The sequence below is a fragment of the Castor canadensis genome, chromosome 5 (genome assembly GCF_047511655.1).
Source record: "Castor canadensis chromosome 5, mCasCan1.hap1v2, whole genome shotgun sequence".
Classification (NCBI taxonomy): Eukaryota; Metazoa; Chordata; class Mammalia; order Rodentia; family Castoridae; genus Castor; species Castor canadensis.
In genome coordinates, this window is record NC_133390.1 from 49779790 (window position 1) to 49891454 (window position 111665).

At 38.0% G+C, this 111665-nt stretch overlaps 1 protein-coding gene across 3 annotated transcripts; it reads left to right on the forward strand.

Annotated features, from left to right (window-relative positions):
* Window positions 1–4432: 4432 nt before the first annotated feature.
* On the forward strand, window positions 4433–74333 carry LOC109703142 (transmembrane protein 45A-like). Of its 3 annotated transcripts, none has more exons than XM_074072982.1 (7): window positions 4434–4606; window positions 4761–4894; window positions 49315–49507; window positions 50600–50788; window positions 52149–52333; window positions 69871–70016; window positions 73857–74333. In XM_074072982.1, exons 2-7 carry the CDS (start codon window positions 4853–4855, stop codon window positions 73948–73950), a joined length of 849 nt encoding a protein of 282 aa, XP_073929083.1. In that variant the 5' UTR covers window positions 4434–4606; window positions 4761–4852; the 3' UTR covers window positions 73951–74333. The 3 variants fall into 3 exon arrangements, with proteins under 3 accessions (XP_073929085.1, XP_073929083.1, XP_073929084.1); XM_074072983.1 differs by having other exon boundaries at window positions 4827–4894; XM_074072984.1 differs by lacking the exon at window positions 4761–4894 and having other exon boundaries at window positions 4433–4606.
* Window positions 74334–111665: the final 37332 nt, after the last annotated feature.

Sequence of the window (111665 nt, forward strand, 5' to 3'; positions counted from 1 at the left end):
ATGCCTTTTAGCCTTACTACACAACAGAGCTCAAAAACATTTTTAGAACTAAAATGTACACTCCCCAACTAGTTAAAATACATACCTCAAGGTAATAAAGCAGTTGTGCTTAAAATGGAAGTACACTATCCCTGATTGTCCTGTAAGTGCACATTTTATACCATTAACCACTCAAACAGTTGGTGCTTTCAGTGTAATATTTTGTACACAACAAGCCAGAGATGGACAACTCTTAGTCTTTGTTGATAGGTACTTTGACTTCTGAGATTTTAGTTCCCTTCAATATTTATTACTATTTGAACAAGAATTTTTTCTTGTGTTTGATACATCCCCATTGGACTCTAGCAAGGTGAACTCAGATAAGATATTAACCATGTACATCAAGTATCTTAATGGAGTTTAGGAGTAAGGGGAAGTACAGGTGGGTGGGTGAAGTAGGACTAATGGCTAAGGGATGACTGAAAATCAAAGGTCTTAGAGGGAAGTAAGGGTCAAACTAGGAAGGCAAGATCTCTGACAGGCATAACCGGACTGACTAAAAAGTCCAAAACCAGAGGCCTTTGATCCCCAGAAAGAAACATACAGAGAATAAAGTGAACCAAGTCCACATTATGACTGTGTCCCAGGCTAAAAGAGTAGGGCTTATTCATTACTGGAGACTAGAGGCTGGGCAGAAGGGTATCTGAGGTTATGCACAGACTGACTTCTCTGGAGATCCACAGCTCAGCTCCATACTTTGAGCCTGGCTATCTATTCTCTCTTTGAAATTTGGACAGTTTTTAATGTGGTTACCAGGCCTGTTTCTCTGATCTACTCCTTCCTAACCCTGTGGGTCAGTCTGACACTCTATCTTCTGGATATTTTTAGTTAGATATTGCCAGAACAAACAAATTTTGTTCTGATTGGTTGGTGTTGAGTATTTTGACATTCCTTCTCACTCTGCCTGTTCAGGTATGTGGCTTTTCTTTATACATAAAATTTATCATAGCTTGGCTGCTTGAACATGTTCAGTTTTTAAAAGTGTTTAGCTCAGATCAATTTGTAGGAAAGCTACTTCTCGAAGACCATGACAAGATATCACTATCATTATTTATTTGAAATTTTACTTTCTTAGGGAGATAGTGTTGGGACTAATGGATTAATCTTTGAGACAATTGCAATTCAGTTTGTTCTTTAAAGATTGGTGTCTTAAAATCACTTTTTCACCTAAAAAGAACATTTTCCATTAGTGGTCATGGAACATTTTACTTCCATTCCCAACAGTGACAACTACGGATTGGAAACTAGAAATGGAGTGTAGGAATGTAGGGTGGATGTTAATCAGTATTATCATGGGTGCCATGATGAACTTTAAGGCCAAAGCAATTCATATAAAGTCTTTAATAATGACAACAACAACAACCACAGAAAGACTAGATAGGACTGAATTAATCACTTTATTTTTCTTCAGGTCAGCATGGATCGAAGGAAATTCTGTTCTGTGTTTTCCAATGAGAAAGACATAGATAGAGGAGAGAAAGGACAGGCACTACCAAACTACAGGAAAAGAAAAAGCAAGAAAGAGAGTAACCTCAACTTAGGTACACACAATCAAACCTTCAAACAACTAAGACAACTAAATGACAGGAATCACCACATACCTATCAGTACTAACACTGAATGTTAACAGACTTAATTCACCCATCAAAAGGCACTGCTTGACAAAATGGATTAAAAAGGAAGGTCCAACAATTTGTTGCTTACAGGAGACCCATCTCACTGACAGAAATAAGCATAGGCTTAGGATGAAAGGCTGGAAGAAGATTTACCAAGCCAATGGCCCCCCAAAACAGGCAGGAGTAGCAATACTTATCTCTGACAAAGCACTATTCACAATAGCCAAGTTATGGAAACAGCCAAGATGCCCCACTACTGACAAATGGATCAAGAAAATGTAGTATCTATACACAATGGAATTTTATGCAGTCATGAAGAAGAACGAAATGTTATCATTTGCTGGTAAATGGATGGAATTGGAGGACATCATTCTGAGTGAGGTTAGCCTGGCCTAAAAGACCAAAAATCGTGTGTTCTCCCTGAGATGTGGACATTAGATCAAGGGCAAACACAGCAAGGGGATTGGACTTTGAGCACATGATAAAAATGAGAGCACACAAGGGAGGTGTGAGGATAGGTAAGACACCTAAAAAATTAGCTAGCATTTGTTGCCCTCAATGCAGAGAAACTGCAGCAGATACCTTAAAAGTACAGAGGCCAATAGGAGAAGGGGACCAGGAACTAGAGAAAAGGTTAGATCAAGAAGAATTAACCTAGAAGGTAACACACATGTACAGGAAATTAATGTGAGTCAACTCCCTGTATAGCTATCGTTATCTCAACTAGCAAAAACGCTTGTTCCTTCCTATTATTGCTTATACTCTCTCTTCAACAAAATTAGAAATAAGGGCAAAATAGTTTCTGCCAGGTATCAAGGGGGTCGGGGGGAGAGGGAGGGGGCGGAGTGGGTGGTAATGGAGGGGGTGGGGGCAGGGGGAAGAAATGACCCAAGCATTGTATGCACATATGAATAATAAAACAATAAAAAAAGAAGTACAGGTGAAAGCTCTCTGATTCTATCTGACAAGATCAGGACTGCCATGTAGACTTCAGGACACATCTAGGGCCATCAGTCTATCAGGAAGACTCAGCCAAGGACAAGATTATGGCTTCTGCAGAGAAATGCACTGAACCTTGATATGATCTAGTTGATGTTATTTGTGTTAAGGGTTGCTGGTTTAACCTTTGGTTTATATTTATTTATTTATGTTTTGTGGTAGTAATGAGTAAGAAAGGGTGGGGTGTGTGGATGAAACTGCTTCTGCTGCATTCTGATCGATCCTCAGGTGGAAATCAGTTTTTCTACAAGAAGAGAATTAGCTTTAAAATAGGAAGTCATAAAGGAAAAGTCAAGAGCATTTTACTTTATCTCAATCCTGGTCTCATTTCCATTTTTCCACTATTGTCTCTTTCATGTATTTTCATACCATTTTCCCCCAAACATGTGATGTTCTTCTTTGGTAACTTCTTGCAGGTCCTAATTGACACAGGAATTGCACAAGCAGGCTCTGATGGGTTAGTTTTCCTCTTCATTTCTGTGAGGAAATAGAATTAATATTCTATTGGAAATATAATTTATATACCAATCTATTGAGTCTTCATTTTTCAAAATTAAGAGAACCCAAATTTTCTTATAATGTCTTAAAAAAAGTAGTTTTTCAAAAGTTAGGGATGAAAAGAGGTCAGCTGAAGGGATATTTTGAGTTTGAGTACTGTAGCCCTGCATGAAATTAGTCCTTGAGATAACATAGATTTGGGCACCCACTCTTATTTCCAGTGAGCATGATCCTTCCTGTTATGGAAAGCAGCACTGACTCTCACATTGAGCCTTGTTAAGCCTCTATAGTTCCCTTCAGTGTTTTTTCAGTCACCAAAGCTGCTGAATTGTGAGGCATGCTATTAGATTTGATGAATGCATTAAAGCTTAGAAAAGTAAATTTGTAGGAAATGCCACAGGCTTGTAGTGTAACTTTCCTTCATTGCTGGGCACAGCATCAGCTTTCCAACAATTTAGTTCATGAATGACATTTACTAATATCCACTCCTCCACTGTCCCCAAACTAAAGTGGAGCCTTAAATGATTCAATGAACATTTGAGCATATAAAGTGATATTCTTTGTTACTGTGGGTATGACTTTAGAAGCAATTTATGGAGGGCAGTTCTGAACCCATGGTGAATTAAAAAAAAGACGAATGAATGCTTTCGATGGTGTTCTAAATCCAGGTGGAGAAATGATGAGCAGGCAAGTTTACTTTAGCTGAACATCTTCCTTGTATAGAAAGTGACACGATGGTGATAAAGAAAGCTGTTCTTTTTTCCCTTCTGTCCCCTCCCCTCCTCTCTCCTCTCATTTCCTCTGCTCTCCAGGTCTCTCAAGTGCAAAGTGAAAAATAAGAATCAAAGGCCTATTTTATCACTTTCCTCAAGTTTATGTGTCTAGACAAGCAGCTACTGAAACTGCTGCTTTCTCTTGTTTAATTGATTTAATCTCTTTTGCCTAATCTCTTTTAATGGGAAATTTTCAAGTTCATGTTTCTTCTTCTAGAATGGCTTGCAGTTTGATTTAGAGACTGTAGTTAAAAGAATGGTCTTGGCAACATGTGTTACCCCTGTCCTTTGAAAAGAAATTGTTTTCTAAATATACTTTGTTTACTTTGTTTTTTGGTAATAAAATAGGTGCACAGGTACACTCCACACTCACCCAAGACCTTATTTCTTAAACAAGAACCAAGCTGGAAGCATGACCAATAGGGCAACAATCAGAACTGTATGTCTGACAACATTAATTATAGGGCGTTATGGACCAGGTTCCTGTAGATTGAGTGGAGTTGAAGATACTTGCAATGAGTACAACGCCCAGAGAGAAACATCTGAGTGGGAGGAGGACAAGATTTCTCTGAGCCGTTGCAAGCTGATGTTAGTGCAACAGACTTGGTTTGATTAGTAAGCAGCATCTGTACCGTGTGGCACATCTTCTGTACTCATGACCTGTGGAGGACTTGGGCAAAGGTAAGAGTGCTAAGTTTTGATACAGTACTGTGTTTTCTCACCAGTTGCTTTTGGCACATGCATAGATGTCTGTGTTTACATGTGCATGTGTGTGTGTGTCTGTGTGTGTAAAACTGACTGTAAGCTATCAGATTTCAGCCTATTTTTTTTCCAGGAAATTTTCAGCACTAAGAAAGAAAGTTCAGTTGCTTTTTCTTATCCCTGCTGCCTTAATTTCAAGGTGTTTATTCTACTAAACCAAGCAAGATGAATGACTCAGAACATACAACTGGACTGAAACACCCAAAGGTTAGTTTAACCTTTCTAGAATAATTTTAAAACATTATGATTATTATTTTACTATTATTTATGGTACTAAGGTTTGAATTCAGAGCCTACACCTTGAGCCACTCCTTCAGCCCTTTCTTTTGTGATGGGTTTCTTAAAGATAGGCTCTTGCAAACTATTTGCTCAGGGTTGGCTTCACACTATGATCCTCCTGATCTCTCCCTCCTGAGTAGCTAGGATTACAGGCATGAGCCACCAGCACATGGTTCAGAAATTATTTTTATTTGAGACAGTGACTTACTATGTAATTGAGCTGGTCTGGAACTTGTGATCCTCTTGCCTTAGCCTCCCAAGTCCTGGGATTACAGGTGTGCACCTTCATGCCTAGCTTCCAGGGTAACTTTTGGTTTGACAATGCTGAAAGAGCAAGAACTTTTGACTTATATAGTGATAGCTTGAATCCCTGACTCTACTGTGTATTTGTGACATTGTGCAGGTAACTTAATCTCTCTGGGCTTCAGTTTTTGTACTTGTAAAACAAATGTAATAATATCAGCTTCCCCATAGTAGTAAGGAGTTTATGAGACAATGTTAGCAAAGAGCTTATTGCAATGCCTTTTATATGGTAGGAATGCAGTGAAAGTTGGCTACCTTGAAAATTTTCAACTCTTCTGCTATCCCTCTTCCCTAACATTGGAGTTCCCTGCCATTCTTAAATCCTGCAGCAACAAGTATTTCTCCAGTCTGCTTTGTAGATTGTAGATGATTGACACAAAGCTATGATAGCCTAATTCTAATAAATCAGTGGAAATATTATTTCATTTTTACATTAAGAGCTGACACTGTGGTTAGATAAGCTGAGTAGATAGTGAAGCTACTTATTGCTGAATTTTTTTTGTTATTGTTTTTTGAGAAAGGGTCTTACTATGTAATCAAAGCTGGCCTTGAACTCATTATTTAGCCCAGGCTGGCCTTGAGTTTGCAATCTTCCTGCCTTAGCCTTCTGACTGCTGAGTATTGCAATTATAGGGGTGGCCACCAATGCCTGGCTCTAATGCTAACTTTCCTTTTTTTGATGGTACTGGGATTAAAACTCAGGATCTTGCATTTGCCAGGAGCTCTACCCCTTGAGCCACTCCACTAGTCCTAATGCTAACTTTTATTGATCTTGATTTCTGTGGCATTTCCTTCTTCTTGTACCTTTAGAAATCTGGCAGCTGAAGCATAAGACCTGCCATCTGCTCTAAGTTTCTAAGCCTACATCTATCTATCCATATATCCATCACTTACTACATGCCAGCTATGAGCTTGGAATTAAGTAGGGAAGAAAAGTAGAAAAGAATTCTGCATTCATGGAACAGAATTCATGGTGCATTTATTCTAGGAAGGTGATGGGGTCAGGATGAAATAAACCAAGTAAGTAAGTTATATAGTATATGAAAAGGTATATAAAAAGTATATAAAAGTATATATTATAGGGAAAATAAAGCAGGAAACAGGATGCAGATTTGGGGCAATTCAAAATAGGATGATGCAAGAAGGACTCATTGAGAATGTAGCTTTTGAATATAGCCTTAGAAGAAATATCAGGGAAGAGGACTTCAAGCAGAACGAGCAAGAAGTGCTTAACTACTAAGTTGGAGCTGAGTCTGCTGAGTTTAAGTAGAAGCAGGAAGGCCAGTGTGACTGACAGGGAGGAGAGTCTGAGGTCTGAGGAGGGGAGGTTAGAGAAGTGATGGGGCTAACTCCTGTTGTCCTTGGAGGCCCTTGTGAGGATTTGAACCTTCAGCAGGACATTTGAACATTTCAACAGGATAGCACTGGCTCCTGCACTGAGAATAATCTGAAAAGAGAAAGGGCAGAGCAGAGTCCAGTTGGAAGACCGTAATTGAGGCCAGGACAAGAGTTGTAGCAGTTCAGGTGGTGAGAAGGGGACAGAATCTAGGCATGTTTTGGAGGTAGAGCCAGCACAATTTTCTAATGGTTTGGATGTGGGAGGTGAGAGAAATGAAGGACTAAAATTTTTGCTGTGAGAAGATAAACTTAGCATTCATCTTAATGATAAGAGGACTGGCAGGGCCTATCTACTCAGGGATGTTGGGAGCCATGTTCTGGATAGCTTTGAGTTTGAGAGGTAGTCAACATTTGGTTAGAGAATCTGAGTGGACAGTTGGGTAGAATCTAGAGTCCAGGGGAGAAGACTGGACTAAAGGCAAACATTTGGGAGAACTGGGCAAATCGTAAAGTAATTCAAGCAGGATGACATCCCCAAATACTGAGGGTAGATAGAAAAGAGTTTTAAAAACTGATCCATTGGAAATCTCAAGTCGAAGCAGTTATGAGGGTCAGAAACATCAGAAGAAGTGGAGAAGCCAGTGAAGAAGAAAAACAAGGGAAGAATGTTTGTCAAAGAGGAGTCAGTGATTAGTTCTGTGAAATTCTGCTAGTGGCTCAAATAAGATGAGAAAGAATTGGCCAATGGCAACGTGGGGTTTTTGGTGACTTTGTTGAGAGAGCTAGGATTCTGTAGGAGCAGTAGATAGGGGAAGAATGAGGTCAGGCAAGGTGAAGGCAGAGACCATGATGTTTTGCCAGGTTTTCCCCTTCCCCTATTTAGAAGATCCACGCTCCTTACTTTCCCAACTTCTCATTTATATTTATTTTGTTTCCAAGTCTATCTTCGTAAATTCCTTTGGATTAGGCTGGCAAGCAAGCAAGATGGGATATCTAGCAGATGAGTTTGTCTCTAGCCTCTGTTGGATCTAGGACCTGTGACTACTTCCTTCTCTGTCAGTGAAGACCAAACATGGCCATAGACTTGGTCTTGATGGAGGTGCTCCCAGGCACATCTGTGCATATCACCTTAGTAAGGGAGTCACAGACCCTGCTAGGAGGATGCCCTGAGGTGTGATCAGGGGGGAAGGTTGTGGCTTATTCTCATCCTCCTCATGAGACCCCAAGGAAAATTATGCTTCAGCACTTGTCTTGTTATAGGCCCAGAGAGATAAATTGAAAATTTGAAATTAAGATAAATTAGGATTTCAGAGGAGAATAACAAAGTGAGTACAAGATGGAGAAAGGGGAAAAGAAATCAAGACACAAGAGGGAGAACCCCCCGCCCTGGGTTTGGGTTGCTGTGATCCCTTCTGGGACTGGGACTTCGTTTCTAGTCTGTACTCTTCTTCCTTGGAGGAGCCACTGGTACAGGCTGGCAATTTAGCTATGTTCTATTGGACAATGGTAGCCTACACACTCACTATTTTCTCCCCAAATAATGGAGCAGAGTATCTTATCATAAGAAAAGTCCCTTACTTTCCCTGTCTTGGTTAGGAAGTGAGGGTATAAGAGGACACTAATGAGTCATGGACATCATAGTGTCACTGCCAGGTAGGGAACTTGAAGCAATCTTTGTAGCATCAGGATGGGAGCCACATCAAGGAAATACTCTAAGATTCTTGGCCCAAGGTAGATGTTAAGTGGGTAAACAGTTCTTGAATTTCAGGAGGGGAGATGCTTCCTTTTTCAGTCATTTACAAAATGTCAAAGGACCTCTTTTGAAGCAGGGGCAAAGTTTGGTGAGTATGGCTTTCCAGAGACCATGACTGCCTTTTAGTTTTGGATTTAGTAGAGTTCAATCCCTTCTCCATGTCCTGAGATTTCACTGGAAGAGTGCATGGATAGGCCCAGGCAATGTTTGTGTGTCTGGCTAAGACAGGATGTGGAGGGATGAGCTTTAGGCTCCTCTTTGTGGTGTCCGACACACCTTGGTAGGGTGTCTGCATCTCAGTGGTGGCATCTCCTTTGCTGTACCTGTCACAGTGCCAAGTCAGCTTCAGCACGTACACACACACACACACACACACATGCCCTGAAGCTGTCTCCACTATTTGTCACTTCATGCCAGTTGGGTCTGGCCTCCTCCTGCCTATTCAGGCTACAATAAGGGAGTGATGCCAGATAGAGCTGCTGTGACAGGTGGGGCTGGTCTTGCACCTGGTTGGGGTGGCCAGAGCTTACTTGCCACATTCAGCTCAGCCCTTCCTGCACCCTTCCTGCATGCATTTTCTATGACTGTGAATTATCTTTCTATAAATGATCTCAGTAGGGTGAAGAGATGTGTTTGTTTTTAAATGTTTGTTTGTAGTTTCAGGTTGAGTGGGAGTTCTGTAGAAACCATGGTTTCCTAAGCTCCATCTGGGGCTGGGGGAAATGTTGGGGATGAGGGTATTGGGTCTAGCTTCACTTGTGATAACCTCCTTCCCACCTCTTCTGGCTTGTCTGTGACACCATTCTTCTTGGGCATATTCTGGTAGGAAGGGAGGTGGGGTGGTGTCAGGTAGTGATTGGGGCTGACTTTAGCCCTAACCTGTTTCTCTGGGATGTTTGAGGATGCACTGTCATTCCCTTGATTTGAACTTTTTGAGGATATTTTTCTTGAGCACCTCACCTTATTCTTGTGTGTTTTTCATTAGTATATGTTAGTTACATATGGGGGTTCGTTGTGGCATTTCTGTATGTACATATTTATCCCCTCCATTATTCTCCCTCCTACTGCATTCCACTTCTTAAAATAACTTCAACAGGCTTCAATGTTCCATATTCATACCTGTACAGAAAGTACATCAACCATATTTAACCTCTTTGTCTTCTTCATTCTATTAGTCCTCTCTCCTTAACATGACCTGTTTTACATTCCTGTTCTTCATTATTTGTTTTTTGTTCAGTGGGTATTTTGCCTGTAAATATATTGTGCTTAAATCAGCCTAACTTCCTTCACTACTCTTCCTCACCCTTCCCCTCCTCACCAAGAGTCCCATTCATAAACATCTTTTAGGGTGAACATTTTGCTTATGATATTGTAAGTTAGGGAGAACTAAGTTTGTGCAGTCATGTCCACTGCTTGACATAGTCTGCCACCTCCTGGCCTTTGGTGTGGAGGGGTAAAAGTATACCCAAACTGCGTATCCCTTGTCCTCTCCAGACTAGCATAACCAAGGTCCTAGGCTCTGTGGTACACTATAATGTTTAGCATTGCTTCTTCCTACCCTACCACATTCTGACACATTTTGCTTGACTTCCACCTATTCCTGACCTCCCAACTTTATTACATCCTCTGCATAGCTTACAATATTGCTTCTTATGAAATCCCTGGAAGCATAGTGAGGCGTTCTGTTGATGCTGTCTGCTCACGGTACTGTGACCCATATCCAGTAGACTGTTCTGAGGAATGCAGAACTTGCCAGAGTATACACATCTTCTTTCAACCCTTTGGACTTCTTGGTACCAGTATTTCTTATTACTTTTGGATAGGGCTATGAGCATACTCATCACTCCATTCATTTATTCATTTACCTATTAGATGGCATTATTCAAGAAATGCTGGGTAGCAGGGATATAAAGACAAAGTCTCTTTATCTTTATAAAGATAAAGATGATGGATGCATGAAGAATTCCATGATGGTACCTTGGAAACATGGAAAAGGGGAGACTTGCACATTGAGGAGTAGCTTAGAGGTGGTTTGAGATGAGTTTACTCTTAGATGAGTGCTTTTCTTCTTTCTCTTCCTCCTCTTCTTACTTTGGAACAGAGTTATATAAAATGTGTGTTAATTGGTTGAAGGAGGGAAGAGCTTCAGGCAATGGGAAACAATATAGACTAAAGGAGGTCTGTTGGAGAGCTTCACATGTTTAGGAAACCACAAGTGGATCATTTGGCTTGGTCTTAGCAAGTGGGCAGCAGCATATAAAATCACTGCAGGAGGAGGAGGAGAGAACCACCTTAACCTACCATGACCAGACCATAGTTTTTGAAGGGTGCATCTGTGGGATTTGAGGCAGTATCTGACAGGGCCCTGAAAATTGTCAGTGGAAGAGAGAGAGACTTCAATTTGCAGCAGTTTGATTATTCTTGATAAGTATGTGTCCGTGAATGCTGGAGATGTGGAGGAGACTGCATTCTAATCTAGTATCTATTGATAAAGGTGGTTCTAAGTAGGGTTGATGTGAAATTGAAAACCATAACATCAGTATATGAAATAGTCTGGCAGTATTTACTCAATAAATGCTAGTTTTTCTCTTCATATGTTTTCTCTCTTCCTCATTTTCTTTTTTCTTCTATTTCTCTTTTTCATTAAAGCTTTTATTAAATAAGTAATATATCTCAGGCATCCTCCAAGATCTGCATTATCCAGAATGGTAGCTACTACTCACATTTGGCTATTAAGCACTTAAAAATGACCTGTGCCAATTGAGATGTGCTGTGAGTGTGAAGTACATACAGAAGTTAGATGGTCACGACTCCTCTTTGTCTCCAAACCCTTATTTCCTGGTCATGCTTTCAGAAGGGCAGGAATCCAGAGATTTTTTTTTTGAGCCTGTGGAGGCTTTGCTATAGAAAGTCAGACTCTGTTGGGTTCCTGAGGTGGCGAGCGCTCCTTTCTTCTTTCAGTGTCATTGTTACAAACAACAAAGTCTTTCTTTCAAATTCCACTCTATGATTTTATTTTCCACAGCATTGTGCATATGTTGACTAAAACCAAGTAGATTTGGAATATCTGATAAAATAGAAAATATATTTAAGCTTAACTTCACGTTTCTCTTTACTTCTGAAAAATATGGTTCCTGAGAATTTAAGGTTACTTATGCGGTTTGCTTTTACTTCTGCTGGGCAGCACTGTGCTGGCTGCTGAGTATTCAACTGCAAAAAGGAAAACTGACTTTGTGGACCTTATAGTCTTGTGAAGGAAAGTAGAGAAATAACAACAGAAGGAAATTAAAATAAAGAAAGCATTATAATTATAAAATTGCACATTATAATTTATACTTTGAGGGTAAATTTCTATGGAGAGAAAATGGGAAGACCTAATTCAGATTGTCTGGCCAAGGAAATTCTTATGAGGAAGAAACATTTGTGCTGAGCCTTGAGGGAGGCTCTTCCTACAGAGAGTTACAGGTAAAAATGGAGACAGAGTGTTTCACGCAGAGGAAACCAACTGCCAGAGATAGTTAGTGCAGTGCATTTACTGCACATTGGTCCCTTTATTTCCTGTTCTTACCACCCTGTTCTGACTCAGACTCATCTCAGAAATGAGCATCTTCAGTAACCTGTTAATTGGTTTCCTTGCCTGCAGCCTCTTTCTTCCTTTGATACATTCTGTATGTGACTGACAAGTTAACCTTCTTGAAATACCATTTAGATCATGTAACTTCCTCACTCCTCAGCTTTTCCCAGCATCTTGCTGGGAGTAGTTTTCTGGAAGGTGCTGTACTGCTCTCACATTTGTCCCTCTACCTCTTCCTTTCACAGTTTGCAGAGAAGCATGGTTGTAGCTGGCCTCCTTAGCTGACATTGGGAAGATTCTAGAGCCTAATTTCTGGTCATCTTGGCATATTTCTGCTCCTGTTCTGCATTGCCTTGTTGGCCAGACATGCTAGAGTCATTCTTTTTCCTCGAACACTGAGGGTGTTGTCTCCCAGAGAAGGGCAATAACTTATTGGCAAGAGCTCATGCTCTGGTGTTGTAAGACCTGATTCAAACCCCAGCTCTGCCATAAACTAGCTGTGGGAACATTTTCTGTAAGTTATCTTTTCTAAACCCTAATTTCCTCATCTGTTTATACCAGAAGGCTAATTAGCAATTCATTCCCATTGAAGGTAGGCTGATGAAACAGTGAATAAAGTATTGTATAAGTGCCTATTTCATAGTGAGTCCTCAATCCATATTTCTTATTTAAATCATTGGTAAGCTATAAATGTATTGATCAATGGAGTTGCATCTGAAGACTTCTGGCTTTCTTTTTGTATCCCTATGATCAGTTAGCAATCATTTTTTTGATGTTGGAGTATGGTACAACATTTTTTTTTAGTGGTGGTGATGGCAGGAAATACTGGATATGGATGCTGAATTGTGGTAATCAGAGCTGGATGGAAACTCCAGGGACAATCCTGTGTAGGATGACTGAGGTCCCTTATGGTGTCCATGGTAGATCCAAGGGAGGTAGCTGAAAACCTTCTGTGGATCTGCGTAGTCTCTTATTTTTCTCGCACGGCCGTCTCTAGTTGGTTCCACTTGTCACAAAATCATGTAGTTGCTGGTTTATCACTTGCCTTTGTTCACTCTTAATTAAATGTCTTTTTTGTTTGTTTTACTTCTTTTGCATATAAAAACTTTCAGTACAAAGACTTGAAACTGGGGATACAGGAGATTGGGGTTCTAGTCATACCCAGTGCTTCCTGTGTTCCTAGTAATACTTCATAAGGTCCTCCATAGAATTTAGAGGGTCACAGAATTCAAGATGTCATTATTAGTTAGTTTTTCCTCAGTCAATATTTTCCTAGGATGTGGTAACAGGCTGCTTAGAATAAGGAGGCCACTTGATCTTTGCTTATACAGAATGTTCTTTTAGATACTACAATATTGTGGGTAGTTTTAAAGCAAGTTATCCATAAATAACTTATTTTACTTTTAAAATAAAGTTATAATGATTTATTTGGCTATTAAAATGTTTAAGATTTTAAAACAATGACACTCAGTGTTGGCAAATGTGCAATGCCTTGGGTAATCTTTTTTTAAGTGTATATTAATTGTACAAAATAATATTTCATTATGACATTTTCATGCATGTGTACAATGTACTTTGATTGTATTTACTCCTCATTATCCTCTTTCATCTCTCTCAACCCTCTTGTTTGCTCTTTTTTCCCCCAATAGTCCTCATTCTATTTTCATATCATTTTTAAAAATTATATTCCACATATGAGAGAAATCATTCAGTATTTGTCTTTCTGCGTCTGGCTTATTTTGCTTAACTTGATGGTTCCATTCACTTTCCTGCAAGCAACATAATTTCATTCTTTATTATACTCTATATAATATCCATTATGTGTGTGTGTGTGTGTTTGTGTGTGTGTGTGTATGTGTATGCATGCACGTGTGTGTATACCATTCATCCATTTATCATTGATGGATACCTAGGCTTGGACATTGTGGATAGTGCCACAATAAACATTGGTGATGGTTAACTCTATTGTATGCTCTCTTAGTAACACTTTCATCATCATGACCAAAGTACCCGAGAGAACAACTTAAGGGAAGAAAGATTCATTTTGGCTCACAATTTCAGAGAATTCAGGCAGAGGTTGCTTGGCCACATGCACTTGGGGGGAACATCATTGCAGCAGGAAAATGTGTCAGAGGAGCTTCTTCACCTCACCTAATGGTAGACAGAAATAGGAGTGCCACAGGAATGGGCCAAGGACACTATACCCTCAAGACCAGCTTCCCAGTGAACTACTTCCAGCCAATCCTTACCTTATAAAGTTTATACAACCCTCTCAAAATAGCACCACTAGCTGGAGACCAAGCACACAACACATGAGTGTCTGAGGAAAGTTTCATATTCAAAACATAAAGTATGCTGACTTTGATTCCATCAAGTATATACACGGAGCCATTTGGCTGAATTGTATAGCATTTAAAATTTTTTGAGGCACCTCCATACTGATTTTCCTACTGGCTGGAAGATTCATATTCCCACTAACAGTGAATAAGGGCTCCTTTTCCCCTGCATCTTTATCAGCATTGTTTTTTTTTTTCTTGATAATAGCCATTCTCACTTTGATAAGATGGTATCTCAAAGTAGTTTCAATTGCATTTTCTTTATTACTAAGGACACTGAACATTTCATATACTTATTGACCATTTGTACTTTTTTTGGGAAACATTTATTCAATTCATTTGCTCATTTATTAATTGGATTGTTCTTTCTGTGTTTAATTTTTTGAGTTCTTTATATATTTTGGATATTAATCCCTTGTCAGATGAGTATCTAATAAAGATTTTCTCCTCTAGTGTACATTGTCTCTTCATTCTAATTTTCAATTCTTTCCATTACATTCAGAGATTTTGGAGTCCTAGTCAAAAGTCATTCCCTATGCTTATATCTTGAAGAGTTTTCCTTATATTTTCCTATAATAATTTTGAAGTTCCAAGTCTTTCATTAAGGCCTTTGATCCATTTGGCTTGATTTTTGTACAGTGTGAGAGAGAGAGGTTGAGTGTCCGTGTTTTAAATGTGGCTTTCCAGTTTTCCGAGCAACAGTTGTTGAAGAAAGGCCATCTTTTTTCCAGTGTATGTTCCTGGTACCTTTTTTGAGAATCAGATGCCTGTGTCTACTTAGGTTTACTTCTAGGTCTTCTATTTTATTTCATTCATCTATGTGTCTGTTTTTGTGACACCATCATATTGATTTTTGTTTGTTCTTGTGGCTCTATAATTTGAAGTCAGGTGTTATGATACCTCATGTGTTGTTCTTTTTGCTTCAGATTGCTTTGACTATATTTCCATGTGGATTTTATTTTATTTTATTTTTAGTTTATTTATATGTGCATACAATGTTTGGGTCATTTCTCTCTCCTACCTCCCATCCCCTCTCTTCCTCCCCCACCCCTTCCCCACTAACCCCTCGCTTCCAGGCAGAAATTGTTCTGCTCTTATCTCTAATTTTGTTGGAGAGTATAAACAATAATAAGAAGGACAAAGCATTTTTGCTAGTTGAGATAAGGATAGCTATACGGGGAGATTCCTAGCATTGCTTCCATGTACATATGTATTACATTCTAAGTTGATTCTTCTCAAACTGACCTTTTCTCTAGTTCCTGATCCCCTTCTCCTATTGGCTTCTGTTGCTTTAAAGTTCCTGCATTGGTTCCTTTGCATTGAGGACATCAAATATTATCATGTTTTTTGGGTTTCTTACCTGTCCTCATACCTCCCTTGTGGGCTCTCACCTTATCATGTGACCAAAGTCCAGTCCCCTTGCTGTATTTGGACTTTGGTCCCATGTGAATTTTAGAACTGCCTTTTCTATTTCTGCGAAGAATGTGATTAGAATTTTAATGGAGGATTGCATTGACTCTGTATATCACTTTGACAATATGACCATTTCTCAATATCAATCCTGATCCATGAACATTGGAAGTCCTTCCACCTTCTAGTGTCTTCTTCCGTTTATTTCTTTAGGGTCTTATAGTATTAATTACAGAGGTCATTCACCTCCTTGGTTAGGTTTACTCCAGGTATTTTATGTTTTTTTGAGGCTATTGTGCATGTGATTGTTTTTCTGATTTCTTTCTCAAAATGTTCATTATTTCATATATAGAAAAGTTACTTATTTGTATGCTGAGTTTTGTATCCTGCTACTTTGATGAAAGTGTTTATCAGTCCTAAGAGCTTTCTGATGGATTTTTTAAGGTCTTTTACGATCCTATTTTAAGAACAGGATCGCATCAATTGTTAATAGGGATAATTAGATTTCTTCTTTTATTATTATGCCTTTTATTTCTTTCTCTTGCCTTATTGCTGTAAGAATTCAAGCACTGAGTTGAATAAGGGTGGTCAGAGTTGATGCCCTTTTATCATTCCTAATTTCAGAGGAAATACTTTCATTTCTTTCCCCATTCAGTACAATGTTGGGTATAAGGTTTTTTTTTTATATAGCTTTTATTAAATTGAGACATGATCTTTTTATTCCCATTTTCTTCAGGGATTTTTATCATGAAAGAATGTTGATTTTTTGTCAAAGGCTTTTTCTGAACCTATTGAGATAAATGACTTTTGTCCTTAATTCTATTTATGTGCTATGTTACATTTATTTATTTTCATATGCTGAACCATCCTTTCATCCTTGGAATGAAAGAAACTTGACTATGATGTATGATCTTCATAATGTGTTGTTAAATTTGGTTTGCAATTTTTTTTTTTTGGTGGTATGAGGTTGGAACTCAGGGCCTCACACTTGCTAGGCAGGTGCTCTACCACTGAAGTTACTCTAATAGCCCTGTTTTGTGTTGGGTTATTTTGAGATAGGGTCTTGTGAACTTGCAGACTATTTGCTGGGACTAGCTTTGAGTCATGATCTTCCTGATCTCTGACTCTGCCTCCCAGGTAGCTAGGATTATAGATATGAGCCACCAGCACCTGACTTTTTATTTTTTGACAGGGTCTTGCTATGTAGCTCAGTTTGGCCTCAAACTTTCAATCCTCTTGCCTCAGCTTCCTGAGAACTGGGGTTATGGGTGTGCACCACCGTGCCTGAAGGTTTGCAATTATTTTATTGAGGAAATTGTGTTTGTGTACATCAAGCAAATTGGCCTAGTTTTCTTTGTGTGTGTGTATATCATTATCCAGCTTTGGTATCTGGGTAAACTAGCTTTGTAGAATGGCTTTGGGTAGTGTTCTTTCCCTTTCTATTATACAGAATAGTTTGAGGACCATTTGTTGGTTCTTCTTTAAATGTTGGTACAATTCAGCAGTAAATACATCCAGTTCTGGACTTTTCTTTGGAAGACTCTATTACTACTTCAATCTCATTGTTATAGTTCTGTTTGAGTTGTTTATACCATCTTTATTCAATTTTTATGGGCTATATGTATCTGGAAGTATATCCATTTTTTCTAGATTTTCTAATTTATTGGAATATAAGTCTTCAAAATACTCTTTGATGATCACCTGGATATTATTGGTATCTGTTGTACTATCCCAGTTTTCAACTCTAGTTTTATTAATTTGGGTCTTCTTTCTCTTTCTTTTGGTTAGTTTGGGTGTTTGCTAACCATGTTTTCAAGTAACTAGCTCTGCATTTTATCAATTTTTTATTTTTTGGGCTTCATTACATTAATTTCTTCCCTGATATTTGTAATTTCTATTTATGAATTTATTAATATTTATCAATTTCTATAAATTAATTATTTTTGTTTTCCTGAGCTTGAAGTACATCAATAGGTTATTTTTTAGATCTCTCTGATTTTTTAATGTAGGAATCCATAGCTATAATCTTCTCACTTAAAACCACCTTTGTTGTAACCCAAAAGTTCAGATAAGCTATGTTCTTATTTTCATTTGATTCTAGGATTTTTTGATTTATCTCCCTGATTTCTTCAATGATGCATGGATCATTATAGTGTATTTTTCCATAGTGTCCCCTGCCAGAGCAAACTGTAGCTCCAAACCTTTGCTTGGCCTCTGTAAGCTGCTGTCACTGAAGTGGGTTGCACAACAGAAAGAAAAAAAAGTGTATTTTTTAATCTTCATGTGTTTGTGGGTTGCACAACAGAAAGAAAAAAATGTATTTTTTAATCTTCATGTGTTTGTATAGTTTTTCTTGCTATTGATTTCTAATTATTCTATTATGATAGAATAATATACAAGATATTATTTCAATTCTATTGTTAAGATTACTTTATAGCTTAAAAGGTGATCCATTTTGGAGAAAGTTCCATGGCTGAAGAGAAGAATGTGTGTTCTATAGCAGTTTGGTGGCATATTCTATAGGTGTCAAGTCTTTTTGGTCAATGGTGCAGTTTAACTCTGAAATTTCTTTACTTTTTGTCTAGATGATCTATCTATTAATGGATGTGACATACTGAAGTTACTTACTATTATTATATTTGAACTTATCTGTCCCTTTGTGTCCAATAGTGTTTGTTTCACGAAATTGGGTGCATTAATATATTTTGTACATATATATATTTTTAACCATTATATCTTCTTGATGCATTATTCTTTTTATTAATATATGGTAACTTTTTCACTCTTGATTAATTTTGGCTTGAGATCTACTTTATCAGATATGGGCATAGCTGCTCTTGCTTACTTTTGACTTCTATTTGCTTGGTATATCATTTTTCATATTTTTATTTTCCATGTGTGTGTGTCCTTTTCAGTGAGGTGTGTTTCTTGAAGATGATGAACAGTTGGGTATGGCTTATCTGTTTTTTTTCTTTTAAACGCAATCAGTTATCTGTGTCTTTAATTGGAAAATTAAGACAATTTGCATTTAGGGTTATTATTGAGAGGTATTTTCTGAATCTTGTGATTTTCTTGGATTTACTCCTCATTGATTTGAGTCTGTTTATTCTTTTCTTTCTCCCCTTTTCATCCTCTTCTTCATTTTAGAGGTTTGCTCACTTACTGAATTGAATATGTTTGATTCCTTTCTAAATCTCATATGTTCATCTATTCTTCTCATGAAATTTAATCTTTCCTGAGTTATTGTGTTTGTGACTGTCTTTCTTCTTCATTTTGTGTGTAGAATTTCTGTATCTTTTGCAATTATGGCATAGTGGTCACAAATTGCTTTAGTTTGTTCTTTTCTTGGAAGGTCTATATTTCTCCATCAATTTTAAAGGATAACTTTGCTGGAAATAGTAATCTTGGCTGGCAGCTATTTACTCTTAGAGGTTGAAATATATCATTCCTTGCTTTCCTGGCTCTTAGGGTTTCTGCTGAGTGGTCTGATGAGTTTGCCTTTGTAACTAAGCTGGAATTTTTTTCTTATAGCTTTCAGTATTCTTTGTTCTGTAGTCTTGGCATTTTAATTATAATTGATATGGAATTCTTTTCTGGTCATGTCTATTTGGGGTACTAAATACCTCCTGTATGTCTTATACCTCCTATGCATGTCCATATCTTTCCCTAGATTTTGAAATTACCATCTAATATTATTGAGAAAATTTTCTATGCCTTAGCTGTTATCTCAGCTTCTTCTTCTACCCTATGGGCTCTTAGATTTTGTCTTTTGATTGTGTCCCTGAGTTCTTGGAAGTTGTGATCAAGCTTGATTTTTTTTTCCTTATTGCTATCTGATTAGACTGTAACATTTCCTTGGCCTTGTCTTCAATCCATGGTAAGTCCTTCTTCTGCTGATGCTTATTGGTTATACTTGTATTGATTGTTAAATTTGATTTATTGAGGTTTTCATTCACAACTTCTCTGTTTTCTTTTTAGAATCTCAATTTCTTTGTGAATTTCTCATCCATGTTGCTGACTTTCTTGTCCAGGTCTTGAATTGACTTCCTTACTTCACACATCTGTTGTTTGCATCCTCTTTGTGGTCATTAATCATTTTCAAAAGTAGAATTTTAATTCTTTGCCTGACATTTTGGCTATTTCTTCAGGATTCTTGAAGAGTTAATAAGTCTCTTGAAGTGTCACATTGCTTTGTTTTTTGATATTTCTATGTTTCTATGTTGGGATTTGTGCATATATTGGCATGGTCTGTCTTTCAGTCTTTTATTTTTTGTTTATTGAGGTTTTCTTAGTGGATAGTCTTCTCTTGGGGTTATGATATCCACTACCTTTTAGAGGAGAGAAAGCAGATAGGTATAGTAACAAAAACCACAATTAAAAGCAAACCAGATACTTAAAACCTCAACTACATCCTCAATAATGTTAGAAAAGAATGGAACTAGTATATTTATATGATAAACAAGGAATTTAAAATTATTAAAAATAAAGGGGTTAATAATTATGTAATAAAAGAAGGGCTGATGGTGAATAGAAAAAAGAGAGGAAGCAAGATAGGAAAAAGGAAAAAGATATGGAATGAATGTATTAGAAATAATATCTGTGTTGGGGAGCACAATAAAATAAGTTCATAGAAATGCAAAACAATGAAAATGTCAATAACTATTGTCACTATTTCTTCCTTACTGAGAAAAAGAGAATGGGTTTCCTCCCTCTTGGTTCAAACAAGTTAGACCAGAAAGGCTGTTTGTAGCTAAGCCCTGTCCTGCTCCCACTAGCTGAGCCTAAGGCCCTGTCTAGTTGAATGCCTCTTTGCATTAAATGTGCTCTGCTTGTGCAGGTTTGGCATGGAAAATTCCAGAGCAATGGCTGCTTTCAACTAACCCTCTGGTCCTCTGAGCAGGCCAAAGCAGTCAGGCCAAACAACTGACTAGATAAGGGATGGAGCTCTGATTGACCCCATGTGCTCTGGTTTCAAAGTTTTCTTTCCTACTCTTCCACTCATATTTACATACATCTTGTCTCTCTCTTACTAGAGCTCAGACTGGAGCCCACCCAATGTGTTTTCCCCCAGCTTTCCTGCTCAGCAAGTTTCCTCCAACCCAAGTAGAACTGTGTCCATGAATTAAAGTCCATGCCACAATCAGTTTTCTGGGTCTACACTGATTCTGGGTAGTGACTTCTTTAGCCAGTGAAGGGCTGGAGTTCTTTGGTGCTTGGGTTTTTAAAAGTGTAGGATCTTCTGCTCTCCCTGACTGAAAAGTTTGATTGTAAGACTTCTCTGAAGATGGTTCACTTCCACAATACCAGTGAGCAATCTAGGAAGTGTAGATGTCCCCTTCTTTGGCATATTCTTGCTGTGCAGATCACATATCTCCTATCATAAACTTTATTTTTCTGGAGTGCCACCTTGTGTACCCATGGAGCTTCCTTTTCTCTTTTGCTTGCAACCTTATTGGGGGAGGATTCCCCGTAACCCTCTACTGTTTTCTTAGTGCTCTATGTCAGGATCTGTTGTTTCTTTTATATATCTAAACTTCAATATTTCTGGATTTCACTGGTCTCTGTTTACCTTTACCTTCCCTTCTCCCTCCATGTCACACACCTCTACCTGAAACCATGTACCTGATGTGTTGTTTCAGATTTGTTGCCATGCACTAAAGTGCTCTGTGCTTTTAATCTGCCATTCTCCCACACCCAAACTCTGCTACTTTAAATGGAAAAAGTAATTCTAGGTATTTTACTTTGTTTTTCAAAAAAAGTCTAATGGCTTTAGATTACAACAGACAGGTCAAAATTAATCTACAAAGAATGGACTGTATTTTAGAGTCCCTAAGTAGAGTCCTTTTCAAGCCTTGAAGCTTTAACAGGAAGGACTTTTTTTTCCAATGTTGACTTTTATATTTGTAGCCACAGGAAGAAAGTGAGTTAATGTTTCTTAACTTTTGTTAGACCAATACATAACAAATCATATCACTTATTTATATCAATATCTTAAAAGATACTTAAAATATAACTTAAAACTATAATAGATATGCTTTGAAGGTATCATTTATATCAGGAATAATTTCATTAGAGCCTTTTCCATTTATGTCTTTGGGAGATGTATTATGTAGCAGCTTGTTGACAAGAGAATATACCTGGTCCAAAGTTAGTGAGTAATAAATATTTGCAAAGTGATAATAAATGAAAGTCAATGAAAATTAAAGTTTAAATAGGTCCTTTATGGATACTGACATGTCTAAAAATATTGTAGTATTTGATACCAGGGAAAACCACCAAAAATCCAGAAGATATCTTGTATATTCAGTCCTTAATCTACAATTTTAAAATCTATTGAAAAGAAAAGCAAGATTAATTTAGTGTTCATCACTCTTGATCAATCTTATGACAATTCTCCTTATTCTGGGCCTCAAGACTTTGGTCTCTTATTCTATTTGTTCTGAGAAAGTTTGAAGAAGCATTAGAAATTGTCAGTGATCAATGGTCCCAACCTTCCAAATGTGAGACTGAGCTATTTTAACAACAGAAGACTTTTAGGGTTCCATCCCATCCTATCCTATAATTTCACTGCAGAAATACTTCTAGTATTTATTGATTGAGAAAAAAATATGTTTATCAATTCACATGGCCTCTGGGAATGGAACCTTGCCCCAGAGATCCTCGATTCACTTCGTTGGACCAATATTGAAGACCAAATTTCTTTTTTTTTAATTATTATTCATGTGTGCATACAAGGCTTGGTTCATTTCTCCCCCCTGCCCCCACCCCCTCCCTTACCACCCACTCCGCCCCCTCCCTCTCCCCCCCACCCCCTCAATACCCAGCAGAAACTATTTTGCCCTTATTTCTAATTTTGTTATAGAGAGAGTATAAGCAATAATAGGAAGGAACAAGGGTTTTTGCTGGTTGAGATAAGGATAGTTATACAGGGCATTGACTCACATTGATTTCCTGTGCGTGGGTGTTACCTTCTAGGTTAATTCTTTTTGATCTAACCTTTTCTCTAGTACCTGTTCCCCTTTTCCTATTGGCCTCAGTTGCTTTAAGGTATCTGCTTTAGTTTCTCTGCGTTAAGGGCAACAAATGCTAGCTAGTTTTTTAGGTGTCTTACCTATCCTCACCCCTCCCTTGTGTGCTCTCGCTTTTATCATGTGCTCATAGTCCAATCCCATTGTTGTGTTTGCCCTTGATCTAATGTCCACATATGAGGGAGAACATACGATTTTTGAAGACCAAATTTCTAATTGTGTAAGTGAGGCAAACATATCATTTGTGTAAGACATAGGATAAGTATAATTCAGAAAAACATAGGGTGTTTAAATATAGATTTGGATATATCTAAAAGTCACAATGAAGTCAACTGAGGAGAGTGAGTAAAGACATCCTGGGTGTTGCTTGAAAAATCTCCACCCTGAGCTGTTGCAGTATGTATTATTATATAGAAATATTTTCAGGGTAGTACAGATAAAGCACAAAATGCTTAGTGAAATTTGAATGTCAGATAACACATGTAATATATGAGACATACCTATACAAAAAATTACTAGTTACTTATGTGAAATTCAATTTCATTATAGATGGATCTTGTACTTTTATTATTGTTGTTTTTGTTGGTAAATGTGGCCACTCTACCTTCAGATATACACAATGATACCAAGTGCTGAAGGTCAAAAACTGAAAACATAGTTAACATTCCTGTACAGCTGTCAGCACAGATTGCTAACACATTTTTTGGGACAGTTCACATCAGTGTCAAATGCAATAATGCTCTGTTAAGCATTTTGGAAAGTCTTAGTCTTTTTCATGGACAGAGAATCTAACTTTCATGGTGGCAAGCCAAGAGACAGTTCCTGATTCTTCTTTATTCCATTTGCTCATTCTCACTGACTTTGAATTTTTTCCCATGAACTTGTGTTGTACCTAACCTTCTGTGATGTGAGGGAATAATTTTAAGGTAGAGATTTCTTTGGGCTTAAGTAAAGACTTTAAAGGTTGAATCAGAAGACAGAGGAGGAGGTAGATGGAAAGGAGACTTCAATTCACCTGATCCCTCATTTTCCTTTACTGGAGTCAAAGTATATCTAATGGAGCATGGCAGGTTACAAAATTGCACTTTATCTTGTATAAACTTGAATTTGGAGGACACTGGGGTATAGGTGTTGATTTTGTCTCATTTTATTTTCATACAGTTTCTCTCTCCTTCTATGAATTACTTTTAAAAGAAAAGTTGGCATTGGACTAATTTTTTAAATTAAGTTTCAAATCTAACTTATAAATGAGATATTCTAGGACTTTTAAAATTCTGATGGTAACATCAATGAATTTATTTCAAAATTATGTAAAATACTATGACAAAGTCAATGAAACAGTCTACTTGAATATTCACATTAGTTCAGGATTAACATAGTTCTTATAGGGTTCCAGTTAGTTCCCAAGAGAGGACTTACAAAAAAGTAAACTGACCCCTCCTCTCTCTGGCCTCCTATCTCTCCATATGATCTCTCTTTCTTGCATGGATGATCCTGATGACATTTTTCATGAAATTTCCATCAGAAATTGAACAAATGGGCAAACATTAAGATGAGCAATCTTAAGTGAAGCATGATGGGCAGTTCTGATGAGGGTTCAGAAAACAAGAAGATTAGGGAACTAGTCTCAGTTGGAAATAAGGATTATTTTGGAAATGGGGATAAAAGTCAAAGTTGTTACACCATAGCAAAGAGTGACTGAACTGTGTCCATGCCCTTGGTCTTTATGGAAAGTTAAATTTAAGAATGAAGGACTAGTTTATCTAGTGAAAGAAATTTCTTAACAGCAAAGTATTGAGTCTGTGACATGGGTGACATTAGCTGTGAGACTGAGGAACAAAAAGAGACTGGAAAGATTTGGAAAATTTTCAGTCTGAGAGGGAAGGAGCAAAGAAGCACTTAAGGGTGTGGATAAGTGATTTCTAACCAAAGAAATGCTAATTGTCAGGACAATAAGAAAAAGACTATGAAGGCATCTCACAAATTTTCATACTCTCTCTTCCTTCACAGGCTCAGAGAAATAGAATAGCTCAGTTGTTTCATGAACAGAGCCCTGAGTAGTTTTCTGCCCTGGGCCATCACAGGTTTCTTATCCCTGTCCAGTAGTGAACACTCTGGTTATAGTCAATGTTAAGGGGGCTCAGACATGGATTGTGCCTGCAGAAGACTTTGGTGACATCTATGTGGTGTTGATTTTGCAGGGTTATGGAGTTATAAGGTCATGAAAGTTTCCACTGACATTTCAAAGGAAAGCCTGAGAGGCCAGGTAAAGGACTTTGTTGCCCATTTGCAGCAAGAACAGAGCTACTACAGAGGGTCCCCCATGGGCAATGCTTAACAAAGCTATGGGAGTAGAGCAGCACCTGGGACTTCAGAGAGTTACAATCATAAGCAGGGTGCAGTGTCAGCCTTGGAAAGTGGTAGATATTGGAGTCTAGCCTGAGACAGCAACCATGTAGGCTGTGATCAACTAAGCCATGGCGGGGGGTCTGTCTGAGGCTTTCAGGTCTTACCTCCTACCACAATATGTACAGGATTATGGTTGGAACTTAAGACTTAATGTCTGACCTGTTTAAGTCTTGCTTAGGATTGGTTATTTCCTTTTAATTCTCTATTTTTCCCTTTTGGAATAGGAATATTTATCCTATCCCTATTTCACCATTGTGATTTTTCACCATTTTTTATTTTTGCAGACTCACATTTGGATGCTATTACAATCCCAGTGAATTATTTTTCTATGAATTAGGATTCAAAAAAAGTCCATACATTATTTTTTCATAGCCATAAGTTAGGAAACTCTTGGTCTAAAGTTTCTCCCTTTATTTATTTATTTTTCTTACAACTTATGTATTACAGAACCCAGTTTGTTTGTAGAATTTTGTATCATCTAGGTTTTACTGATGACATTTCCATGATATCTTTTATCTCTTATAAATTGATAATTGCATAAATAGGTTGGATCATACCCAGATTCAATTATTTTCTTCAAGGGCAATTTGGGCTTATGTTGTTGAATTGTTTCTCTTCTGTATGTTAACAGTTTTTGATTAACATTACCCAAATTTATTAATTCATTTGTAAAATCCTAAATATTATCATTTCTCTTTGAATTTATTAGCTGGAATAGTCGTGAAAAGTGGAATTTCCCTCTGACTAGTTATTTGGGTATAGTTCTTTCTAATAATTCATCCAACAGTTTCCCAAATTGTATTGATAAATATTGGGGAACTTGTTGATATCTTCTTGTGCTTTGTTTGAGGTGGTCTCTGAAAGCTGTCTATGATAATAATTTCTTCACTTCCATCTTAACAATAATCAGGAACTACAAAAAGGGTTGTAGGAATTAGAAAGAGTAATAGAGGGGGTAATTTGATCAAACCACATTACATGTGGAAGTATAGACATATCACAATGAAACCTCTTTGCACAATTAATATATGCTAATAAAAAGATATTACAAGCATGTCTAGATCATCTAGATGAATACCTTGTGTTCTTAGAGTTCAAGCAATAATCTCATGCTAGAATTTGCATTTGTATTTAGGATTATGATAATAGCATATTATACTGTTTTAATTCTCAAGGTAAATGAATAATGAAGATGGACATACTATGCCAAATAATCTTTCAGTGTACTTTAGTTTGAATAGAAAAAATTGAGTAAATTTGGTGCATAAAATAATATACATAGTCTGGTCCATAAAGAATATGCACTGTAGCTGCCAGTGCCTCTGATGGTTCGAATGTTCCCTAACCATGAAATTTAATTGCTGTAGTAACAGCAACAGGGGTGGGATCTTTACAAGTGGTTAGGTCATGTGTTCACAAATGGATTAATGCCATTATTGTCTGAGTGAGTTAGTTATTATGAGGGTGACTGTGTTATAAGTTTGCCTGCCTGTTTGTTTTGTGAGTACTTGGTTGCCTTTCTGCGATGTTAAGTCACAGCATGATGGCTTGCAAAGTTGTCGCCTCTTGCTCTTGGATTTCCTAGCCTTCAGTAACATGACCAAATAAACTTCTGCTGCTTATAAGTTACCCAGTGTGTAATATTCTGCTGTGGTAGCATGAAATGGACTAAGATGGTGTTATAATCGTGTCATTAAAGGCATGACTGTTACAGTTGATTTTCATTGGTCTATTCAATTTGTATTGGTTTTGTAGTTTTGCTTATATTAATTTTTAAATTAATTTTTCAAATTGTCAAAATAAATATTTTTAATATTTAAGAAAGTTTATAATAAAAGCCAACAGAATGGCTGTGAATTTTCTTTTTTCAAAAGATCTGCACATGACTCAATTTTGAGAAAATCTGCTTTATCCCATTCCTGCCAAGGCCTGTTAGCTAGCCCCACATTCAAATATAATTTGTTGTGTTAAAGAATAGCTTCTGCTAGGGTTATTTTGAGTCTAATAGTGTGTTCCAAAAGACCAGCACTTGGAACCCTCAAACAACAACAAAAGCTGTATTCAGAGAAGGACATTTGGGGTCTCCTGCATACCCTGACATCATCTCAAATCATAGAATATAAGGAACTGCTTCATTCTGTAATTTCTGCAGGTGCCTTGCAAAATTTGGTAAATGGCATTACCAATAAAATGTAACAAAACAACTCTTTGGAAAAAAAAAGAAAATCCAACAAGAACAATACCCTACATACATACAAACAAACAAAAAACCTTGGACAAATATAATTGGCTGTGATAACAGCCAGTCATGAGTCCTTGACTTCATATTGGCTGTAGTTAATTCCAAATCCCTCTTTATCCTTAGTTATACGATTAAACAATAAACTTGAATATTTTTTGTGTGAAAATTTTTGCATGGGAATTGTGAAAACATGATTTTCTCAAGTTTTTGTTTATTCTAGTAGTTGCAATAATATATTCTTTATCTTTCAGAAAAAGTACACATAATCTTGGTTGAACTTATCTTGATACAATACTTGACATTTACATTTGTTATATTTTTCATTTCCTAATAAAAAAGAAAAACAATTTTGATGTTAAGAGGATTTGACCAAAGGCCTCCTTGATCAGAGTTTCTTAATTGAGAAGGGAGTGTGATTTTGCATCCTCCCAAGAGGGACATTTATCAATGTCTGTAGATATTTTTGGTTGTCACAACTACAGGGGCAGGTACAGGCAGTATCTAATAAGTAGAAATCATAAAATCTAAACACTTTATGCTGCACCCATCTCACCCCCAACAAAGAATTATTTATTCTGAAATACCAAAAATGCTAATGCTAAGAGATTCTGTCCTCCACTAGTGTTTCTCAAATTTTAATGTGCATACGAATCACCTGTTGGTCTGATTCAAATGAGGATTTTAATTTGGTAGACCCAAAATGGGGCATGAAGTTCTGAATTTCCATGTCCATACTTGGTACTGATGGAGCTCATTTTGAGAATCAACATTCTAGAATTCTTGTTTGTTGTCTGTCTTCTTACTCTACAAGATAAATTCTAAGAGAACAGGGATCTTGTTTGTCTCATGTCCCCAAGGGCTAGAACTATACCTGCACACCATAGTTGTTTAATAAAATAAATGGATGGACAGAGGAACCAATGAGGGAATGAATGAATGAGTAGGAAGGCAACAGTACTAATATTCTAACACGTACTTCTGCAGAACCTTAGATACATATGTTGTAAAGAAAATGGAACCTCCTCTCTACAAAGCCAGAAATTTGTGAAAAGCATTTCCTAGAGCATGGGAGCCTGTGAACCAAATATCACCAAGAGGTTAAAATGAAAGCAACAGGAAGCAGAGGGGTGGGGGAGGAAATGAGGTTCTTGGGTGGTTTATATGACTGTGAGTACAGAAACACAGAGATTTATCAGTCTCAGCTGGCAAAATCATTTCCTTCTTGCTCTTGGTTCTCTGGGCTCCTGTGAATGACCCTAAATCATCTGCCTTTCTATATACAAAAAAGTAGAAATCAAGCTAAAACTTGAAATCTAATCTAAGAGTGTCTTCCTTCCCAAGCTGATCCTTTGCTGTTGGAAGGAATTTGTTTAGAACCCTTATCCTCTGTGCTCCCCTTCAGAGAATTGGTTGTGGTTGGCAGAAGACAGAAAAGGGAGGGAAGAGCAGGATGGCAGAAATTTGAAGGAGAGTCAAGGAAGGCAAGGTATGAGAACAGGGTTACTGGGTATTCTCTGTAAATAGGTCAAGGGCATCCAAAAGCTTATCCAGGTGTCCTGTCAACAGAGCTCTTTTAAAATATTTTATTTATTATTATTGTTGCTCTGGGAGTACATTGTTACATTCACCAAATTTCTTACAATATGTCATATTCAAATTCACCCTCTATCATTCTCTGTTATCCCCGCTTCTGCTATTCCTGAAAGTTTCAACAGGTCTGAAAGTTTCGTACATGAGTACATAATATTTCCACGACATTCACCTCCTACACCCTCATGACAGCAGCAACTTCCCTGTTAAAAGTGACTTAAATGTTTGCGTCTGTTCTGTTGATTCAGGTGTGGTCATTGCTACTTAGATACACTCTTTGTTTTTTTTTTATTGTTTTATTATTCATATGTGCATACAAGGCTTGGGTCATTTCTCCCCCCTGCCCCCACCCCCTCCCTTACCACCCACCCCACCCCCTCCCACTTCCCCCCCTCAATACCCAGCAGAAACTATTTTGCCCTTATCTCTAATTTTGTTGTAGAGAGAGTATAAGCAATAATAGGAAGGAACAAGTGTTTTTGCTGGTTGAGATAAGGATAGCTATACAGGGCATTGACTCACATTGATTTCCTGTGCGTGTGTGTTACCTTCTAGGTTAATTCTTTTTGATCTCACCTTTTCTCTAGTTCCTGGTCCCCTTTTCCTATTGGCCTCAGTTGCTTTAAGGTATCTCCTTTAGCTTCTCTGCATGAAGGGCAACAAATGCTAGCTAATATTTTAGGTGTCTTACCTATCCTTGTATCTCCCTTGGGTGCTCTCGCTTTTATGATGTGCTCAAAGTTTGCCCTTGATCTAATGTCCACATATGAGGGAGAACATACGATTTTTGGTCTTTTGGGCCAGGCCAACCTCACTCAGAATGATGCTCTCCAATTCCATCCATTTACCAGCAAATGATAATATTTCATTCTTCTTCATGGCTGCATAAAATTCCATTGTGTATAGATACCACATTTTCTTAATCCACTCGTCAGTGGTGGGGCATCTTGGCTGTTTCCATAACTTGGCTATTGTGAATAGTGCTGCAATAAACATGGGTGTGCAGGTGCCTCTGGAGTAACAGTCTTTTGGGTATATCCCCAAGAGTGGTATTGCTGGATCAAATGGTAGATCGATGTCCAGCTTTTTAAGTAGCCTCCAAATTTTTTTCCAGAGTGGTTGTACTAGTTTACATTCCCACCAACAATGTAAGAGGGTTCCTTTTTCCCTGCATCCTTGCCAACACCTGTTATTTGTGGTATTGCTAACAATGGCTATTCTAACAGGGGTGAGGTGGAATTAGCATGGTTTTAATTTACATTTCCTTTATTGCTAGAGATGGTGAGCATTTTTTCATGTGTTTTTTGGCCATTTTAATTTCTTCTTTTGAGAAAGTTCTGTTTAGTTCACTTGCCCATTTCTTTATTGGTTCATTAATTTTGGGAGAATTTAGTTTTTTGAGTTCCCTATATATTCTGTTTATCAGTCCTTTGTCTGATATGTAGCTGGCAAATATTTTCTCCAACTCTGTGGGTATTCTCTTCAGTTTAGAGATCACTTCTTTTGATGAACAGAAGCTTTTTAGTTTTATGAGGTCCCATTTATCTATGCTATCTCTTAGTTGCTGTGCTGCTGGGGTTTTGTTGAGAAAGTTCTTACCTATAGCTACTAACTCCAGAGTATTTCCTACTCTTTCCTGTATCAACTTTAGCGTTTGTGGTCTGATATTAAGATCCTTGATCCATTTTGAGTTAATCTTGGTATAGGATGATAAACATGGATCTAGTTTCAGTTTTTTGCAGACTCCTAACTAGTTTTCCCAGCAGTTTTTGTTGAAGAGGCTGCTATTTCTCCATCATATATTTTTAGCTCCTTTGTCAAAGACAAGTTGGTTATAGTTGTGTGGCTTCATATCTGGGTCCTCTATTCTGTCCCACTGGTCTTCATGTCTGTTTTTGTGCCAGTACCATGCTGTTTTTATCATTATTGCTTTGTAATATAGTTTGAAGTCAGGTATCATGATACCTCCAGCATTGTTCTTTTGACTGAGTATTGCCTTGGCTATTCATGGCCTCTTGTGTTTCCATATAAATTTCACTGTAGATTTTTCAATCTTTTTAATGAATGTCATTGGAATTTTGATGGGAATTGCATTAAACATGTAGATTACTTTGGGGAGTATAGACATTTTTACTATGTTGATTCTACCAATCCATGAGCATGGGAGATCTCTCCACTCTCTATAGTCTTCCTCAATCTCTTTCTTCAGAAGTGTATCGTTTTCCTTGTAGAGGTCATTCACATCTTTTGTTAGGTTTACACCTAGGTATTTGATTTTTTTTGAGGCTATTGTAAATGGAATTGTTTTCATACATTCTTTTTCAGTTTGCTCATTGTTAGTGTATAGAAATGCTAATGATTTTTCTATGTTGATTTTATATCCTGCTACCTTGCTGTAGCTATTGATGATGTCTAGGAGCTTCTGAGTAGAGTTTTTTGGGTCTTTAAGGTATAGGATAATGTCATCTGCAAATAGGGATATTTTGACAGTTTCTTTACCTATTTGTATTCCTTTTATTCCTTCTTTTTGCCTAATTGCTCTGGCTAGGAATCCAGTGCTATGTTGAATAGGAGTGGAGATAGTGTGCATCCTTGTCTGGTTCCTCATTTTAGAGGGAATGGTTTCAGTTTTTTCTGTTAAGTATAATGCTGGCTGTAGGCTTGTCATATATAGCTTTCATAATGTTGAGGTACTTTTCTTCTATTCCTAGTTTTCTTAGAGCTTTTATCATGAAATGGTGTTGGATCTTATCAAAGGCTTTTTCTGCATCTATTGAGATGATCAAGTGGTTTTTGTCTTTGCTTCTGTTAATGTGGTTTATTACGTTTATTGATTTTCGTATGTTGAACCACCCCTGCATCCCTGGGATGAAGCCTACTTGGTCATGGTGAATAACCTTTTTTATGTGTTGCTGAATTCGGTTTGCCATTATTTTGTTGAGGATTTTTGCATCAATGTTCGTTAAGGAGATTGGCCTTTAGTTCTCCTTTTTGGAGGTGTCTTTGCCTGCTTTTGGGATAAGTGTAATACTGGCTTCATAAAATGTGTTAGGCAGTTTTCCTTCCCTTTCTATTTCATGGAACAGTTTAAGGAGGGTGGATATCAGTTCTTCTTTAATGGTCTGATAGAATTCAGCAGAGAATCCATCAGGTCCTGGACTTTTCTTTTTGGGGAGACTCTTGATTGCTGCTTCAATTTCATTTTGTGTTATAGATCTATGCAGTTGATTAATTTCCTCTTGGTTCAGTTTTGGATGATCATATGTATCTAGAAATCTGTCCATGTCTTTAAGATATATTATTTTAATATAGGTTCTCGAAGTAGTCTTTGATGATTTCCTGGACTTCCATGGTATTTATTGTTATCTCCCCTTTTGCATTCCTGATTCTACTAATTTGGGTTTTTTCTTTCCTCTTTTTAGTCAGGTTTGCCAGGGGTCTATTGATCTTGTTTAGTTTTCAAAGAACCAACTTTTTGTTTCATTAATTCTTTGTATGGTTTTTTTGGTTTCTATTTCGTTGATTTCAGTTCTTATTTTTATTATTTCTCTCCTTCTATTTGTTTTGGGATTTGCTTGTTCTTGTTTTTCTAGGAGTTTGAGATGTATCATTAGGTCATTGATTTGGGATCTTTCAGTCTTTTTAATATATGCACTCATGGCTATAAACTTTCCTCGCAGGACTGCCTTAGCTGTGTCCCATAGGTTCCAGTATGTTGTGTTTTCATTTTCATTGACTTCCAGGAACTTTTTAATTTCCTCTTTTATTTCATTGATGACCCATTGTTCATTAAGTAATGAGTTATTTAGTTTCCAGCTGTTTGCATGTTTTCTGTCTTTATTTTTGTTGTTGAGTTCTACTTTTACTGCATTGTGATCAGATAGTATACATGGTATAATTTCTGTTTTCTTATATTTTCTGAGAGTTGCTTTGTGCCCTAGGATATGATCTATTTTGGAGAAGGTTCCATGGGCTGCTGAGAAGAATGTATATTGTGTAGAAGTTGGATGAAATGTTCTGTAGACATCAACTAGGTCCATTTGATCTATTGTATATTTTAGGATTTCTTTATTGATTTTTTGTTCGGATGACCTATCTATTGATGATAATGGGGTGTTAAAGTCTCCCACAACCACTGTGTTGGCGTTAATATATGCTTTTAGGTCTTTCAGGGTATGTTTGATGAAATTGGGTGCGTTGACATTGGGTGCATACAGGTTGATGATTATTATTTCCTTTTGGTCTATTTCCCCTTTTATTAGTATGGAATGTCCTTCTTTATCTCATTTGATCAATGTAGGTTTGAAATCTACTTTGTCAGAGATAAGTATTGCTACTCCTGCCTGTTTTCGGGGGCCATTGGCTTGGTACATCTTCCAGCCTTTCATCCTAAGCCTATGCTTATTTCTGTTGGTTAGATGGGTCTCATGTAAGCAACAAATTTTTGGTCTTCTCTTCTAATCCATTTCATTAAACGGTGGCTTTTGATGGGTGAATTAAGTCCGTTAACATTAAGTGTTAGTACTGATAGGTGTGTGGTGATTCCTGTCATTCAGTTGTTTTAGTTGTTTGAAGGTTTGATTGTGTGTACCTAAGTTGAAGTTACTCTCTACTGTCTTGCTTTTTCTTTTCCTGTGGTTTGGTGCTGCCTGTCTTTTCATGGTTAAGTTGGGTTTCACCTTCTGTGTGCAGAATCCCTTGAAGAATCTTTTGTAGTGGTGGCTTTGTGGTCACAGATTGTTTTAGTTTCTGCTTATCATGGAAGACTTTTATTTGCTCCATCTATTTTGAATGATAGTTTTGCTGGGTAGAGTATCCTGGGGTTGAAGTTATTTCCTTTCAGTGCCCGGAAGATCTCACCCCACATTCTTCTCACTTTTAATGTTTCTGTTGAGAAGTCTGCTGTGATTTTGATGGGTTTACCTTTGTATGTTACTTGTTTTTTCTCTCTTACAGCCTTCAATATTCTTTCCCCAGTTTCTGAACTGGTTGTTTTAATGATGATATGTCATGGGGTAGTTCTATTTTGATCTGGTCTGTTTGGTGTCATGGAGGCCTCTTGCATCTGTATGGGAATATCTTTCTCTAGATTTGAGAAATTTTCCATTATTATTTTGTTGAATATATTACGCATTCCTTTTGCTTGCACCTCTTTTGCTTCTTCGATGCCCATGATTCTCAAGTTTGGTCTTTTGATGGAGTCAGTGAGTTCTTGCATTTTCTTTTCACAGGTCTTGAGTTCTTTAATTAATAGTTCTTTGGTTTTTCCTTTAATTACCATTTCATCTTCAAGTTCTGAGATTCTGTCTTCTGTTTGTTCTATTCTGCTGGATTGGCCTTCCGTTTTGTTTTGCAGTTCTGTTTTGTTCTTTTTTTCTGAGGTTTTCCATAGCCTGGGTAGTTTCCTCTTTTATGTTGTCTATTTTTGTCCTGAGTTCATTTATCTGTTTATTCATAGTGTTCTCTGTTTCACCTTGGTGTTTATACAGTGTTTCTATGGTTTCCTTTATTTCTTCTTTTGCTTTTTCAAATTCTCTATTTTTGTTGTGTTGGAATTTCTTGAGTGTCTCCTGTACATTTTGGTTGACCCTATCCAGTATCATCTCTATAAAATTCTCATTGAGTACCTGTAGTATGTCTTCTTTTAAATTATTCTGTGGGCTTCATTGGGTCCTTTGGCATAGTTTATCTTCATTTTGTTGGAGTCTGGATTTGAGTATCTGTTTTCTTCATTCCCCTCTGGTTCCCGTACTAATTTTTTGCTGTGGGGAAACTGGTTTCCCTGTTTTTTCTGTCTTCCCGTCATTGTCTTTGGTGTTGTTACTGTCCCTGTACTGTGTGCAATTAAGTATTTTCTAGCTTGTTATAATAACAATGGTGATATTTAGAATGGAAGGGTGAGCGGAGATGGAAAGCAAGAAGTTAAAGAAAAGGGAAAAACAAATAAACAGACAAGAAGGAGAAAACAGGACAAGGAATCAGACAAGCAAGTTTCAAAGGTATAAACAGGGAGCATTAGTGTACTAATCGACAGTAAGCTGAACAGGCATTAGATCCGCCATCTTGGAATCCCTAGATACACTCTTTGTAAGCTAGTTTGGTCCTGTTGGTGCCTGTGACTCTTCCCTGACCAGAGTGAAGTAATTTCTTTTTCTGCATTGTGAGTAGATGACATACCACCTTGTCTGGGAGTCATGACTTCATAAAAGAAATTCATAAAGACTGCTGAAGATTCTGTATCTTTACTGGGACTTATAGGGGGATTCAGGTTGGATGTAAGGCAAGGTTAACAGAGAATAAGCTTTGTGTGCCTCTAAAATGGGTTCCTGAAGCACTTAGATGTCTTTAAATAGATGCTAGGTTTTGTATTATGAGATGGGTTAAAGGCTTTGTTGCATCTCTTGATTACATCTTTCCTTTGCTGAAAAATATTTGGTTGCATCTTATTGTCCATACAAAAATTTGAAACTTCTTCATATGACATTTAAGGTCTCTTATTATTTGGTTATAAACTGCTCTTTTAAAGAGAGAAATTAAAAACAAACCAAAACAAACCAAAACTAGATGCAATATGTCCACACAAAATCTACAGTTTTCATTATGCTTAGTGGTCATAAACCAAACATTTTCCCTTTAAGATTGGGAATGAGGTAAGGATGTCCCCTATCAACATTCTAAATCAATGTGATACAAGAAGTGTTAGGTTATATAATAAGTCAAGGAAAGGAAATAGAAGTGTATATACTAGGAAGGAATAAATGAAATGGTCTTTGTCTGCAGATGATGTAATTATTTTTGTAAAATGTTTCAAAAAAAAGCAAAAAAAAAAAAAAAACTTCTGGGAACTAGTAAGTGACTATAACAAGGGCTTCAAGATATAATATCAATGTTTAAATGCCAAATGCTTTTGTTTTTCATATTTACCAGCAATGAACAATTAGAATTTGAAATTTAAAACAAACTCTATATATTAACACCAAAAAGAAGGAGAAGGAAGAGAGGAGAAGAAAGAAGGAAAGAAAATAAAGAGAACTAAATCTAAAAATTATACACAATAGTTATATGAGGAAAGCCACAAAACTCTGAGTTATGAAATGAAAGATATAAATAAAATAAATATTTTCTATTTATGGATGGAAAGAATCAATATGGGTACAATGTCAGTTCTTCCCTACTCCATCTATAGAGTCAATGTAATTACAGTAAAAATCCCAGGAAATTACTTTGTGGATATTGACTGACTTATTCTACAACCTACATGGAAAGTCAAGTAGTCCATAAGAGCCAAATTAGTAGAACAGAGACAGAGCACTGACAGCACTGAACTTGAAAACTTAGTTTAAAGTTGCAGTGATCAAGACAGTGTGGTACTGGTGAAAGAACAGAAAAATCAGTGGAGCAAACTGGAGAACCTAGAAATAGATCACTATAGATATAGTCAGCAAATCTTTGACAATAGGACAAAAGCACTTCATCAGTTAGTCTTTTCAACATATTGACCTGGAGCAGCTGTAAACCAACCATGTTAATTAGGATTCTTTGGAGAAAGAAAAGCAGTAGGAAATTTATAAATATACAAAAGGAGATTTAATATGCAAATTTATATGCAATTATGGAGGATGAGGGGTCCCATGCTATTCTGTCTACAAGCTTGAGAACTAGGGAAGCTGATGATATAATTAAGTCTGCGTCTGAAGACTTGGTGACATGTGAATGTAACTGTCAGAGCCAAAAGCCTGAGAACCTGGAGCTCTGATGTCTGAAGGCAGGAGAGAATGGATGCCTCAGTTCAACAAGAAAGAGACAATTCACCTTTCCTCCACTTTTTTGTTCTATTTGGGCTCACAGGGGATTGAAAGATGCCACTAATCCCATCTCTATTTAGTGTATTGATTCAAATGCTAATCTCTGTGGAAACATCTTCATGCACACACTTCAAAATAATGTTTTACAAACTAGCTGGGCATTCCTTAGCCCTGTCATTGACATATAAAATTAATCATCAGTCCCACATGCAAAAAAGTGAATCTAAACATAGACTTTTCATCTTTCACAAAAATTAACTCAAAATGAATCATAAACCTAAATGCAAAATACAAAACTATAAAGCTTCTAGAAGACAACAGAAGAAAATTCAGGTTACCTTATGTGTAGACGTGAGTTTTAAAATACAATATTAAGAGCACAGGATATGAAAGAAAAACATATAAATTAGACATTATTAAAATTAAGAACTTCTCTGTGAAAGAAACCACTCAGAGAGTGAGAAGGTGAGCCACAGACAGGGCAAGTATTTGTAAAACATAAATCTAATAAATTTTTTCCATGTAGAATATAAAGAATTCTTAAAACTCAACAATAAGAATACAGCTCAATTAAAAATTGAGCAAAAGACCTGAAAAGACACTTCACCAAGGAAAGTATAGAGGGTAAATCAGTGTACAAAAAGATGCACAATACCTTATATCTTTAAAAAATTGCAAACTAAAATAATAAGAGATACCAGAATATACCTATTAAAAACACTATCTACTGACAGCTTAAAATGGTGGTGATGATGTGGACTAACAAGAATTCTCATTCATTGATATTTGGCATACAAAATGCTACAACTATTTTGGAAGACAGTTTGACAATTCCTTAGAAAGCTAAACACAGTGTTACTATGTGATACAAGATTGTGCTCCTAGATATTCGCTCAGATGAGTTGAGCATTTACATCCTTACAAAAATCTGCACATGAATGATTAATAGCAGCTTTATTCACAATTTCTAAAGGTGGAAGGAGCCAAGATGTCCTTAGGTGAATGGATTAAAAAAACTGGTACATCCTTACAATGCAGTATTATTTAGTGATAAAAAGAGATGAAGTAGCAGGAGACAACGGCATGTTGTTTAGTGAATGAAGACAGTTTGAAAAGGCTACATTTTCTATGACCTTGTGGAAAAGGCAAAACAATAAAGATCACAAAAAGATTAATGGTTGCTAGGAGCTCAAGAAGAGGGTGGGAAGAATAAAGAGATGGAGCACAGATTTTATTGGCTTTTTCTAGTATTGTGAGTATATGACCTTATGCATTTGTCAAATGCATAGAACTGTAAAACAGAGTGACCCTAATGCAAGTTATGGACTTTAGCTAATAATAATGCATAATTCACTCATCAATAATAACAATAAACCATATTAATACAAGATGTTAATAAGTAGGAAACTGTGAGTGGTGGAGTCAGTACATGAGCTCTGTGTAATATTTGCTCAATTTTCTGTAAACTGAAAACAGTTCTTAAAATAGTCTATAACTTTAAAATGTTGTGAAAAGACTGAAAATAGTGAAAAATAATGAAAAAGCAATATAGAAAACACTTGTTCTAACTATGCAGAAGTAATGTTTTATATTATTTGCTTCAAGATTTCTTCCTTTTAAATAATGGAAATGAAATATTATAGTTAAAGTGCCCCTTGACTCCCCAGTTCTATTCTCTTTCCAAAGGAAACCACTATTATTATTATGCATTCTTGAAGTCTCTCTTTTATATTATATATATATATATACACACATGAGCAATGAATTATATTACTGTGTTATTTTTCAGATGTTTAAAGCAGTATATAAATTGCATCAAAGTATAGAAGGATTTTGCAATTTTCATTTTCCACCCAATTTAATGCTTTAAAATAGGCCCATGTGTTAGATATAGATCTAATTTTTTATTTAAATTGTAGGAACATATTATTTTATACTGTATATATGTTATACCATGTCATTTATCACTTTCTCTATTTTTGAATATTCAGATTATTTGGAGTTTTATGTTATCACAGTTAATGAAACAATGACATTTTTGGCAATATGTAAGAGAACATGAGTAGGAGTATTTTTAGGGTTGTACTACAAATTGAATTGCTGTGTTGTAGGGTATGTCAACTCTCAATTATTCTGTCTTCTGACAAAATGCTTGGCAAAGTAGTGATGCCTGTTTACAACATTATTGCTAGTATTAATTAAGAACTGAGGCTCAGAGAGGTTAAAGGACATAGCCCAAATCACCCTACAAGGGTCAGGATTAGTACAAGAACCTGCATGTAGCACTTTGTGACATATTGAGTCTGACTCTTGTGTGGCTTGGATGATTCAAGGGTGCACTGAAATGAGCACCTGGGTCTTAGTTGGGGAAAGGAGATTGGCAATATTCAGTTTCCTCCAGAGCATCCTTGTATAGCATAGAAAAAGTAATCCAAAGAGGTTTCCCCTGAACTGAGAGGCCCAGAACTCAGGGAGATGAGGAAAAGGAAATCTGGGCCAAGGGGAATCTTGAAATCTACTTTCAAGAGTTTTCTTGGACCAAATATTAGATCCACAACAATGACTTTGGTCTGTCCCTTCATTATTCTGTTCATGGTACAACACATTTGAACAAAGAGCTAGTTGCATAATTAAAAACTCACATCACTCAAGACAGATTTTCCACAGCCCTGACCAAAACTGAAGGTGACTTGTATTTATTAGTCAGAGGTGACTCCACCATGTAGCAACAGTGCAAACAAAATTTGCAATGTGATTCGGGTTGGTATTTATGTGACTGAGCAAAGCTAAGCTGTTTTCAAAATAAACCTCAAAATGTCAATGTCTTATCACAATTAAGTGTTGCTTCTTTCACAATCTGAAGCATGCTGTTTGCTCATTCTCTGTGCTGAAGAGATGCTGTGCCAAGGTTGCCAAGGCAGGAGAAGAGAGAGATAAAGGAATCACATACATTTAACTGATTTAGACTGGAAGTGACATGTACCAGTTCCACACTCAGTCCTTTAGCCGGAATTAAAACTATGGTTTCAATACAACTGGAGGAGAGGCTGGGAAAGTGTGGGGAGATACACACTAATTATCTGATGAACACTAATGGTTGCTGTTACAAGCTTCATCCTGTATAGCTCTCTTAGACTAACAAAAACATCATTTTTTTTTTCATTTACAAAATCGGAGAACAGGAGGGTGGAGCAAGTCTTGCCTGGGGTTGGGGATTGGTACAAGTGGGAGGGGGGAGGAGGTGGGGAAAAGACATAGGAGGGTGATTATAGTGCAAATACTGTGTACATATGTATGTAAATGGAAAAATGATACCTGTTGAAACTATTTCAGGAATGGGGGAAGGGGAATAAAGGAGAATGAATGGCAGAGGGGGTGAAGTCAAGTGTGATATATTTGATACTGTTAGGACCCGGAATCCTATTCCCCCGAGAGACAGAGAGCCAGGCGTGAATGCAATCAACAAAGCAGAGTTTATTGGACTGGCTAGCCAGGGTCGAGCTCCCACACGGACACGCAGGACCGGTTAGGAAAGCAAGACCCTGAGCCTCTTAGGGGGAAATCTTATATAGACTGCAGTGGCGTGCATATTTTTGTTATCAACATTAGACAAGCAGGCAGAGCACATCCTGCACGTACTTCACATCTTGCTCGTACCTCACATCTTGCTCGTATCTCACATCTTGCTCGTATCTCACATCTTGCTCGTATCTCACATCTTGCATTCCTCACATTCTATATGCCCTAACTGAGCCCTGCCTCATTGCTTATCTTATCTACATGGGATGTTTGGTACTGGTTTCTCCAACAAGGGGGTTGGGGCCCGCTGAGACCTCATATTCCTTTCATTCCCCCCTTTCTTATGGCCTAAATTGAGGAATCATCCTCGAGAGGATGAAGAGCCTGATATTGTTGGCGGAGGACCAGAAGTTGGATAGTATTAATTCGACTTTTGACAAAAGTCATAAGTCGGTTTAGAATCCAGGGTCCTATGGTAACAAGCAGTAGGATGATTATTATTGGCCCTGCCAGTGCAGATAAAAGGGTAGCCAACCATGGGGACTGGTTAAACCAAGACTCGAACCAGCTTTCCCCTGCCTCTTTTTCTCGTTTTCTTTGTTCCAGGCTCTTTCGAAGTTTAGACATGGAGTCACGAACAACTCCGGTATGGTCAGCGTAAAAACAACATTCTTCCCCTAGAGCAACGCATAGTCCCCCTTTTTGGAGGAACAACAAGTCCAGACCTCGTCGGTTTTGAAGTACTACCTCAGACAGGGAAGTGAGGGATTTTTCTAGGTGGCTAATGGAGGTTTCTATTCTCTCTATGTCTTCATCTATGGCTGCGCGCAGTGAAGACATCCCTTTATGTTGAGTAGCCAGGGAGGCTATGCCGGTCCCTGCCCCAGCCACCCCTAGGCTAAGTAGGGTAGCAATGGTTAGTGTAGAAATAGGCTCTCTCTTCTTTCTCTCACCTGTTCCTATATTCCAGTATGAATATAGACTTTCCTCCGAATGATAGAGGATGCGGGGCAGCACAACCACTATAACACAGAATTCTTTAGAGCTGTTAAACACCTTAGTTGATAGGCATGGGGTGAGTCCGGACCGCGAGCATAGCCACCACCCATGGTCCTTTGGAATTACCCATTTAATAGCATTTCCCCAGGTAGAACTGGCGTTAATAACAGTACATAAGTCCCGTCTGTTCTTTGGCACTTTTCCTAAGCAGGTTCCTTGGCCGTTTACCTGCTGTATGGTCAGACCTCTCTTACGGTCTCCCCAGGAACATTGAGTAGGGTTTTCCTCAGATGAGGTATCGTGAGTGGTGTTTAGCCCTATTGCCTCATAGAATGGGGGCCTCACATCATAACATAACCAACAGGAGTTAGTCATGTTAGGGTTGGTGTGGTTTAACGTCAGGAAGGCAGCACCCACTAGCTCCCAGAGGGGGTCTTTAGATGCGGTCATGAGACTGGGCCTCACCAGGGGAGGGCTGGTTTCTGATGGTCTTGGAGTTGTAACATTAGCCCGAGCTATGGTTGAGGGAAGGTGGTGAGTTGTGGAAGGTTGGGGAGATGGCTTTACATTGGGCGGCCTAAGTACCTTATTGGGGCCTACTGCTGTGGACGGTGGCCCTATGGGCTCAATTTTTAATCTGACCACTATGGTCGAGCCAGCATGTCCACCATATTTATAAAATACAAGTCCCCATACCTTACCTTGTATCCACCCAGGGGTGTCCTTCTTGCCAGTTTCAGTGAAAGTGACCTTGATTCTATCTAGATCCGTGGGCTGGCATTTATGGGTGGGTATTGGAATTCTGTGCCCCCTTAATATCCCATTTACAAAGGCAAATTTGACTAGGTCTGATTTTGATATCCCCCATTTCCATTCACTATCATTGGATGTGACACATGCCCATGACCTACAGAAGGAGTATTGTATCCCCCCACATTCCTGGTTCTTTTTGTGGCCGGGGCAGGCATAAAACCCATAACGTCGGGCTGACTCCGGGGCAGTAGACTTGTAGGCAGGATTGATGTCTCTGAAGCAGAACTGAAGCTCCGGCCACCAAGTTCCTATGGGGGCAGTGCGAGTAGTCTCGTTGAGGGTGGTATGAGTCTCCCCATCGGTGAGTATCCAGGTTTGCTTATAGGGCTGGTGAGGGTTGGTTTCTGCGAGGCTCCCGCTCTGGGCATTGAGCAAGATCAGAGCGATCAGCCACCCCATCCGTGGCTGCTCCTGAAGGCTCTGCATGTTCCCGGGGCCACAAAAGCTTTAGCTTTAATGGGTTGTCTGGGTGCCGCCGTACAGTCCACTCCTTGACCCCTTCTTGTTTTTGATGATTGGCTCGACGCACGTGGGAGTGGTGGATCCAAGGTCCGATGCCATCAACCTTGAGGGCGGTAGGGGTAGTAAACAGTACAACATAAGGTCCTTTCCATCTAGGCTCTAGGGTTTTGGACTGATGCCTTTTAATCCATACCATGTCACCCGGGACTATGCCATGTTCCGGAGCCGGGTCCCTCTTAACAGCGTGGTATGCTTGAATTAAGGGCCAAATCCGTTGTTGCACTTTAGCTAAAGCCTGCAACATGGTCAGGTAATTTGGGGCCAGATCACCTAGTTCTGGGCTTAAGGTCCTCTGAATGATGGGGGGTGGAGCCCCATACAGGATCTCAAAGGGAGTTAGCCCATGGACATAGGGGGAGTTCCGGACTCGGAAGATGGCCAAGGGAAGGAGCGTCACCCAATCACTGCCAGTCTCCAGGGCCAATTTGGCTAAAGTCTCCTTTAGTGTCCTATTCATCCTTTCTACTTGCCCTGAGCTCTGGGGGTTATATTCACAATGTAGCTTCCAATTGGCCCCCATAGTCTGGGCTAGTCCCTGCAGGACCTTACTAACAAAAGCCGGACCGTTATCTGACCCAATTGCCTCGGGCACCCCATATCTGGGTATGATTTCCTCTAGCAAAGCCTTTGCCACTACCTGACTCGTCTCCTTCTTTGTAGGAAAAGCCTCCACCCAGCCTGAAAAGGTATCTATGAATACCAGCAAATATTTGTACCCAAACTTTCCCGGTTTTACCTCAGTAAAATCCACTTCCCAACTTCTTCCCGGAGCCCTCCCCCGTTCCCGAGTACCTGTATGGTGCCCCTCCCTTCGTCCTGGTTTCATGATTGTGCAGCTGGCACAATCTTCCACAATTTGGCGGACTGCTATGGTCTGGTTCGGAAATCGGAGCTGCGCAGATGTCAACAAGTCTAGTAATTTTCTCCGCCCCAAATGGGTGGACTTATGTAAGTTAGCCAACAGGAATCGTCCGAGTTTTTCAGACAGAATTAACTTGCCTTCCAAGTCGCTTTTCCATCCGTCTTCCCCTTCTCTAAAGGGGGAGTGGGCTCTCATCCAAGTGAAATCCTCTGTGGAGTATTCTGGTCGGGGGGGTAGCGGAGGGAGCTCTGGGACCGGCACGTCTATCGCCGCAACCGTGGAAGGTTGCCCTGTCTCCATGGGAGGACTCACCATTGCTACTCTCTTTGCTTCTTGATCTGCTCTGTTGTTACCGACAGCTTCCGGCGTCATGGCAGACTGGTGGCCTGGGACATACATCACTGCCACTGCCTTCGGTTTTTCCACTGCCATTAATAGACGCTGGACTTCGGCTAGGTTCTTTAGATGTTTTCCTTCTGCTGTGCGGAATCCTCTTTCGCGATAGATGGCCCCGTGGACATGGATGGTACCGAAAGCATAGCGGCTATCGGTGTAGATATTGACTCGCTTTCCTTTTGCCCTCTCCAGGGCCTCTGCCAAGGCAATTAATTCCGCTTTTTGGGCTGATGTTCCGGGTGGGAGGGCGCTGCTCCATACCGTATTTCCTTCTTGGTCGACTACAGCTGCCCCTGCCCTTCGGGCTCCATCTTGGAAAAAACTGCTTCCATCCGTGTACCAGTTTAATTTGCAGCCGGACAGGGGGGTATCCTTTAGGTCAGCCCGTACCTGTGTAACTTCGGAGAGGAATTCTTTGCAGTTATGGACAGGTGTCTGCAGTTCCGGGTTAGGCAACAAGGTGGCAGGGTTCAGGATTACGGGATCTGTGAATGTGATCCGAGGGGAATCCAACAAGAGCCCCTGGTAGTGGGTGAGCCTGGCATTCGTCATCCATTTCCCAGGGGGTTGTTTAAGGATTCCCTCCACCGGGTGAGGGGCCGTTACCCAGAGGGCCTGTCCAAAGGTTAGTTTATCGGCTTCTCTCACCAGCACGGCAATGGCCGCTATGATGCGGAGGCAGGGGGGCCATCCTGCCGCTACTGCGTCTAATTTCTTGGAAAAGTATGCCACTGGTCTCTTCCAGGGACCTAGCTGTTGGGTCAAGACTCCTTTGGCTACCCCCTTTTTCTCATCTACAAACAGAGTGAATGGTCTTGTAGGATCTGGCAAGGCTAAGGCAGGGGCCTGCAAAAGAGCGTCTTTTAGCTGATCAAAGGCCTGTTGTTCTCTCTCTCCCCAACTCCAATCTGGAGCTTCTTTGGTGGCCTCATATAGGGGTCTGGCTATTTCCGCAAATCCTGGAATCCAGAGTCTACAGAACCCCGCGGAGCCCAGGAATTCTCTCACCCCCCTAGTGGATGTCGGGGATGGGATAGCCAGAATAGTCTGTTTCATGGCATCAGTCAGCCACCTTGCCCCATCTGCAATCCGATAACCCAAATACGTCACTGACCTTTTACAGATGTGAGTTTTCTTGGCACTTGCCCGATACCCCAGCTCACCTAATTCCGTTAGCAGGTGTTCAGTAGCCTTGATGCACTCTTCTCGGGTTTCTGCCGCTAACAGTAAGTCATCAACATACTGTAATAGAGTGACTCGTGGGTGGCTCCGACGAAAAGGTTCCAGGTCCTGGCTCAGGGCCTCATTAAACAGGGTGGGAGAGTTTTTAAATCCTTGCGGCAGTCTGGTCCAAGTGAGCTGTCCGGATTGGCCCCCATCTTCTTGCCATTCGAAAGCAAATAGCGGCTGACTAATTTCTGACAATGGAATGCTGAAGAAAGCATCTTTCAAATCAAGGGTTGTATACCATACTTGCGAGGGGGGTAGGTGGCTGAGCAAGGTATAGGGATTTGGAACGGTGGGATGAATGTCCTCCGTCCGCTCGTTTACCTTTCGTAGGTCTTGCACAGGCCTATAGTCCCCGCTTCCCGGCTTTCGGACGGGGAGCAGAGGAGTATTCCAGGCAGACTGACAAGGTCGCAGTACTCCTTCCTTTATTAGCCTGTGGATATGAGGGGCTATGCCTCTTCGGGCCTCCTCAGGCATAGGATACTGTTTCACCCGAATGGGGAGAGCAGAAGCCTTCAATTGTATAACTACGGGCGGGAGGTGTTTGGCGAGGCCGGTTCCCGCAGTCTCCGCCCAGGCCGTGGGAAATCTTTTTACCCAATGAGTCATGTCCCCTCCTGGTTCCTGTTGACTCTCAAACAGACGATGCTCGTCAGCCAATGATAGGGACAAGACATGAATCGGGCTCCCTTCTCGATCAGTCACAATTATTCCATCTGGTTCAAAATGGATATGGGCCCCTATTTTGGTGAGTAGGTCCCGTCCGAGCAGGGGAGCGGGGCTCTCAGGGACGACCAAGAAGGAGTGTGTGACCTGGTGTTTTCCTAAGTTCACCTTTCTTTTGGTAGTCCATGTACATAACTGCGTACCGGTGGCCCCCTGAACAACACTTGTTCGTGCCTTGTTCAAAGGTCCATGTGCCTTGTTTAAAACCGAATATTGGGCGCCGGTATCCACCATGAACCCCATCGGCTTCCCCTCCACATGCATTGTTACCCAGGACTCGGGGAGGGGGTCTGAGCCCCGTCTCCTTCAGTCCTCTTCTCCGGCTAGTAGGACTCTGGCCTGCTCTACTGCTCGTTCCCTTTCCCTGTTTTCCCCCGGTCTCCTTCCAAACCCTCTTCTTCCCTTTAACTTAGGACATTCTCTCTTCCAATGCCCCGTTTCCTTACAGTAAAAACAGTGTTCCTTATCCGGGGTCCTGGCGTGGCCCCCTCCTCTGGGTTGGTCCCGGACACCCGCTAGGAAAATATGAGCCATTTCTCTCTGTTGCTTTCGGTTTTCCTTAGCCTGGAACTCCCGGTCCTCCTTTCTCAATTTCTCCTGGGCTTCCCTGTCTTCCTTTCTCTGTCTTTCCTCCCTTTCTTCTGGAGTTTCCCTAGCGGTAAAAACCTTTTCTGCTACCTGTAGCATTTCCCTTATAGTCATCTCCCCTAAGTTTTCCTGTTTATTGAGTTTTCTCCTAATGTCTGGGGCTGCCTGATTAATGAATGAGAGTACCACAGCAGACCGGTGGAGGTCCGCCTCAGGGTCAATCGGGGTGTACTGACGGTATGCCTCATAGAGGCGCTCTAAGAAACCGGCTGGGCTTTCGTTTTCCCCTTGAATGACTGCTTTTACTTTTGCAAAATTGGTGGGCCTTCTAGCGGCCGCTCGGAGACCGGCCATCAGAGTCTGGCGGTAGATCCGAAGACGCTCCCTACCTTCTGCGGTCCCGAAATCCCAATCAGGCCGGCGTAGGGGAAAAGCCTCGTCTATGGCCGGTTGGAGAGTTGTGGGTCTCCCATTATCCCCCAAGACATTCTTCCTCGCTTCGTTGAGGATGCGCTCTCGTTCCTCCGTCGTAAAAAGAGTATTGAGCAGCTGATGACAGTCATCCCAAGTGGGGCGGTGTGTATGCATGATGGACTCCAGGAGATCTATGAGACACTTGGGGTCTTCAGAAAAGGGCGGGTTCTGCGTCCTCCAGTTATATAGATCACTGGAGGAGAAGGGCCAGTACTGAAACTGTTGCCCTCCTCCCGGTCCCCCTTGGCCCACCATCCGGACTGGAAGTGTAGGGACAGTTTCCTCCCCCTGTGTTGATGAGGGGGGCCCGTCTTCCCCCTCCCTTTCCCGGATCCCTCGGGGGCGAAGTCTTCGACCCATTCCTCCTCCTGCTGCCAGTCCTGTTGAGGAGGATGAGGAAATTTCCTCCTCCGGGGCACTGGCTTGGCCAGGGGGAGTCATGTATGGAGGCGGCCGATCTTCCTCTGCCCCTGCGAGGGATGGGTAAAGGGGGGAACTCTCTGGTAAGACCGGAGATGGTGAAGGAGATGCCCTAATTTGAGGACCGGTCAAGGTGGGAAGAGGAAGTTTTTCCTCCTCCTTTATGACCAAGGCGGGCGTAACTGGGGTTTTAGCCCCGGGGGCCGAACTGGAGGGGTGGGTCAGAAAAACTGTTAACCAAGGGGGAGGGCTCCTCACCAGATCCTCCCAAACCAAAATGTAAGAAACTTGGTCTGGATGGCCTCGATTGTCTGGCTGAAAAATGACTGCTTTAACCTTAGTGATCAGGTCTAGGGAGAGGGAACCTTGAATGGGCCACCCGACTCCAAAGGTGGGCCACTCTGCAGAACAAAAGGTGTCGAACTTACCTTTCTTGATGACCAGACCTTCATTTAAGGCCCTTTCTTTAACTTCTGGAAAGTGAGAAAGGATCAGAGACTTTGGGGTTGTTTGTCCCTGTCCCATTGTGGAAGGAGACTCAAACACCAAGAGAGATAGAACAAAAAGGGTAAAGGCAACAATAATTCCACACACACACAACACTCTCCAGCACTCGCTCGGACCGGTCCTTCTCTCACACTGGTGCGCACCCCATTCAACCTCCTCACCGTCCAACTGGGATATCAGGCCGAAAGGCGTCCACTTGACGGGTGGTCGGTCGACTAGCTCAATTAGTTCTTCACCTGGCGCCAGGGTTCCTAAAATGCTCGAGCCCAAATGAGAGGAAAGCCTCTCCCAATAGGACCCTGTGGTCCTCCTTGCGAGATTCCCAGAATGAATCTCCCTGGGGATTGGCCGAATCCCCGCCGCGGCCCAAATGGAACACTCAAGTTCCTCCAAATGAGGGTCTGGGATCCCCTCCCAACGCCTAGGACTTGGGATCGCCCCTGCTTTCTCGCAGGCAGGTTCTGTCTCTCGAGAAAATGAAATCTCGGTGGGACCTCCAAATGTTAGGACCCGGAATCCTATTCCCCCGAGAGACAGAGAGCCAGGCGTGAATGCAATCAACAAAGCAGAGTTTATTGGACTGGCTAGCCAGGGTCGAGCTCCCACACGGACACGCAGGACCGGTTAGGAAAGCAAGACCCTGAGCCTCTTAGGGGGAAATCTTATATAGACTGCAGTGGCGTGCATATTTTTGTTATCAACATTAGACAAGCAGGCAGAGCACATCCTGCACGTACTTCACATCTTGCTCGTACCTCACATCTTGCTCGTATCTCACATCTTGCTCGTATCTCACATCTTGCTCGTATCTCACATCTTGCATTCCTCACATTCTATATGCCCTAACTGAGCCCTGCCTCATTGCTTATCTTATCTACATGGGATGTTTGGTACTGGTTTCTCCAACAAGGGGGTTGGGGCCCGCTGAGACCTCATATTCCTTTCAATACATTGTAAGAACATTTGTAAATGCCACAATAAACTCCCACCCAGTCCAACAATAAAAAATTGCTAGGAAATTTCATATCATTTCATAAACGACTTCATAAAATTCATAAATTTAATTTCATAAAATTTAAACATAAAGGTCAAATTTCATGTTACTTTAAAAAATATGCTTAAAAGTGTAGTCTATCTTTTTAAGAAATTCTTTTGTACATTTTGTTAAAAACCATAAAACTTTTGCTTAGTAATTGTGAGATCCTGACAAATCATTGAACGTCTCTAAACTGGTATCTCAACTGAAAATGAAATAATAATCTTTCAATCATGGGTATGTAATAAAAATTATGTTAGAGATTGCCTGTAAAACCTTGACATAGTACGTATTACATGGTAAGTTGCAATTAATGTAAATTTTAATTTTCATTGGCATTGTTGATGTTATAGTAGGATCTACTGGGTCCTGACAACCATGAAAAGATAGTTTACTTTGTTGGGACAAAATGTCTTACCCAGTTCCAGAAATGAAATGTCTATCTTGTGCATATTCTTATCTTTATAGGTCATGGGTGATTTCCCAGGTCATGCTCTTGCTGGATCCTTCTTCTTTATCATGGGTCTTTGGTGGAGTACAAAAAGTATTCTGATGCATGTCTGCAAAAAGCAAAAGCGGGCCTGCTTCCTTGGTTCCAAAGCATTATTCCATAGATCAGAAATTTTGGAGGGAATGGTAATAGTTGGCATGGTTTTAACTGGTGAGTGGACCATTTTTATGTTCTGTTTTCTCCTGTTGTGTACTTTCCTGTGCATAGAGACGATCCCATACAAAAATCAAGAAATTACTAAAAGTAATTTCATATAAAATAGCTCTTATACATATGTTAAGTATAATTTCCATCTGATATAAATTGTTAGGAAGGTAATAATTCTTGTTTATACGAAGGACAATTCCTTAATGAATTAGTCATAGTACTGAATTTGTTTACTCTATCAAGAATAATTTCCTTTTTAGAATTAGTTGGAGCCTCTGAAAAGAGAGCCTCTGAAAGAATGAAACCTATAGAAACCATTTTACCAAAATGATTAAGTGATTGTGAGAAAGTTTCAATAATAAATAATTGCTGATAGGCTACAGACAGGGGTCAAGTCTGAGGATGACTTTAGTTCCTGCACTCATCCTTTTCTCTTGTTTTTGCTTCACCTTTAAAAATTCTGTTAAAATGTTCTCTATTTTTAGAGTTCCACTACAGCCTCTCTTCTGTAAAAGGGAAAACTTTTCACTCTCCCATTAGAGTTTTAAAAAATGATTTATTGGTGGCAATAGATCTCTGCTATGGCCGGCCATTCAGATGAGAGAATAACCATTTTCAAAGAGAGGAATTTCTTTACCAATTACTATAGGTTAATAAATAAGGTAGTATTTCTAAGAAAATTAAAATGTTTGCATAACTGACTAGACCATGTGCTATATCTGACTGGACCCTCTCAGTGGTCCTTAATTTTTGGAAAAGCTGAACTCTAGCAGTGTTTATCAGACACCAAGAACACCCAGTATTGTGGCAGCTACCCAAAGATGTAGTATCTATGGTGGAAGTTATTAGCCTTTATAGGGTTGAACTCATAAAATAAAAAACCCAAATCATTCAGGATTTAATTTAATCATTAGATTGGATTAAGTAGTTGAACAAAAATCAGCATTGAAGATCTGAAATAGTCTCGAGAAAGGAATCCATGTCATAAAAGGACAATAGGTTGGAATTGGCAATGAGCACATCCTCCTGCATCTTCATGCATGCTTGGTAAAGTTATGGAGAAAGTCACTCATACTGTGATGTGTTCCTCTTTAGGAATAGTTTGTCTACAGTCTGCTGCCACATCTAAAGAAGGTCAGTGGGTACGAATCCTACGCTGGCATCACTTGACCATATACCTCTTCTATGGTCTGTGTGGAGTGGTCAACATCTTATGTTTCACCATCACTTCACTTCCAGTTTCCTTAACCAAGTTAATGCTGTCAAATGCATTCTTTGCGGATGGTAAGTATGAGTAACTATGTTTTCTTTACCATTCTCTATTATTAGTGGTATTTGTGTAGCCCTGTATAACAATGTATCTTTGGTATTTAAGTGTAGCCTTGATTGATAGGGCCATAAATCAGGACCATAGTTTGATGTTTGGGTGGTGTCCTAGGTAGAATGCCAAAGATTTTCCTTCCTTATTGACTTATTTACTAGAACTGGGCAAGCACAATCATTCAATGTGCTTTGTTCACATTTCACATCTGTCTTAAAGAATCACCTACCTTGGTTAATTACCTCTTGGTTGTACTGGTAGTACAACCAATGAAAATTGATTTCTGAGTAATAGAGCATGAAAATCCTGAAATGGGGCAACCATTCACAGCACCATCTACTAACTAGCTTTCAGAATACTTATATAGTAAAACTCTGCCAATACATGATAAGTAGGGTTCAAAGAATTCAGTCATATAAAAATATGAGGTCATAATTTTGAGAGGTTAATGAAAAAAAGCAGTATGTTTTGTTCAGTTGGTTTCCCAGGTTGTTGTGCGGGGGGAAAAAGAAAACAAGTGATTAATATTTTGTTTTAATTTATCACACGTGTAAGAAATAGACTATTTATAGAACCATAAAAGTCCTAAACAATCAGAGGCAGTCACTTCCTACCTGCTCCCTTTGTCTCCTACATCTGAAGATAAGAACATTTTTGAACACAGGGCTAGACAGAAGGCAGCACAACTCTCATTATCTCAGGGTGTTACTATACTTTTAATGAACATCTTTTCCTCTTTATCTAAATGAAAATGATTAAGATGAAGCTGGAAACTGCTTATGAAATGAAAAATGAAGTTAGTTACTTCTCAGAATTTCCAGATAACATTGTCATACCAATCAAGGTTCACCCTGATGTTTTATGTATGTGTTCATTTCCTCCACTGGACTGAACTCCTTAAGGCAAGGGTGTAGCTTCAGCTTACTCGTCTGTATGCTCATGTTAATTATAGATCCCCACCCTTCTCATGGTAATTACTCACCATCTTGCATAGGCAGTGCTTTGAAATGTAGTTAGTTCAACATTTCATAGTTTGTTAGAGGAGAGAATAAAAGCTGGAAAGGAAAAAGGAGGGGTGATTTCAAGGATTCAATTCTAAAGAGACAGTGATGACCCCCCAAAATGCTAAGGTGCACTACTGTGGGAACCAGGGGGGACTTGCTCTTTTAGGCAATTGTGTGTGTGTGTGTGTGTGTGTGTGTGTGTGTGTGTGTGTGTGTGTGTGTGTGTAAACTTCTGTGTACAGAGAGAGGGGCAGAGAGAAGCAGTGGGAAGTTTTTGGATGCAATAAAAAAGACAAACTGTTTTTCCCCCCTCCATTAGCTTTTACCTTGTACAACCACACTCATGGTCGGGAAATGGTGGATATCTTTGTGCACCAGCTGCTGACCTTTGCCACCATTTTGGCAGGCCTAGTTGCTTTCATAGAGTTCCTCACAAGGAGCAAAGTAACTCTAGTGCTGCTGCGGTCAAGCCTCATCATGCTACAGGGGAGCTGGCTTTGGCAGGTGAGTTGGGGCCTCCAGGTACTTTATCTGTGTCTCCTTAGAATAAAGAATAAGCTTTTATTCTTATTTGGTGGAGCACTTTGCTGTAAATCTCACATTCCTTGTGATGTGCTGCCTGCATTGACATAGTGGACCTCTGAGAAGAGATGTTTCTTTGACTGCTCAGTGGCCCTGGTTGGGGCATTACTAGAACAGATGGGCAGGAAACAAGGTGTGTCCATCTTCATTACAACCTGATTTCCATTATGTAAGAACTTTTAACTAATGCTTTTAGTCAGAAGAGTTTCTTGATGTTAAAGTACTTTACAGCCTAATGGGTAGTAACTTTGAGAAATAGGCAGGAAATGGAAGAGAATATTATTTATTGAGAAATAACTATATGATGGCAATTATACTGTATTTTATGCACACTTTATTTATTCTGTCCTCCTAATTTAGAAGCTATGCATTATCATCTCTAAATTATTGATGGGAAAATTCAGAGAGACCAAGTTATTTTCTTAGGCTTACATGATAATGGAGCTAGGATCTAAATCTGGACTTGTTTGACTAAATCCCAGGCTCTTCCCATTTTATGACATTGACTCCCTAACCTTGGTGTGTGGTTGAAAGTGTGAAGAGACTGATGAATTACAATCTTATATACATATATAAAATATAAAATAAAGAAAGTTTGAGATGGGAGCAGAGTGGGGATTAATTCAGGAATACTCCTTAAAGGATATTTTTAGTTATCAGAGAGCAGGAATTTGGGGATATGAGGTTGTTTCAGTGATTTACATTTCACAGAAAGCATTGGTAGGTAAGGGAGAGGGAAATATGGTCAAAATGGTAGGAAACATGATATTTAAACACGTGAGGAAATAGAAAGGCTATTAGAGCGGACACTAGTATGGAGGGTGTAGCTTCATGGGTTATTTTAAAGGGAATATTTTATTGAAAAATACCCTACAGTGTAATAAAATAAAAGTGACAATTGGTAACTTTAACCTGTTAATATAAAGAAGTTTTCTTAGATTATTTATTGTCTACTCAGAGCCTGAGTATATAGACTGATATATAAAATACTATTATGGACTCTATACCTGTTGATTGAAATGTTTTACTATGTGCATGTACCTTATATTGAAAAAGAAAATATAATTTAAAAATTCTTGAAGAGACAATTCCTGGTCAAGATGATACATTGAACTTCATTGTATATTATCTGCTCCAAACATATAACATTGACAGTTTGATAGAGAAAACCCCTAGAAAATAAAAAAAATTAAAAAGAAAAGCATAGCTGGGTGCAGTAACTCAACTTGTAGTCTTAGCTACTTGAGAAGCAGAGATAGGGAAGATTATGATTAAGGCCAATCTGGGCAAGAAAGTTTGAGAGACTCCACTTCAGTCAAGAGCTGGGTGTGATGGTACAGCTATGGTAGGTAGCAAAAATAGGAGAATCAATGTCCAGGCTGGCCTGGGAAAGAAATGAGATCAATCTAAAACAACCAGGAGGGAAAAAAGGGCTGAAAGCCTGGCTCAAGTGGTAGAGTGCCTGCCTAGCAAGCGTGGAGTCCTGAGTTCAAACCCCAGTGCCCCCCCAAAGCATAAATTAAAAAATCAAGACAGTAAAAAAAAATCTAAGTACAATCAAAACAAAATAAACAAAAGATAGGGCAAAACACTTTGAGGGCCAGATGCAGAACAAAAGTGCACAGCAAGAATAGAGCTGAGCTATGGGTCTGAGTGTTTCATGTCCAGAGCAGACAGTGATAAATGGCTGTAGGAGAGTGATACCATGCTCTAGGGACTCTTTGTGGTTTGTATATTCTATGTCCCTAATTGGTTTTCATCTTATTGACCTCTCATTTTCTAAAATAAGTCTGCAAATGTCTCATGTTATTCATCCATTTCTAATTTTCACATTTTCCTTTGTTATAAGGCTGTCTTTCATGTCTCTTTTTCTAGTTTTTTGAGTTGGATACCGATCTCACATATTATCAGTTTTTCTTATGCTAAAATTGATACACTTAAGGCTCTAAATTTCCCACCATATACTGCCATAACTTCGCATTTTGGTGACTTTTAATGTTACCATTTTCAATGTACTTTCCTATTTAAATTATGAGTTATTTAGGACTGCCTCTGTGTGTGTGTGTGTGTGTGTGTGTATGTGTGTGTGTTTATGGTGGTGAAGATCAAAGCCGAGGACTTGATGAATGCTATGTAAACTCCCTACAATTGAGTTATTTTTTTTATTTTTATATTTTTATTTTATTGTTTTTGCACTTACTCACTTGTGTATACATTGTTTGTCCCTCCCCCTGCCTCTTCTTCTGGGAAGAACCTGTTCCACCCTCTTCTTCTTTGATTTTGTTGAAGAGAAAACAAGAGATAATAAGAAAGACGTGGCATTTTTGCTAGTTTAAGATAAAGATAGTTGAGATTCCTAGTGTTGCTTCCATGCACATGTGTATTGCAACCCACACTGGCTCATCTCTACCAGACCTCTTCACTAGTCCCCTTCCCACAGTGGCCTCTGCCAGTTTAAGATTACTCTATTCACTCCTCTACAGTGAGCATATCAAAGAATTTCAAGTTTTAAGTTTCCTTCCCTTTCCTTATTACTCCCATGTGCGCTCTCCCCTTAGTATGTGACCCATGTCCAATAATATTACTGCATTTGTTTTAGGTCTAAAATCTGCATATGAGGGAGAACGTGATTTTTGGCCTTCTGAGCCTTGATAATTTTGCTTTAGATGATGTTCTTCAGTTCCATCCATTTACTTTCAAATGGCTGAATAAAATTTCATTATGTATAAATACCACATTTTCTTAATCCATTCATTGGTAGTGGGACATCTTGGCTTGTTTCCATAGCTTGGCTATTGTGAATAGTGCTGCAAGAAACATGGGTGTGCAGGTGCCTTTGTAAAAACCTGAGTTGTATTCCTTTGAGTATATCCCTAGGAGTGGTATTGCTGGACCATATGGCAGATCTATGTTTAGTTTTTTAAGAAGCTTCCATACTGTTTTCCAGAGTGGTTGCACTAGCTTGCATTCTCACCAGCAGTGTATGAAGGTTCCTTTTTCCCTGTATCCTTGCCAACATTTGTTGTTTTTGTGTTCTTGATAATAGTGATTCTAAGAGGAGTGAGGTAGAATCTTAGTGTGGTTTTGATTTGCATTTCCTTTACGGTCAGGGATGGTGAGCATTTTTTTTCATGTGCTTTTTGGCCGTTTGGACTTCTTCCTTTGAAAAAGTTCTGTTTAGTTCGGTTGACCACTTCTTTATTGGTTCATTGATTTTTGGGGAGTTCAGTTTTTGAGCTCCCTGCACATTCTGGTTATTATTCCTTTCTCTGATGTATAGCTAGCAAAGATTTTCTCCCATTCTGTGGGTGGTCTCTCCAATTTAGATACTATTTCTTTTGTGTGAAAAAGTTTTTAAATTTCATGTAGTCCCATTTGTCCATCCTTTCTCTTAGTTGCTGGGCTGCTTGAGTTCTACTAAGGAAGTCCTTGTCTATACTGTTTTCTTCCAGAGAATTTCCTGCTCTTTCCTGTACTACTTGCAAGGTTTCAGGTCTGATATTAAGGTCCTTGATCCACTTTGACTTGATATTAATACAGATGATAGGCATGGATCTAGTTTCAGTTTTCTGCAGGCAGATAACCACTTTTCCCACCAACATTTGTTGATGAGGTATCTTTTCTCCTATAGTATGTTTTTGGTGACTTTGTCAAAAATAAGTTGGGTGAAGTTGCATGGATTCATATCCAGGTCCTCTGTTCTGTTGCACTGATCTTCATATCTGTTTTTGTGTCAGTACCATACTGTTTTTATTGTTATGGTTCTGTAGTATAGTTTGATGTCAGGCATTGTGATACCTCCAGGGTTGCTCTTTTTTGCTCAGTATTGCCTTGGCTATTTGCAGTCTTTTGTGCTTCCAAATGAACTTTAGGGTTGATTTTTCAATCTCTGTGATGAATGTCATTGGGATTTTGATGGGAATTGTGTTGAACATGTAGATTGCTTTTGGTAGTATAGCCATTTTTATTATGTTTATTCTGCCAATTCATGAGTATGGGAGATCTTTCTACTTTTTGTAGTCTTCTTTGATTTCTTTCTTCAGTGGTTTGTAGTTCTCCTTGTAGAGGACATTTACATCCTTTGTCAAGTTTATCCCTAGGTATTTGATTTTTTTTTGAGGCTATTATAAATGGACTTATTTTCCTATATTCTTTCTCAGTTTGTTCATTGTTGGTATATAGAAAGACCACTAATTTTTGTCAGTTGAGTTTGTATCCTGGTATATTGCTAAACCTGTTTATGGTGTCTAGGAGTTTTTGGGTCTTTGAGTATAGGATCATGTCATCTGCAAATAGGGATGCTTTGATTATTTCTTACCTATTTGCATTCCTTTTATTTCTCCTTCTTGCCTTATTGCTCTGGCTAGGAATTCTAGGACTATGTTGAATAGGAGTGGGGAGAGTGGGCCTCCTTTCTAATTCCTGACTTAGGGGAAATGGTTTCAGTTTTTCACCATTAAGTATGATGTTGGCTATAGGTTTGTCATATATATCCTTTATAATGTTGAGATACTTTCCTTCTATTTCTAGTTTTCTTAGAGATTTTATCATAAAATGATGTTGAATCTTATCAAAGGCTTTTCCTGCATCTATTGAGATAATCAAATGGTTTTTGTCTTTGCTTCTATTAATGTGCTGTATTACATTTATTGATTTGCATATGTTGAACCATCCCTGCATCCTTGGGATGAAGTCGGCTTGGTCATGGTGAATGATCTTTCTGATACGTTGTTGGATTCAGTTTGCCATTATTTTATTGAAGATTTTTGCACTGATGTTCACTAAGGAGATTGGCCTGTAGTTCTCCCTTTTGAATGTGTTCTTGTCCAGTTTTAGGATGAGTGCAATACATTGGTTTCAGAGAATAAGTTAAGCAGTGTTCCATCCCTTTCTATTTTGTAGAAAAGCTTAAGGAGTGTTTGATATTAGTTCTTCTTTAAAGGTCTGGTAGAATTCAGTGGAGAATCCATCAGGTCCTGAACTTAACTGTTTTTGGAGACTCTATTGTTTCTTCAATTTCATTACATGTTTTAGATCTGTTTAGGTGATTAATATCCTCTTGGTTCAGTTTTGGATGGTCATAAGTATCTAGAAATATGTCCATTTATTCAAGATTTTTCTGTTTATTGGAATATAGGTTCTTAAAGTAGTCTCTAAGGATTCCCTGTATTTCCTTGGTGTTTGTTGCTATCTCCCCTTTTCCTTTTCTGATTTTACTACTTTGGGTCTTTTCCCTCCTCATTTCTGTCAGATTTGCCAGGGGCTTGTCAGTCTTGTTTGTTTTTTTTTCAAAGAACCAGCTTTTTGTTTCATTGATTCTTTGTATGGTTTTTTTGGTCTCTATTTCATTAATTTCAGTCCTTATTTTTATTATTGCTCTCCTTCTGCCTATTTTGGGTTTTGCTTGTTCTTGTTTTTCTAGGAGATTGAGATGTAGCATTAGGTCCTTTATTTGAGATCTTTCTGTCCTTTTAATATATGCACTCATGGCTATAAACTTTCCTCTTAGAACTGCCTTTTCTATTTCTCATAGGTTCCGGTAGGTGGTGTTTTCATTTTCATTAACTTCCAGGAAACTTCTGATTTCCTCTCTTATTGCTCCACTGATTATTGAGCAAGGTGTTATTCAGACTTCAATTATTTGTGTATTTCATGCTGTTGTTTTTGTTGTTGAGCTCTACTTTTATTGCATTGTGATTAGATAGAATGCAGGGTTTTTTCCCCCTATTTTCTTATATTTGCTGAGGCTTGTGTTATGCCCTAAGATTTGATCTATTTTGGAGAAAGTTCCATGGGCTTCTGAGAAGAATGTATATTATGCTGTTGTCAGATGAAATATTCTGTAGACATCAGTTAGGTCCATTTGATCTATGATATCATTAGTTCTAGGATTTCTTTGTTGATTTTTTGTTTGGTTGACCTATCTATTGGTGATAGGGAGTATTAAAGTTTCCCACTACCACTGTGTTTGAACCTAAATGTGCTCTTAAGTCCTTTAGTGATAGAATTGGGTGCACTGACATTGGGTGCATATAGGTTGATAATTGTTATTTTCTTTTGATGTATCGCCCCTTTTATTTATTTATTTATTTATTTATTTATTTTTAAATGATTCATATGTGCATACAATGCTTGGGTCATTTTTCCCCCCTGCCCCCACCCCCTACCTTACCACCCACCCTACCCCCTCCCTCTCACCCCCACCCCCTCAATACCCTGCAGAAACTATTTTGCCCTTATCTCTAATTTTGTTGAAGAGAGATTATAAGCAATAATAGGAAGGAACAAGGGTTTTTGCTAGTTGAGATAAGGATAGCTATAAAGGGAGTTGACTCACATTAATTTCCTGGGCATGTGTGTTACCTTCTAGGTTAATTCTTTTTGATCTAACCTTTTCTCTAGTTCCTGGTCCTTTTCTCTTATTGGCCTCAGCTGTTTTTAAGATATCTGCTTTAGTTTCTCTGCATTTAGGGCAACAAATGCTAGCTAATTTTTTAGGTGTCTTACCTATCCTCATATCTCCCTTGTGTGCTCTCACTTTTATCTTGTGATCAAAGTTCAACCAGCTTGTTGTGTTTGCCCTTGATCTAATGTCCGCATATGAGGAAGAACATATGATTTTTGGTCTTTTGGGTCAGGCTAACCTCACTCAGAATGATGTTCTCCAATTCCATCCATTTACCAGCGAATGATAACATTTCGTTCTTCTTTGTGGCTGCATAAAATTCCATTGTATATAGATACCACATTTTCTTGATCCATTCATCAGTAGTGGGGCATCTTGGCTGTTTCCATAACTTGGCTATTGTGAATAGTGCTGCAATAAACATGGGTGTGTAGGTGCCTCTGGAGAAGCCTGTGTCACAGTCTTTTGGGTATATCCCCAAGAGTGGTATTGCTGGATCAAATGGTAGATCAATGTTTAGCTTTTTCAGTAGCTTCCAAATTTTTTTCCAGAATGGTTGTACTAGTTTACATTCCCACCAACAGTGTAAGAGGGTTCCTTTTTTCCTGCATCCTCACCAACACCTGTTGTTGGTGGTGTTGCTAATAATGGCTATTTTAACAGGTTGCCCCTTTTATTAGTATGAAGTGTCCTTCTTTGACCAATATAAGTTTGAAGTCTACCTTGTCTGATATAAGTATTGCTATTCCTCCCTGTTTTAGGGGCTCACTGACTTGGTAAATCTTCCAGCTTATCACCCTAAGTCAGTGTTTATTTCTGTCAATAAGATGGGTTGGACTCTGGAAAAAAGTTTGGAGGCTATTTAAAAGCTAAACATTGATCTTCCATTTGATCCAGCAATACCACTCTTGGGGATATACCCAAAAGACTGTGACACAGGTTACTCCAGAGGCACCTGCACACCCATGTTTATTGCGGCACTATTCACGATAGCCAAGTTATGGAAACAGCCAAGATGCTCCACCACTGACGAATGGATTAAGAAAATGTGGTATCTATACACAATGGAATTTTATGCAGCCATGAAGAAGAACAAAATGTTATCATTCGCTGGTAAATGGATGGAATTGGAGAACATCATTCTGAGTGAGGTTGGCCTGGCCCAAAAGACCAAAAATCGTATGTTCTTCCTCATATGTGGACATTAGATCAAGGGCAAACACAACAAGGGGTTTGGACTTTGAGCACATGATAAAAGCGAGAGCACACAAGGGAGGGGTGAGGATAGGTAAGACACCTAAAAAATTAGCTAGCATTTGTTGTCCTCAATGCAGAGAAGCTAAAGGAGATACTTTAAAAGCAACTGAGGCCAATAGGAAAAGGGGACCAGGAACTAGAGAAAAGGTTAGATCAAGAATAATTAACCTAGAAGGTAACACACATGCACAGGAAATTAATGTGAGTCAACTCCCCGTATAGCTGTCCTTATCTCAACTAGCAAAAACCCTTGTTCCTTCCTATTATTGCTTATACTCTGTCTTCAACAAAATTAGAGATAAGGGCAAAATAGTTTCTGCAGGGTATTGAGGGGGTGGGGGGGAGGGAGGTGGCAGAGTGGGGGATAAGGTAGGGGGTGGGGGCAGGGGGGAGAAATGACCCAAGCCTTGTATGCACATATGAATAATAAAACAAAAAAAAAAAGAAAAAAAGTAAGATGGGTTGGATCTTCCTTTTTAATCCAGTTTGCCAAATAGGATCTTTTGATGGAGGAGTTGAGTCCATTGACATTCAGTATTAATATTGATAAGTATGTGGTGATTCCTGCATTTAGTTGTTTTGTTGTTTAAGGATTTGATTGTGTGTGCAGCCTTATCAATGCTACTCTCTGATTACTTGTCTTTTCTTCTGTGGTTTGACACTTTCTGTCCTTTCATAGTTTTGTTTGCTTTCATCTTCTGTGTGCAGAATTCCTTGTAGTATCTTCTGTAGTGTTGACTTGGTGGTCATATATTGTTTTAGTTTCTGTTTAATGTTGAAGATTTTTATTGCTTCATCAATTTTGAATGATGGTTTGGCTGGGTAGAATATTCTATGGCTAAAATTCTTTTCATTCAAAGCCTGAAAGACCTTACTCTATGCCCTTCTTGTTTTTAAGGTTTCTGTTGAGAAATCTGCTGTTATTTTGATGGGTTTACCTTTATACATTATTTGTTTTTTCTCTGTTACAGTCTTGAATATTCTTTCTCTTTCTCTGTACTTGTTGTTTTAATGGTAGTATGCCATGGGGTGGTTCTATTTTGGTCAAGTCTGTTTGGTGTCCTGGGGGCTTTCTGTAGCTGAATGGGCAAAAGCTTTTTGAGATTTTGGAAATTTTCTGTTATTATTTTATTGAGTATATTACTTATCCCTTTGTCTTGCGCCTCTTTTTCTTCTTCAGTGCTCATGTTTCCCACATTTGGTCTTTTGATGAAGTCACTGATTTCTTGCATATTCCTTTCACAGCTCTTTAGTTGTTTGACTAAGAGTTCTTCTGTTTTTTTCTTTAATTTTTATTTTATCTTTGAGCTCTGAGATTCTGTCTTCCACTTGTTGTAGTCTGGTGGAGTGGCTTTCCACTGTGTTTTTTGTTTGACTAATGGGACTTTTTATTTCCAGGATTTCTGTTTGATTCTTTTTTCTGAGGTTTTCCATTTCTTTATTCAACTCCTCTTTAATATTTTGTGTTGTCGTCTTTAATTCATAAATTCCTCTTTTTATAGTGTCCTTTGTTTCACTTTGGTGTTTGTTGAAGTCCTAAGTTTATTTATTTGTTTCTCATGTTCTTTATTTTTGATTTCTTGAAATTTCTTAAGTGAATCTTGCATATTCTGGTTAGCCATGTCTAGTATATTCTCCATGAATTTTTATGTAATTATTTCTAAGATTTTCTCTTTGAGAGTTTTTTTATTTTGTGAGAGTCACTGGACTCCTTAATGACATTTATCATTGTTTTGTTGGGGTCTGGAGCTAGGTATTCATTTTCCTCATTTCCCACTGAATCCTCTGTAGAATTATTATTATTTTTTTTGAGGAGTATGGTTTCCATGTCTTCTTCTTGTTCCCATTGCTCTACTTGCTGGGCAACTATATTCCTGATAGGCTAGTTGGTGGTTTTAATTGCCTGTTTTATTTCCCTTAATTTAATTTTTGTGTTGTGACTGACTTGGTTGTTTCCTAGGTTGATGTGCTCTTTCTGTCCCTGGCCTGGATGTGTAATTTAGCAACAACAAATTTACAGTTTCAATGCCAAACCAGTTGTTGCATATTATATAGAAAACTCCTTGGTGATAGTATCTATAAACAATGGGAATTGGGGAGTAATGGTTATTAGGCTAGATATAGAAATTTAGATAATTGGTAAAGGTGGCACTAAAAGAGGGCATGGGAAAAGGGATGGGTGGGGGGGGAAATTTTGGAAGGCTGCTGGGTTTTGTGGCCCTTGTGTGTGTTTGGGTGTATTTCTGTTGTTGTAGTAGAGGGTGCTTGTGTCAGGGATTGTAGGGGGCTGGGGTTGTGTACAGTTGGTACAGTAGGCTAGTCAGTGGGGGGTGAGTGTGTAGGAGGGAGGGGTAGTGTGGTGACAGGTTGGGGAAGGATAGAAGGTGGAGGTGAAGACAGAGAGAGAGAGTGGATGAGAAGGGACTGAGAGTAGTTGGGAGGGAGAACAATGGATTGTAGCACAGGAAAAGGAGGGATAATATAGGGGTAAGACTAGGGATAATAAAATAGTGATGGTGAAATTAATAATATAGAAAAACCCCCCAAAAGCACCATGTATAGGAATAACTAAAAGTTCAGTCTTTTGGTAAAAGTTGTGGTATAATTCCTTGGGCATTCAATCCTGGTATTGGTGAACAAGCAGGAGCTCTGATGTTGTCTCACCAGGTAACTGACTTGTGAGTAGTATTTGGTCCTTCTGTGCACAGGGCAAGTTGCAATTCTGAGGTGAAGTAAGTCTGCCAGTTCACACAGGGTGGTCTGAGCTGTTGTTGTTTTCACCAGGAAGCAGCTGCATTGTCCTTTAGCTGTGGCTGTTTGGTCAGCTCCTCCCTCAGCAAGGTGGGGCAATTCAGTTTTGGATACTGCCCTCTGTCCCATGAGATCAGCTCCAAGATCCACCACGTGCCCCACTTTGGGAGGTTGGCTTGTGCCCTACCCCCGCTCTCCTGACCTCTGTTCTGTGTTAGCAGCTCCTCTGGGAGGTTGGCTTGTTGCCCCACCCCTGCTCTAAGGCTTGTTCATTGAGAGTTTCACATTGAGAGTTTGGTTCCTTGTCCCACCCCAGTTCTCTGAGGCAGGTTCAGCATTCCACCCCCATCTCTGCTGTTGGTGTTAGATTACAGTTTGCTGTTTATGCTTTTCAGTTTTATTGTGGGGGAGGGTTCAATCTGCTCAGGGACTGTGCTAGATTATGGTCCCAAGGGGTGGGTAGGAGAGTTGTGCATGGTGTGTGATGCTCATCTGTTTGTTCTGCAGATTCATGCAAGCAGCTTTGGAACTGGCTGGTGGGGAGAAGTGGTGCAGCGTAGGGAGGCTTTCAATGGGTTGGGGTGGAGATTGCAGAGTTCGATCCTCATTGATGCTCTGTCTTGTGCTTGTTTTGGGAGGAAAAAAAAGAAAGGAAAGAGAGAGAGAGAGAGAGAGAGAGAGAGAGAGAGAGAGAGAGAGGAGAGAAAGAAAATAGAGTGAGAAATGGCCAGGGGGCTTTTTTCCCAGTGCAGGACACACTTTGCTGGCTGTGCCAGTTAGGATTTTTGCAGCTGTGAGGGGCACTTAAAGGCTGATTTAAGGGTCAATCTTTGAATTTTATGTGCACCTAGTGTGATGGCAGTTATTATTTTAGCTAGCAGCAATTGGAATTACCCAAGTGTTGTCCTGATGTTTCAAGGTGGTTTCTGTAGCCATGGAGCTTAAGATTTCTGTTTCCCTACCCTAACTGCCATCTTGGATTCCACCTATCATTGAGTTCTATCCCCAGCCTGAGGAGTATACTTTTTAAAAAGTTTTTGGACATATTTTTTGTTATTCATTTTTAATTTAATTGCATTGGGGTCTAATGATATTTTCTCTTATTTATTAAAACAATTTAAATTGTACAACAGGGTTTATTATGATGCTTCCATATGTACATACATAGTGTACTTTGGTCATATTCACCCCTTCTTTTACTCTTTCTTATTTTCCCCCTCCCCTTTTTTATAGTTTTAATGTGTTTGATTATTCTATTATATGCATGCATGAAGATATTCTCTTTGAAATGTGTTGAGACTTCATTTTGGACATAGTGTGATATATAAATCACACTATGATACGTGGTTGTAAATGTTCCATGCATTTGTAAAAATAAGTGTGTCCCTACTTTGTTAGATTCAGGATTTCATATTGTCTTAATCAGCTTCCCATTATTATAACAAATACTTGAGATGATCAACTTATGAAGATAAAAAATTTGTTTAGGGACATGGTTTTAGAAGTTCTAGCCTATTATCAATTAGGCACTGTGACTTTCAGGCCTCTGCTAAGGCAACAAATCATGGCAGGAATGTGTGACAGAGAAAAATTGCCCTCCTCCACATCATGAAGTGAAAGTAAAAGAAAGAAGAGACTGGGGTGCCACAATCTACCTCAAGGATGTGCCCCTAATGGCCACCAGGCCACCCATCCTACAGCTCTACCTCCTGTCAATAGTACATGCTGGGGAGCAAGCCTTTGCTATGTGGGCTTTTGGAGGACATTTAAGATTCAAAATATAGCATACACATATTTACAACATCAATTTTGTTAAGGAGCATAATATTAAAGAAGGTTTCTTCTTTGTTCTTCTTGAAAGAACAAGAGGGCAAACTCAAAGAGAGTTGAATAATGAATTATAAAGATAAGAATGGAATTAAAGTAATTAATATTCATTTGTCTATTAAAAGTTAATTACGTTTAATTTTTTTAAACATAAAAAGAAGCTATGCTATAGCTCAAGTGAGAAGAGGTTGGTTTAATGCTATTGCCTTTGACACAGAAATAATATGTTGGCATTTCCCCTAAAAAGTTTTCTAAGGAAAAGCTGAGGTTAAAGTCTTTGGGAATAAAACTGTGGTTATTTGGGAGTCTTCTCACATATTAACATGTGTAGATTAGTATCCTGTTTTACCTGGTAGCCAGTCTAACTACTGTCTGGAATCTTAAAGAAAAATGAAAATTTAACACCAGTGCAAATAAGCACACTGGTAGGTAATTGTAGTTTAGCCATAGTAACTATCCCACTCTTAGATTCTTCTGAAACAAAAATGTCTGGAAACTTAGGTGAATATATTATGCTTCCTTGTTTTGTTGATATGTGTGATATATGAACTTTATGGCCAAAACTTTATCTTAAGCTGAAAATGCATTATGAGTATAGTAATCTTAAACTGGCAGAGGCCACTATGGGAAAGGGACTAGGAAGTAGTTAAGAGCTCTGGTAGAAATGAACCAATGTGGGTTGCAATACAATGTGCATGGAAGCAAAGCTAGGAATCTCACTGTATAGCTATCTTTATCTCAATCTAGCAAAAATGCTATGTCTTTATTATTATCTCTTATGTTTTCTCTTCAACAAAATTGGAGAAAAAGAGGGTGGAACAGGTTCTGCCCAGAAGTGGGAGGTGGGGTGGGAGGTGGTCCAAACAATGTATACACAAGTGAGTAAATGTAAAAATGATAAAATAAAAAGAAGAAGTAAAAATATTACATTGTGATTTGCATTTCATCTTCTTTTAAGTCTCATCACTTCTCCATATATGGCCAGGGCTAGTGTATACTGTGTACAGACAAATTAGAGAAAATGCCCTGAACTCCTGGAGCCTTATGTATGGAGATGTGAGCTGAAAAAGACAAATACCCAGATAGTCTACATTTTTTTTTATAACTCATACTTAAATGATTATGTAAGATGAAATGGAGGGAAATTCCATCCAAACCTATAAAAATTGTTTCCTGAACCATATTACACTTAAAAATGTTTTCTCAATAATGTAGTTACATCATGCAAAAAGAAAATCGTTCATGCTCCTCATGTGATGAGTCACATTTTCCCTATGGCTCTGTGTGAGATTATATTTCAGAAGCTCACTTTGTTCTTTGTTCCTTCCAAGTTTCTTCTCATCCTCTTTAGAGCACAGGGACAGAGAATGAGGAAGCTGCTCCTGCTGTCTCCACTTTTTGTTATATTGCATCATTGCTTCATTGGCATCTCCAAGCTGTATTAATTTCCCTCCTCACCGCTCCCTCGAGTTTCCTCTGAGGATGACTGCCCAGATTCTGAGCTCAAGTTACAACAGTCTTGTCTTGCCTTCAAGAAAGACAAATTTGAGGGAGGGCAAAAGGAGGGAGAAATGGGAATATAGTAGAAAAGGTGAATTTGTTCAGAGTACACTCTACACATATATGGAATTACCACAATGTAACACCGTTGTATTATTAATGTATACTAATTCAAAATATGATAAAGCTATTAAAAAAGAAAGTATGTTGCAAAATGGCAAAAGGCTCAATGAAGTAGTAGTGACATGAGGTCTGATATGGTAGATCAAACACTTGTTTATGTTTATAGTGTTGAAATAAATCATTGGGTAATAAGATATTAACCAATAAGAAATTTATACTCTAAACTGTAGAGTATGGCCCCCTGAATTGTTACCTATTTGAGAAAATAATTATTTGAAATTGAAATGTGATTCTAATGAAGCAAAAAAATAAACTAATCAAACCAGATGTTCAGGGGTGGCATACAAAACATGGCAAGAAAATATTCTTTTACAGGTATCACCCTTTTTTCTTGGAATTTTATGTTTGATAGCAAATTAAGAGAACAGATAAAAGTATAGTGGTTGAATTTTATATTTAAACAAGGATTTTTAATGAGTTGTAACAGTTTTTGGTCCTTAGTATAGGATTTTAGCTTTCTTAATGTACTTGCTTTTATATTAAAATAACTATGTAATGTTTCTATAATGTTCAGCATGAGTGCATCAGCTGATCCTGTTCATAGTCACATTGTGGCCTTCATCAAATATTCAGCTTTGAACATTAGACCCCGAGGGATCCAGTGAAATATGTAATAAGAGGCACACAAAATGTTTCCTCTCCTAATGTAACACAATATAAAAAAATGGTTAGAATTGATGACTGATAGAGGTAACTATAGAGAATTTATTTGGAAGCTTCAAATAACAATTGAAAATATGGCACATAGTGAAAAGTCCATGGGCCTTGAGGTCAGGCTGACCGGAATTTTCATTCTGTCTTTTTTTTTTTTTTCCTGTTTAACCAGGTATCATTACTTTTTTTTAAATTTTTATTGTTTTATTATTCATATGTGCATACAATGCTTGGGTCATTTCTCCCCCCTGCCCCCACCCCCTCCCTTACCACCCACTCTTTCCCCTCCCTCTCCCCCTCACCCCCTCGATACCTGGCAGAAACTATTTTGCCCTTATCTCTAACTTTGTTGAAGAGAGAGTATAAGCAATAATAGGAAGGAACAAGGGTTTTTGCTAGTTAGGATAAGGATAGCTATACAGGAAGTTGACTCACATTGATTTCCTGTGCATGTGTGTTACCTTCTAAGTTAATTCTTCTCAATCTAATCTTTTCTCTAGTTCCTGGTCCCCTTCTCCTATTGGCCTCAGTTGCTTTTAAGATATCTGCTTTAGTTTCTCTGCGTTAAGGGCAACAAATGCTAACTAATTTTTTAGGTGTCTTACCTATCCTCATATCTCCCTTGTGTGCTCTTGCTTTTATCTTGTGATCAAAGTTCAATCACTTTGTTGTGTTTGCCCTTGATCTAATGTCCACATCTCAGGGAGAACAAACGATTTTTGGTCTTTTGGGCCAGGCCAACCTCACTCAGAATGATGTTTTCCAATTCCATCCATTTACTGGCGAATGATAACATTTCGTTCTTCTTCATGACTGCATAAAATTCTATTGTGTATAGATACCACATTTTCTTGATCCATTCATCAGTAGAGGGGCATCTTGGCTGTTTCCATAACTTGGCTATTGTGAATAGTGCTGCAATAAACATGGGTGTGCAGGTACCTCTGGAGAAACCTGTGTCACAGTCTTTTGGGTATATCCCCAAGAGTGGTATTGCTGGTCATTCTGTCTTTATAGTATTAGTCACATGAATTGCCCTAGTAAGACATGCTTAATTTGTTGACAGACAGATAGGATGATTCCATGTTTTAGCTTTTGTGAATAGTGTCACAATAAACATGAATATGTAGGTATCTCCTTTGTATGCTGCCTTTTATTTCCATTGGGTATGTACCCAGAAGTAGGATAGCTGGATCATGCGCTTATTCTATATTTAGTTTTTTGAGCAATCTCCATATTGTTTTCCATAGTGACTTTACTAATTTATATTCCTACCAATAGTTTATAAGAGACCCATTCTGTCCTCATGCTTGCCTGAATTTATTTACTTAAAAAAAATAACCATTCTAATTACAGTTAAATGGAATCTCATTATAGTTTTGACTTGTGTTCTCCTTATGGCTAATGATACTGAACATTCTTCATATATTTTGATCACCTGCTTTTCTTCTTTTGCAAAGTGTCTATCCAGATCATTTGCCAATTTTAAATTGGATTACTTGTTTTTTTGTTAAGTTTTTTGAATCTTTATATGTTCTGGGTTTTAATCCTGTATCGGATGAATATGTGCCAGATATTTTCTAGCATTCTATAGATTGTCTTTTTGCTCTGTTGGTTGTTTCTTTTTTTACAGAATCTTTCTAGTTTAATGTAATCTCATTTGTCAATTCTTGGTTTTGTTCCCTGTGCTTACTCTGTGCCATTGTGTCATGGATGTGTCTAACTTTCTTTTTGGTTTTACAGGGATTCACAGCTAAGAGTGCCTTTAGTCTGAGAAGAGATTTTGAATTTGGACTTTTGAGCAATGTTGGAACTGGAACTTTGTAGACTCTTAGAGATGGACTAAATTAATTTTGCATTATGAATGAGCCATGAGTCATTAGGGGCCAAGGGCAGAATGTCATGGCTTAAATATTAATTGCCCTTCAATAAGCTCATATGTCAAATGCTTGGTCTCAAGATGGTAGCATTTGGGAAGCATTTGTGTGTGTGTGTGTGTTGGGATCTTTCTCAGGGCCTAGACCGTGTTAGGCAAGCACTCCATTACTAAGTTATATCCCCTGCTCTGAACTTCCTTGCCTAATTTTATTTCTAAACATCTTTTAGTATTTTCAATGCTGTTAATTGTTTTTGTAATTTCATTTTGGAGTTGTTCATTGCTAGTATGTAAAAATGCAGTTTATTTTTTGGTGTTGATTTTGTATTTTCAATTATGCTAAGCTCATTTATAGATTTACTATGTTTTCTGATCAGATTATTTAGGATTTGTTATAGGTAAGATTATGTCATTTGTAAGTACACGTAGTTTTACTTCCTTTCCTATACAAATGTCTTTTAGTTATCTTTTTATGAGTAACTGCTTTGGTTAAAATTTCCAATGCAATGTTGGATAGAAGTGATAAAAACAGATCTTTTTTGTTGTTACAGATTATAAGGGGAAAGTATCCAATATTTCATTACTGAATAAAATGTTATTTGTGGGTATTTGTTCATTTTAAAACCTTTGTACTCTAACTTTGAAATAACAGAGTAAATCTATAGAGTATAGATAGACACATAGGATATCCTGAAAGTTCACCTCTCCCCAGAGATGATTACTATTCATATTCTGAAAACTGGTCATTTAATGCCCTTAACATTTTTCTTTAAGACTATGATGTAGTGGGGGCAGGGAGAAGAAATGACCCCAGCCTTGTATGCACATATGAATAAAAAAAAAGACTATGATGTAGTAGATATTCTCTCTTTTACTAAATCAGGCAGCATTATCTGTGACATCTCAGGTAATGTTAGCTACCTTATTTGCCAAGAATTTTGAGGTGTACCCTATTTGGGAATGTATTTGTTATTTTAATATGTACTTTTTCTTTTTAAATTACAGGCAGGTTTTGTTCTATATGCACCCACTGGGGGTCCTGCATGGGATCTGGAGGATCATAGCAACATTATGCTTCTCTCCTTATGCTTTTGTTGGCACTATGCCTTCATCTGTATCATTATTGGAGTGATTTATGCAGTTGTCACCTGGTGAGTTACTGATTCTTGTTCATAGAAGTTCTGTATGTTCAGTAAGGTAGTTGCTAGCACTGGAAATGTGGCTAGTGTCACATTAATTTCAGTTAATGTGGTTATCTATATGTCTTCCGTACCACACACCTACACACCTAACAGGTTCTCCAGATTTCTGGTATGTAGTAGTTGCTTCTAGGCTCTGTGGTATCCCAGCTTTTGCTGGAACCCACCTTCCACAGCCCCTACCTGTGGACCCCAGGCCACCCCTCCTACTTTGTGCTTCTTTTTTGCTTTGTTACTGAAGCAGATCTGGTACAGGAGCACTGACCAAAGAAACTATTTCCTTAATTAGCTCCCAGATGTCTCTTTTAGGCTTCGAATCAGCCCATGTTGATGTGTAGTTGCTTCTTTCTAGAGTTGTAAATTGCATTGGGTACTGAGAAATTCTTCCATTAGTCCTAGTCCATTCTCTGAAAGCAAGTGCATGAACTCATCATTAAGGCTGGCTGTGTCTTTGAGTGCATCTTCATCTCTTCTGCTGTTGTTCTAGGTTTACACCTTAGCTTCACCTCCTTAAGGTATGTTCCTTCAAGAACACTGCCAGAATTCAAAGAAATGCTTTAGCTATGGCAGCTCCCCTCCAGAGCCAAAAGATTACTGTCCCTTCCTGCTTCAAGAACATTCAGATGCCTAACAAACCTCTTACCTACTTACTGGGATAAGACCTTATCTCAAAAATTATGAATGCAAAAAGGGCAAAAGGTATTGCTCAAGTGATAGCATGATTGCCTAGCAAGTGTAAGACCCTGATTTCCACTCGAGTACTGCCAAAAAAAAAAAATCTGTATTTAGGCTTTATGGGTAAAGAGAGTCAGATACTGTGGAAGATCTTATTGATGTATGAATTAGAATTCTCTGGTGGCTCATAAGAAAATAAATGCTCTTTAGATTATAGTCTTCCTGCAAAAATCATCCTGCCATTTCAAAGCTCCCGGGCCTTAATTCATGACAATCAAGACAGCCTTTCTGTTTAAAACATTGGAATTGGAATACAAGTAGTTCCAACATGGTGGAATTAGAATCTGAAAATATAATATAATGGTATGATGTGGTAGGGTAGGATACAATATGATATGACATGACAAACATGATCATATAATATAATATAATATAATATAATATAATATAATATAATATAATATAATGTAATATAATACAATATAATATAATATATCTTGGAAAGATGAGACCAAGAATTCAATCTTCCTGACTTATTTTGATATAAACTTATGCAATACCTTAAAAATAGCATGAAGATTCAGTACTTCCCTCGAAGTGGTCAAATGACTGTATAATTCAGTCCTGAATTTCAGGCTAAGAAGCCTTGAAATTCTGTTGGTCAGGGTGTGACCATGGATTGGTTTGTAACTCATCTACAAGTGATGAAATGTCAGAACATTTTATCAGTATTGCTTGACATAGCACAAAGAACATCATGCAAGCACAGCTAGATTATGCAACTACTGCTCCAAAAATCCCTAAAAGATGAAATTGTTCTTCACAGCTTTCCAGAACAATGGTTCATATACTGTCTCATCCTAGTCCATGCCTGCTGTATTGATTATGATAGTCTATAGGTGAGACCTAGATAGGACTCATATTTAAACTTTTCTGTTTTACAGAACTATTTCAAAAGCTCCTCTCTGTAGTTACTGAAATGTTGCCAATTTACAGATGGGTTTTCTAGGCATGATTCATGCCATCCATTTAAAAACAACATATAGATAGCTAAATTAGGCATATGATAGTTTTATAGACATTTACCCACTGTGTCAGCTCTGTTCTTTCTCATATTAATTGAAGAGAACATACAAGAGCAAAGCACAGACAACCCTGACCCTAATTCCTGGAATGTGCACTATTCTAGTAACTAACAATTCACATATACTGAAGTTGTGCAATGTGGAAATAATGTTTTCTTTTAAAGAAAAATGCTCGGTAGACTATGTCTTATTACAGTGTTTTATCCTTTCATGAGAATAGTGGCTTGAAGGTTTGAGGTCACTGGGAGCAATGTCAACTGTCAATTAATAATCAAGGCAAGCTGGGCACCTGTGGCTCACATTGTAATTCTAGCTCCTTGGGAGGCTGAGTTTGGGAGGGTCACGGTTCCAGGCAAGCTTGGGAAAATAGTTCCCAAGACCCCATCTCCAGAACAAAATAGCCAGAGCAAAATGGACTGGAGTTGTGGCTCAAGTGATAGAGCATTTGCTTTGCAAGCATGAAGTCCTGAGTTTAAACCTTAGCCTCATGCACATAATAATAATAATAATAATAACAAAGACAAATGATTTTGAGGGATTTTTCTTGGGTCTTGAGTCAAAAGATGCTATGTATACTGCTAGGTTATTGTTGTTTATTAGAGGAGTTAATGCTGAGTTGGAAGTGACTGAAGAATTACCTCTATGAATAGGTGAGTGAAAAACTCCTAGTAGATTGCCCCAAAGGTCATTTGTCAAATGTGTGTGAACCGCTGTTATGTCTCAGACAATTTTTCCGGACTCTGACTGGGATTAGGGCAGCAAATAAGATGAAGTCGTTACTCTTATGAAGCTTTAGTGGACTCCAAGAGCACCAGTAAAGGTAGGGACAGTAAAAGATAGGGACAGGCAAGAACTTCATCAGGAATGTTGAAAAGTAGAATAAAGATGTGGGGAGGTTAGAGAAGTTTTTCATAAAGGAAAATGATTTTGGTGACTTGGGTTATCAGATTTGTTTGCATATTCTTCTGTATTTCTGCAAGTTATGTGTTATTGATGTCATTATACAATGTCATGATAATCATACACAGAAAGTGCTTTGCATATTTCATATTAATACTCTTTCTCCCACCAGAGAATTGGAAACCCTGCTGAGATTTTGTCATTAAGAAACTTCAAATTTCCTGGGTCAAAAAGTATAATCACTACTTCCCCAAACTTCCATCTGAGTTTCTTTCTTTTCTTTTTTTGTGGTAATGGGGCTTGAACTCAGGTCCTTCACTTTGAGCCACTCTGCCAGCCCTTTTTGTGATGGGTAGTTTTGAGATAGGGTCTCACGAGCTATTTGCTTGGACTGGCTTCGGAACCATGATCCTTCAGATCTCTGCCTCGTGCGTAGCTGGGATTACTGGCGTGAGCTGCTGGCACCAGCTTTTTTTTTTTTGGTGTCACTGGGGTTTGAATTCAGGGCCTTATGCTTGCTAGGCAGGCGCTCTACCACTTGACCTACTCCACCAGTTGAGTTTCTCTTAAATTATGAAAACATTCAGAGTGGAGGGAGTTCTATGAATTTCTTAATTCATCATGAACATCACTATCATATGCATTTGAGCAGCCTAGAAGGGGCAGCAGGGGCAGAAATCCAGTCCAGACTAGACATGGGGCTTGACTTGGGCTGCCAGCCCTAGGCAAGGCAATTGCTTCATGTACTTTTACAGGAAATGATGTCTTTTCTGCAATATACAGGTAAGTGTGGCCTTGATGGAGAAGCTCCACTGATCTCAGTTTCATCTGGGCTTGCAACATCCTATAGATTGTCTAGTTTGTTTTAGAAATATTTAAAGTTATCTTTTGATGCTTCATTAAACAATCACAAAATACGTTGGAAAGCCAAATTTTATGCTTATTTACCCCCTCCTCAAATCTGCAAAAATTTTCAGATAGCTCTCACACCAAATAGAAATGAGTTTCCCTTGTGGGTTGCCACCCCATTTGCAAAAATAATCTGGATTTTGTTGCATTATAGATGCATATTGCTCTATGTTTTTTACTTTACATATCATGTAAAGTAAGAGAGGATTTTCTTTTTTCTCAGGTTGGTTAAATGGAGACTTAAGAGACTTAGCCCCTCAGAAGTTGAACTCCTGAAAAATGATGAACGAGAACAAGAATCAGAAGAGGAAGTGTGAATTTGATGGGCATCCAGTGACTCTAGATAAATCTTCCATTTTGGCATTGTCTTTGGTCATGGCTTTGTTTCTTCACCTTTTGTTTGGAGAACAACTGGCTGAGGTTGACACTGTACTATTTGCATTTGCAATTTAGTTACAGTATTTGAATTTGAATGCTTTATTTTTAGCTTTGCCAATAATTTGGGTGATGACTTCATTTTGCACATCATGGTATTCTAGTTGGATACTCATATATTGAAAAGTGTTTGTTTTATTTGCTTTGTAGATATGCTAAGGTTCCTAGACCTGTTGCCTCTTGTAACTTGTTGAATATGAAATTGTACTGTGTATCCTGTTGCTCCCATGGGAAATAAATAGATGCATTCACCTTGGAGCAGAAACTTCAAAGTCTTGCTTTTTTTAAAAAAAAATTAAAGCGCATTTCACATTTACATGATACAGAAAAAGCTGCAGACATAGAAATTCCTTTATGTGAGATAACTCCCAATGGGGAAAGTGAGTTCTCCCATTGGAGAGATAAACCAGAAGTTCTCTCGAGGTATGTGATTTTTCTGAGAGGGCCAAGAAATCATCACAGCCTAGCATGACCACCATGCTGTCCCCTCAGTTAAAGTAGATGAATAGTTAAAACCAGGGAAACTTTTATATAGAATACCTGTGCACAAATGTCAGAATCCTTGCTTAGTCTGTGGACTAAGTAGCTCTGAGTGGAGAGTCAAGAAATCTTGTCTTTAATTCTGGCTCCACCATTAAGCAGCCTCCATGTCTCTAATGGTCACCGTGTCCTCCTCTCCAAAGTAAGGGAATCAAATTGACTGAATCATTGGTCCTCTTCTTTTGATGAATCTCAACATGGAAGGATGAGAATAGCTAATTTAGTACAATGTTAGAGCGGCCAGTCTCTGCTGTGACAGAGCGAGGAGGAGGACTCCAGAACTTCTGAGGGATGATCCAAATGTGGAGGAACTGAGGCAGGCTGGTGGCCATTAAATCTTGAAGGCTCCCTGGTACTCCAGAGCACTGATAAGTCCAGAAACTGCCCAGTGTGGTATGTTTCACAGAGGCACTTGAAGAGGGTGGTGAATGATTCTTCACCCTCAGAAATGGGTAAATTCAGTTGCGATGTAAGGTTAGAAAAGAGCAGTTGTAGGTGGATCAAAATTTATCTTGAGCAATGTGGCAAACCTTAGCGCCTTCTGGCATGTGAAAATATCACATGCATGGTCCTCAGGGATCCTTTGTGTGTTGTGTATTTCAAGGCCATTTTCTAGTACCCAAAGATTCTTTATGGCTTTGGCAAATTTGAGTTTCCAAATAGTGAGTCAGCAGTCAGTAATAATTACTCAAAACTGGTATTAACGGAATCTAAGCCTGAGCAGTGACTACAGGAATAACTAGCAGCAATCAGATTAAGTCTGGATTTTGAAAACTGATAAATGCAAATACTAATATTCTGGTCTTTTTTTTCAGTACTGGATATTGAATTTAGGACCTTGCACTTTCTAGGCAAGCACTCTACCATTTCAGCCACCATGTCCCTAGTCCTTTTCACTTTAGTCATTTTTCAGGTAGGATTTTGTACTTTTTGCCCTGGTTGGCCTACCTAATACTCCCGTGTAGTTGCAATTACGGATGTGAACCACCATGCCCAGCTTGTTCTTTGAGATAGAACTTCAATAACTTTTCTTTTTTATGGCCTGGGCTGAGCTTAAACCACAATCTTCCTATCTCTGCCTCCCAAATAGATTGGGTTACAGGCATAAGTCACTGTTCCTAGCCTTTACAGGATTTATGAGTCAACAGCAAACACCTCTTCTCCAGTCTCTGCACATAGAGAACACAAGCAAGATCCAATCCAGTGAGTTCACAGAAGATGAACATTGGTTCAGTCTAAGACCACAATTTGAGGCTCTCTGCTTCTAGCTCCTGAAATGAGCAACAAGTTAGAAAAACTCTTATGTAATTTTATGGTTTATTATTGGATTTGAATTTTGCAGCTCCTGTTTTTATGGAATGCCAAAAACAAATTCTTAAACTGAGCTGAAACTGAGCTAGGAGAATATGGTATTGTCTTTATATTGTGCTAGGAAATTTTTGATCAATAAGTAGAATTTATGAAGGAGTTTTATTAATGATTTTTTTAGGATACATTAATAGTTCAAGGGGGTTTCATTGTGATAATTCCATACAGTGTACAGTGTACTTTGAACAAGTATTATCAAAGTTTTGATTTATGAAGAATTATATTTCAGTAAGTTTCCTGAAACCATGATAAGTACATTATAACAAAAATGTAAAAGGTTTTCAACTCTAGAACATGGGTTGAGGAAAAGTGGCTTCCGGTTATGCTTGTGAACCTGAGTACCAATAAGATCATTCATCCAACAAATGTTTATTGTTTCTGTGTGCCTGGCAGTGTGAAAAATGCTAGCAACATGATAGTGATGCCAAAGTTATTGTTCCCATCTATCTTTCCTGTAACAGAGCCAGACAATAACAAAGTCAAACAGCAAGTTCTAGAATTTGAAGCTGTAAATTATGTGTAGGAAAAAAATCTGGGGAGAAGGATTAAGAACAGCAAGGTAGAGTAGTGACACTTTCCCCAGTGTGGTCTCTTCCTTGGGGTGCTTCTATGATACCCTTGGGAAAAATAGCACCCCTGCCCATCTAGTGCTTATATGTCAAGAGCCTTTGGTTCTTCATGGGAATCCCTCACCAAAGAATGAGTAGATATGGGTGTTTCCTCCTTTGCTTTATATGTGTATTTTGTCTCAACACTTCCAAAAACTGGGGGCTCAATTCCTGAAGGTTTGCCAAACTTCCTTCATGGGTATTACATTCTTTTCTGACATAACCAAGAAAAGAAGCCCTTTAAAAAAGTAGGTGCATGGCTTCTAGCACTGTTGTCAGCATAGCAAGGATCAAGTGGACACTTTATAAGGCAGACAAAACCTGGTGGATGGAAAACCACTCTGTTGTATACATATGAAAGTGAGGTGTGGGGATTGATTATTAAATGACATCAGTTTTAGCTGTCTATGTGATGCCATCTCCTCAATGAGTTCTGTGAGCTCCAATCTCCTTCGATTGGCAAACTGAAACCTCTGATTGTAGCTCATTATTGAAATGGGAGACAAGGTCATAATCATAGTGGTATTCTCCTGTTCATCACTTTTTCACTATGGGAGCTCCTTGATCAAAGGCATACTGAGTGTATCTGGAATGTGGATTAATAAAGGGAAGTAAGAATTGCTGGATACTACAGGAACAATGAGAAGGAAAGCTGAAAAGTAAGGAATTTCCCCAAGATACAAGGAAACTTTTGATAAGAGGAATTAAATAGAATAGATGTTTAAATAGATGTTTAAATTCTTTATTCTTTCTATTGTGAAATCTAGATAGAGAAAAGTGAGATATAGAGGATATACATGAAATAGTAAAAAGTTAACTGGAATTCTGCCTCCTGCGTTGTTAAGCATAATTAATTTTTTCACCATCCACTCTGTTTACTAATTTAGATACTCCAGTGTCCTCAACTCAAAATGATTAGTTGTTAGATTCTAACAATCCTATTTCCTGCATGTTTCCTGAATCTACTGACTTCCTTGGAGTCACTGCTTTAGGTTGGATCTTTTTTTTTAATTTTTATTTTATTCATATGTGCATACAATGTTTGGGTCATTTCTCCCCCCTTCCCCCTCCTCCTCCCTTATCCCCCTCTGCTCCCTCCCTTACCCCCCCTTCTTACCCCTCACTACCCGGCAGAAACTATTTTGCCCTTATCTCTAATTTTGTTGAAGAGAGATAATAGGAAGAGAGTAATAGGAAGGACCAAGGGTTTTTGCTAGTTGAGATAAGAATAGCTACACAGGGAGTTGACTTGCATTGATTTCCTGTGCATGTGTGTTATCTTCTAAGTTAATTCTTCTTCCTTCTAGATTCCCATATGGCTTGAGGAGTCATCCTAGAAAATATTCCTTATTGTGCCACTACCTTGTTTTAAGACCCTTTTATGTCTTTCAAAATTAAATCTCTTTGGTTGGTCTATAAAGCCCCTCATAATCCAGTCTATGGGTCCTGCTCTTATTCCACATAGGACTGATTCTGTACACTAAACTCTTCTCTATTTCTAGAACACATAAGAACTTGCCATGCTTTTGTGATTTTGCACTTTGTAGCTTGTCTACTTATGTCACCCATTTTTATTTGACTATTTTCAATTTAAACTAATATCCCAATTCAAATACGACCTGTCCTGGAAAGTCTTCCTTAGCTAGTTTGTCTCTGCTCTAGCTCTCCTTTATGTTCTAGTGCACTTAGATGTCTGCAAGTTGACTTGGTAGTTGGGTCTTCTATGTATGTATGTATGTATACATATACATTCATGCATATATAACCTATCTCTATATCTATCTATATCTATATGTAATATGTTGCTATCTATCTAGCCTTTCCATATATCTATATATAATATATTATATAATCTATATCCCATCTATATAATCTTCTCTTTCTCAGGGGATTCTAATGTCCTTGGTCAAGGTTCTGTGTTTTTAAAATATGTCTTTTATTATTCATAACATCTAGTAATTATTGTATACTCATGTAGATTCTCAATGCATAATGTTGATGATAATATTAAAAAAGACATTTCTGAGCAATGATACTTAAAATAATGGTTTTGCATATGGTAATCAAATGACCATAGACCTGAAAGGAGCAACTAATTATCCAGTTTCTATGCTATTCTGTCATTTATTATTTTTTAGGAACATTTGCTCACCCATTAAGAGCTCTGCAGGAATGGTAAACTTAGAAGCATAAAAAATATTGAGATGTACAATTGGTAAATTACTTGGATTAATACTAGGATGACCCTTCTGTTAGTAAGAGAAACAGCAAAGCTTTTGGAAGTTTCAGTTAATGATTATAGAAATAATGAACATATGGTGATAGCATTAAGATGTGTTTGTCAGCTCCTAGGTCAGAGCCAGTTTTTCTTTTTGGGTCTTGTGTAATCAAGACACCTTGTAAACTCTCAAGTATATTTCCTTCTGACTGCAGTGTCTAATCCAGAACAATGGGGTGATATGATTAGTTTAGGTTCTTTCACTAGTTGATATGCCATATTGCTCTATTTAAAATGTCATAATTTTAACATATTTTCTGAAATCAAGATACATTTTCATAAGTACATACTTATATGAAGTATTTGTCTTTTCTCCTATTCCCTTGAAGAGTTATTAAACTATTGATTTGACTTTAGTTAATTGTGTCTTGGATCCAAGTTCAAGGCTGTTTTTTTTATCTGAGATGTGTTTCCCAACACTCCCCACACTTCATGCTGCATAAAGTGAGCCCTGCCATCCATTCATAATTCCTTATGTTTCTACCAGCCAGTATATCTTCACATCCATGATTTTTGCTTTTTAGCTTTGACCCACATCCTCAGGATGCCTTTTGCCACTGTAGGCTACATGTTTTCAATTCTCTGGATTCTAACTATTCTGATATACTGTCCTTGCTAGTATGTTAGTGCTCACGTCCCACCTCTACTTAGGTTTGTACTGTGCACATTTTAACTGGAACTGGTTGTCTAACAGACTAGCTACTAATGACAGTAATTAAAAACATAAAAAAGTGTAGAAATTCCCAGCAGACAAGTGGATTCTATAAGCTGTTTATTATCCTTCAAATTACATTGTATAGGTTTTGAACTATGACTTTTATCTAGCTTCAGATTTGAAAAATAAAAAAATATGTTTTCTTTCCATTATAGCTAATTTCTATAAATAAGTAGCTATAGGAGCTTTACTTTTGTCAGAATTCCAATGTGTAGATATGGACCTTCCTTGTAAACATCTGACAAGCACACTCTAAATGATAGGTGTTTCCAAAATTTCTTTGTTTAAGCATAAGAACTGCTCTGCTGACTCATACCTATCATCCTGCCAACTACTGTCAGATTTTTAGAAGAGGTATCAAGGAAGGGCTCAGCTTCCTTTTATGATGCCAACATTCAAAGTTTCTGATAATACTTCACATAATCCTAATTTTTCTAAAAAGCTTACTATGGATTATTTGATTGTAAGCTCCTCTTAATTTTTACCTTCTTGGCTTATTTTTCCATGTTACTGTACCTATACTAAAGTTTGTTCAGGTTATCATTTGAGCTTTGAGTTATATAATTTGTCTCAGTTTTTAAAACTAAGCTCATTTATAAACTTAGACTATATCCTTTCATATTTCATATTTTCTAGGTAGAGATACAATCTGTTTGTTGTCAGTAGTCCGTCATTTCATTGGTCATTTTAGTTATCCATCTTGGAATATCCTTTAGCTTCATAATTTTTTCCTTGAACATGATAACCTTACTTGTTCACAGATATTCAAAGAGTTAAGGAGCAAATACTATTTTCTATTTCTAATATGTTCCCTGATAATATCCAGTATTTTTTTGCAATGTTTTTATTCATTTAATTTTTTTCTATATTTTTTTATTGTTGTGCTGGGTGAGAGTACAGTATAGCATTTACAAAAGTTCTTACAATGTATCAAATATTTATATATTGATATCATACTTGAATTTACCTCTTCTACTGCTGTCCCTTATCCACTCCTCCTCCCATTCCTGGAATAGTTTCAACAGGTATCATTTTTGTATTTACATACATGTGTACACAGTATTTGTACCATATTCACCCACTTACTCCCTTCCCCCACTACCTCCCCTCTCCCACTGGTACTGATCCACCATCCCTGGGCAGGACAGTGCCACATTGCATAATAACTTCTGAGAGTACCCTTTGGAAATTCATGCATTTCTTTCCTTGTAGCTAGATCCTATTTCACCATAATTTCCTCCTTGTTTTATCTCCCTTGTTTGTATTAACTTTTCATCTCACCAATCCTGCAGGTAATTGCCATTTCTTACAAAAATAGATGCTTCAAGAACACAGTCAATTCTAGATCATTTCTAAAAATATTTGGTAGTGAAGGAGGGCACTGGACACTGGCCTAACTGTTTGTCCTTCTGCCACATTAACCTTTTTTCCCTGTGAGCCTCTTTCTCATACAGTCACCTTGGATTACAGGAAGAACAGGACTGATGGATAGCATCTTTATACAAAGAAGCAGTTATTTATTTATTAAGTGGGAGCTAGGGATCGAACCCAGGACCTTGTACTTGCTAGGCAAGTGCTTTACCCCAGCCCAAGGATAATGTCTTTATAATAAAGGACTGAAACTATCCCCGGGGAAAAGCAGAGCCTTACATGACCGACACCCCCCCCTAAATGAGAACAATTATCTGTGATGACTTGAAGGCTGCACCCTGGAACAGATGTAGCCATCTTATGGGAACCAGATTGCTCCCCTCAAGTGAAAGCAGCAATAACTTCTCTGATAACTTCTCTGAAACCCCTCCAGAACCAGAACTGAGATAATGATTGATCAGACCACTGACCTGACCAAGATTACCCTCTCTACCAGTTGTACATACTTCAAATCTCTCCTTTTACTTCATTTTCTTATAAAACTTCAAAATTCCTGTAAACCCCTTGAAGAAAATCTTGGGGTCATTGAATCTCTTTGTTTTCCCTACGTAGCCACATGTGATTAAACCTGTGTTCTCTGGAATTCACCAGTGTTTGTCTGTTTAGTTTACATATAGGGATGGGTGGCTGAGCTTAGTCTATTTGGGATTCATGGAGCTGGGAGTTTTGCCCTAAACTCCAGGTTCTGTAAGACTCTTGTCAATAATGACACTAAGAACATCTTCACATTTTATGTACTTGTTTTTGTGCACTGTTGAGGGCCTTTTAAAACACTAAATAAATGACATGACTCACTCTTTACCTTATTTATTCTAAGTGATTACAAAGATCAGCATTCAATTTGCAGAATCCAAATTGCTACTGCTCACATGTATCATGCTGAGTTTTAATGATCCTACTTTTTACATGTATCCTTCTAGCCTCTTGATTAAGAACTGAGAAGTTAAATGGAGGACTTCACTTACATTGGTGCCTATTATTCTTCATGTATGCATGACACTATACTATATAGTATGCCTATGGGTGCCTGTTGTCTTCATTTTATGTTTTGTATATCTCAAATATTTCACAGTGATTTATAAAACAGGTACAACTTACAAAACATAACTGTGTGCTCTGAGTTAGAAAGAGTTAAAATGGTCCATAATTGTTATAGTTTGAATCTAAATTTCTCCTAAAAGGCCATGTGCAACAGGCTAGTTGCCACATAATGAGCATTTGGGAAGAGGTTGAATCATGAGTGCTCATAGCTAATGGGCTTAGGAACAGTTAGGGCTATTTGGAGGAAAGAAGTTACTGAGGGCATGACTTTGGAGGGTACATTTTGTCCCCAGCTTCTTTCTCGTTCTTTTTCTCTGCTTCCCAGCCATGATGAGGTAAGCAGAGTCCTCTACCACACTTCCATCACCATGATATTCTGTTTCACTCAGGTCCAGAGCAATGAAGCCAGCTGACCTTGAACTGAATCCTCTGAAACAAAAAACTAAAATAAACTCTTCTTCCTTTAAGTTGTTTATCTCAGGTGTTTTGTCACAGTGATGAAAAGTTGACCAACACAGTAATATATCCATGAAGGTCATAATAGTTTGATATGTATTCCTTTTCTGAGATAAGAGAATCCTGATGTTTCACTTGATTATTTTTATTTTCTGAGCAACTATTATGAAAAGTGGTTTTTATCTTTACCTTTGAATTTCAGATCGAACCCATAATATAATTTTAAAGATACACATTTCAGTTCTTCCCAAATTGGCTTTCAGCTTTATGCAAAGAGTTACTTCCAGTCACAGGATACAACATTAATATACAAAAATCAGAAGCTTTTCTATATACCAACAATGAAGACACTTAGAGAGAAATCAGGAAAATAATCCCATTTATGATTTCTTCAAAAAAGGAAGTGAAAGACTTTACTACAAAAGCTATAAATCACTAAAGAAAGAAATGGAAGCATACATCAGAAGATGAAAAAAGTCTCACATGCTCATGGACTGGCAGAATCAATATTGTGAAAATGGCTGTATTATTAACAGCAATTTATGTGTTCAATGCAATCCCCATCAAAATTTCAGTGATGTTCTTCACAGAGTTAGAAAAGTCACATAGAAGCACAAAAGACCGCAAACAGCCAAAGTAATCTTGAGCAAAAAGAGCAATGCTGGAGATATTACAATATCTGAGTTGAAACTATACTATTAAGCCACAGCAATAAAAATGGCATGATTCTGGCACAAAAACAGACATGAAGATCAATGGAATAGAACAGAAGACCAAATGTAAATCCACACAGCTACAGCCATCTGAATTTTGACAAAGGAGCGAAAATCATATGCTGGAGAAAAGACAGCCTCTTCAACAAGTGGTGCTGGAAAAACCGGATATTCACATGTAGAATCCTGAAACTAGATCCCTATCTTTCACCCTGTGCTAATATAAATTCAAAGTGGATCAAGATCTTAATGTAAGACTGAAGCTTTGAAACTAATACAGGAAAGACAAGGGGAAACTCTGGAACATATACGCATAGGTAATAACTTCCTGAATAGAACTCCAATAGCTAAGCAATTAAAAGAAAGGATTGACAAATGGAACTGTATCAAACTAAAAATCCCATCAGCTCTACATGTGACAAGGGATTAATAAATCAGAATGTACAGGGAACCCAAAAAATTAACCTCTCAAAGCAACAACCCAATACAGAAATGGGCAAATGAACTGAACAGACAATTCTTAAAGGAAGAAGTATAAATGGCTAATACATACATGAAGAAATGCTCAATATCCTTGCCATAAAGGAAATGAAAAAAAAATCTGGGTTTCATAATGACTTTATCTAGTTAAAATGGTTGGGAAACTATAGAGGCAAGAAATTGACCTTCTACCTTATTTAAATGTTAAGAAAGATGACCTTTGTAGAAAGAAGAAAAACAGAGAACATGAACCAATTCAGGTTATAATACATATTTACAAGGAAATTTCACAGGGAAACTCCCTATGTAGCTATCTTAAACAAACAAAAATGTCATTTTTTTTTCTTTTGCAAAATCGTAGAACAGAAAGATGGAACAGGTCCTGTCTGGAGGGCTTTGGTACTAGTGGGAGAGGGAAGATGTAGGGAAGGGAATGGGAGGGTAAACATGGTGCAAATACTGTGTACACATGTATGTAATGGAAAAGTGAGAACTGTTGAAACTATTCCAGGAATGGAGGGAGGAAGAATAAAGAAGAATGATGGAGGGGGTGAATTCAAGTATGATATATTTGATATATTGTAAGAACTTTTGTAAATGCCACAATGTACCCCCAGCACAATAATAAAAAAATAAAAAGAAAGATGACCTTTGTCATGGAAGTTGATGGTAGTAACAATCCAAAATATTCTTCGGAGAATACATTGGAGAACCAGTTACTCTGTAATATGGTATTACTGGCTTGAGCAAACAATGATTTGATTGCAAATCATTTTCCCTTTGTATATTTGCTTCTTTTTGGGGTATTTTTGCACTTCGTCATGTAAAATCTTGTTCCAGAGCTTCTGTATGCAAAGGCATGAAATAAGCATTTTTATTTGCTTTTAATAGCAGGTTTGTTTACTGAGTATTTTTCTTTATTATTGTATAGATAAGCTCTTATTATTTTAGTAGATGAGAGAATGTCCTTTAACAATGACTGACAATATACAACAAAATATAGTATTAATAACTGGACTGTTTCTTTCTAGTAATGAGGCAAAGCAACAGTATCACATAGAAGGATATATCATTTTTTACTTCTTTTTACTTAAATGTATGTGAAAGAATACAAATTTCAGAGGATAGAAAAAGAAAATCTCATATATGAATTAAAAAAAAAAGACTGCATTGAGATTTCACTTCATTCCAGTCAGAATTTCTATCACCAAGAACCCAAACAAAAAAATGTTAGCCAGAATATGGGGAAAAAGGAGCTCTTATACACTGTTGTTAGGAATGTAAACTAGAACTACTGTGGAAAGCAGTATGGAAGTTCCTCAAGAAACTAATAATTTACTACCATCTGACCCAGAAATGCCACTCCTGGGCATATATCTAAAGGTCTGTAATTCAGGATAAAATAGAGACACTTGTACACCATGTCTACTGCAGCATGATTCACAATAGCTAAGCTATGGAAACAGCCCAGATGTCCTACAACTGATGAATGGATTAAGAAAATGTGGTATATATACACAATACAGTATTATTCAGCCATAAAGAAGAATGAAATTATGTCATTTGCAGACAAATGAATGAAACTGGAGATCACCACATTAAGTTAAGTAAACCAGGTTTAGAAAGACAAAGGTCACAGGTTTTCTTTCATATGTAGAAGACTCATCCAAAAGATAAACATATACACAAATGCAAACATGACCATATATATGCACATATATATATAAACGTGTTCATAATAATGGCACTGTTTATATATATATATGTTTATAATAGTGACACTGTTTGAGAGGAGTAGGGGGAGGAGGGAGAAGAAAAGAGAATGCTAGAGAGAATAAAATAAAAATATATGTGGAGGAAGTTAGAATAAGGAAATACACTGAAAGCTCTTGAATAATAGGGTTAATCTGATTAAAGTACAATATATTCATGGGTGAAATACTATAATGAAACCCCTTTGAATGATGACTGTTCACTTAAAGAAATAAGGACAGGAATTTCAAACAGGTCCCATTCAGTAGAGGAAGGGTGGGGAGGGTGAATGAAGAGAGTAAAGAAAGGTGAATATGGTTGATGGACTTTATATGCTTGTGTGAAAATAGGACAATGAAACCAAGGGAAATTATTTTATGTGGGGGGGGGATGAGATACAGTGATGGTGGGGGTGACCCTAGCCAAGGCACATTGTACCTTGTAAGCATATATGGAGATGTCACAATGAAACCTCCATGTACAACTAACATACGGTAATAAAAACATATATGCTATTAAAAAAAGTTACTTCTAATTACTCAGTTTTATATAACAAATGACCACAATGAAATCTTTGCAATTATTTTTGTGCCGGCATGTTCACAAGTGTGTATAATATTGAGAAAAGATTATATTTGTTATGTGACAAATTAAAAGTTATTTGTATTCTATATGTGGAGTAGAGGTGGAGCGGTCGTATAAATTAAGAGTGATTCCAACCTTCTACTTTATGTGTTCTTAAGGTAATCTCTAATTTTAATGTTTCTAGTTTTTGTCTCAAGAAGCACTTGCCCAAATCTGGTCCCAAGGAAAAACTCACTTTCCAATGATATTTATAATTTTATCTTTAATTATAATTTTATCTATAGCAGTGACTTAAATATTAACTATAGGACAGTGAGGTAGGGAAGCTTAGGTGATAATCTTAGTAAAGGAGTCAAGTGATCCAAGAACCAAGAAGCATTTATTGAGAGCCAACAAAACATCTAGTAGGTAATGCAATAGGATAGAACTCTTTGCCTTTCAAGAAAAGATCAATATTTAATTTATTATCTAGTAGTATTTTGCATACCATTTCTGGTTCTTAGCATAGTATTGCTCCACTACATCCAATTCAAAGCCACTTTGTCTCCAGTTGTTGGACAGTAAATCAAAAGAAGGAAATAGTCAACTGGTCCTTTGAAATTCAGATTTAAAAACCAAGACAGGGCGGCTTGGGGAAGATGGAGAATTAGAGACACTTCTCACTTTCCTGTGTCTCCATAAGTCTGAAACAAAACATCACATACATGGCTGCAGGGAGAGGTGGAAGTAAGGGGTAGAAAGGCACAGGAGTGAAACAGTAAATAGTAGATAGTTAGAGACCAGGCAAAATCCAAAAATAGTGAACTTTATATTTGTGTAAGAAAACATGTACCCTAACATCAGAGCTAGGAAAAACTGTCATGAAGGAGGAGAATCCACCTTACTGGGACTTGAAGCAGAAGAAAGAAGAAAAGCCTTTATGAGCTCCATAGGCACACAGCAGGGACTTCACAAAAATACATGTAAGATGGGGGATAGCAATCTTCATAGCAAGTCAATACTGGAAAAGGGGCCTTTGGCACTTCCTAGCTTGCTCATTGCTACCATGGTGGGGAAACTTCTTAAGAGTTGGCCAACAAGAGAAGAAGACCCTGTATATTTATATCTCTTACCCCCAATGGCCTCTTCCTTTCCACTGGTTAAGCAAGTGACCACCCTGAGAATCAGTTTGGACCCAAGAAACTGGTTGTGTCTTTGATGCAGATTTGTGCCTTTGTGATGGGAGGTGTGGGCCATAATTCAGGGGGAAGCAGAGGACAATTACATCTGGAAACTGTGGCTGATATTTGGGAAGAGGAGTAAAAGCAGTTGTGTGAATAGGAGCAGGGGAGGTGAGGTCTGGGACAGAGACAAGTGGGACAGAGACAACTGGGAATGCACGATCTCTTAGTACCCATGCCTTAATCTGCTAGCACAGATTGCTTTTGTCTGACTGCTTTCTATATTCTCAAGCGGGGAGACACTTGGGGAAAAACACAGTCACTGCTCAGACATTTCCCACACCCATGCCTACACTGCAAGAATGTTTCTGGCGGCATCTAGCCAGGTGGTCTTTAGACTCAGTTGGCAGGAATAGGTTGAAGGCGGTTCCTGCTCTTGCTTCATTCCAGGCCTGCATACCAAAAACATTGGCAGGTATTCAGCTCAGCAGCAGTCATATTAGAGTGTATCTGCTAGAAAGGCAAGTTTGGTCTCAACAGGCAAACAGCCCTTTCTGGTCCAACCTGTTTAGACAACAGAGAGAAAACCACTCAACACCAACTCTGGCCTCCATACCAAGTAAATTGCAAAATGACAAACCTGGGATGGGTGGGAAATGAAGCATCTTCATCCTCTGTCTCCTTGCAAGGAAGAACTATTGACTGGCCTTTTAAAAAATTGCTTTGTCTTGCTCTGTGTTTTATTGGGTTTTACCTCACTATTATTTTGTACCTTTATTTTAAAAAGCGAATATTTTTCTTTCTTTCTATTTTTCTTGTTTCTTTTTCCTTTCTCCATCCCTCCCCTTTTTGTTAGGAAATGAGAGTTTTTAATAAGTGTGAAATGTAGTAAAAAAAGTGTCTTCAGTGCTACAAAGTGAAGAACAGAGTTAGACTTAAGTGCTATTATAATTCCTTCATGGCTTTGTGTTTTAAGCTGTTCCAACATATATGTATATATGTATTTTATAAAAGTGCAAAACAGATCAGTACTACATAGTCTTTATATAGAAAGATCTGATAGATATTTATAACATTTCTATTTTATGTTAATATGCTAGTGACAATCTGCTTCGAAGAGAAAGATCATTTGGTCAGTGTCAATTCATCTGCAATGGCCAACAGGACTTGATGCTTTTCATAGACAATGAGAAGGTGTGTTCTTTTGTTCTCTTGATTTTCAGAGCCCAGGAATGAACAGAAGTGGTAATCATAAATGCCAGAGAATGAATCTTGCCCTCATACTTACTTTTCCCCATAGACAGGTCCAAGATTGTGGTCGATATGTAGTGTATTTTGGAAGCTACTGTGTGCTATTTTAGCATCCAAATTCACTAATCCAATTGGTCTGGTTCTTTATTAAGATGTGGAAGAATATAGACAAAATCAGCTACCTTGTATGGGATTTCTCTGTTCATTTTGGAGTGCCTTATGAGGCAAAGCCGAACAAACCTCTGTGAACTAAGGACTTGCTGAGAATTGCTGGGTGACATGGGGCAAAGTGTCCTTCTAATTCCTTTGTTACCTGAGCTGAAGCAGAGCATGGCTTGGATGAGCACAAGAAGGCATGTCACGTGGATCAAGCCCTGACCTTTTCTGGAGCCTTAGGTGCTGCTTCTTCAAAGTAGCTCATTTTAATGTACGTTGATCTAGTGTTACAGCTGGTTTCTAGAAACCAGAAAGGCAACAAAACAGTACATCTTCCCTTTCTTTGAATTACTTAATTATTAATGCTTTTATCTTTACTAATTTTTACAAATTACTAGTTTTTTGCTTATAACTATCCTAACTCTTTTCTATACTTATTGGAGCTTCAGTATATGTTTACTATACTTAAATATCTGGTATTTTAAAAATTATTCTTAAATTTTTTTCTTCATTGTGCTGGGTGGGGTACATTGTGGCATTTACACTTATAATGATTCTTACAGTGTATGAAATACATCATATTTGAATTCACCACCTCCATCACTCTCCTCTTCTCCCCTTCCCTGATTCCTGGATCATTTCAACAGGTATCATTTTTCATTCACATACATGTGTACACATTACTTGCACTGTATTTATCTCCCTACTCCCTCTCCCCCCATCTCCAACCTCCTCCTCCCACTGGTGCCACTCTCCCCCCACCCACCCGGCCAACCTGTTCTGCCCTCCTGTTCTCAGATTTTGTAGAAGAAAAAAGATAAAAGATAAAAAGAAAAACATGATGCTTTTGCTAGTTTGAGATAAAAATAGCTACACAGAGATTTTCCTTGTGTTGTTTCCATGCATGTATGTTTTACAACCCCACTTGGTTTATTTCCTCTAGTCCTCTTCACTCCTCCCTAATCCCTTTCCTATGGTGGCCCCAGCCAGTGTAAGATTTCTATATTCATTTCTGTACAGAGAGCTCATCAATCACCTTCAAGTTTTTAGTTTCCTTCCCTTTCCCTATCTCTCCCATGCGTGACCTCCCCTTAGTGTGTAACTTTTGTCCCATAATATTGCTGCATTTGTTTGAGGCCTATAATCTGCATATGAGAGAGAACATGTGGCTTTTGGCCTTCTGAGCCTGGCTAACTTCACTTAAGATGATGTTCTCCAGTTCCATCCATTTACCTGCAAATAACAAAATTTCATTCTTCTTTGTGACTGAGTAAAATTCCATTGCTATAAATATCACATCTTCTAAATCCATTCGTCAGTATTGGGGCATCTTGACTGTTTCCATAGCTTAGCTATTGTGAATAGTGCTGCAATAAACATGTGTGTGCAAGTGCCTTTGTTGTAAGCTGACTCACAGTCCTTGGGAGTGGTATGCTGGATGGTATGACAGATCTGTTTTTAGCTTTTTAAGGAGCCTCCATACTGTTTTCCATGGTGGTTGTACTAGCTTACATTCCCACCAGCAGTGTATAAGGGTTCGTTTTTTTTCCCCACATCCTTGCCTACATTTGTTGTTGGTGGTGTTCTTGATGGTAACCATTCTAACAGGAGTGAGGTGGAATTTTAGTGTGGTTTTGATTTGCAACACCTTTATGGCCAGGGATGGTGAGTATTTTTTTCATGTGTTTTTTAGACATTTGGACGTCTTCCTTTGAAAAGGCTCTGTTCAGTTCATTTGACCATTTCTTCATTGAGTCATTGGTTTTTTTGGGGAGTTTAGTTTTTTGAGCTCCCTGTATATTCTGGTTATCAGTTCCTTGTCTGATGTATAGTTGGCAAAGATTTTCTCCCATTCTGTGGGTGGCCTCTTCAATTTGGAGACCATTTCTTTTGTTGTGCAGAAGCTTTTTAATTTCATGTAGTCCCATTTATCCATCCTGAGCCAGTTGAGTTCTATTGAGGAAGTCCTTGCTTATGCCTATTACTTCCAGTGTATTCCCTGCTCTTTCTTGCACTAGCTCCAAGGTTTCAGGTCTTATATTAAGGTCCTTAATCCACTTTGAGTTGATACTTGTACAGGGTGATAAACATGGATCTACTTTTAGTTTTCTGCAGGCAGATATCCAAATTTCCCAGCAACATTTGTTGAAGAGGCTGTCTTTTCTCCATTGTATGTTTTTGGCACCTTTGTCAAAAATTAGATGGGCATAGCTGTGTGGATTCATATCTGGATTTTCTATTCTGTTCCACTGGTCTTTGTATCTGTTTTTGTGCAAGTGCCATGCTGTTTTTATTGCTATGGCTTGGTAGTGTAGTTTGAAGTCAGGTATTTTATTACCTCCAGTGTTGCTCTTTTTGCCTAGTATTGTCTTGGCTATTGGGGTCTTTTGTGCTTCCAAATGAACTTTAGGGTTAATTTTTTCAACCTCTGTGATACATGTCATTGGGATTTTGATGGGAATTGCATTGAACATGTAGATTGCTTTTGGGAATATAGTCATTTTTACTATATTGATTCTACCAATCCATGAGCATGGGAGATCTTTCCATCTTCTGTAATCTACTTCTATTTCTTTCTTCAACGATTTGCAATTTTCCTTGTAGAGGTCATTCATATTCCTTGTTAAGTTTATTCCTAGGTATTTTATTTTTTGTGGCTATTGTTAATGGAATTGTTTTCTTATATTCTTTTCTCAATTTGTTAAGTGCTGGTGTATAGAAAGGCTACTAATTTTTGTAAGTTGATTTTGTATCCTACTACCCTGTGGAAGCTGTTTACAGTGTCTAGGAGTTTTGAGATGGAGTTTTTCAGGTTTTTGGGTATAGGATCATGTCTGCAAAAAGTGATAGTTTGACTTCTTCCTTACCTATTTATATTCCTTTTATTTCTTCTTCCTGTCTTATTGCTCTGACTAGGAATTCCAAGACTGTGTTGGATAGGATTGGAGAGAGTGGGCATCCTTGTCTTGTTCTTGACTTTAGGGGAAATAGTTTCAGTTTTTCCCTATTAAGTATGAGGTTGGCTATAAGTTTGTCATATATAGACTTTAATGTTGAGGTATGTTCCTTCTATTTCTAGTTTCATTAGAGCTTTTTATCAGCAAAGGATGTTGAATTTTATGGAAGGCTTTTTCTCCATCTATTGAGTTGATAAAGTGTTTTTTGTCTTTGCTTCTGTTAATATGGTATATTACATTTAATGATTTGCATATGTTGAACCATCCCTGCATCCCTGGGTTGAAGATGATTTGGTTATGGTGTATATTCTTTTTTATATGGTGTTGAATTTGGTTTGCCATTATTTTATTGAGGCTTTTGCATCTATGTTCATTAAAGAGAATAGCCTGTAATTCTCTTTTTTGTGTGTGTCCTTGTCTAGTTTGGGATGAGTGTAATACTAGCTTCATAGAATGAGTTTAGCAGTATTCCTTCCTTTATGTTTCATGGAAAAGCTTAAGGAGTGTTGGTATTAGCCCTTCTTTAAAAATCTGGTAGAATTTAGCAGAGAATCCATCAGGTCCTGTGATTTTCTTTTTTGGGAGACTATCGCTGCTTCAATTTTATTACATGTTATATAAATATTTAGATGATTAATATCCTCTTAGTTCAATTTTAGGTGGTCATATGTAACTAGAAATTTGCCCATTTCTTCTAGATTTTCTAATTTGTTTGCTTATAGATTTTCAAAGTAGTCCTTGATGATTCCCTAGATTTCCTTGGTGTTTATTTATGATTTTATTAATTTGGGTCTTCTCCCTCCTCCTTTTAATCAGATTTGCCAGGGGTTTGTCTATCTTATTATTTTAAAGAACCAGTTTTTTGTTTCATTGATTCTTTGTATTTCTTTTTGGTCTCTATTTCATTGATTTCCTTCCTTAATTTTATTATTTCTCTCCTTCTGCTTATTTTGGGTTTAGCTTCTTCTTGTTTCTCCAGGAGTTTGAGATGTCACATTAGGTTGTTTATTTGAGATTCATGTTTTTAATATATGCACTCATGGCTATAAACTTTCCCCTTAGGACTGCCTTTGCTGAGTCACATAGGTTCTAAAAGGTTATGTTTTCATTTTCATTAAATTTCAGGAACTTTTTGATTTCCACTCTCAGTTCTTGTGTAACCACTGATCTTTAAGGAATATGTTGTTCAGTTTCCAGGTGTTTAAGTATTTTCTGCTTCTTGTTTTTTTTGTTGAGTTCTAGTTTCATTACATTGTGGTCAGACAGTATGCAGAGGGCCATTTCAATATTCTTATATTTGCTGAGGCTTGCTTTGTGCCCTAAGATATGGTCTATTTTGGAGAAAGTTCCATGGGCTGCTGAGAAGAATGTATATTGTGCTGCTGTAGGATGGAATACTCTATAAACATCAGTCAGTTCCATTAGCTCTATGGTGTCATTCAATTCTAGAGTTTCTTTTCTTTTTTTTCTTTTTTGCAGTACTGAGGCTTGAACTCAGGGACTATACCTCAAGTTGCTCTGCCAGAGATTTTTTTGCAAATGATGTTTTCAAGATAGAGTCTCATGGAACTACTTCTCCACTACCACTGTGTTGGGGCCTATCTGTTATTAAGTCCATTAGTGTGTGTTTAATGAAGTTGGGTTCACTGACATTGGGTGCATATAAGTTGATAATTGTTATTTCCTCTTGATGTATTGCTCCTTTTATTAGTACGATGTGTCTGTCTTTGTTTCTTCTAACTTAGGAATGAAGTCCACTTTATCTGATATACATATTGTTACTCCTGCCTGTTTTGGGGATCATTAACTTGGTAAATTTTCTTCCACTCTTTCAATCAAAGACAGTGTTTGTTTCCATCAATAAGGTGAGTTTCTTATAAACAACAGATTGTTGGAGTTTTTTTTTTAATCCAGTTTGTCAAACTGTGTATTTTGATGGGGGAGTTGAGTCCATTAATATTCAGTGTTAATACTGAGAGGTATGTGGTGATTACTGTCATTTAGTTGTTTTGTTGTTTAAGGATTTGAGTGTGTGCAGCCAATTCTATGGTACTCTCTGAGTACTTGTCTGTTTTTCTCATGAGGCTTAATACTTCCCCTCCTTTCATGGTTATGTTTGTTTTCATCTGTGTATAGGACTCCTTTCAGAATCATCTGGAGTAGTGGTTTAGTGGTCATCTATTGTTTTAGTTTCTCTTCATCATGGAAAAGTTTTAGTCTACCATCAATTTGGCATGAGGGCTTTGCTGGCTAGAGTATCTGAGGGTTGAAATTGTTTTCCTTCAGTGCTTGAAATACTCCATGCCTTTCTTGCTCTTAAGGTTTCTGATGAGAATTCTGTTATTAGATGGGTTTACCTTTATATGTTATTTGATTTTTCTCTCTTATGACCTTCAAAATTCTTTCCTTTTTCCCTGTGCTAGTTGTTTTAATGATAATATGCTGTGGAGAGGTTCTATTTTGGTGTCTTGGAAGTTTCTTGTACCTGAATGGGCATCACTTTCTTGAGATTTGGAAAATTTTCTGCTATTATTTTGTTGAATATATTGCATATACCTTTGGCTTGCACCTCCTCTTCTTCTTCTTCAGTGCACATGATTTGCAGATATGGTCTTTTAAGGAATCGCTGAATTTTTGAGTATTTCTTTTGCAGCTCTTGAGTCTTTTCTCTAAGAATTCTACCTTTTTTCTTTTAAATCTATTTTGTCTTTGAGCCCTGAAATTCTGTTTTCCACTTGTTCTAGTCTGCTGGAATGGCTTTCAACTGTATTGTTTATCTGATTTAAGGAACTTCATTTCTAGGATTTCTGTTTGATTCTTTTTTCTGATATTTTCCATGTCTTTGTTGAACTCTTCTTTCATATCTTGTACTATCTTCTTTATTTCATATATAACTTTAAAAATTTTTTATTCATTTATTCACATGTGCATACATTGTTTGGACCATTTCTCCCCCCTGACCCAACCCCTTTTCTCTCCCCTCAACCCCCCTTGCTTCCAGGTGAAACCTGTTCTGCCCTTATCTCTAATTTTTTTGAAGAGAAGACATAAGCAGTAATAAGAAAGACAAAGCGTTTTTACTAGTTGAGATAAGAATAGCTATACAGACAGATTCCTAGCATTGGTTCCATGTACAAATGTGTTACAACCCAAGTTGATTCATCTCTACCTGATCTTTTCACTAGTTCCTGATCCCTTTCCCATATCAACTTCTGTGTTTTAACGTTTCTGTATTAGTTCCTCTGCAGTGGGGACATCAAACACTTTCAAGTTTTGGGTTTCTTATCTATCCCTAAACCTCCTGTATATGCTCTCCCCTTAGCATGTGACCAAATCCAACAACATTGTTGTGTTTGCCCTTGATCTAAAATCCGCATATGAGGGAGAGCATAAGATTTTTGGTCTTCTAAGCCTGGCTAACCTTGCTCAGAATGATGTTCTCCAGTTCCATCCATTTACTCGAGAATGATAAGATTTCATTCTTCTTCATGGTTGAGTAAAACTTCATTGTGTATAAGTACCACATTTTCTTAATCCATTCATCAGTAGTGGGGCATCTTGGCTGTTCCCATAACTTAGCTATTGTGAATAGCACTGCAATAAACATGGGTGTGCAGGTGCCTCTGGAGTAATCTGTGTTGCATTCCTTTGGGTATATCTCCAGGAGTGGGATTGCTGGATCATATGGCAGGTCTATGTTTAGATTTTTAAGAAGTCTCCAAATTTTTTTCCAGAGTGGTTGCACTAGCTTGTATTTCCACCAGCAGTGTATGAGGGTTCTTTTTCCCCCACATCCTCACCAACACCTCTTGTTGGTGGTGTTTTTGATGATGGCTATTCTAACAGGGGTGAGGTGGAATCTTAGTGTGGTTTTGACTTGCATTTCCTTTATGACTAGAGATGGTGAGCATTTTTTCATGTGTTTTTTTGCCATTTGGATTTCTTCTTTTGAGAAATTTCTGTTTAGTTCAGTTGCCCATTTCTTAACTGGCTCATTGATTTTAGGAGACCTTAGTTTCTTAAATTCCCTGTATATTCTGGTTATCAGTCTTTTGTCTGATGTATAGCTGGCAAATATTTTCTCCCACTCTGTGCATGTTCTTTTCAGTTTAGAGACCATTTCTTTTGTTGTGCAGGAGCTTTTTAATTTTATGAAGTTCTGCTTGTCCATCCTTTCCCTTAGTTGCTGAATTGCTGGGGTTCTATTGAGGAAGTCCTTGCCTATACCTATTACTTCCAGAGTATTCTCTGCTCCTTCTTGTACAAACGTCAAAGTTTTTGGTCTGATATTAGGGTCCTTGATTCATTTTGAGTTGATACTAGTACAGGGTGATAAACATGGCTCTAGTTTCAGTTTTTTGCAGACAGATAACAAGTTTTCCCAGCAACTTTTGTTGAAGAGGCTGTCTTTTCTCCATCATCTATTTTTTGGTATCTTTGTCAAAGATAAGGTGGGCATAACTGTGTGGATTCATATCCTGATCCTCTATTCTGTTCCACTGGTCTACATGTCTGTTTTTGTGCCAGTACCATGCTGTCCTTATTGCTATTGCTTTGTAATATATTTTGAACTCAGGTATTGTGATATCTCCAGCAATGTTCTTTTTGCTTTTGGTAGTATAACCATTTTTATTATGTTGATTATACCAATCCATGAGCACAGGAGATCTTTCCACCTTCTGTAATCTTCTTTGATCTCTTTCTTCAGGAGTTTGTAGTTCTCCCTGTAGAGGTCATTCACATCCTTTGTTAAGCCTACTCCTAGGTATTTGATTTTTTTTGAGACTATTGTAAATAGAATTGTTTCCAAATATTCTTTCTCAGTTTGTTGATTATTGGTGTATAGAAAGCTAATGATTTTTGTAAGTTGATTTTGTATCTTGCCACTTTGCTGTAGCTGTTTATGGTGTCCAGGAGTTTTTGGGTAGAGTGTTTAAGGTACAGGATCATATCATCTGCAAATAGGGATATTTTCACAGTTTCTTTACCTATTTGTATTCCTTTTATTTCTTCTTCATGCCTAATTGCTCTGGTTAGGAATTCCAGTACTATGTTGAATAGGAGTGGGGCTAGTGGGCACCCTTGTCTCATTCCTGATTTTAGGGGAAATGGTTTCAGTTTTTCACCATTAAGTATGATGTTGGCTGTAGGTTTGTCATATATAGCCTTTACAATGTTGAGTTACTTTCCTTCTAGTCCTAGTTTTCTTAGAGCTTTTATCATGAAGTGTTGTTGGATCTTGTTGAAGTCTTTTTCTGCATCTATTGAGATGATCAAGTGGTTTTTGTCTTTGCTTCTATTAATGTGCTGTATTACATGTATAGATTTGCATATGCTGAGCCACCCCTGCATCCCTGGGATGAAGCCGACTGGGTTGTGGTGAATGATCTTTCGGATGTGTTGTCAGATTCAGTTTGCCATTATTTTATTAAGGATTTTTGCATCAGTGTTGATTGAAGAGATTGGCCTTTAGTTCTCCTTTTTGGAGGTGTCTTTGTCTGGTTTTGGGATGAGTGTAATACTGGCTTCATAAAATGAGTTAGGCAGTATACCTTCCCTTTTTATTTTGAGGAACAGTTAAAGAGGGTTGGTACTAGTTCTTCTTTAAAGGTCTGATAGAATTCAGCAGAAACCCATCAGGTCCTGGACATTTCTTTTTTGGAAGACTCTATTGCTGCTTCAATTTCATTTTGTGTTATAGATCTATTCAGGTGATTAATATCCTCTTGATTCAATTTTGGATGGTCATAAGTATCTAGAAATCTGTCCATTTTTTCAAGATTTTCAAATTTATTAGCGTATAGGCTCTCAAAGTAGTCTCTGATCATTTCCTGGATTTCTGTGGTGTTCGTTGTTATCTCCCCTTTTGCATTTCTGATTTTACTGATTTGGGTTTTTTTTAATCTCCTCATTTTAGTCAGGTTTGCCAGGGATCTGTCAATCTTATTTATTTTTTCAGCTTTTAGTTTCATTGATTCTTTGTATTTTTTTTGTTGTTGTTTCTATTTCATTGATTTCAGCACTTATTTTTATTATTTCTCTCCTTCCACTTGTGTTGGGATTTGCTTGTTCTTGTTTTTCTAGGGGTTTAAGATGTAGCATTAGGTCATTGATTTGAGATCTTTCTGTCCTTTTAATATATGCAGTCATGACTGTAAACTTTCCTCTTAGAACTGCCTTTGCTGTGTCCCATAGGTTCCAGTAGGTCATGTTTTCATTTTTGTTAACTTCCAGGAATCTTTTAGTTTCCTCTTTTATTTCATCAATGACCCTTGATCATTGAGCAATGTGTTGTTCAGCTTCTAATTGTTTGCATGATTTTTACTGTTGTTTTGTTGTTGAGGTCTAGTTTTAATGCATTGTGATCAGATAGGATGTGTGGGATTATTTCTATTTTCTTATATTTGCTGAGGCTTCCTTTGTGCTCTAAAATATGATTAGTTTTGGAGAAGGTTCCATGGGCTGCTGAGAAGAATGTATATTGTGTGGATGTTGGATAAAATATTCTGTAGACATCAGTGAAGTCCATTTGATCTATGGTATGATGTAGTTCTAGAATGTCTTTATTGATTTTTTGTTTGGTTGACCTTTCTATTGGTGATGGGGGGTATTAAAGCTTCCCACTACCATTGTGTTGGAGTCTATATATGTTTTTAGGTCCTTCAGAGTATTTGATAAAATTGGGTGCATTGACATTGGGTACATATAGGTTGATAATTATTTCCTTTTGGTGTATTTCTCCTTTTATTAGTATGGAGTGTCCTTCTTTATCTTGTTTGATCAATGTAAGTTTGAAGTATACTTTGTCCAAGATAAGTTACTGCTGCCTGTTTCTGGGGGCTGATGGCTTGGTAAATCTTCTTCCAGCCCTTCACACTAAGTCAGTGCATGTTTCTGTCAATGAGATAGGTCTCTTTTAAGCAACAGATTGTTGAGTCTTCCTTTTTAATCCAGTTTGCCAAATGGTGTCTTTTGATGGGGGAATTAAGTCCATTAACATTCAGTGTTGATATTGATAGGTATTTTGTGATTTCTGTCATTTAGTTGTTTTTGTTGTTTAAGGGTTTGATTGTGTGTAGCTGAATTGGTGTTACTCTCTACTTTCTTGCTTTTTCTTTTCCTGTGGTTTGGTACTGCCTGTCCTTTCATGGTTTTGTTTGCTTTCATTTTCTGTGTGCAGAATTCCTTGAAGTATCTTTTGTAGTGGTGGCTTTGTAGTTATATATTGTTTTAATTTCTGCTTATCATAGAAGACTTTTATTGTTCCATCTATTTTGAATGAAAGTTTTGCTGGGTAGAGTATCCTAGGGTTGCAGTTATTTTCATTCTGTGCCTGGAAGACCTCACTTCATGCCTTTCTTGCTTTTAAGGTTTCCATTGAAAAATCTGCTGTGATTTTGATGGCTTTACCTTTGTATGTTATTTGTTTTTTCCTTTTACAGCCTTAAATATTCTTTCTCTATTTTCTGTGCTTGTTGTTTTAATAATATTTCATGGGGTAGTTCTATGTTGGTCAAGTCTGTTTGGTGTCCTGGAGGCTTCTTTTACCTGAATGGACATAGTTTTGTCTAGATTTGGGAAATTTTCTGTTATTACTTTGTTGAATATATTATGAATTCCTAGGAATTCATAATATATTCAACAAAATAATTCTTCAATGCCCATGATTCCCAGGTTTGGTCAATGAGTTCTTGCATACTCCTTTCATAGGTGTTGATTTTTTTTCTTTTATTCATATATGCATACAATGTTTGGGTCATTTCTCCCCCTTCCCCCCACCCCCTCCCTTACTCCCTCGCCCCCTCCCTCTGCCCCCCAACCCCCTCGCTATCAGGCAGAAACTATTTTGCCCTTATCTCTAATTTTGTTGAAGAGAGAGTATAAGCAATAATAGGAAGGACCAAGGGTTTTTGCTAGTTGAGATAAAGATAGCTATACAGAGAGTTGACTTGCATTGCTTTCCTGTGCATGTGTGTTACCTTCTAAATTAATTTTTCTCAAACTAACCTTTTCTCTAGTTCCTGGTTCCCTTCTCCTATTGACCTCTGTCACTTTAAAGTATCTGCATTAGTTTCTCTGCATTGAGAGCAACAAATGCTATGTAGTTTTTTTGGGTGTCTTACCCATCCTCATGCCTCCTTTGTGTGCTCTCGCTTTATCATGTGATCAAAGTCCAATCCCCTTGTTGTGTTTACCCTTGATCTAAAGTCTGCATATGAGGGAAAACACACAATTTTTGGTCTTTTGGACCAGGCTAACCTCACTCAGAATTATGTTCTCCAGTTCCATCCATTTACTTGGGGGTGTTGAGTGTTTTGACTAATAGCTCTTCAGTTTTTTCTTTAATTTTCATTTCATCTTCAAGTTCTGAGATTCTGTGTTCTGCTTGTTCTAGTCTTCTGGAGTGGCCTTCCATTGTGTTTTGTATTTCTGTTTCATTTTTGTTTTCTGAGGTTTTCCATATCTTGGGTCACTTGATCTTTAAAATTGTCAATTTTCACCCTTAGTTCATTTATTTCTCTATTTATGGTGTTCTCTGTTTCACTTTGGTATTTATTTAGGGTTCCTATGAATTCATTTATTTATTTTTGTGTCTTCTCATAGTCTTTATTTTTGTTGTCTTGGAATTTCTCCTGTATGTTTTGGCTGACCATTTCTAGTAACATCTCCATGAAATTCTCAGTGATTTCTTCTTTCAGGGTGTTCTTGTGGGGTTCGTTGGGCTCCTTGTCATAGTTTATCTTTGTTTTGTTGGAGTCTGGAACTGGGTGTCCATTTTCTTCATTTCCTCTGAATCCTGTATTTATTTATTTTGGGGGGAAGAATGGTTTCCATCCCTTTTTCATCTTCCCATTGCTCCACTTGATGCTGTTTCTATCCCTGGTCTGTGTGTAATTCAGTATTAGCTAACTTACAATAGTAAAACTAACAAAACAAAGAAAGAAAGAAAAAAAGAGAGAACCAAAGAAATCAACAAGGAGAGATGGTGGACAAAGAAACAGGGAACAAAACAAACAAACACATAAAAAAACTTCCAGGAACAATAGAATTTCAGTCTTAGTAGTTCTGGTGTTACTCTTTCAGCATCCAGTCCTGGTGTTGGTATTTAAGCAGAAGTTCTGTCTTAGTCTCGCCAGGTGATTGGGGAGACTTGCCAGTTTTTTTTTTTTTTTCCTGTCTTTCAGCAGCAGCTGCTTAGTCAGCTCCTCCCTCAGTGAGGTCACACTGATGTTTTAAAAGAAATCATTGCATCTTCTTGGTTTCAAATTATGCTTCTTCCTGACAGCACCCTTTGCAATCAGGATGCAGCTGAAGTAGGTTGAACTGTCTAAGAAGATCACAAGAGCTGCAGAGCAAGTTGCTAGAGAAGCCTAACTCTCTGCATGCCTCTGATGAAAACTCTGCCCCAAAAGCAGACATAGGTGGTCGCATATAAAGGGATTAGCTACATGTTCTCAGTTACCCAAATCAGGCACTTTACTAAATCCCTCACTCCTTGTGCTTCTCTTGGGCTCCTTCCTCTCATTCACAACATTTCATTGAGCAGCCAAGAAATTCCACCTTCCCCAATTTCAGCCCTGCCTCCTCCTCCAAGTTTATCCAATTGACTGCCATCTTGGTTGAGCCCTGTGTGGCAGAGGAACCCAACTGTAAATTGAATCCTATATCTTTTTTTTAGTAGTCTCCTTAGTTTCATTTTGGAGTTTGTTGAAGACCTGTCTGAGTTCATGTAGTTTTTTCTGTGTCTTCTCAAGGTTTTTATTTGTGTTGTCTTAATATTCTTTGAGTTGAATTTGTGTTTTCTCTTTAAGCTTCTCTTGTAGCTCCATCATGAGTGAGCTCCTTTATGAGCAACTTTTTGAGCATCTCTTTATGGACCTCATTGAGCTCATTGAACATACTTATCATCATCATACTGGGGTCACTATTATGTATTCATTTTTCACTAAATCTTCTATTGAATGGTTAGTCCTTTGAGGGTTGTATTTCCCTTCCCTTTTCACCCCATGATTCTGTTCTGTGCTCCTATGTTATTAATTGAGTAGTTAATGGTTTTAATCACCTGATATCTTTCTCTAGATTTGATTACTGTGCTGTGACTGACTTAGTTGTTAGCTAAGTTGATGTGCTATTTCTGTTCCCTGACCTGGAGGTATAAATTTGCAATATCAAATTCACAGATTCAGTGTCAGACCAGTTCTTTAGGTAATATACAGAGATCCCCTTGAAGATATTACCTATAAGCAGTGAGAATTGGGAGGTGATGTTTGTTTGGGTAGAGATAGATACTTAGGTAACTAAAAAGATGGCTCTAGAGAGGGGGGCAGAAATGGGAGGATGGGATGGGGGAAGGGGTGGGAAGTGTGGGAGCTATAGGGTATTAGGGCCCTAATATGTGTTAAGGCTCAGTTGCTGTGGAGGAGGGTGCTGTGTTAAGGATTGCAGAGGAATAGGATGGATGGGGATAATGTTTAGGGTTGGTATAGTAGACTAGTCAATGAGTAGTGAGTGTGGAGGAGGTAGGGTTAATGGGGTGAAAGGTAAGGAGGAGGTGAAGAGGGAAAGGTGAAGACAGAATGAGAGAATGGTAGAAAAGAACAGAGAAAAGAGTTGGGGAGAAAAAGGGAAAGTAGGGAAGAGAGTGCTAAGCAGGTTGATATTTGGACAGAGAGAAAGAGGTAGGTAGGAAGCAGTAGATTGTAGCACAAGAAAAGGAGAGAAAGTGAAGAGAGTAAGAATAAAGATAAAGTAGTAGCAATGAAATTGAAAATACAAAATAAAAAAAGGGAAAAAAGAAAAGAAAAGAGTTAGTTCCCTGAAAGCTCTGGACTTATTCCTTTGGTATTAAGTCCAGGTATTGGTGCTTTTGACCAGGGTTTTCTCAGTATCTCTGTCTCTTCTCAAGGTTGGTATACTGGGCTGTGTGCAATGGATGCTGCCCCTCTTTGTTGGGCAGTTTAGAGGGGAGTTGCCTTGGGTTTTTTGAGCCCTGTGTTTCCTTGGTCTGTTGTGCTGACTTGTACAGGTGGGATCTCTAAAGTGGTCTCATCAGAAGGCTGGTTTAAAGGCAGTTGTTTGTCCCTTCTGCCCACAGAGCACATTGTTGCTGAGTTCTGTGGTCACTCACTACCAGATTCTCCAAGGTGGTGAGATATGTTTCTCTTTATGCCAGGTGGCAACTGAGTTGTTCTAAAGTTACTCTGTCTCTGGCTTGTCAGTCCCAATTCAGTGTTGTGCCCCATCCACAGTCCCAGGAGATAAGCTCAGAGACCCACCACAACCCTCCTCTGGGAGGATGGCTCCTTGCCCTGCCCCCACTCTTAGTGTTTGGCTCCTCACCCAGACTCCGTTATCAAAGGTTGGTTCTCAGTTCTTCCTGCCCCCTGCCAATGTTCTCCGTCTATGGTGTTCAGTTTTATTAGGGAGGGGTAGGGAACATTGTGGTCCAATCAGTCCACAAGCTGTGCTGGATTATGTTCCCTGGAGGGCAGGTGGTGTGCAGTGCTCATCTGTAGGGGTTGTAGATTTACACCTCCAGAGTTGGGTCCAGGCTGGTGGGGTATAAGCAGGCTGAGTCCAGTTGAAACAGTTCCAGTTCATCACAGAGTCCACTTCAGTTTGATCCACAGTCCTCTGCTTTTTCTAAGAAAAAAAAAAAGAAAGAAAGAGAGAGAGAAAAAAAAGGGAGAAATGGCCAATGGCTTTTCCAGAGGCAATCAGGTAGCTAGCTGTTACTAGGACTCTGGTGACTGTGCTGGTGCCAAGCTGGATCTTCTCTGGCTGTTATGTGCAATTAAAAGTTGTTTTAAGGATTGTCACAGACTACAGTTTGGTTTGATCCACAGTCTTCTGCTATTTTCAACAGAAAATTAAAAAACGAAAAAGGAAAAAGAGAGGGGAAAAAAGAGAGAGAAACAGCTGGCTATGGCTTTTCCCAAGACAGGCCAGCAGCTGTGCCAGTCCCAGCTTGCCCTAGTAGCTGTGCTTGTACTTCCCTGGCTGTTATGTGCAATTAAAAGTGGTTTTAAAGGTCAGTCACTGAATTTTATGTGCACCCTATGTGTTGGTGGTAAATAGTTTGCTAAAAGGATTCAGAATTACACAAATGTAGCTACCAAAACTCTGGAGTGTTTCTGAAATTGTGGAGCTCGGATTTCTGTTCCCTCTGCTATCTGCCATCTTCTCTGGTTTGTTTTTGTTTCTGTACCTTGTTTTCTTTCCTCTGAGGTATGATGGATATTGAGGACTTCAGAGAAAGCTGCTCACTAATAGGAATTCTATTTCTCAAATGGAGGAAGGGGGCAATAAAGGAGAATGGTGGAGGGGGTGAATTCAAGTATGATATATTTGATATATTGTATGAACCTTTGTAAATGCTACAATGTACCCCTACCCAGCACAACAATAAAATGAAAAAAAAAATCAGATCTGTCACAATAGGTGCAACAAAGAAAAACAGGTATTACACATATATGCATGGAAATACCACAAGGAAACTCCTTGTGTAGTATCTCAAACTAGCAAAAATGTCATGCTTTTCTTTTTATCTTTTCTCTTCTGCAAAATCGGAGTACAGGAGGGCAGAACATGTCCTGGGATGGGGGAGGTAGTGGGGAAAAGGGGTAGGAGAGTGAATATGGTGCAAAAATGTGTACACAGGCATGTAAATGCAAAAATGATACCTGTTGAAACTGTTCTGTGAATTGGGAGTGGGGAGATAAAGGGGAGTGGTTGAAGGGTTGAATTCAAGTATGATATATTTGATACATTGTAAGAACCTTTGTAAATGCCACAATGTACCCCCACCTGGCACAACAATAAAGGAAAAAAATCATCTAAAAAAGGTAAAATATTTGTTAATCAACTTAAAAAAAAAGAAATGTGAAGAAACAAGGCAATATGACTCCACCAAAATCTCATAACTTCTCAATAGCTGGATTTAAATATATTGAAATGGTTAAAAATATGGACAAAGAATTAAAAATAAATACTACTAGACATGAAGGGACAGATAGATCCAGACACAATAATAGTGGGAAATTTTGATACTCCGTTTTCATCAATAGATAGATTATGCAGGCAAAAAAATGAGCAAAGAAATTTCAGAGTTAAACTATTCCCAAGATGAAATGGATATAATAAACATCTAAAGAGAATTCTATTCAACAGCTGTGGAATACACATTCTTCTGATGAACCCAGGAGACTTTCTCCAAAATTGATCACATTTGGGCCCATAAGCAAGTATTAATACATATAAAAATTGAAATAATTTCTTATATCTTATCAAATCAAGATGGACTATAAATATAAATCAAATAGCAAGAGAAACTACAGATGTACACATACACAGCGATTGAACAATATGCCTTTGGATGACCAGTGTGTTATTAAGTAAATCAGATGGAAATTAAAGACTTCCTAAATCAAATAAAATGCAAACACTACTTACCAGGATCTGTGGTATGCAGCAAAGGAAGTTCTAAGAAAAGCATTTATAGCTATGAATGCCTACACTAAAACATTAGGGAGATCTTAAACAAATAATCTAATTATGCATCTTGAAATGATTAAATGTATGTCAACTTGATTGGATTAAGAAATACCTAGGAGATTAGTAAGGTACACCTAAAGCACACTTCTGGGTTTCACTATGAAGAGAGGATTCTCTAAGCGGGGAAAAACTGTTCTGCATGTAGATGGCACGATCCCTGAGGCTGGGTGCCCAGATAAAACAAAGGGAAAGCCATAGATGCAGTAGTGGCTGTCTGCTGAGCTGAGTAGCCTTCTCCTCTGCATGCTGCCATTATGGACTACCATTATGTTCAGCCTTTTTCCAGGCCCAAAGCAATGGAGCTAGTTGACCACACACTGAAACTTCTGAAACTGTGACTCAAAATAAATATTTCCTTCCTCTAAGTTGCTCTCTCAGATATTTTGGTCAGAGCTATTGAATGTTAATGAATTCACACCTCAAGGTCTTAGAGCCAGAAGAACAAGCAAATTCAATAATTAGTAGGTGGAAAGAAATAATGAAGGTCAGAGCTGACACTAATGAAATGGAAACCAAGAGAACAATGTCAAGGATCAATAAGGCAGAGATGGTTCTTTGAAAAGATAAAGAAGATCAATGAACTCTTAGCCAAACTAACCAAAAGAAAGGAAGAGAAAGCCCAAGTCAATAAAATTAGAAATCCAGAGGGTCATTAGAGAATAGTTTGAAAAATGACATTTCAATGAATTGGAAAATTTATTATATTGTAGATGAAACAGATTAATTTTTAGACACATGACTTATAAAAATTGAACCATGAAGATACAAAAATCTGAACAAATCTATAATGAGTAATGAGATTGAAACAGTAATAAAGTGTCCCAACAAAGAAAATCCCAGGACTGGACAGATTCACTGCTGAATTCTATAAGAACTTTAAACAAGCACTAACACCAGTGCTCCTCAAAGCATTCCATAAAGTTGAAATGAAAGGAATGCTTCCAGGCTTATTCTATGAAGCCAGTATTATACTGATACCAAAACAAGATATGGAACCAACAACAACAAAAGAAAACTACAGATTAATTTATATGATGAATATAGATGCAGTAATAAAATGTCTGCAAATCAAATTTAACTACATATTAAAAGGATCATACACAACCAGGTACTAGTAGCTCATGCTTATTATCCTAGCTACTTAGGGGGCTGTGATCCAGAGGATTGTGGTGCAAGGCCAGCCTGGGCAAATAGTCCATGAGAGTGCCATCTTCAAAATAATCAAAGCAAAAAAGGGCTGGAAGTATGGCTCAAGCAGTAGAGCACCTGCTTTGCAAGTATAAATCCCTGAGTTCAAACCTCATTCCCACCAAAAAGAAAAAAGATCATGCACCATGACCAAGTTGGTTTCATACCAGGAATTTAAGAATGACTTAACATATGCAAATTAATAAGTGTAATCTAGCACATAAATAGAATCAAGGATAAAAATGGAATGATCTCTTCCACAGATGCAGAAAAAGTCTTTTACAAAAAAATTCAACATCCATTTATGGTCAAAGCCCCGAGGATAGAAGAATTATACTTTGACATGATAAAGGCTATATACAACAAAACAATAGACAATATTATATTGAATGGTGAAAACCTGAAAGCATTTCCTTTAGAATCAAGAACAAGAGAATGGTGTCCACTTTCTCTACTCTTATTCAATATAGTTCTTGAATTCTTAAGAGAAATAAGGCAAGAGAAAGAAATAAAAGGGACACAAATAGTAATGGAAGAATTCAAATTGTACCTGTTGGCAGAAGAAATGATCTCATACATAAAAGACCTCAAAGACTCCAGTAGAAGACTTTTAGAATGAATAAACACTTTTGACAATGTAGCAGGATACAAAACAATAAAAAAAACCAATAGTTTTTCTATATATCAATAATGAACACATTGAAGAAACCAGGAAAACAATCCCATTTATGATAGTCTTAAAAAATAGTTAGGCATAAATGTAACCAGAGATGTTAAAGACCTCTACAAGGAAAACTAAGGCATGAAGAAAAAAATATAGAAGACATTAGAAGACAGAAAGACCACCTATGTTCATGGATAAGCAGAATTAATATTGTTAAAATGGCTATATTACCAAAAGTGATATACAGATTCAATGTAATCTCCATCAAAATCTCAATGACATTCTTCACAGAATAGAAAAATAATCCTAAAAATCATATGGAAATATAGCCAAAGCAATCCTGAGCAAAAAGAGCAACAATGGGGCTATCCCACTACCTAAGTTTATTCCATAAATCCACAGTAACAAAACAGCATAACACTGACATTAAAAGAGTCACATAGACCAATCAAGTAAAATAGAAAAATCTAGAAATAAGCCCAAGCAGCAACAGTCATCTGATTCTTGCAACGTTCCCCATAAAATACTTTGGAGAAAATCCAGAGGATCATTAAGTATAGTTTGAAAAAAACCCTATACTTAGTAAATGGGAAAACCTAAAAAGAAATGGCTTAACTTGCTTTAACAAGTGGTTGTGGGAAAATTGGATATCTACAAGTAGAAGACTAAAACTATATCTTATTGCTCACTCTGTACAGAAATCAACACAAATGGAATCAAAAAACCTTATGTAAGACTTGGACCTTTGAAACTGCTAGATGAAAGCAGGGAAAATACCTATGTTTAGCATAGGCAATGACTTTTTGAATAGGATTCCAATAGCTCAGGAAATATTAGCAACAATTGACCAGTGGGATTATATCAAGTAAAGAGATTCTTCATTGCGAAAGAAATAATCAACAGAGTGAAGAGATAGCCTAGAGAGTAGGAGAAAATCTTTACCAGCTACTCAGACAGGGAATTAATATCCAGAACATAAAAAGAACTAAAAAAGTTAAACACCAAATAGTGCAAATAATCCAATTGATAAATAGGCCAATGGACTGAAGAAAACATTTTTCAAACAAGGAAGTACAAATGGCTAATAAATATATGAAACAATGCAAATCAAAACTTCATGGAGATTCTATCTTACCTCAGTTGGAATTGCTATCATCAAGAAAACAATAAATAACAAATGTTGGCAAAGATGTGGTGAAAAAAAGAAGCCTTATATATTATTGATGGAATAGTAGTTCAGCTACTATCGAAATAAGTATGGAGGTTTCTCAAAAAATTAAAAATAGAGCTGTCACATGATCTATCCTTATCACTTCTTGGCATATACCCAAAGAAACAAACTCAGTCTACTAAATAAAGTATAACCACATGCCTGTGTTTATGCTGCACCATAGCCACTTTATAGAGTCAGCTTATGTGCCCATTGGTGAGTGAATGGATAAATAAAATGTGCTATGTATACACAATGAAGTATTCTTCAGCCATAAGCTAGCAGGAAAACATGCCATTTGTAGAAAAATGGATAGAACTGGAGATCATGATGCTAAGAGAAATAAGCCAGTCTCACAAAGACAAGTATCACGTATTTTCTCTCGTATGTGGAATTTCAGGGTGGAAAAAGGATGTGAAAGTAATAGGAGGACTTTGATGGATGTGGAAGAGAAAAAAGAGGGAGGTGGGAGAGAAATAAGAAGAATGAACATGATCAAAGTACATTGTATGCATGTATGAAAATGTCATAATGAAACTCATTTTTGTATGCTAATTTAAAAAAATGAAAATAAATGCCTCCAAAATCAAGACAAGTGGTATATGCTTAAAATATTGTTGTAGTAATGGGTTGCTTTTCTATTGTTGTATTAGCCCATACTAAACTTATTGGACTAAAACAGTAATGTTTTAGATTTCTCACATTTCTGTGGGTTGACTGTGGCAGCTAGCTGTGCGGGAAAGTCCAAAAAATCTCACTGGGCATGAATGCTTGTTATTAGCTAGAGTAATTCCATTCAGTTCCAAATGGTCTGTCCTCCAGTAGGTTCGACCTGCTTCCTCAGGACAGTAATCTGTGAGGGAGAAGCCTGAAACTTCAAGGATTCATAAAGTCTAGGCTCTGGAACTCACACATTTCTACTACATTCTACTGGCCAAAGTCAGTTACAGGTCAGCCCAGATTCAGAGAGTAGAGGAATAGATTCTACTTCTGATGAGAAAAACAGCAGTCACATTGAGATGGAGCATGTGAACAGGCATAGCATTACTGTGGTTGTCTTTGTAAAACGCTGTTTTGTTTTCTTTTTTCTTTTTATTAACGTGGGATGCCCAATTGCAACTCAGTTGTGGTGTTTCTTTCTATATGGAGAGATAGAATTAAAGAATGTGACAACACAAAATTTCAATGAAGATCTGGAAACCCTGGAAAAGCAGGTATACTCTAGGACCTATCTGATAGTTAACTAGAAAATTTCTGAGTCTACACAAATTCTTTGCTCTTCAGATACCCAATGGTCAAATCAATGCTTTTAAAACTCTCAAATTACAAATAACATAACCAATAACTAAAACTACTCTTATTTGTTTAAAGTTTGTAAAAAATGACAATTGTGCATTTTGGTTTTGCAAATGGTAACTTAAAACATATCTTAAATGGCCTTATCTTGTAGACCAATGATTGAAAATAGATTCATGACATTTGAGACCAAAGGAAGACATTTTGGAGGTCTACTTGATCAGAATGAATGGGAAAAAATATGATCATAGATCCTTAGAGTCAGGAAACTTAAAATCTGATGCTGGTCTCAGAGATGTACTCATATCAAGTAGATGAGAAGGACATCTAGCTAGATATTTTTTCATGCAGATAAAATTATTTTAAATAAGAATTCAGGCAAATACACACAAATAGAAGAGCTAACCCAAGGACCAACCACAGCAAGGATGAGGAAAAAGAACTTTATTGATCTTTTCTATGTGCCAGATATGTTACATACACTTCATGTAGGAGGACTTTGATGGATGTGGAAGAGAAAAAAGAGGGAGATGGGAGAGAAATAAGAAGAATGAACATGATCATAATCCTTATTAAACTCCTATAAGTTGAACATTATTCTCATATTACAGATAGTTACAGCTCCATTTTACAACAGATAATTATAGCTAATAATACTTGCTAATGTTTGAGCACTTATTGCATGCCAAATGCAGATGCTCCTGGACTTACAAAGAGGTCACATCCTTTTGAACGTATTGTAAGTTAAAAATACATTTATCCTACCTTACTTACCCAACATCATAGTTTAGCAACACTGCACAATATAGAGTTATCACAGTTTTTATCTTCATCATGTTGGCAAATGTCCTGAGACAGTGTCATGCTGCATATTGATAGCTCTGGAAAAGATGAAATCTTAAAATCTGAAACATGGCTTCCCCTAAATATGTATTGCTTTCATGAAATTGGAAAGTTGAAAATTTTATGTTAAACCATGGCAAGTTGGGGATTTGTCTGTACTGTGTGGAATATTTTGCGTGTACTACTAGTTTTTTAGAATAATATTTAATTTTTAAATATAATCAAGTATTAATGTACCCATTTTGTGGATAAAGTATAGTTCTGAGAGGTGAAGTGTTTCATTCAATAACCACAGACAAAAAGTCATGCAGCTGCTTGTGATTTTAAAATCCATCTGTACTGAAGGCCTCCTAATCACAGATGGAAAGGGTGTGGGTAGGGTGGGGATGGAAGTCTGGATGTGCAGGTGGCTACCAATCACACAGATGGGAAGAAAGAAAGCAGATTCTGGAGTCTTACTGGGAAGTTTTTGACTCTTAGCTCTGCCTTTTTCAAACTTTGTGAACTTTGAAAGAAGGTGCTCAATTCACAATGTTGTTTATCTATTACATATGATAGCACTGGTAAAAAACACCTAGCAAGTGATCCCGAGCATACAATAGTGATTGAATGAGACAGTTATTTGTTTCTGTCTACTGATTTCACATTTTTTCTCACTTCCTCGGGTATGAATAGACTGTGCCATTGGTTTGGTTTTTCAAATGGTGCTGTGATTTTATAAAAAAACTACAACCTCCCCCTACCCATGTTGACATGCCACTGCAGCCGTAATTGGTATGGATTAGGATGTTTTAATCTCATGACACAGAGCCACGGGATCAATTGGGACCTGGAGAGCTTGTCTAGGCCAGTGCTTCTCAAACTATCTGTGCTGAAAAACTAGTTAAACTTTCCCCAACCCATTGCATATCAATAATTTCATAAAATACAATGAAAATGAATTACTAGAAAGGTGAAAGAAAAAAATATTTGTGTGGTCAATTTAAAATCATTTATCATTTCTTTATTTTACTATTAACACTATAAAATGGCTATGCAAATTTCTGATTACTAACTTTTAGTTTTTGTGCTTATCTTCCTATGGACTTTGTAACGAACAGTTAGTGAACCAGCATTGGTCCTTGGCTATACTTTGAGAAGCTCTGACAATATCAGTCCTGACGTTAAGTTGAGAAGACCACTGACCTTCAAGTACTGTGTCCTTTACATAAGGAAGCAGGAAAAACTGGGTTGATTTGATGTTCAGGAGACTGAGGCTGAGCTAAATTTCAGCTTATTCCTTGCAGTTGCTTGCAAGTGTTTAGACATAGGTATATAAAGTAAACTTTTAAAAAATATTTACTTTTTTTTT

Coding starts and splice junctions, on each gene's coding strand:
- LOC109703142 (XM_074072982.1), top strand. CDS start 4,853: ATGAATGACTCAGAACATACAACTGGACTGAAACACCCAAAG. Junction 49,508..50,599: donor AGTTGGCATGGTTTTAACTG/GTGAGTGGACCA, acceptor GTTCCTCTTTAG/GAATAGTTTGTCTACAGTCT. Junction 50,789..52,148: donor AAATGCATTCTTTGCGGATG/GTAAGTATGAGT, acceptor CCCCTCCATTAG/CTTTTACCTTGTACAACCAC.